General features: G+C 40.7%; 3 protein-coding genes across 4 annotated transcripts; 2 read left to right on the top strand and 1 right to left on the bottom strand.

Annotated features, from left to right (window-relative positions):
• Positions 1–31639: 31639 nt before the first annotated feature.
• LOC149300615 (tight junction protein 2-like) lies at positions 31640–49810 on the top strand. Of its 2 annotated transcripts, none has more exons than XM_089485222.1 (22): positions 31640–31708; positions 33901–34025; positions 34553–34655; positions 35295–35871; positions 36252–36355; positions 36923–37076; positions 37523–37625; positions 38544–38665; positions 39456–39519; positions 40688–40838; positions 41497–41605; positions 42255–42465; positions 42550–42737; positions 42832–42927; positions 43008–43087; positions 43989–44199; positions 44949–45049; positions 45150–45362; positions 48327–48437; positions 48772–49095; positions 49349–49434; positions 49645–49810. In XM_089485222.1, the coding sequence occupies exons 1-22, from the start codon at positions 31664–31666 to the stop codon at positions 49808–49810; spliced, it is 3444 nt and encodes a 1147-aa protein (XP_089341348.1). In that variant the 5' UTR covers positions 31640–31663. The 2 variants fall into 2 exon arrangements, with proteins under 2 accessions (XP_089341348.1, XP_089341347.1); XM_089485221.1 differs by having other exon boundaries at positions 31664–31708; positions 38544–38698.
• Positions 49811–65159: 15349 nt separating this feature from the next.
• Positions 65160–84990, top strand: LOC149300614 (endosomal transmembrane epsin interactor 1-like). Its single transcript, XM_089485109.1, has 11 exons — positions 65160–65531; positions 70338–70394; positions 72936–73046; positions 77480–77608; positions 78652–78759; positions 79972–80105; positions 80836–80965; positions 81441–81522; positions 82774–82920; positions 84143–84429; positions 84787–84990. The coding sequence occupies exons 1-11, from the start codon at positions 65160–65162 to the stop codon at positions 84988–84990; spliced, it is 1761 nt and encodes a 586-aa protein (XP_089341235.1).
• An 8233-nt stretch (positions 84991–93223) lies between these two features.
• On the bottom strand, positions 93224–119289 carry LOC149300613 (amyloid-beta A4 precursor protein-binding family A member 1-like). The gene is made up of 12 exons (XM_089485074.1): positions 118147–119289; positions 105842–105940; positions 104074–104113; positions 103519–103664; positions 102808–102840; positions 101540–101626; positions 99002–99187; positions 97824–98003; positions 96271–96483; positions 94366–94485; positions 93694–93834; positions 93224–93295 (listed from the first exon to the last, which is right to left on the bottom strand). Exons 1-12 carry the CDS (start codon positions 119287–119289, stop codon positions 93224–93226), a joined length of 2460 nt encoding a protein of 819 aa, XP_089341200.1.
• Positions 119290–144179: the final 24890 nt, after the last annotated feature.

Here is a 144179-nt window from a genome sequence, read left to right as displayed (position 1 = left end):
TGTTCTTTATAAGCCCAAACTGAAATTAAAGGCAAAAAGTAATGAGCTTAGAAACCAAAGTATAAAAGATGTGGATCCCACTCTTAGTGTGCCTGGGAACAATTAGAAGCAGTGCCAACCAGCCATAGATTGTAGTGTAATATTCATTTCTCCCAGAATTTTGTGGTTCTTATGGCCTTTCTGTTCTTGTTCTGTTTTTCATTCTTTTCTACTCCCCATTTTTATATTGCCTCCCTGTCTATTCATTTGTCCTCGGTCCATCACGCAAGTTGCCATTTACTTGCCCTTTTACTTTCCTTCTTTTCCCATTTCCTCCTCATTTGTCCCATTAACTCATCTCTCCTTTCATTAAGTTGCAGATTGTTGTTGATTAGTTCAGACAGCCTCTGTAAGAGCGGGTGAAGGAAGGAGAACTCCAGGAGGTAAAACGTTCCTAACTTTTAAAGTAATATAATCACATAAAATCCCAGAAAACAAGAAACATAATATGTAGGCAGTTCTGAAAAAATGAAATTAGTAATGCTAAAAATGGTACGGCTTCCAGTATTTTAGAGTTTTCACCCAATAAAAGGAATGCGTCATCATCAATTATATTAATGCTTCCCTTCTGTTTTATTACTTTCACTACTTAAGATGTTGACCTCTTTGACAAGGTTACAGATCCTATTTATGAATAACTTATGCCACACACTTTTAAAGGATTACACCAAATATTCCAGGCATTTCTCATTGTAAATATTTCTCATGTGTCAACAGCCTTGTTTCTGTATATCAGCTACTGTTTTCACATTGAGTAGGCAGATTAACCTCAAGGTGATTTCTCGAGTCTGCTGCATTTTTCTTCTGATATTTTTTTATATGTTAAGACTTAAGCTTTATTATTTTAGGCTTAGTCCAACATTAGTGACTGCCCTCATGAATACTCTTTTGCAGAAGTGTGGAGGCTGTTATAGCCTCAAAGAGGGTGGAGAGACTCTATATTAATGTCTTTGGTTTTGGAATGGGATGTCCAACAAACTCATATAGGTGTGATGGTCAAGTGTCCACATACTTGTGCTCATATAGTGTATGTCACAGTCTAATAGTGAGTTATGACATACATAACACAGACCTTGTCCTTTACTATTAAAACAATTTCTGATGAAAATATAAACTTTTTTCTAGTTTCACTAAATGTTCAGCAAGCTTGCATGAAATGAATTTAAAATCGCACTTCTCACTGTTCTAATTCTTTCCTTTCTATTCAATTTCAAAGCTGCTTTCATTGGCATGACAGGTATATTGCTAACGTACTTTTTTCTGAAAAGCAAACTGACAGATGGATTCTGGTCTATGTTCAATGTGTGATGTTGCTTTTGTGAGACAAAAAAAATGTACCCGTTGGCCCTCCTTTGTCGGGCAAAATATCAAACGTGATATTCAAAAGATGCATTTCACTGAAATGGGAATTGTACAAATACTGTTATATTGTTCAACTGCAGAAAATTTGAAGGAAAAGTCTAGGACTTAAAAGTAAAGCAGATTTTTAAAGTATTGTCAAATAATACTGTGACAAAAATATTATATAGATGGCCTATTATAAAAAATAATGTGGTATATTTAAACATTTGCCTTCGACTACACTTAAACATGATAGAACGTATTGTCGTAATTCTGCATTCATCTATTTATTTAGAAAGTGTTTTACAAGGAAGAACACTTTGATATTTCTCTGGTTTTCAAGTATGGGACCAAATCCAAAAATGGCTTTACAAACAGGTTTTACAGTTATAAGTATAGAAAAATAGAGAAGAAAATACACAGTATGTGCAGAATGTGCAGTATAAATAGGAGTTTGTAGTCTAATAACAGGTACATTCTGTTTTTAGAAGTTGGGGGACACTCATTTTTAGGGACTTTGGATGATTTGATGGAATGTAGAAGGTTATTCGACATGTGAAGAGCCCTGAGACTGTACCTTGACTTGCTTCCTTTTAAAGTGAGGGAAAGCTAGTAAGAGGCTGGTAAGAGTGAGCGTGCTGCTCAGGTAGCAGGATAGGGAAGTGGTTATGCACTAAGCAAAGTGGAGAGCGAGCCTGGAGCAAGCATCCACCAGTTTCGTTCTTTTAAACATTTTGCAGCGATGTGTGTTATGGAGGAAAAATCATGTTTGCTTAGAGGGGGATCTAGGTCAGATTTGTTCTGTTATAACTACCAATCCTAGGATACTGCTTTATCGATAGCTTGTACATATGAAGACCAAAAGACAAATTGGAATCTAGCCACATAATAAAATACTTGAGTTAACTTAAGTAATTTAACTTTTGTTCCAGACAACACAGTTTTATCAGTGTTGAAGTAAAGTTTAACGTTAGCTATAACACTTTTCAACCTTTGTGTTTTGTGATCAGAGCTGTGGCACATCCTACAAAATAGTTATTGAACTCATTTGCTATTTCCATTGGCGAATAAATGTCCAACAAGGATGATCGTTTCTCTAGCCCTAACTAGATCTGTTTTTTATTATTTATATTAGCTCTGGTCTGAAATCTGGACTGTAGCATACTAGTATTGGGTATGACACAAAGTTTATATTAGTAATATTGTAATGTTTTTTTAAACATAATTATAGTCTTTTTTTGCATTCCTTTAAATGGATACATTTTCCTGCACATTATATACTTATCACCAGTCCGCTCCAACGCTGTTAGAGGAATGCTGGGGGCAGGGGATCTGTTCAGAGCCCCGTATGCATGTATGCAAGTATCCTATTCATTTTAATGGGGAGCACTTTCCTGTCACTGATTGGCTGTTTACAGAGTGGTTTAATATGCATTATTTTAAAGTGGAGCTGTGGACATTAAACTGTCACTTTAAAGCAGGGGTGTCCAAACTGCGGCCCTCCAGCTGCTGCAGGACTACATCTACCATAATGCTCTTTCAGCTAAGGGGCTGGCTGAGGAGTATGGGAGATGTAGTCCTGCAGCAGTTGGAGGGCCACAGTTTGGACACCCCTGCTTTAAAGCATTCAAACATATTGTCTGTAAATGTTAAGCATGAATGTGTTTGTTGCTATGTGTGCCTACTACTCTGAAGGCTCTAATATTGAGCCTTGCGTGTGGGTCAGAAGGGTGTGCCGAAAATTTGGTAATTAGTAAGAAGCCTCACCCAAACTCCGGTCTCCACCAGGAAATCAGAGCCATTCTAAACTCGAGCCAATGTGGTAATCAACGCAGTGTCTGAACTCAGTAATGCACAAGCCTATCCTTTCTTACAAATGCACCACAGTAGGACTATATAGGACTAAAACCTATGTAAAAGAATGGTGATAACTCCAGGGCAGGACGTTAGATGATGCTGGGTCTGCCGCTCTAACACACAAACCTATGCGGGGAACATTTAAACTAAATCTTTTCTAAGCAATTACACCAATTACCAAGAAAAAAAGCACATCTAATGGTGTGACTTACTCATTAACATAACTCATTAACTTTTAAGCTCCAGCTACCCAGATCCTATCCTTGCGGGATGCTGCCAAGACTACGTGCTACTCCCAGAGTGTCCGGGTCAAACCCAGAGAGTTCCCAGTTATGCTTGTTAATCTTTCAGCCCAGGTCTAAGTCTAGGCCTAATGCTCACATTACCAGTTATTCTTTTCAGTACATTGTAGTATACTTTAATGAGCCTGTGTAACACTCATACTGTAGACATTCTGGTTTCACAACAAACCTGAGGCTTTTTCTTTCACACCTGGCAGCTGTTAAAAAATAAAGAGCATAGTAAACATTGTCTAAATGTTAACAGAACAGCATTTTATATCCAGGGTAAACAAAAAAAAAGTTATGATTAGCAGCTCCCACTCTTGATACCACTCTTGATCTCAAGAACCAGTGGAGCCATGCAAATCATGTATTCAGAGAGTAAGTAGGGTAAGGTAAGTTCTCATACTCTTTTTCACAAATACCAACTCCACCTGGAGCCACCAGTAACTGGCTTACAGTGCTAGAGTTTCCTGATATCAGACCACCCGTGTGGTATTGTCCAAGATAAAAGATAATCTGTGTTCTGGAAGCAGTCATAGACAGGCCATATCTATCACTAGATGTGCACCTAGCAAAGCACTGCTAAAATTAACACACATTGAGACACTGGTACAGATGGAGAAGCGGACTCTGCTCTTGCAAGCTTACACTTTATTAGGTAGTTGAGGGGGAATTAAGACACTACGAGGGGACTGCTTGGGCAAGGGCACTTTAAATGCATTGATATGGAGAACTCTATGTAGATTTTGCAGCTAGATATGGTAGATGGCTACTTTAGGATGTTGGTTAAAGGTATTAGGATGAAAGGTTGAATGCTTCTCTGACTAGGTGGGTTTCTAGATGATTCCCTTCAGATGTGTGTGATTTTGATTTATCATAGGGCTTTATTGTGAGATATAAACCACATATCAGTAAAAAATTAAATCAGTTAAAATGCAATGGATTTTTCATAATGCTATTCTTACCTCTAGGGTTTACGCATGTGAGCTCTTTACCTAATGTATTAGTTTGTCTATGTCTGTCAATTTTGTCATACCTCTTGAATATATGTATTTTAAGAAGCACTGCGTAAATTGTTGGCGCTATATAAATAAAAGACAATAATAATAATAATAATCTCCACATATATTCTTCTTTTAATCTGCTTTAGTGTGTATAGCAGTTGAAGAGTCTGTGACCTTACAGGTATGTGCAAATAAAGCTAGGTCTTTCCAAAAGGCAGGGTTATTACATTTAATTGAATGAAACCTTACATTTTTACAGACTCATTGTTCCATAAACAAAGCATGTCTGTCAGACTGAAAGTTGTTCCTGACACAAAATATATGCATAATTTAGAAATTTGCTATTGAAGGGTTGAACCAGAAGGACATACAAATTTAATATTTGTAACTGATATAAGCCATTTTGCTTAATCTAGCCATAATAAGTATCTACATTACATTTACATCAAATATTTGCTTTTTGAATTCAGTTCTTTGGTTTTATTTTAACACATTTCTGCTGACATGCAAAAAATAATAGTGCTAGTGTTACTCACCTGTCCCCGGTTCCCACGCTGCCGCAACAGCCACCGCGTAGGAGAAGGAGACCCCCCTCCACCGCACGGCCACCTCCGCAGCAGCCGCCACGAAGGAGAGAGAGACACCCCCTCCACCGCATGGTCACTTCCGCTGCCATCCTCTGAAGTGCCGCGCAGGAGAGGCAGACCTCCTGGTACACGGCGTCCTGCTTCAGCGCTCTACGTGGCGAACTCCCTAACTGCAGGTCTTTATGAAGGGAGACTACGCCACACTCAAAATGGTCGCGATTTCCGGACAACGGAAGTGATGTCATGATGGGTTGATGGGAGATTCGGACTTCCTCCGCAGTTCCCCATTTAAACCTCTCAGACCAGCTACACCTTGCCTTCTGCTGGTCGTCTATGCCTTGTGCTTGCCCAGATAGCGTTTACCTTCCTGATTCCTGTGTTTGACCTCAGCTTGCCTGACTACGTTGTTATCCTGAATCCTGACCTCGGCTCGTTTACTGTTTATCTTGACCTCTTGAATCCTGACCCCGGCTACATTTATCGGTTATCCTGCTCTCCGGAATCCTGACCTCGGCTTGTCTGAACTTGTTCTGTCCTGGAGTCCTACCTGACTACGGTGTCTCCTACTACTTGTACGTGACAGCTACTATGTAAAAAGCTATAAAGGAAAAAAAAAACTGTTCGCCAATTTTCTTCTACACATTAGGTGCCTTTGATGAACAATGACCCAATTTTTGTTTGGCAACATCCCCGATTACAGACAAACTCCACATATTTTATCTATGTTCAAGAGGGCCATATCCCTTACATTGTATCCTATAAGGTATTATATTTATTACTTCTGGCTTAAGGTGTTTGGGGGTAGTGAACACGAGTTGGGGGTTATAGTTTTTACATGTAGTGCTAGGGCAATAGGATGTAAGTACTCTTTCTTTTTTATTATTATTATTTTTTTACTTGCATTGCTGATTGCAATGTGCGTGATTGGCCAGCAAGGTTGGCAAACAGACAGCCCAGTAAGGTCTAGACAGACCCTGCAGGGAATAACCTGTCGCTAGAGACCTTTTGGTTAACATCAGATGTGACGTCTACCGGGATAGAAAATGCCCAATCACGCGATTGTGCTATTACAAACAATTGGTCAGCAGAAAGCCATCAATGCTGGCTTCTGCTGAGAGAAGGAAGTCCAGATGTCCCTGCCACTGGAAGAAAGTCACAACCTACCATTACATCTTAACTTTTCCTGGGGTTTTAAGCACTGTTTTTTATGATGCACCGGTACATCTATATGGTCACTAGGGGAAAAAGTACTCACAGAGTACATTAATATTAACTTTTCTATAATAGGAGCGTCATTAACACTAAACTGTCCATTTAACATACTTTCTACAAAGAACTCAAGAGTTCATGTTTAAGATAGTCAGGAACTCAAATGGAAACTAGCCTGAAAAATACATCACGCCCATCCTGTGTTTAGCCTAAAAGTGTAAAGGTTGAAAAAGAAATGCTTATTCCAGTGAGTGCCATAACATTTTTATAATAATAGGACACAATGTTCCAGGCTAGTTTTTTGTTTTACATTTTATTGAATTTTAAATTAAAGGGAAAGTAGACTAATTTATTAAACTACCAATAAGAAGTGGGTTTTAGTTGTGATTCAATGGGTAATTGTTTAGGAGCTAGTTAGTTTAACTCCTTAATGGCAATTGACGTGCTTGCCATGTCTTCTCCCAAACAATGTTCATGTAATTCAGCACAGAAAACTGCCGCAGGGGCCCCGCTTGATTGCTCCCAGGAGCGACACCATACGCCATAATAAATATGGCGTTGACCACCTTCTCATTTTGCTCCCATGTCCTTTTTTAGGACATCTTTGAAGCCGGACAGTTTAATTGTCTCCATTGACATGTAATCAACCTGCAGGACCTCAGAGTTCTCAGGAGGGTCTGGATAGAGCAGAGGTTTGTCACCGCTCTCTTGAATGGTCAAAGTGTGCCCTATCATTATATAGTTATCCAGACACAGATGGTGGTACAATATGACTCCCATCATTATATAGTGATTCAGACAGTGGTGCAGGATGACTCCTGTAATTATACAGCAAGCCAGACACAGAAGGTGGTACAGCATAATTCTCATCACTATATACTGAGCCATGGACTGATTGTGGTACAACGTGACACCTATCAATATATACTGAGCCAGACATTGACGGTGATAAAGCATAATTTTCATCACGATATACTGAGCCAGACATTGATGGCGGTACAGGATAAGTCCCTTCTCCCATCATCAACACCATTTTTGTTTGCATTCATCGCTTTTTCACTCTCACTCCCTTTCACGTTCTCACATTCTAACTCACTCTTACTCATGCTCTCACTCATCCTCTCACACTTACTTACTCTCTCTCTCAATGTCTCCCTACCTTCTCTGCTGATCAGTTCTGCCGGCACTGGCTTCAAACGGTTGACTACCATCTGTGACTGTAAAATGCCTACTTCCAAGTGGCTTCGCTAAGATGTATTCAAGCTGTGCAGCGGTATATTATGTCATATTCTGCTGTTCGGCTTCACTAACTTGCAAGAGGTTAAGTAGATGCTTCTGGGTCCACCTATAGCCATATCCCGGTTTGGACATCTGAAATGTAGGGCTACATATATGTTGGGCATATATAATATGAGTATGATTAATGTATGTCCAGAGTTGTAACAAATAAATTATAAATGTCATTATTTGTTTTTCAATGTGTACAATTCACACAAAATTTGAAAGGATTATCAGTATTATAAAACAGATTTTCCATTAGTAGCATGATTGCAGGTAACATATAAATGGAACACTATTTCATTCTGTTTGAAAAAGCGAAAACTTGGTTGTTTTGAAGCACCAGTAATAAAATGGCTTGTCAAATGTCAGAGATAAATAAAATCACAGTTAGTACTTGGTTGATTGCTGACCTAAAAGATTTAGTATGGGATTAGTCAACTGGAGTTCTACTGCGCCCAGCCAGGCTTACAACATGATTGTAAGCACAGAGAATTTTCATTACGGCTTTATTCCAACATCACTAGAATTATATAAGAGTGACATCACCCAGCACCCACTCACTGCAGTGGTTTTATTTATTTTTAAATGAAGCATAATCAGTAGATGTTTTCATGCTCAGGATGAACGGTACACTGATGAAAAGAGCAGCTTAAAGCTGTGGCAGGAAATAGTCAAACTATAATTCCTCAGTTGCGATCAGACAAGTGTTTGATGCACACTTGGGGTGACACAGGGAGAATGAGGTACAAGAAATATTTCACTATCCTAGAAGCAGCCATCGGCATCACCCCACTAAATAAAAGGGAGCTTCTCCCAGAGGGAAGGCATGCAAACTTGTGGAAATATGCAGGGTAAGGCTGTGAAGAGAATGTACTCCTTGTGTTTGCTTTCTGTGTTTGCATTTATTTATTGAGGTGAGGTTTTGATTTTTGCCAATATACACTTAACCAGCCTTGTGTTTTTTTCCGCATACATTGGTCTGCCTGTGTGTGATCTGATAAATAAGGTCATATGTTTATATTCTGCTTTTCTTTACAAGCTTGTAGTTTCAGTCTTTTGTTATATTTTTTTTATTTTTGTGGTGGTATTGCGAGTTTCTCTACATACAAAAAATGGTTGTATAATGTAGTGAGTGACCGTATGAAGTCTTTGAAAGATGGGGACACAGATATTGTTGTGTCTCTGCAGAATTGTCGGAGCAAAGTCAGAAACAAGGCATAAAGTGAATTGTAGTGTTTATGTTCTAGACTCTCCTATAGAAATAAAACTATTTGGATAATTACTCCACCCATAAAATGGTCAGAACTATATAAAAATAGAACTTGTATCTGTCTAGGAAGACAGTTGGGCAGGTGTTCCCCTAAAAATCTTTGGCCTCACCCACACTGCCATATCTCCTGTCTGCTTCTTTTAGAGAAATAATCTTAAATTGATGAGTGTCTCTCACAAGAACTTTGGCATTTAAACGGATTTAAATATGTGTAATTACTGCATGTAAATACACTTTGTAAAAACACTTTGTTGATTCTAATATGTTGACAGCCCATGAAGCCCGAAGATATGAATACATAACAGTACATGTAATCATTAACTTTATTAGTAATCATGCTTTAGGTTAAAATTTATTTTAGAGACATCAGAATGACAGACCTTTTTCACCATGGTATAAAAATAAAGGTTGCCGTATCAGCCACTTTTCCATGACAATATGTTTCATACATTGTTGACCAGCACGTGTACCATCACCATACCTGGGAACTTTCCACATTGCCTGGAGACTCTGGGTGAAGCACCACTTCTCTGAGTCTCTGGGCCAAGGCCCAAAATCTTTAGGTCACGCGTGTGGCGCTTAGACACTCCCCCCATGTCCACTTCCCCGCCCCACCCTCATACAAATGTTAAGTGTTTGGGACACAATGTTGTTGACGCCACCCATGTATGTTGACCCCACCCATGGAGGACATCAGCCCCACCTACCATTGGCCTAGGAATCACTTACTCAGTTATAGATTCCACATATGTGCTGGTCAGCGACTAAGTTAGTTTTCAGAATGAAAAAATATACCGTATTTGCTCGATTATAAGACGACCCCCCAAATCTGAATATTAATTTAGGAAAAAAAGAAGAAGCCTGAATATAAGATGACCCTATAGGAAAAAAGTTTTACCAGTAAATGTTAATTCATCTAAACTATTTTTTTTTATAAAAGCTATGATTGAGAAAAATATTTTGGTTTTATTTCCTTCTATTTTCCAACCTGCCCTCCAGTTATGCACATCTGCCCCAGAAATGCCTTATACCCCCTATATGCCACTGTGCCCCATGATATGCCTTTTAACCATCTAAATGACACTGTGCCCCATGATATGATATGCCACTCTGGCATTTAGAGGGTTAAAAGGCATATTATGGGGAAGAGTGGCATATAGGGAGGTTTAAGGCATTCAGGAGGCAGAGTGGCATTAAGGGGGTTAAAAGGCATTTCACAGAGCACTCTGCCTCCAGAAATGCATTATGCCCCCCATTTAACACTCCCCCGCCCCTCCCCCAAACTTACCGGTGCTTCTGAGTCCCCTGTCATGTAGCCGGGGCAGCGTGTAGATCCCACGCACTTACTCTGCAGCCGGAAGGAGGCGTGGCTAGCAGCGGAAGTTGTCTACGCGTAAGTGGGGCGTGCGGGGGGGGGGACAGGAGGATCCAGGTCCCCTGCAGCTGCGGGGGATCTGGAGCTTAGTCGTCTCATAGTCAGACCTCATCTTATAATCGAGCAAATACGGTATGTTATCAAAACATTTTACTATAATTTTTATAGGGGCTGATAATGTTATAGATGCTTCAAAAACCCGTGTAATTGGTTTACTAAATAAAGAAATAAATAAAAAAAAATTGGAAAAGAAATCTTGCTTCATTACCTGATAAAGCTAAGATATATAACCTACTAATATGCTTTTTTCCTTTACAGAGAGAGGAGCACAGTATTACCCAGTGCATGTGAGTGGTACAATACCCCACACTGGAATCCCCCTCCAAAGTACCGCTCTGGGCCCAGGCAGAGAATATCTCATTGCAGATCACTTCACCAGGTATACACTTTAATGAGCATACAATGTGCAACTACATTGTGAAAATGTAATCAGTCTTTCCAAATTTGCATAAAATGCATATAATGTGCTTTATGGCTGTGGCTTTTCAATATTCAATATATCAGCTCAACATATCTTTGTAGAGGTCAATTATTAAGCAAACCAAAACATATGTGGCCCCAAGCGTTTCTGTATGACTTCTAGTCTGTCTTAAAAACCCATAGATTTAATTGCTTTACAAAGCCAATGATCTGGTATTCAGTGATTTCCAATGATTCACTGGCACAAAGGTGGGATAGTAAATACAATACCTTTTGGTTTGCTTAAAGTTGTTGTTTTCAATGTGTCTTTACAGCTTGTGATCATCACCAGGTATTGGCTCAGGTGTAGCCAGAAGTGTCTATCCGTCCCAAAATAAATGAAAAAAAAAATAAAGATAGTAAAAAACAAAAAAATATACAAAATGCATAAAAAAGACGACAAGAAAACATCAAAGGCCCACATATATCACAAATAGTTGAGATAAATATATTTAAAGGTTATAGTTGTCTTTTTTCCAATCTCCTAATTCCTTCTACTCCTCCTTCATCCGAATGCTCTGCGAGTTGTATTTCTGTTGGGATGTTTGGCCTCATGTCTACAGTACAGTAAATTAGAGTGCTAGCAGTGTAGATATGTTGTGGCTGGCTGCAATTCTGTCTGGCCATCGGGCAGATACCAGGAATAGGCAACATGTCTGTACAAGGATGCCCGTGCCCATGACAAGGTCTGTGAAGGTCAATAGAACATCATTAAATTGTCTCCCACAGACCCCAATTAATGTCTCTCATGAGGATTGTGCCTACCCCTGGCAGATACCCAGTGGGATGGTGCTCAATAGCACATCCCATTTCCATTTATTGCTGCTTGTGCAGCATGCCCCATCTTTTAGTGTATGGCCGCCAATTGGATTTGCACTGCCAACGTGTGCAACCTTGTGTATCCAGTAGGCAGCCTCAGGTAAGGCATTTCATTTGCCGCTACGCTTAAAGTGCCAGGGCAAATCTTATTCCCCAGTCCAGTCCTGTTAACGGGGGAGGGGTGGTGCATTCCCACAATACCTGTACATGCAGAATATGCCCAGAAGACCTGGTAGTGTTGCTAATCGGGGAAAGTAAATGAGTGGTGTTTTAGGTGCCATGTCTCATGTTTATTGTGGATTTTAGTCCCCATTCTCAAGCTATTCTGACCTTTAAACAAAATTTGTAGTGAGATCCCTTGAGGCAAGAGGTCCCATGGCACTGGTGCAGCACTTTCTGTAAAGCTAAGGAGACAATGCTACAGCTGCTGGGTCTTTAACCTAAAAGTGACCAACAGCAATCCAAATGAATGCCTTAGCGATCAAAGTGTTTCACCCCCAGGCAGGGAAGACGTGACATTGCTGTTGAATACATGTATTGATTTATGAAAGACGTTAACAGTTATTGATGGATCAGCTTTTTCGGTTTTAGTCTACCAGACCATAAGTTATGCATGCAGAAGCACACACTGGCAGCTATCTTCTCAGTCGGTTAAGTAGATGACCTGATTAGCATTATTCTGCTTAACTAGTGTTCCAAAAAAGCTATTGCATTGTTTGCAGAATTGGGGGGAAAAAATCAGACCTTTAAATACCCATGGACAGGTTACGGTGTATGAACATTGAAAGAAAATTTCCAAAAACAATCCCAAATGAAAGTGTAAAATGTATGGATGCTAAATGTTTTGTTTCTAGGACCTTTGACGGTTTCTATAAATTGGTTTGCACATTGCATAGACTACAGCCCAGCGTTAAGGGACAGATATAGATAAAGAGTATAGTGATAGTATTCGTTATTGAATAATTTTAAAAAATGTCTGCCGATCTCCTTCGTATATCTGTAGTTTAATCAAAATAAACCATCTAGCAGTTATTTTGTAAAACTGATCATTGATTACTGCAGCAATATAGAGCTTTTAGAAACCCCCCGGAATGGAAATGTCATCAGCCTTAGCTAGTGATCTGGGCAGATTAATCCTGAATCAAGCCACGCTGAGATTTTTATTTTAATCTGAACACTTGCGTATCTTGTCTGCTCTGATTATTGCAGGGCACTTTCCCAGCAAAGCTCTGTTAATTGCAGCCAAGGAGCCGCTCTCGAATACCAGCTCCCTGTAATCCCCAACGTTTGCTGGGGATCATGTGAGTTGCAGTTCCGAGAAAGAAAAAAAAAACATACTCTACCCTTGCATCTACACATAAAACATAAAATTGGCCCATCTAATATATTAAGTTGCTCGTTGCATCTTATTTTCACGTCTACAAAGGCCTTATCTAATAAACTTCAGTGATCGATCCAGTGACCCATATTTGTCAAGGGCAATCGACAGGATTATTCTCCAAACAATCTCTTTACAAGCGAAAAAGCTAAAACAAAATGCCTTCCGATTGACCCATTTGCTGTTATATACATTTAATTATAAATCAGTTTTATTGAAAGGTTTCGGGTTTTTAAAAAGTATTTCCAACAGGAACGTATAAAACGTAATTTGTTAAATATACCCAGTTCCTAAAAGTAGCCGTGCCATTATGACGCATACACCCTGCATTTGGCTGCAGCCAGGGACTTTTGATCAGGATCAAAGGCATCTGTATTCTTTGAAATGACATCTGAGGCAAGTAGTAGTCATAAAAGGTTTCCAATCATCACATATTTTTCTTCTCTTCATCAAGAGAATAATTAAGTATTGGTCACACAGCTATACACGAGAAAAGGGGAGTAGTCCGATATCTATTCATATGAATTTATTCTTCAGTTACGAGAAAGAGTTTGTCTTGGTTTCCAAGCACAGCTGGAAGAAAACAGGTTGCCCTGTGTCTGCTCCCTACTTATGGACTAGTAAGAGAACAGGGACGTCTGCTGGATGCCCTGCTCCTCAACGGGCAGATGTTGCTGGTCAAGATGTTATAACCCAGTGTCTGGGGTCTCTGTGTGTATCTACAAGTAGAATAAAGAAGACCATTGTATCAGGAGTACGTAAGGTGGCAGAGTGAAGAAAGAAGACAAACTATGTGGTTTATTTTTTAAAATACCTTTGGGTTTTATGTTCTGTGGTTTTTTTAACCAGCAGTAAACACCAGCCAACTTTGATTGCAAATCAATGTGATCGATTAATACCATAAATTAAAAAAAAGATGGTTTAGTACAAATTAGCATCTAGGGGTTCTTAACTCATAAAATGACAGCCCTAGTAGTTCCCCCTGATGGTGAATGGATAGAAAAGACTGGGGAAGAGGAGGAAATAGAGACAGCGTGGAGAATTCTAAAAAAGGCGAGATTAAATGTGTAGGAGAATGGAAATATGGGTTAGAGGGATCAATGTTGGAAGAAATAATGAAGAGTTGCTGCGGAGTACAATATGGCGGCAGGTAAAAACCCAATCTTCCTCTTCTGGGGCCGTACTCCCCACAGGAAGATATGCTGTCCCTTGCTTCTGTGCCAGGCCAAAACCTAAGGAGGCCTCCAAAAGAAGGCCCACTCCACAGGAAAAGTAAAGTCTTCATCAAGAAAGAGCAAGTGAACGGTGTGAAGTGCGCCATCCCAGCCAGTTACTGAATGGACACATACTTAAATTCCAAGGAGGCTTCTTCCTCATATACCATCATGCAGCCTCAGTGAGGGAGTAACCAGCCCCCCATTATTTTTGATCATCCCAATTAACTTATTCTAGTGATATATCAAGTTTAATATAATATAGATATATATATCTATCTATATATATATATATATATATATATATATATATATATATATATATATATATATATAACATATATAGTGTCTGCTCTGTGTGATCAGAAAGCCTTAACACACAAAGTCATGAAGATTCTAATTGACTTTTATTATCATTCCAGTCCTTGCGACCCTTACCCTGATACTACTACACCCACCCAGACTCCGCGGGGTGTCACATCCCCTCCCGCTTTGTTTGCTTTGAAACTTCCAGCCTGATCGTTCGAGTTGCAGTTCTTAGACTGAACCACTATTCCAACAGGGGTGGATTAACTCACACAGTAACCCCCAACTCATTTCTTTTCTCGGCTGAGGACGCATGATATTGTGTCATATGTCTCTCCGTGTTACTCATTAAACGCCCACCCCAGACTTACCTTGATCCCAAGGCGAGGGAAGAGCTAAAAGTCCTTGCGCTGAGTGAGAAAGGACACCCCTGTTTGGTAGGATAGTAAATTCCCGCTGCAAGGTTGCCCGTGGGGAGTTTACACTTAGCTGAGGAGGGATCTAGCAGGCGGTGCGGTGACCGGGGGCAAGGTGTTTGGACGTAATATTACTGGAGTAACAGAAGTAACTCTCAGCCAGAAACTATTACTTTGTTTGGAGTTGTGTCTCCACTCTGGAGTTTCCTCCAAAAAAAGCTTTAATGATCAGGAAGCAGCTGATTATTCAGGCGCAGTGTGGCTTGTGAGCAATCCATCTTATGCAGCCAAGAAGTGCAGGGATGCCCATGAGAGTAGACCGATTGTTTCCTCATCCCAACCAGCCCTCGCATCATCAAGCCAACAAGAACCTTTCAGCATGGCTCGGGGTAAGTGTTCAAAATACCCCACTACAGGGGGGCGATTGGGTAATAGGAGGTGCGTGCAGCACGCCCATTCATGCAGGTAAAGGGGGCTAGTAGATCACGAGCCCTGGGCATGATTGGGGGCACTTTGCACTTACAGGATGGGGGATGGGAAGGAGTGGTTGGATACTGAAACTTTCCTTGGACTTTTCTTTTATGTACCGAGACAACAATATTCAGTGATCTAACGTTCTCACACAGGTAGCTCTAAGAATCGTCAGTAGGAATCCACCATGGGAACCATGTAGCATCCCAGCTGGGGCTATGCATGGCAGTCCCCAGGCCGCTGCAGTGCTGTGCGTATTAATGCATCATTTACAGGACTTTACATTGGTCAGGAGAGCTGATCTGGTGGCTCAGGTGGAGACATTGACATCACGTGACCAGGGGCTGCCTGTAACCATTCTCATGTATCAATGAAACATTGTCTCCCACTCTGAAACTGGAGGGACCCCCCTGTCATCTTTAGTGCTGGTTAGGCTCATCTTTAACCCAGCATTAAATCCTTTCCTTTCCTAATAATCCAGAGACGTATTCTTGTATTTTTACTTAAGTATAAAAAAAAAAAGAAGAAAGGCTGTTTGCTTCTTTCAGATCTCTTATGCTGAAGTGTGGCAGCCCTCGGCCATACAAAGAAATCCCACTGCTTATGAATGAATTATTAGACATCTTGCTAGGGGGAATATTAAGTTTGTTTGTTGAAGTTGCTTTATTTACATCTTGTTAAAAAGCAAACGCTTTACGTGTGTTTCATTGTGAAGTAACTGCACAATATTTTTAATAATATTACTAGTATGTTTGTGTGTCTTATTTTTATTAATTATCCACTGTACACTGCTACCTGTAGTTTTTTTTGTTTGTTTTTTTTGCCTGTTGCAGGCCACACAAGTAATTACAAGCAGAAACATCTAAAAACAAAACACGAATATACTTTATAAAACACTACAACCCTAAGTATTCCTATTAAACACTGTTCATATCAACTTGTCTGTAATTAGTGATACTTAATGAATTAGTATCTTATACATGTAGAGTCTTCAGACGTATATAAAAGTGTTCTAGATGGGCTCATGTAGTGACATCACCCAGAATTATTTGGGATCATATGCGAGCATCCACACAAAAATCTATCTATATTGTTTGTGTGTGTGTATATTATATATAATATCTATTTCTATATATAATTTCTATTTCACTTTTAGGTGTATAACATTCAAGGCAGTGAATACACATTTATTAATTTGGTTTTAAAGGGCTCATCCACCATTCATCTTAAATTTACAATTTATATTTCACTTCTAGGTTTATAATATTGAAGGCACTAAATACACATTTATTACTTTTGGTTTCAAAAGGCTCATCCACCATTCATCTTACAGTAAATCTCTTGCAAAAGGCTTTAGTTTATTTTCCTTTTGGATAGAATGAATGGAAACCCACTAGTGTTCTGTGATTTGCTTAATGTGTTCCGTCTATAAACCACGGACAATTTAAAGGCAGAGCTCATCATGGTCACAGAGTCACAAACTTTCTCTATTTAATGCCAGGTAGCGAAGGATGTAAAATAAGATAGAGCAGTTGTTGCAAATGGTTTAAAGTGCAGCTGCTGTAGCCAATGACAACACGCTACAAATCATCTATACATTGTGCTTCCCAGTTTGGATGAAAATGCTGTATGATTTAGCTATTATCTGTTTGCCACGGGAATGATATAGGTGCAAACATTACCCCAGATTTAGTTTTATTGTAAGATATTATGGTCGGAGTGGGAGTTGTGGTTCATCCACAGCTGGAGAGTTCTTGCTTGTCTCTCTTGTTTGGGTCAGATGGACCCATCTCACAATTAGTTAGCCTAATTGAAATGCCAAGTGCCATCATGTTTGAAAATAATGTGGTTTTAAAAACATTTGAACAAGGGCTAGACGAAACCGAGGCACAGCATTGCCATGGAGATTAAGGATTGCATCATGGCGTCTAGGGTTTAATCTGCTGGACGCACAAACTGGCTCTTTACAGAGGTATTTGCGTTTCCAGGGCTCCTCTGCACTTCTAGCATGGCGGCTCCTGTATTTTCCGGATGGCTCCTGGGCATGGCGAGAATAATGTCGCACCCCGATTTCCGCTCTGAAGAACACGGCATCGCTAAATCCAGTTCTTTGTGTGCTCGTAAATCCTAGTCCTTTTTGCAGTTTGAGACTGACTTGGAAAGAGAAGCGCTGTGTTAAACATACTGCCTAAGCCGTTTAGAATGGGAGTCCTGTTGCTCGTTTCTCTAACGCGAGCTGTGCTGTTAGAATTTGCCTGGCACAAGCAATGTGGAATGACTTAGGAATCTCGCTGAAACACAAACCTTCCTTCTGCTACCCCAAGCCCTGCAGTTCCTCATGGAAAACAGATCTGGTTCTTTCAAGATAATCTGGAAGCTAAATGCCCCATACCTATGCCAACGTAGTAACAAATGGCATTGAATTAATATGAACGGCACGATGAGCGATGATTATGTTTGTTCTTTATTTGTAGCCATAATATGTCAAGGTTGGAGACTAAACTCTTAACAATAACAAAAGTAAAATGAAATAATGGGCCTCACGATAACCCTTTAGTCACACGTTACAGGCATCTTACAAAACCAGTACAAACTCCATTCCATAAACATGTAGTGTAAACAAGATACTATAATACAAATATTACACGTCTCTCAAAGTGGTAGTATTATTTTCTCTTAGGGGATAGTGTAATCATGGCAAATTGTAATTTTCCCTTAATAGAAGCCTAAATTTACAATACTGTTAATTTCACAACAAGTATTCCCAGATTTGAGCACAGTTTTGAACACTCTAGGGTTCCTTCAACAAGATTTAAAAGGGTTCATCCAAATATAGACCCCTTACTCATTGGACCGGCAAAGATACCAGCCGCACAGGGGCCTAGGAATTATTCTCGGTTCTCTCATGAGCGGCTGCTTCAACGGCATAAAATGTCATCACGGAGGAGTTTACCCCTTTTTTAAGCATTTAAAACAGTGCATATTAAAGTACTTTAGTATACATTATTTGAAGGATCTTTGTTCTCTGTGTTTGCGTTTGGGACTTTTCCCCTTAAATTCTTTTTGTTGGCCTTCATATAAATCGGCAGACTACGGATTACTGTTAATGTGCTGATAATCTTGGACATTGGAGGAGTCGGCAGGCATTAAATATTTATATTGTATTTTAACGACAGGCGACAGCCAATGTTTCTACCGATGCATTATTAATGCGTGATTATGGTGTTCCAACCTTTGAATAGATTCTTTGGATGTTCCTTCAGGTATCATAATACTTTTACTGTGACCTGTGCTGCATGTGTGTTGTATGAACTATATATGCTCCGCTGATTATGTTTACAGAGTTTGCTAGCTATACCCCTTGTCCTTGCTAATGAACTGGCTGGAATTTCTATATACTTGATTGTCTTCAACTATTTTTAATTTTTAAAATATTTCTGTTTCGATCATATCTATCTCAGATAATTAACCCTGTTCTTCAAAAATGCTTTTGCATGTTTACCTGTCTTGCAAGATGACACAGAAGTTGTCATCTTGTTGCACAGAAGTTGCAGCCATACTGCTAAAGCTTCCTCCTTCCTTCATGATCTGACATTTCCTGCTGCTGATTGGCTGCTTGGAGTTGTCAATCAGTGGAAGGAAAGTGCTCTCATTGACACAAAAAACATGCAATGTTTGCATGAATACATCATGTGCATGGAGATGCATTTGGCCTATTGCATCTCCTGTCCTACATTAAGCTGAGGATTGGGCAGAACAGACTACACAAAAATGTAAAGGTACCACACACCCACCATGAGCATCAAAGTACACACGAAGGCGGGAATGTCCCTTTAATGATGTCTGCTTACCTGGTGGACTAAGAGAAGAATGATAGACCAATGTTGGTGATGCAGTGTTCTAGGAGGTAGAGCCTAAAAAAGCTGCAGGTTACTGGTTCCTAGCAATGAGTAACATTATCGAAACAATTATTAAGAACAGCAAGTCTTTTTTCCATTTTATTTCTGATATATATAATGTTTCCTGGTCCAGTGATTGTAGATGGTGGGATTTTATTGCCAATAGCTTTGCTCTTTACCACCAAAATTGCTCTTATAACACAACTCTCTTCTTGGTTTTGAGTTCCAGAAGATCAAGCAGTAAAACTATAAACAAAATTTAAAAGGAACATATGCCCCTGTAAACAATGCTGATGGAAACCTTTAATTACATTCTTTTCACCCTTTTCTTATAATGTTCAGACATCCTCTATCGCCCATGTTTCTCTGAGTATGTGGGGAATGGGATGTGTTCGGTTTGTGCGTGTGAATGGGCTATTGTTCGTGGCTGCTCTCTCAGCGGGTTAGGCCATTTCTAAGAGGCCAGCATTAGATGTTGATCTTTTGTTTCCTTGGCTTCTTTGTGTTCTGTCGGACATTTGTATACAAATTAACAAGCAGCCATTGTACTCGGTGTGTTATTTGGTTTCCAGTTATATGTGTTATCACAAGCTGGACTCCCATCAATTTTGTTCTTACTGGTATTAGATTTAAATAATTTTAATCCAAATAATGCATCCATTCCTCCTAATTTTTACAGAATTTACCTGCTCCCCCAAAGCTCTTACATTCAAAAGTGTCCCTTTTGTTACAATTCGCATTGATGGGGTATGGCTACTGGCGAGGTATTACTTGTATTAGCATTTTCAGCCGAGTAATTTGAGACGTCTGAATATTTCGGCCGCACAATCTCATTTCTACACTCATGGGTATGTTGGTTTATTAGCCTAATGCGTATCTGGTACTTGCATAGGTATTTCCCAGTCTGTTCGGTTTATGCATATATGTTTCCCTTTTTAGCTATGTTGTGGCATTGTGTATTGGCTAAATGGAAGCCAGTAAACTTTCAAAATAACTTTTTGGCATTTTTAATGGAAAAAAAATATTTTTCACTGACTGACTGCTGAAGGAGTTCCGACACGGTCTGATGTCAGCTAAGACCAGGGGGTGATGGAATGGTGTACTCAGGGTCACCTGAGTACTTGGCTCACTAAAAAATAGTGTTTTTAATTAAGATTCTTTCTACAAGTAAACATGGTCACTCCAATGCAATCATTGACCGGATCACTGCATGTAAACAGTCTAAAGTACAAGCTGCCCTCTCGGAATATTGGAGTATTGAAGCCTATGATGTTTTCTATCACTGTAAGCATTTTGACTTAACGACTTTGCTATATATTATAAAGGATTAACTGCTCCTACAAGAAGAGCATAGTTAAATCAATGAAGTGACTTGAAAGACCACCTTGCTGGAGACGCTCACTGGCCCTTCGTCATGTATAGTAAAGCCACAGGGTTAAAGTGTTCAACATGAATAATATTGACTTAAAACCCTACCATCTGTTCCCTAAAGCATTTATCTTCCTCTTGGTTGAGGGGGGGCTGAAATAATAATAATAATAGATGGTCTTGTTCATTGTGTGTTTCAGAATGTGGCAGGTTATCATCACTGAGGGCTATAATAATAATAATAATAATGTGTCGGTTAAGGAACTGTTAGCCTCTAAGTCAAATTTGAAGTAATCTATATTATCAATGCAGGAGCCTGTGTAAGACTATTTTGTACATAAGAAAAGCACCTTTTGTATTTCTCCCGATCTAAATGTTGTGTATTGTTTGCCTACTGCATTCCGTGGTCAGTGCATTACCGCGCCCTTCCCTCTATCATTAGAAAAGGTGTTTAGAAAACAAGCAATACCAGGGAAATCCTACTGCTTGCACAGCTTTAAAGGAATCGTATGAGTCCTGACCGTTTCATTATGTAAGATACAGAAGGGCAGCAAAACAATGTTTGCATAGCATCATGCATGTGATTGGCTGCTGCTGGTAGCATTACTTTTAGTTGATGTTCTACTGAGCATGTGCAGGATGCATACCGCTGTATGCTCCATGTTTCCAGTAGAAGCAGTTGGGGGAGGAGTTAGAGATGGAAAAACTCCGCAAGCTAAAGAATGCAAGAATTATGCAAAATGCACCTTAGTACTGGCTAGCAGGTCCCCAGCCAGGTGGAAAAAAGGGAATAGCTAAAGGACTTTTTAACGCCCATATTGTTTTCAGTAAATTAATAGAAGCTATAGTATTTACCATTATTTTATCAGTGGCCAATTACTACTTACATTTGAGAGCCACTAAACGTGTAATTTTGTGTAATGTTATTTAAATTTAAGCATTACTGTCAAAGGTTAGGAAGCCCAACTCTGCAAACTAGTTAATAGATAGGAAGAATAGCTGTGCTCCTTAACCCATGAGTGTTCTGCTTACGTCCTCGTTAATGCTAGTTTTACCTCGACTGGGAAGTTGGGCCAAACTTACAATGGCTTACTGGCAAAGCGTGGCTGTGGACACTCACTGTAAACTGTATTTGCCGAACAGCCCACACAGCAACTTATTAACTATCCCCATATACCCAAATGTTACTCATTCGCAAATATTGCAGGTGAAATGTATGCAGCTTTGGTTGTACCCCCATTGCCGGCTAAATGCTCCAAAATGCAGAGCCAGGAGTGCTTATAATAATAAGGAATGGACATTATTATTATTTATTGTTTTATATAGCGCCATCAAATTCCTAGCGCTGTACAATGGGTGGACAGGAGACAACAAGTAGTATGTAACTGTTACTTACCTGCCCCCGGCTCCCACGTTGCCGCCACGGAGGAGAGGGAGACCCCCCTCCAATACGCGGCCACCGGAGCCGGCACGGAGGAGAGGGAGACCCCCCTCCAATACACGATCACCGGAGCCGGCACGGAGGAGAGGGAGACCCCCCTCCAACGCAAGACCTCCGGAGCCGCCACGGAGGAGAGGGAGACCCCCCTCCAACGCACGGGCACCGGAGCCGCCACGGAGGAGAGGGAGACCCCCCTCCAACGCACGGGCACCGGATCCTCCACGGAGGAGAGGGAGACCTCCCTCCAACACTGTGCCGCCTCCACCGTCGTCTGCAGGACTGCCGCGCAGGAGAGGCAGACCTCCTGGATCACGGCGTCCGGTTTCGGCACTCGCGCGCCCTCTGGTGGTGAACTCCCGAACTGCAGGCTTATATGAAGGGAGATTGCGCCACACTCATCATGGTGGTGATTCCCGGTCATTGGAAGTGACGTCATGAGGTTTGGCGGGAGATTTGAACTTCCTCTGTGGTTTCTATTTAAACCTCTTCAGTCCTATCTGACCTTGCCTTCTGTTGGTTGTCTATGCCTTGTGCTAGTGCCCAGATAGCGTTTCCTGATTCGGTATTCCTGTGTATGATCCTGGCTTGTCTGACTTCGTTGTTTTCTTGTATCCTGACCTCGGCTCTGTTATTTGACTATCCTGCTCTCCGGTATCCTGACCTCGGCTCTGTTATACGACTATCCTGCTCTCCGGAATCCTGACCTCGGCTTGTTATACCTGTTCTGTCCTGGAGTCCTACCTGACCACGGTGTCTCCTACTACTTGTACGTGACAGAAACAGAAGGCCATCATGAGACCCGCTTCGGTAGGATCTCAGGGTTCCTGTGAGGCTCGTCTGGATGAGATGGACCATCGTCTGGACCAGTTTGCCCAAGCACTCCAGACCTTACTACAACGCACAGATCCCGGTCTACAAGTGCACGCCTCTCCAGCTGTAGCTCCACCGCCGGTACCAGCTCCAGCCCCAATGCCGGTGGTTCATGCTCCTATGAATCTTCCTCCACCCCAGCGATATGGAGGAGATCCTGCGACCTGCCGTGGATTTCTCAACCAGTGCGAGATTCATTTTGAACTTAACCCTTATGCCTTTGTTTCTGATCGGGCCAAGATTGGTTACATAATCTCGCTTCTCACGGACAGGGCCCTGGCCTGGGCATCTCCTCTGTGGGAGAGGAGTACCCAAGCGGTTCGCTCCTATTCCGAATTTGTGGCCGCACTACGTGCTGTGTTCGATGTTCCAGGCAGAAGTTCCACTGCTTCATCCTCTCTCTTCAACATCCGTCAAGGAGAGCGTACCCTCATGGACTATGCTATTGAATGTCGTACGCTAATGGGTGAGGTGAACTGGACCAGCGAGGCCCTTATCGCTGCTTTTTTGAACGGACTATCAGAGACTTTGAAAGACGAGATTGCTGCTCGTGATCTTCCATCTGACCTGGATTCGGTGATCTCCTATGTGACCCAGATCGACCTTCGTCTTCGAGAACGGCAGGTGCAACGAGACAATCTGAGAGCACGGGAGAGAGGTGTACGTTCCCTCCCGCGTCTGGCTCCTCAGTTCATACCACCACCCACGTCTCCTGTTACCTGTGAGGAGCCTATGCAGCTGGGAATTACTCGTCTGTCTGAGAGTGAGAAAGCCAGGCGAAGGAAGGAGGGGCTCTGCCTATATTGCGGTCTGACTGGACATTGGGCCCGTTCCTGTCCTAAAAAGTCGGGAAACGCCCGCACCTAGAGTGGTTTAGAGGACCTGCTTTAGGTGTGCTGGGTCTGTCCTCTGATTCTAGCAGCACTCGGATGACCGTTCCAATTCGGATATCATGGCCGGGGGGATCCGTTTGCACTGAGGCTTTTCTGGATTCTGGAGCCGCAGAGAACTTTATTGATACCCATTTTTGCGAGCAGCAGTTTATTCCCACCACACCTAAAGACACGCCGGTGAGAATTGAGGCCATTGATGGCAGACCACTTCATCCGCCACAAGTCACCCGAACTACCGTACCAGTGACACTCTCTGTAGGGATGATGCATAAAGAGAATCTACAGTTCCTGGTGATTTGCTCTCCCTCTACTCCTGTTGTTTTGGGGTTTCCATGGTTACAAAGGCACAACCCTACCATCAATTGGGCAACTGGGCAGATCACGTCCTGGAGTCAAGCTTGCGGGGAGCACTGTGACTCACCCATTCGACTGGCCATGGTGTCTACTGGTTCGGAGATGACCGTTACGATTCTTCCAAGTCATTATCGGGAGTTTGCGGATGTATTTGACAAGAAGGAAGCGGAGAAGTTACCTCCTCATAGATCCTACGACTGCCCTATTGATCTCCTTCCGGGCACTATGCCACCCCGAGGTCGTGTCTACCCCTTGTCTGTTCCCGAGACCCAGGCCATGGAATCCTACATCGAGGAGAATCTGAGGCGGGGTTTCATCCGTCGTTCTACGTCCCCGGCTGGAGCGGGGTTTTTCTTCGTCAAGAAGAAGAACGGAGAACTGAGACCTTGCATCGACTACAGAGGCTTGAATAGGATTACAAGGCGGAACTCCTATCCTATCCCCCTCATCTCGGAACTTTTCGACAGATTACGCGGGGCCCAAATCTTTACTAAATTGGATCTCCGTGGGGCGTATAACCTGGTTCGTATTCGTGCCGGTCACGAGTGGAGGACAGCCTTCAACACCCGCTCGGGACATTATGAGTACCTGGTCATGCCGTTCGGTCTGTGCAACGCCCCGGCGGTGTTCCAGGAATTTATTAATGACTGTCTACGGGACTTTCTCCAGCAGTTCGTGGTCGTATACCTGGACGATATCCTGATTTACTCAGAGAACTTATCTATTCATCGCGACCAGGTCCGTCAAGTTCTGAGCCGTCTCCGACAGCATGGACTATATGCCAAGTTGGAAAAGTGCGTTTTTGAGACCCGCAAGGTGACTTTCTTGGGGTACGTGATTACCCCTGAGGGTTTCGATATGGACCCATCGAAGGTGCTGGCGATCAAAGATTGGCCACGACCTACGGGTCTCAAGGCTCTGCAACGCTTCCTCGGATTCGCGAATTACTATAGACGCTTCATCCGGAATTACTCGAGGATTGTCGCCCCTCTAACGGACTTGACTAAAAAAGGGGCCAATGTGTCTGAATGGTCCTCCGAGGCAGTGTCCGCGTTCACTCTTCTCAAGGAGAAGTTCACGACGGCTCCAGTATTACGGCATCCCAATCCGCTTCTACCATTTGTCCTGGAGGTAGATGCCTCTGAATCTGGAGTGGGAGCGATACTCTCCCAACGAGCTTCGTACAGCGGACCACTACACCCTTGCGGCTACTTCTCAAGACACTTCTCTACAGCCGAAAAGAATTACGATATAGGGAATAAAGAGCTGTTGGCAGTTATCCTGGCCTTGGAGGAATGGCGTCACCTGCTGGAGGGGGCCTCGATACCGACCTTGATTCTGACCGATCACAAGAATCTTCAATACATAGAGTCAGCTAAGTGTCTCAATCCTCGCCAGGCAAGATGGGCTCTCTTTCTCTCCCGATTTCCGTTTGTGCTCACGTACCGTCCGGGTTCTAAGAACACTAAAGCGGACGCTCTGTCCCGCATGTTTACGCAACCTGAGGCGGAGAGTGGAGAGCCAGAACCCATTATCCCTTCTGCCAAGGTCGTTGCAGCCATTCGGTTACGGGGATATGCTCCTTTGCTGGATCGCGTCACTCGTTCTCAAGGTCAAGCTCCGGATTCCTTGCCGCCGGGGAAGCTCTACGTCCCTCCCAGTTTGCGGGTACCCATTTTACGCACTCTACATGGTGCCAGGACCTCGGGGCATGCTGGAGTGGCACGCACTAGGGAGCTACTTTCAAGGACTTTTTGGTGGCCTCATTGGGGCAGAGACATTACAGCATTCGTTCAGTCATGTGCGAGATGCGCGGCCAACAAATCCTCTCGCACTCGTCCGGCTGGCCTTCTTCGACCTCTCCCTTGTCCTTCGGTTCCCTGGACTCATGTGGCCATGGACTTTATTGTTGAATTACCACCTTCCAGGGGACATACCGTGATCCTCGTGGTGGTCGACCGTTTCTCTAAGATGGCCCACTTTATTCCACTGCGGAAACTACCCAGCGCCTCTACTCTGGCGGACATCTTCATCCGGGAGATCGTGCGGCTTCACGGAGTACCATCTGAGATCGTGTCGGACAGAGGTACCCAGTTCGTGGCTAGATTCTGGCGTGAATTCGCGAAATCCCTGGGCATCACGTTGGCCTTCTCTTCAGCATATCACCCACAGACGAACGGCCTGGTGGAGAGAGCGAACCAACATCTGGAACAGTATCTGCGTCTCTTCATCAACGATCATCAAGATGATTGGGTCGATCTGTTGCCATTTGCAGAGTTTGCTAGGAACAACACGCTCCAAGAATCTACCAGGATTTCACCTTTCTTCTGCCTGTATGGTCTCCATCCACAGTCCCTCCCAGAGACATTACCGGTTTCAGCTGTTCCAGATCTGGAGGAGAGACTTGCGTCTATTCGTACCACCTGGGCGTCGGTACATTCCGCATTGGAACACGCGGCTTCTCTCCAGCAACGTCAGGCTAACAAGAGGCGCTCCCCCAACCCCTCGTACCGGCCTGGCGAAAGAGTATGGCTGTCTACGAGATTTCTGAGACTCCGGGTTCCGTCCATGAAATTGGCCCCACGGTTTATTGGGCCCTTTCCGGTTGTACGGCAGATCAATCCGGTGGCGTACGAACTTGCACTGCCTAGAACGCTCCGCATCCCTCGGGTATTTCACGCCTCACTGTTGAAGCCCCTTGTCTGCAACCGGTTTACCCGAGGTGGGAATTCTACTCTGGAAACTGCCAGGAGAGCTTCGGACAGAAGGATTCCTCGGGTAATTCTTGATTCCCGGCGACAACAGGGTAGTTTGCAGTACCTGGTACAATGGAGGGGTCTCGGTCCTGAGGAACGATCCTGGATACCTGCGGCGCGCCTATCAGTACCACGGTTGATACGTGCGTTTCATGCTAGGCATCCTTCTCGCCCTGGTGGTCGCCCTGAGGGCGCCCTTTCAAGGGGGGGTACTGTTACTTACCTGCCCCCGGCTCCCACGTTGCCGCCACGGAGGAGAGGGAGACCCCCCTCCAATACGCGGCCACCGGAGCCGGCACGGAGGAGAGGGAGACCCCCCTCCAATACACGATCACCGGAGCCGGCACGGAGGAGAGGGAGACCCCCCTCCAACGCAAGACCTCCGGAGCCGCCACGGAGGAGAGGGAGACCCCCCTCCAACGCACGGGCACCGGAGCCGCCACGGAGGAGAGGGAGACCCCCCTCCAACGCACGGGCACCGGATCCTCCACGGAGGAGAGGGAGACCTCCCTCCAACACTGTGCCGCCTCCACCGTCGTCTGCAGGACTGCCGCGCAGGAGAGGCAGACCTCCTGGATCACGGCGTCCGGTTTCGGCACTCGCGCGCCCTCTGGTGGTGAACTCCCGAACTGCAGGCTTATATGAAGGGAGATTGCGCCACACTCATCATGGTGGTGATTCCCGGTCATTGGAAGTGACGTCATGAGGTTTGGCGGGAGATTTGAACTTCCTCTGTGGTTTCTATTTAAACCTCTTCAGTCCTATCTGACCTTGCCTTCTGTTGGTTGTCTATGCCTTGTGCTAGTGCCCAGATAGCGTTTCCTGATTCGGTATTCCTGTGTATGATCCTGGCTTGTCTGACTTCGTTGTTTTCTTGTATCCTGACCTCGGCTCTGTTATTTGACTATCCTGCTCTCCGGTATCCTGACCTCGGCTCTGTTATACGACTATCCTGCTCTCCGGAATCCTGACCTCGGCTTGTTATACCTGTTCTGTCCTGGAGTCCTACCTGACCACGGTGTCTCCTACTACTTGTACGTGACAGTAACATAACAAATTGACTTACAGAGGCATGGACTCATCGATGTGACTGCTATTTTCTGTATCTCCAGCAGTACTTTAACTGTAAATATTTTTTACGGCCTATAGCCTTCTGCATTTGGCTAGCAATTATTTCTATTCCCCTATGTGCTGATTTTATTACAATATATATATGCTATATAAATATAACAAAAAATATAATGAAAACTATGTAGTACACCTAATTATAGTAAATTATGAATTCATTTATATTCTGTTACAATTAGATATAATTCATAAAACACAATCACATATTAATATACATATAATCAACAAAAGCACATCTTTCTAAAAAAAAAAAATAAACTTTTTGTAGACTTGTTGTGAAACTAAACAGTAGGGCTGAAACAACGAATCGATAAAATCGATAATCGATAACGGAAATCGTTGTCGACGATTTCCGTTATCGATTAATCGAGTGATCGATTCGTTGTTTACTTACCTCCGCGAGCGTTCCCCGCTTCTGCAGTCTCCGCCTTCTTTTAGTTACGTGACGCGTTCCGGAGGTAAGTATTCTTCATGTCTATGCGAATCGCTCTGTGCGAGTGGCTCCATTCGCACAGAGCGATTCGCGGGAGTGGGGGTGGGGTTTCAGGGGATGCAGGGCAGGGTGTGAGTGTGGGTGCAGGGCAGAGTGGGGGTGGGGATGCAGGGTGTGAGTGTGGGTGCAGGGCAGAGTGGGAGACTGGGTGCAGGGCAGGGTGTGAGTGTGGGTGCAGGGCAGGGTGTGAGAGTGGGTGCAGGGCAGAGTGGGTGCGGGGGCAGGGTGTGAGTGTGGGAGCAGGGCAGAATGTGGGGGCAGGGCTGGGTGCAGGGCAGAGTTGGAGACTGGGTGCAGGGGCACAGTGCAAAGTGCCAGGGCTGGGTGCAAAGTGCCAGGGCTGGGTGCAAAGTGCCAGGGCTGGGTGCAAAGTGCCAGGGCTAAGGCAAAGTACTGAGTACTGAGTGCTGGGTGCAAAGTGCTGGGTGCAAGGTGCCAGGGCTGGGCGCAAAGTGCCAGGGCTGGGCGCAAAGTGCCAGGGCTGGGCGCAAAGTGCCGGGCGCAAAGTGCCGGGCGCTGGGTGCAAAGTGCTGGGTGCAAAGTGCCAGGGCTGGGGCAAAGTTTCTTGAACAGTAATAGTCCACCTCTTTTCAGAATGTTTGGGGTTATTTTGTTTCATAAATATTGTGTTTGTGTTTTTGTACTTTGAAAATATTGGTTTTTTATTACATCATAACAAAATAAGAATGTTAATGTAAATTTTAAGTTGTTTTTTAACATCCAGTTCATTAAATGATTTTAAATAAACGAAAAATTTGCATATTGTTTTTTTTTTATCCGATTAATCGATTAATTGAAAAAATAATCGGCCAACTAATCGATTATTAAAATAATCGTTAGTTGCAGCCCTACTAAACAGATATGTATCTCTGCCAAGAATACCAAAAATGCAAAGCCGTAAACAAGTCTACAATTTTTCTTTTTTTTCTTTTCTTACCTATATTTATTTTTCAGCAAGATATGTTTTTGTGGTCTGATATATATATATATTATACATACATACATTATGCTCCAGAATTGATCCAGTTGAGTAACGTAACATGGAGCGCATGTACATGAGGAAAAAATAAAAAATAAAAACACAATAGTGTAATAAGTTCAAATCAAAATAGTAAAAAATAAGTGTATGAACCACTCACAAGTGGACTGGAAGAATGAGCTCATCAAAGGACCAACCGGGGTAGGTCTAAACAGCTGCAGATACAAAAGACAAGCCCAAATGGTGCAGTATCTTAAACAATCATGTAAAGGTCTAACAGAAATGCACTTACAATTGAAGTGGCACTACTAGAGAAAGTGTAGTGCATAAGCGTATGGACAAAATTCAGTCGGGAGTGATGATAAAAATCCGGTTTATTAATATAACATCCCTCATGGGTGTTTTTATTTTTTTATTTTTTCCTCATGTACATGCGCTCCATGTTACGTTACTTGGCTATACACACACTTTGAGGAAGAGTGTTCTCTTGGAAGCTGCTGTCTTGAGGGAAGTTATATATATATATTTTTATTGTCACGTGATATCTTGGTTTTTCTTTTATTTGTTCATTGATCCAGTTGAGCCTGAATAATGGTAGCCAACCCTTATCTTGTTACGTTTGGGGTTAAAGAAAATGAGCTATGTGTATATAAGGAGATCCATATAATTTAGCTCCATAACTCCATATAATTTAGCTCAGTAGACACTATTAGTTTGTATAGTTACCCAGTTAATTTAACTGTGAGCTGGGCCCCCATTTGTAACGGTTTACGTTCCTAGCAGGACTGGACTATGTCATGGACATTGGTGCCAAATGTATTGAGTCATTGGCATCCTGCCATCATGGCATTCTTTTGTTTAGGTTATGTTACACACTAGCTACTTTGTTTCTTTTTATAGTTTTAGTATATTTTAACATGATAAAGTGTTGTTTCCTATAGGATGCACTAGTCATACTCGTAAGTCTTTACTTTATATTTAGCACAGGGGAGAGTATTATATGTGTAGGTTTAGGAAGAATATCCATGGAGACATGTCAGTCCGTATGATTCAGATTTCATTCCTGCCCACATTTATCGGACTGGATGAGCCAACGCCAGCTCCTTATGTTTAGAATAAGTTTATAATAAAAATCAGGTTTTCCTAAAGCAAAAAGCTGGCTAATAACCTCCATCATTCCCTGTGATTTGGCTTTGTTCATCAAGCTGTTGTGGATCTACACAAATAGTTATTGTATGTTATTCTAATAGCTGTTTGTTCAATAATATTTGCAGTTAGTAATTTCTGCATGTTAGAAGATTTTGCCTGCTAGATGCATCCTGTTATTTTGAGGATAGCCGTATTATTCTAGTAGAATGTACTAATAACACATAAAAGCATCAAAAGCAATTTGGGTGTCTGGTTCCCTGGTTACAAAAAAAAGGCAAAAAAAAACCAACCTAAACTGTCTCCCTCTGTAGGAATATTTGCAAATAGATAGATAATGTTGGAATATTTAGCATTTCCAGAAAAAAAAGTGGAGATGAGTATCTTAATAACAAAAAAATCCCAAAAACTCCAAAATGATCACACTTTAATTCATACGCTGTGTGGTCCCATTAAATTTTTTTGGTACCCCCTCTTGCAGATGTATGGGAGGGGGTGTCTGCAGAATCTCCCCTTGTATACATTTGCCTCTTTCCCTGCTATTTGCTGCTCTGAGCACATAACCTGCCACATGATATACTTACCTTGCAGAAAACGTACTCTCAAACTACTTTAATATGCATTCTTTGCTGAGGATCCTCTCTGGGGCACCGGAGTGTCCCTAATAGGCTGAGATAAATGATGTTGGGTATAAGAGACTGCCAAGCAATAATTAAACTGTGATAAATGTCTAGTATTAAAGAACGTGAAAACCAGCCTTTATTTTATTTGATTTTTTTTTCTACCAAAACTATCACTTTCAAAATTTAAATGGAAATGGGAGATTTTATGTACATGAGCATCAACACAGCATTTTTATCTGTTAATTAGGTGCTTTCAATTATTCTCCTCAGCATAATGATGTTAAAATGCTAAGTAAAAATATACTGATATTATATATTCTCTTTTTTCAAACAGGCAAATAGGATGGAAGAGCTCATATGGGAACAGTACACAGTGACCTTGCAAAAGGTGAGTGTGAGTTAAAAGCTGTGTTCATGGTCGAAAGCATTAGTCTTGTGTAAATAACACACGAGTGATTCATTAGCTTGGCTATTCTTAAAAAAATTGAGTGCAACAGGGCTTTTTTTTTTCTTATTTTGGCAACAGGGTTGATGTTCCTAGAGGGATAAGTCAAATGATTTGGGTAAACTGGAAAATGGTCAGAGCTGTGGCAACTGTCGTTTAATGTGGATAAGTGCAAGATAATGCATCTGGGACATAAAACCCCAAAGACGCAGTTTAAAATATTTGATATGGTCGGAACATCTGAGGAAAAGGGATTTAGGGGTAATTATTTCTGAGGATTTAAAGGTAGGTAGACAATGCAATAGAGCAGGGGCGTCCAACATGCAGGCTCGCAAGGGCCCTGCTGCTTACCTCACTTCAAGGTCAGACCCCTCAGAGTTACATCTGCAGGCCTAAGTTAGCATGTTCAATGTTCATGACAGTACAGTTAGAAAAAAGACTGAACAAGTATGGTTTGGTTGGATGGGTTGCCAGGAGAAAGAACATGGCAGGACGGCTTAGAGCTGCATAGTTGCATCTGAACATAGCACAAGACTTCTGGATCAATGTCCTTTGGACCAGTCCCAGACTGGGACAAAAAATAGGCCCGGGCATTTAAGCCTGAGCAGCCCATTTTTATGTATTTATTTATTGTTAAAGCCCACCCTTCATGCACCATCTTTGCATTTACTCACTCATTCACACAAATAATTAACACATTCATTAATGCAGTCTCACAAATCATTCAAACAATTCATCCACACATGAATTCATTCATTCTCATACGCATTCACACTACCCCCTCTCCCGATCTTATCTGTCCCTTCTCACTATGTTCCCCCTTTTCACTATGTACCTCCTTCCCCACTTCTCAATATGTACCCCCTCTCACTATCTATCCCTTCTCCCCATTTCTCACTATCTAACCCCTATCTGCCCCTTCTCACTGCACCCCCCTCCCTCACCCTACTTACCTTGTTGCCGGAGCAACCAGCAACTGCGACCGGGCCCGCGGCAGGGCTGGATTGACTTAGGGACTGATGGAGCTGCAGCGCCAGGCCCCTACCTTAAAATAGGCCCAGTCAGGATTAACGTAGGGAACCTTAAGCCCGCCGCAACTGCGACCGGGTCCGCCACTCTAACGGGCTGGGAAGCCCCCACCAGGGCCGGCCTTATGGGTCTGCGGCCGCACAGGGCTTAAATTAAAACATCGGGGTTTTTTTTTTTTTACATTTTATTTAACATCCTCCATGTTAAATAAAGTTAACAAAAACTTTATTTAACATGGAGGATGTTAAATAAAGTAACAACAAAAAACCCCCAGATGTTTTAATTTAAACTCGGTGCGGCCACACACCCTTAAGGCCGGCCCTGGTGGGGGCTTCCCGGCCCCTTAGAGTGGCGGACCTATTTTAAGGTAGGGGCCTGGAGCTGCAACTCCATCAGCCCCTAAGTCAACCCGGACCTGCTGCGGCCCGGCCCACCGGGCAAATGCCCGGTGTGCCCGATGGCCAGTCCGGGCCTGCTTTGGACAGACGAGACTAAAGTGGAGATGCTTGGTAATAATGCACAGCCCTATGTTTGGCAAATAACAAATGCAGCATATCGGCACAAATACCTCATACTAACTTTCGTGCACGGTGGTGATTTGGGATTGTTTTGTAGCCACAGGACTTGGGAACCTTGCAGTCATTGAGTCAACCATGAACGCCTCTGTATATCAAAGTATTCTAGAGTCAAATGTGAAGCCATCTATCAGATGGTGGGCCAAAAATTCTCCAATGTGAGAGACTAATAAATTCATACAGAAAATGACTTTCACACATCACATGGCTTCTCCATTTAGGCTTTATTTTTCTTAAATAACTCGTGACGTGATGTAGTATGAGAAAGTGTTGTTCATTTGAAGTTGTATTTGCCTAATTATTAGACCTGCTAAGGAACAGATGATTGTTATTATGCCCTGATATGTAAACCATACAATTCAAAGAGGGTATACTTCCTTTTTTCACATGAGTATACAGATAAAATGCCAACATAAAACCTAAGCAGTGACCACATTCTAATATTAGACTGAAAACCAAGAACTGTTTCTCAAAACTTTTGACAGATGACGAGCATTATTGACATCTATTTTAATGTTTTGCGATCTTTAGGATAGCAAAAAAGGCTTTGGTATTGCTGTCTCTGGAGGGAAAGACAACCCACACTTTGAAAATGGTGAGCCTTCTATTGTCATCTCAGACGTTCTGCCTGGTGGACCAGCTGATGGATACCTACAGTAAGAATTTTTTTTTTTTTTTTTATTTATTTCAAAAAATAATTCTATCTATGAGACAAATTGATTTCCGTTTTTATGATTTTGCTCCTGCATAACATTTACATGGAGGTCAGTGAGCGAAGAAGCAGGTCAGTGTAGCTTTCTAGAAGCATTGTTATTAGTATACAGCCTAGGTAAGATAAGATCAGAAGGTTGTTATGTAGGAGAGTAAAAATGGATCCAAGCATGTTAAAAAAAAAAAAAAAAAAAAATTATAAAAATTTGAAGGTTAGAATATTTTCTTCATGATACATTCCTTTTCATTTAATCCAACTAAAGGTTCCTGATTCCTTTGTTAAGGAATTACTTTAATTTGGCTGATATTTTTAAAAGTTTAATCGGCATCAGAGCTTTGAGCACGGTTTGGCTTGTAGCCCCTGCTTGAATTGAGTTCTTCAGCTATCCTGTGTTATATGATAGACTTCATCGCTCCACTTTTCCCTTGTTTTCTTTAAAGCTGAGACATTTTTTGTGTTGTATTTTTGTAGAGAAAATGACCGCGTGGTCATGGTCAATGGAACACCTATGGACAACGTGCTCCATTCATTTGCTGTACAGCAGTTAAGGAAATGCGGGAAAACAGCTGTAATTGTGAGTATTGTTGTCCTATGTATTGCACATTTAAAGAGGAAACCAGTATCTTCAGAATATATAACCATACAAATAAATATTAGGGCTTGTACGTTATGGATGGGCTCAAAGCACTGGACAACTGACAAGGTTAGACAGAGAACATAACGGCCATTGAGCATTCCATATAAAAAGTGGCCTTTAGTCCAACTTTTATCTGTTTGGCCAGAGCAGTGACAAAGCTTTATGATTTATACCAGAAAACAATGTCAGTGGCAATTATTGTTTTGTACTCCTCCGTTATACTCTCTCTGTGAAGACAGGAACTAATCTGACGATAAACAGGATGTGTACAGATTGCTAGGAAAAAAAAATATCAGTAGGCCTTGCCATGGTCTCCAATTTCTAATTACATTGACTTCAGAGATGTGGCATTTAATTAGACCATATTTTTATGATTACCTCCTCCACTCAAAAGATGGAATTAAATTGTAGTCATAGTGTGTGAGCAGGTTCTGTAGTGCTCAGTTTAAAAAAAACAAAAAAAACAAAACAACAACAAAAAAACTTTATCATGTTTGTAGAATTACAACAAAATGGTTTTTGCTTGCACGTTCTTCTGTTTTTGTGTCTCTAACCTTTTGTTCACTTCACTAACAGGTGGTGAAAAGGCCCCGCAAGGTTCAGATCACTGCATTAAGACATACACCCTCTCCAGAGCCAGACCCTAGAGCATTTGACCAATTTGACGATGAGTCGCTCATTGACCACAGGAGTATACACAGCGGTTACAGTGAAGGTGGCAATGGTCGTCGTAGCAGGGATTCAAGCCCAGACAGAGGCCGCTCTTATGACCGGGATCCAGATAGGACTCGAGGGAGAAGCAGGGAGAGGCACCTAGATGATGAACAAGAATACAGAAGAGCAAACAGCCGGGGCAGGAGTATCGATCGTGATCACAGTGAAGAACGTAGATACGGAAGAGACCGTGGCAGGAGCGTGGACCGAGAGGAGTCGTTTGAGCGTAGCTACAGTGGAGACTACAGCCCTGACAGGGGCGTTGGCCGGAGGCCTCCATCTGACATTAGAATTGAAAAGGATACGCAGCTGAGCCGTAGTCGGGACCGGCTTCAGTCCTACAGCCCCCCACCTGAACCACACCGATCTTTTACGCCCCCACACAGGGCACAGGAGAAGCCCATCAGTGTACTACTGAGTAAAAACAAGCCTAGTGAAGGTATGCATGTGTAGGCACAGTTATGCCTAGACAAGTGCTATAGTGCCATGCTAAAAGTACTAAACAAGACTTCTCCATGGAAAATTTTATTTATTTTTATTTATTTTTTTTAACCTGATTTTCATATGTAGGTACATAACATTGACCCGATATATTGTATTATGGCTGGTAAAAGAGAGAGGCACAAAAATTCATTCTTTGAGCTACATCCTTCCCTGTCGTTGGAAAATAAACAAAGCATGATTTGTGTTAAAAACAAAAAAAACATTATTTTGAAGGATTTCATTATCATATTAAATCCTATAATCGGTTTTCTTGTCCGCATTTATTTAAGCCCTCTTTTTGTTAACATAGGTATATTTTTTTTATTTTTATGGCAGAGTATGGTTTGCGGCTTGGAAGCCAAATCTTCATAAAAGAAATGACAGACACTGGGCTGGCGATGCGAGATGGCAACTTGTATGAGGGGGATATTGTTCTCAAAGTGAGTAGAATTTCACGTTTAAACCTATAGCCGTTAGCTGTCGTAGAGGAAGTTTTTTCTTTGGTGTGAATGAAAAAGTAAAGCAGTGTTTTAACCCCTTGGTTTCAATAATGGCAGTGTTCCCGTGGTAATTCTAGTACATAAGTTTTTTTTTTTGTTTGTTTGTTTAGCAAGGCTAGATCCTTGATTGCATGTTATGTGCTATTGTAGTGGGAAATGATGCCCATATAGTATTAGCGGTAAAACTTTATTTTAACCTGCCTATGTTAGATATCGTTCTATATGTCTGTTTTCGACAAGGGCTGGTGCTTGTATATACAGTCTTTTTTAGACTGTATATACATTAAAAACTAAAACACTTCTGATTGCTGTCTATTTTTGTTTGTGGGAGATATACAATCATGTCCCATATATACATGATCAACTAATTCTTTGTGTCCCCCTAGACTGCATTTATTCTGCAGTAGCTGTATGTTATTTCAGTTACGGAAGCAAATAAAAGTCACAAGTAGTCTGATCTGGTCTTCTGCTGCTGTGTTTCACCTTGAGCGTTCTCTTTCACTGCAGATCAATGGAACTGTTACAGAAAATATGTCTCTAGCGGATGCCCGGAAGTTAATTGAGAAATCCAGAGGGAAACTGCAGATGGTGGTGCAGAGAGACTCCAAGCAAACTTTGATTAATATCCCTTCACTGCACGATAGTGACTCTGACATTGGAGGTAGGTTACCTTTAAAGTCGTCCACAAACTATACCCTGTAGTGTCAGATTATTTGAGTGTTTGCTACAATTAAACCTTTATGATTATACCGGCCAATGCTTTGTATAAGTTCTATGGAGTTATACCTCCACATTGTAACCGTTTATACATAGCCTGTAATATCTATTTGAGTACATTCACAAATACTACATTTTATGTATATGTGTTTTTGTTATAATATAACGCACTCTCCTTGTGTCTCAGCCCGCCTTAACCGTCTAATAGATTGCAAGCTTATAAGAACAGGGCTCTCTTCTCTGGGCTAGTATGGTGTAAAAAAATGTGTTAATGCTGTTGCTTTATATGATAATTGCTCCTTTTTTATTATCCCTCTCTAAATGGGCAGGCTTGATGGGCTGACTGGTCGCTGTCTGCTGCCAAACTTCTATATTTCGTTTTCCCTGCAGATATTTCAGAGATAGAATCCAATCGGTCCTTATCACCCGTAGATGACCGGAGATTGCATCCTTCAGATTCCCATTCATCCAGTGAAAAGCTAAAAGAGGAAAGGTAAGTAGGAATTATTTTGTTTAAAACATTGATTCTCTCTACCAAAATTATTTTTAAAGCCTTATGTACTATTTCAAGTTTCACAATGGATACTCTCGGTAAAGCCGGCTTCAGCGACGATCTGTCGCTTTCCTAAAGCCTTTTTCATTGTGTTACAATAAATAAAGCTGTTATATACTATGTCAATTATAAAAAAAAATAATTGTAGCTTGCGCAGTCGGTCATTGGCAGCGTAGAACTCCCATTGGGCCCTCTCTACTCATGCGCATTTGGATCTTGTTAGGCCGCCTGGAACCCCTGGTTGGCATAAGGCAATGTCCTGTCATTTGTCTGGTGGCATCTCCGGGGACGCAGGTGGCTGGGGGGTAGTTCAGGACAAGAGAGAATTCCAATTCGGACGTATCAATCATGCAAAACAAAGATGTTTGATGACGCTTGGCTATCGAATGTATTTAATGGTTGAAAGCTGTTCATATCCCATATGCTTCTAAATCCAGGAGGCAACTGGCCCGGAGGTTTGCTTAATAGTTTGTCCTTTTAGCAGTCTCATTATAAAAAGCCTATTTCTACGCTTACTGTTATTGATGACACGTTAGAATCTGACACAAATTGCACTTTTCGGCAGTGCCGTTTTTACGCACCTCCGTGCTCACATACACAATCTACAATACTTGAACAGCTATCGCAACGGCACTTCAACTGTGCCGTTAAAATGATCAAGGGAGATTCCGTAACCGCAACGCTCGTGAACAGTGTGTGTCGTTTCACTAGAAGTACGTGCAAATGAATACAGCACTTGGCATCCGTTCCAGAGCTTCTTAAAGGGAATGTTGGAGGGATGTAATGAATAGCTGTTAATATATTTTTCCTACTTGAAATTGTTTTGATTTCAATTATTTCTTTTTATTGTCCTTGTAGCACGAAACAGGATCCACCCAGCAGGCTATCTAAAATTGGTGCCATTCCTACTCCCTTCAAATTAATGAATACATCTGAAGTTCCTGCTCCTGTCTCCATCAGCCCCGCAACTACAGATTCCGGCAGGGATAAGACATATTTTGATGAAGAACCAGGTTAGGCCTTCGGTATTATAGGCATAATGAACTAGATATACACTCAATAAAAACTAAAATACATAGATTTAAATCTTATCCTGTCTTAAAGATTTGTATGCTTATATTGCTATGCTGGCTAGCTGATGGCATTGAGATAAAGACTTTCGCGTGGCTGTTGGATGAGCTGCTTGCACCCAGAATGCTCTCTGTTTACATTGAATTCTATAAGAATAAAGGGCATCACTGGCATACACATACACACTAACCTCACCTGGTGTCCCAGGATGGAAACTTCCCATATGTATGTCTTTTTTTTATATGCACATCTGGTAGCGATTTTCACTGTTTATATCTCTTTTGTTGAGAGAATATGCCAAAAAAAATCATAATAGCCAATAGCTAATATTTTTTTTTAGGAGTAGCTGGTTAAGGGGACACTTCCACTTCAAAGTGCATTTGTTGGCTAGTCCATATTACATTATTTCTTCCCTATTAAATTTCAGATTGTTGTATTAGATGATGCTGGCTCTGCCACAGACTGCCACTAATTTTGGCTTGCATAAAGTGAAATCTTTCCAAAACAGGAACACTGATTGAGATATGAACAGCTCAAGCTTACAAAATTATATAAAAGCTGTGACATACGCATTCACACTTAATATACTGCAAATCATTATCGCCTTATTATAATTATGCATAACTGATTCCAAAAATTCCTATGGAATGCTGGTACTTTTTTCTGCATACCTGTTTATATTTGGAATCTTTGCTGTAGAACCACCTGTCGCTGCTCCCAGAGTTTTTCTGCGTCCAAGTCCTGAAGATGAAGAAATATATGGGTACGTTTGGCGCGTGCTTTTGTTTATCGATAAGCGCGCTGACGTATATTGGTAGTCACCGCTAATTCCAGTAGGACCAGTCAAATGAATAGTGTGTATTCTTCATTGACCAAAAGGACAATCCATAGAGAACATGGAAAGAGAGTTATTTTCAAATTGTCCTGACATTTTGTGGATGTCAGAGCATGTTTATCATTTGTAAATTTGTATAATTTGTAATGGGCTGTTGCAGACCCTCTTGACCCAGCTTGTAACACCTTAGGCCTTACGATACTTTTAATCATACAATTTGACTGCAGATAACAACCATTCTGCTATTCTAGTATGTCTGTTCTTCCTGCTGCAAAGATTTAAACTTTACAGTCAGTACTTGATTGTGTGGTTCATTGTACGTTCTCACACACACACACCTGTATAAAAGTACATCTATCGTACAGCGCCATGGAATATGATGGCGCTATATAAAAAAACAATAAAAACTATGTAAGTGGTCCCCGTAGTTTTTTCATATGTGCTGCGCTGATTAACATAGAAGAAACTACAATGGACAGCACGTCAGGTGAAATAGCGTTCTAGGTATTGTCATAGTCTAGTATTGTTCACGCATCTAATATAATTGGTTACATATACAGTGGTGGTTCCGTTTTTGGAGGGACTGGAGCACACCTCCATGAGGTAAGGGGTAAAAAAATAGATTGTGTATCTTGAACCCTCCACCTCACCCACAGAAAGGTACCCTCCTGTCTTCTGTGTCCCATCGAAATACCTTGTGGTGGACTATGGCAGAAACCGAGATCTGTTATTCTCCAGTTCTCTGTGTGTTCCCTCGCATGGCCGCAGTGTGTCAGACCATGTCATATCCCCAACTCTTTGCCCTATGTTGTGGAGCAAGGCGGCAGAGATCTGTGCCAGAGGAGAAGGGACCTGCACTCCTCCTCAGGTTGCTTGGGCACAGGGCAGCAAAGAGAGGCAGATAGCACAATAGTACAACCTGAGGAGGAGTGGAGGTCCTCCTCAGGTTGTACTATTGTGCTATCTGAGGAGGACCTTGACTTCAGTATCCCATTGCTAAAGTGTGAGGCAATCCTCAATCAGACATCTTCCACTATGTATTTACTAATAGAACTATATAGTACTTCTCAAATGACATCTCTCTTTTTGTCTCTAGACCCAATACAAAAATGATCACATTCCGAAAAGGAGACAGTGTGGGTATGCGTCTGGCTGGTGGGAATGACGTGGGAATATTTATTGCCGGTGTCCAGGAGGGCAGTGCTGCCGAGCATGAGGGGTTACAAGAGGGTGATCAACTGTTGAAGGTACATTCTAGATAATAATAAAATCAGTGTATCAATTTGAAAACTGTATTTATTCCCGGAAACTAATTCCACTATTTACATTGCCACCAAACATGATTGTGAAGATGCCATAGATACTGTAATCCCTATGGTTCCCCTGCTCTTCACAGTAGTGGGCGATCTACTTAATGGGTACTCCTGCTATAGGTTGTAAAGAGATGTGTTAAAACAAATCTGAATACTCTGTAATTAGAAGAACTGCTTACTTTTAAAAGTTGAATCCAAATTTTAAAACTCCATATGGAAAATGCCCAAAGCCCAGATTTCAATTTGTGTTCAATGTAGCATGGAAAGTGGAAACTGCAAGCATTTTATGGAAGAAAAACAGAGGATATTTATTGTTGGTTTTTTATAGTGTTGTCTTTTCATCCTGTAGGTTAAGGAATGTTAATCCTGTAGAAGTGAAGCATGAATGTTGTCATTCTAGAGATGGCATTTCCCAGAGTAGTCAGAGGGGAACAGGAGTATATTTCTGATGCTAAAAGTGTAGATAATTTTAGGTCGCTCAAATGTGTAAAAAAACAACAAAAAAAACCACACTAACAGTGCTTGGGTTATAGCATTCCTTAATGTCTCTTGTAACTGGTACATCACGTGTTCTTGTCTCTAATGAATGTAGGTGAATAATCAGGACTTCCGGTGCATCGCGCGAGAAGACGCTGTTCTTTACCTACTGGACATTCCAAAAGGAGACGAAGTAACTATTCTGACCCAAAGCAAATATGATGGTAATTTTTACTTGAAACAAGCATTTTTTATATTTGTGCTTAACAAGACCCACAGTTAAGAAGTACACAAAGAGTAGTGGTTACATCCTTTATCCCCCCGCTCTTCTAGAATTTGCCACTTTGGATAAAGGGACAGCTGCTTGTGATCGGTTCTTGTGTAGCTATTATTTGTTTTATATAACACATCATATTCTGTAGCACTGTACAATGGGTAAACGGGACATGACAAGCAGTATATAACATAACAATTAGACTTACAGACACAGGAGAGGAGGGCCCTGCTCCAACGAGTTGGCACCATAACTTAACACAGAATTATTTGTACCATGATATTAAGTACGTGTGTGTGTGTATGTAATATGTGTGTGTGTATAGACGCATGCAGAAGCTCCATCTGAAGTGACAAAAAAACAAAAGTTTTAAAAATGGAGTGTTCTTAAATTGCAGAATTGGAATTCAATTCTTTTAAAATGAATTGCAGGCACTTATTGTGATTACTTATTTTTTTTTTTTGTGTTGTAAAAATAACTCTTTGAAACCGTGAACCCAGCAGTGCAATGGGAACCTTCTAGTTAGCGGAGACTGCATTCAACTTTTAAAATCCATTCGCTGATTTTTTTTTCTTTTCTTTTTTTTCTTTTTTCTCCAGTGTACAAAAACATACTTGCCTGTGGCCGGGGTGATTCATTCTTCATAAGGACCCATTTTGAATATGAAAAAGAAGCTCCCCAATTCCTTTCGTTCACAAGAGGCGAAATATTCCGAGTAGTCGATACGCTTTACGATGGGAAGCTAGGCAGCTGGCTGGCTGTAAGGATTGCCAATGAACTGGAAAAAGGAATTATTCCAAGCAAAAGCAGGTACTTCATATTTAAACGAAATGCTATATTTTTACACCTCCGTTTTTTTTCTTTCTATATGTAATACATCTTTCCATCTTTCAGGGCCGACCAGCTGGCTAGTGTCCAAAATGCCCAGAGAGGACAGGGTGGGGACAGGGCAGATTTTTGGAAGAATCGAGCCCAAAGAGCTGGGGCTAAAAAGAATGCAAAGAAAAGTCGAGATGATCTGTCTTCAATTGCAGTTGTCGGCACTAAATTTCCATCGTATGAGAGGGTGATGCTAAGAGAAGGTAGATTTTTGACTAATAGACCTGTCTTAGACATAAGTGTCTACGTGTTCATCACTTAGCTGTATGGGTTTAACCTCTGTTCTTGTTCTTGCAGCTGGATTTAAGAGGCCTGTTGTCGTGTTTGGTCCTATTGCGGATGTGGCGATGGAGAAGTTGGCGAATGACCTGCCAAATCTATATCAGGTTGCCAGTAAGTCTTTACAGTTACCAAAGCTGGAATTCATATGGTTGAACGACTGGCATTAAGCATGTTTTATCTTATCGTTTCAGAAACGGAGCCTAAGGATGCTGGAGCTGAGAAATCCAGTGGCGTGGTACGATTAAACACCGTCAGACAAATCATTGAACAGGTATATTGATTATGTACAAAGGGTGAAGTTATATTTATGCACAAGGAATGTGATGTAAAGGAAACTAGATACATAAAGTGCAACATATTCACAAAAATCCATATCTTGATAGAATAAATCACTGGTTTTCGTCATGCTAATGGAAACTTTTCTTTGTGTTCTGCGTTTCCTGTGGATACTGTGAGTTTTTAACTCGGGAAGTGTTCTAAGTAAGCGCAATACAAATTGCTTTCCCCTGCATTGATTAAAAAATAGATAATAATAAATTCTAAATATATAGATCTCTGTGTATAGGCTCTTTTTGTATTTTTACATTCACAGTTGGGTTTTACTTTATCAAATTCTCATTAAAGGGACACTACAGCTATTAAACGCTCTTTAATTGCTGCCTAGTCCCTTTAAATTTTCATGGTGCCCCCTCTTTAATATGTAATGGGGGAATGCTGCAGTATGCATCCCCCTTTGTCCCGGCAATTTACCGTGCTGGTAATGCTTCTCCCTGCACGTTATATTACATCTAGTCAGCTCTGGCTACTCAAAATCTGCGGGCAGGGGGTCTGTTCTGACCCTCATTAGCACGTACCGAAAACGCTCCAGTTGATCTCAATGCGAACACTTTCCTGTCACTGATCAATGGCAAGAATCATTCAGCCACACAGCAGCACTGCAGCTTCTACCCCAGGTAAGTGTTTTTTCCCGTATTGGGAGAATGCTTATTAAAGTACTCAGAGCATAATTTAATATTTATTCTTAAGTAGGGCTGTCGGGGACAGTAAGATGTCCTTTTAGTTTGCCAGAAAAGCCAAGCCAAAAGCTAGCTTTCAATTCCTGTATAACGGTCTGTTAAAATGGTAGTTTATGCTATATTAATGTTTTGTCTCTTTTAATTTTTATTATTCAGGATAAACACGCACTGCTGGATGTGACTCCTAAAGCTGTGGACCTTTTAAACTACACACAATGGTTCCCTATAGTTGTACTATTTGTCCCAGACAGCAAACAGGGCATTAAAACCATGAGGCAGAGATTGTGTCCGACATCTAACAAAAGCTCAAGAAAGCTGTATGACCAGGCAAATAAGCTGAAGAAGACCTGTCCTCATCTTATTACAGGTGGGCAGTGAGCAAGGTGTAAAGAAATGCAATCTTTATCTTTTCTGATTGGTCTCTTTGCTTTAGTTTGTTAGACAAGCACATTTTGTGTGGTTTTTTTGGGGGGTTTTTTTTCTTACCTTACAATACCAAGGGAATCTAGAGATCTACGTGTTATTGCTGTCCCTGGAGAAATATCATATAACGAAACCATGGAGACGCATTAAAAATTTCAACAACACTGTAATTGCTGTTGGCTAGATATCTGCAGGCAGTGGATTCATAGACAATGTTCTGTCTTTTAGTAGTAGAGCAGTAAGAAGAACACTCAGGGAAATCAAGTGCACATTAAATAGATAGCACAGACCTTTGATAGAGGAGGAAACACTCCTATTACTCCCATCCCAAGGCTTTACGGTCCTTGGCTGGTAAGATATATAAAACAGAGGGGGACGTAAGACATTGTTTGTGTTGCTGGCAGTCAATTCCGTCCAGACATTGTTCCTTCTAAGGTGTCTCACAAATGCTGTACTAGCTAAGAGGGCATCTTATGAAAAGTTTTTAGTTATTGTTTTTAGCGGAACACTTCCTAAAGTTTTCATGATTAACATTTAAAAGATTGTTTAATTTCTAAAAAGATGTCTTGCATGGCAATATTTTAATGCTCTCTATGGGAGGTTTGAACAGATGATTGGCTGCACATATGATCTGTTGTTTTTTTTTAGGATGTTGAGTGGTATCTAATGTGTTAAATTGTCATTTTCCTGCAGCCTTTATTAACTTGAATTCAACCAATGAGAGCTGGTATGGAAGTCTAAAAGATGCCGTTAAAGAGCAGCAGACACAGGCCGTCTGGGTTTCGGAAGGAAAGGTAGCTTGTCGTATTTGAGTTTCCTTCTAAATATTAAAGCAGGGCAGTGGGAATTTAGCTCTCCTTCTAATATACATTTGCATTTTTGTGGGACTTGCAGGCGGATGGAACGGATGAAGAGGAAGACAGGATGTCCTACCTTACAGCAATGGGAGCGGATTACCTGAGCTGTGATAGCCGTTTAATCAGTGACTTTGAGGACACAGATGGTGAGGGTGGAGCGTATACCGACAATGAGCTGGATGAGCCTGCTGATGATCCAATACCGGTTTCCGCCATTAGCCGATCTTCTGAACCAGTCCATCCAGAAGAGGTACAGAAGGTTCTTTAACCCCTTAACGACAATTGCCGGTCCTGGCACGACACGGAAAAGCATGTGCTTTACGACAGTTGACGTGCCAGGACCGGCACGTCTTTAAACGGGTGCAGAAAGCGATCTACTTTCGCTTTCTGCACCCAAAAAGCGTTGCTGAATGCCTCGACATCGAGGCATTCAGCAACGCCGCGATCGGCACGAAGGGGCCATCTCTGGCCCCTCCACGGGGCGTCAACATCCGCCATACTTTGTATGGCGGCGGACGCCCGTTTTAAAAGCGTTTAGGAGGCGATCAACGATCGCCTCCTAAACTTAAATGGTGTCACTGGAATGCCTCGATCAGGAGGCATCCAGCGACACCAAACACTTACCTTTCGGTGGGCTGTGACCGCTCCGGAGAGCGGTCACAGCCGCAGCTGCCGGTGATCTTCGCCATCAAGGAAGATGGCCGCCGCCCTGCAAGAGAAACAAGCAAGTTTTAAAAGCTCGCTAGACGGTCTCCAGACCATCTAGAGAACTCTGGCTCCACTTGCAGGTTGAATACAGGTACTGCATTCACCATGCAAGTCAATGGAGCCCAGCTTTCTAATCACATTGTGATTAGTAAAAAAAAAATTAAAAAATAAAATAAAATTAATAATTAGAAAAAAATAGTAAAAAAACAGTAAAATGTAAAAATCATTTCCCACTGATGTCACTATCAGGGGAACCTCCAAGTTGAAAAAAAATGTTTAAAAATTTTTTTTTAAAAAGGCAAAAAAATATAAAATATATATATAAAAAATATATTTTTGTGAGCAAGTCCTAAAATTAGCATATTAGCTTAAAACAATTCTCGCATGGAAAGAGTTAAAATACTGGCATATTAAATGCCCGTGGGGTGTCTACTTTTAAAAAAGGTATGATTTGATGGGGTAAATTGAATTGGCCAGGTTCAACAAGGTCCCAATTAACACCGGGGGAAGGATGGCCACACATCTAATTTCCAATTAGAAAAATGCACACGTACCAAATGTGGCCTTTTAGTTCCCCCAAAAAATGACAAATTCATGCATGTGGGGTATCACTGTACTCAGGAGATGTTGCTGAACACATATTGGGGTGTCGTGTGACAGCGGCATATACCAGGAGCTGTAAATTCATACATAAAGTAGGTGTGTGTGGGAAAAATACACACACAAAAATACTACTGCAAACTTTGAAACAATGCTGGTGGTAAAATGTGTGCATGCAAAGAGTTAAAATACCCTGGGGTGTCTAGTTTTCAAAAATATATGGTTTTGTTGGGCACACTGAAATGGCCCGGCTCAAAGATGTACCAAATAGGGCATGGGCAGTGGATCCCCAAATGCCAAAGTTCAACATTGAAAAATGCGCATGCCCCAAATGTGGCCCTTTTGCCCCCAAACAGCCAGGCAAAATCATTCATGTGGGGTATCACTGCGCTCAGGAGATGTTGCTGAACACATATTGGGGTGTTTTGTGATAGTGACATAAACGAGAACATTTTAATTCATACCTGAAGTAAAATGTGTGTGGCAAAACAAATGCAAAAAAATGACTACCACAAAGTTTGACAAAGACTGGTGGTAGATATGGTGCATGGAAAGAGTTAAAATACTAGCATTTGAAATACCCTGGGGTGTCTAGTTTTCAAAAATATATGGGTTTATTGGGCACACTGAAATGGCCCGGCTCAAAGATGTACCAAATAGGGCATGGGCAGTGGATCCCCAAATGCCAAAGTTCAACATTGAAAAATGCGCATGCCCCAAATGTGGCCCTTTTGCCCCCAAACAGCCAGGCAAAATCATTCATGTGGGGTATCACTGCGCTCAGGAGATGTTGCTGAACACATATTGGGGTGTTTTGTGATAGTGACATAAACGAGAACATTTTAATTCATACCTGAAGTAAAATGTGTGTGGCAAAACAAATGCAAAAAAATGACTACCACAAAGTTTGACAAAGACTGGTGGTAGATATGGTGCATGGAAAGAGTTAAAATACTAGCATTTGAAATACCCTGGGGTGTCTAGTTTTCAAAAATATATGACTTGATGGGGTAAATTGCATTGGCCGGGTTCAAAGATACCCGACATGGCACATGGGGGGAAGAATTACCAGATTTGGAAAAAATGGCTTTGAAATAGCAAAACGCTACCTGTACTTATTGCCCCATAATGGGTAGAAAAAAGCAAAAAAACATAAAAACATTGGGTATTTCTAAACTCAGGACAAATAGTAGAATCTATTTAGCAGGTTTTTTCATTACCTTTTATAGATGAGTAAAAGATTTTTCAACTAAAAGTTAGAAACAGTCATTTTTTTCTAAGTTTTTCACCATATTTTATACTTTTTTTAGTAGTAAATAATAAGATACAATCAAAGCAATGTCATCTAAAGAAAGCCCTTCTTGTCCTGAAAAAAACAATATCTAATGTGTGTGGGTTCAGTAAACGGGAAAGAAGAAAATTACAGCTAAACACGAGCAGTGCAGAAATGTTAAAAAGGCCATTGTCACGAAGGGTACAAAAAGTAAAATCAGCCTTTGTCACGAAGGGGTTAAACAGAGATCCCAAACGTGCCTGATGGCCGACCCCACTACGGAATTTTTTTCTGTAGGGATTGCTTCGTTTATGGCTCTACACTGGTGATAAGTAACTGCCACTCTGAGCCTGGTACATACCTCCTACATAGCTGGTACACGGCTGGTTTAATTTACTTCTGAATATTTACCTTGTTGCAACTGTATTATTTTAAAATACCGGTAGTTGTATCATGTCCCAACAATTTACACGGTCCACACAAGCTGATGTTGAACTGATAACGGTAAAGAAGGTTCTGCTTACAATCTGAAGGCATATCACACAGGTTACAGACAAATCGTGGATGTCATATCTATTGCAGTGTGATCAACATTTGGCATTGTTTCAGAAACATGTTCTTTGGTCTTTCCAGTCTATAATAAAGCCGGTCCCAGAGGCTAGAGGTCAGATGAGGAAAGCTGGCAGCAGAGAGGTCCTACGAGAGCCCAGTCCACCACCATCGTTTAAACCTGAACCACCAAAGGTATGTGTAGAAATGCTATTAAATGTCCCCTATGATTTAAAAATGTAATGTTTCCACTGAGCACTGTGCCCTCTCGGAGTTATTTCGCATCCATCTCTTCCCATTCTTATTCTCACTCGTAGTCATTAAACTGTTTCCTTTACAAGGTTCACTCCGTGATCCTACCTGTGCAGTCTGTAGTTATACAATAATGCACACTGTTTATATGGTATATGTAAATGATCATATTTACTGACGGTGTACGGTCAGTAGTATCTGGAATGAACTGGATTGGAGGTGCTGGGGTTTGTGTATTATTGGTGCTGCTTTTGATTCATGTGTGTATTCCTTACAGACCAAGCCACAAGGCATGGATGAAATATACGACTCTCCTCGCAGCTACGATGCCAAGAGAAGTAGCTCCAGTGTAGCGAGCAGTGAAGCATCGGCAGGGGCGATCAAGGCAGTCCCACCTCCTACTGCTGCCAAGCCCGCGTTGGCCACAAAGCCCATCCTGAAGCCATCAATACCTGTAAACCCATCTCCACCAGAAGAGCAGAATGATGATGAGACGAATGCCCCCAAGTCGGTTTTGGGCAAAGTGAAAATATTTGAGAAAATGGACCACAGCGCAAGAGCGCAGAGGTTACAAGAGCTGCACGAGGCACAAAACGCAAGGGTAAGAATACATATGTATGGTACTATGGGGGGGGGGGGGGTCACAGCCACCCTAAAACTTGGTCATGTTGTTGCTGATTTCCAGTTCTGATATGTGAGCAGTAAGAACAAGAGGGGGAGTTGTAAATAATATTAGGGTTTTTTTTTTTCCTCCTTATAAGCAACCTCCCCAGTAATTGAGTTATTAAACCATGAGGCATATTTTCAGACCATCTAGGTTAGCAAGAAAAGTGACTTTTTTGTTTTTAATATAGCTTGAGCTGGCCCAGAAGCTACCAGACATTTATGCTGTACCAATAAAGCCACAGAAGAATGAACAGAACCGACCCCAGCCAACAAGGTACTTTTTTTTTTCTTCTTCATGGGAATTATTTAATCACAGTAGCATACCCCCGACATTTCAGGTGTCCAAATCAGATAACACCTGTGTTGGGGGGGGGGGTGTATATGTGGCCACCCACACACACTACCTGAATGCCCTCTTACGCAGCACAAGGGGGCAGCAATGGAGGTATATTATTTTGTGTTTTCATTCCCTTTTCTTTCTTAGTTCTCGTGCTCCAGAGCCTCAGAAACCACCTTCTTGGTCGTACTTGGAGAAAAGAGAAAGTTATGGAAGTGATAATGAGGAAGAGGAGTATCGACGTCAGCTGGCTGATCAGTCAAAGCGTGGGTTTTACGCACAACCTTCGAAATACAGAGACACGGAGCTGTGAGCTTCTGCACAAGACACTGTTTAATGCTACTGCGATCTAATAATGTACAGGTTTTTTTACGGTGAATATAGACTTTGTGTAACCTACTGTAGCTGAGGATGTACTTCTGTGTTGTTACTATGCCGAACTGGAAAGTCAGACTTATCAGGAAGGTACGATGGCTGTTATGTGCACAGGATAAGGCTTGCTACTGGAAAGTTCATCAAATGTTGTGCTTTTCTGTTAAATGTTTGTGTTGCTTTGGATTCCCTATATTGAATTCACAACCCAAACTTGTCGGGTTATTAGTGGCACAGAGACTCCATGCGTTACAACTACATTCCAGAACAAAGTGTTTTACAAAGTGCCTTTGTGCAAAAAATGTTTTACTCACACCGAAAACGCATATGGCAGTTCCCATCAGGAGAATTTATTCCAAAATATGACTGACCACGGCAGTGGATTGATTTCCCCCCCCCCCCAACTCATGTTAAAAATTTCTTTTTTGCATAATGTGTATTTCACAGATAAAAGCCACCAAATTAGAATCCGTTCAGTATTTTAGTATCTGAGACTACTTTGGAAAATCTGGAATAGGCAACACTTGGATGGTGGTGGATCTTAACACCCTCCAAATCATCTAATCATTGAACGGCTGTGAGACAGCTCCTCATGGCTGTTGCAAAGACAAGCTTGTAAAGATGTGCTCGTTCGATATTGAATGGGTTTATTACGGTTAATAATAAACTGAAGAAGAAAAAAACATGACTGATTGTTGTATTTTTTATTTGCAACCCCATTAAACTATTACCGGTTATGGTTGTCCCAAAAACATCAAAAATCTGGTAGTAACTTGAAATGGGAAGAGCTTTGATTTAACAGTATTAACTCCTTCGCAACCATAGGGCATATTATTGTGACCTATAAAACCTGGTCTAGATGACAAAGGACATATTAAGTCCTATAGACGTTTCTCCCGGCGGTACATGAGAGAGTGGACTGGCATTAGACAGTCTGGGGTCTCCCCTGTCAGCAGGAGCCTATCCAAACGTGAGCACCAGTTACACCAAAATAACATAAAATGTATTTTAAAGATATTAGAACTGAATATACAGACTACAGGGATGTCACATGACATCGTAATGAGCACCATCCGGTTCCAAGAGAGATCCCTGAGGTCTCTAAATACTTCAAAGGAATCTCCAATCAAAAAAAAGTGTCAAAAGAAAATGTATAATAAAATATTTATATCCCTCCCATTAGAAACATACATAAAAACTCAATTTCAAAGTTCAAAAATAGTGGAGCATTTTGCTGAACGTAAACATTTATTTTATGGAATATACAAACTTTAAACAATATATCGGTGATATTGAATGTGTATAGATTAAACAATGCTGCTCAGCCTAGTATGAAAGTGCTGCTTTTGAATATATATATTAGTATCCATTTTTTAAATTTCCATTCTAACCCAAGAGAAGGTTGAGTCTTTTGTTTATTGATTCCTTTTGATTAGGCCAATGTACAAAAAGATCCAAAATCACAACTTCCATCTGAAGAAGAAACCTTAAAGGCCATGAAAGCTGCTTTTTTTTTTTTTTTTTTTTTTTTTTTTTTTTGTCGTCCAATCAAAAGGATCAACTTTGACTAAATACCCATTTGAATAGCAAAAAAGTTCTACTTTCTCATTTGAAACATAATTTTGCATGTTTACTTTTTTTCCTCAAACCATTGCACTATTCTATGCTGTTCTGTTGCCACACACCTGCTTTGTTTGCTCCTCTCTCCCCCATATCCCTGTTACACATTGTTTGTGAATAAGTTATTCATAAATACCTGATCATAATAATGGTGTGGCTAATTGAGAATACACCACCTGCTGGTGCAGAAACTAATCTCAAGATTTATCTTATTAAGGGTTGGCTACGGAACAAGCAGTTTAATCCCTTTACTTCTGGAGAAGTGCCAGGTATGTAATGCCCAAGTGGGCTAATTGGATCTGGGACGTACCTGGTATGTCATGCAAAAAAAAAATGCACCTATGTCGCCACAATCATGGTGATCTCAGGGGCCCTGCTGCTGCTGTCTGGGCAGACAAGCACAGCCCCCCCCTGAGCCATTGATCGCTCCTACAGGCAGGGCCGGCCCAAGGCAAAATGCCGCCTGGGGCGAATTTTAAAATGCCGCCCCCCCCCCCCTTTATCTACCCTTCCTCTTCCCCCCCCCCCCCCCTGTACTTACCTTTCAGCAGTCCTGCGGCGAGTCTCCCTGTTCGGTCTCGGTGCCGGCTTGTAATGCTGAGCGCCGGAAATCTTCTGGCACTCAGCATTACAAGCCGGCACCGAGACCGAACAGGGAGACTCGCCGCAGAGGAGAGAGAGAGGGGCGCCGTACTGACAGCTTGGTAAGCGAAAACCACTCGGCGCCCCTTTCTCTCTTTCGCTTTAAAAAAAAAAAAAAAAAAAAAAAAGGGCTTGGGGCGGCAAAGTGCCGCCCCTTCAAAAGTGCCGCCTGGAGCGGTTGCCCCACTTGGCTCCATTGTCGGGCCGGCCCTGCCTACAGGAGTGATGCCACAGCCTCAACGACGAATCGCAGATAAACCAGCAATAACATTCCCAGCTGCCACAGGCAGCTTAAGGGAAGGGGGCTGCTTGTTGCTTTGTGTTGGGGACCTTCCACAACATTTCGCTGCTTGCCTGATCGCTCCATGAAAGCGACAGTGCAGTGTTAATGTCGTGATTGTGGCGTTTTAGGGGTCAATACCCGTTTTATACTGGGCATTGCTGCTGCAGGCGATTGTGTCCCTGCTGGCAGAGGCAGCTTCAGGGACAGGGATTATTATTATTATCTTTTATTTATATAGCGCCAACAATTTACACAGTGCTTAATACAATACATATATTCAAGGGGTATGACAAGATGAGAATTGACAGACTAAGACAACCAGATACATTAGGTGGAGAGAGCCCTGCTCGCAAGCTTACAATCTTGAGGGAATAGGGTGAGGACAACCCTAAGGCACAGAGAAAGGGTTAGAGGCAGTGTGGGATTGTATCAATGACAAGGAGGTTCTAGCCGCTAAGATGGTGCGGCTTCTCTGAAGAAGTGAATTTTGAGATGTTTCTTGAATGTTGGGAGGGAGGGTGAATGCTGAAGGTTCGGTGGAAGTAGATTCCAGAGATATGGGGCAGCCCGAGTGAAATCTTGTAGACGGGAAAAGGAAGAGGTGATAAGTGAGGAGGAGAGCCTTAGCCCATGGGAAGAACGTAGGGATCGAGTAGGAGAGGACTCAAATATGCAGAAAAGTATTCTGGCCAAGGCCAAATAGCCCATGGGTGGCGGTGGCAGCAGTTGCTGCCTTGGGTAATCAGGCCCCCCAGTGTGCCACCGCTCAAAGGGCTGATCACAAGGGAGATCTCTGATCTGCCCAAGCGCACCATTTACACACAGTATTTAAAAGGTCTCTGTGTACCTTAACTCACAAAGTGTGAGGATATGCTGATACTCCACAGAGAAGATGGCGCCCATGAAGAGGACGGATGGGGGAGCTACCTGGGTTAGGCTTAGGGCAGAGCCTCAAGGTAAATAAGTCACTGGCAATATGCATTAAAATGATCCCCAAATGATACTATATATAACAGCTAAACCAACCAGCAAATTCTAACTCAGGAGCAGTGAGAAATGTCATATGGTATGTTTCCGTGACCCAAGTGATCATTCTTTACAAACAACCCCCTGCCTGGGCTGTCACTCTGCGCTGCAGGCCACATAACAGACAGCTTCCTGCAGCTTCTCCCACAAACAGGGCAAACAGATCAGATTTGCATTTGTGCTACAGAATTATCTGCATTAAAGCTACACATATATATATATATATACACACACACACACACACACATATATATACACACTGAGTTGCCATAACATTCAGAGCTCTAACAAGGTACCTCATTACTAAATTATAAGTGGTACTCTGAATTTTCTTCTGATATTTTATGTAACTTGAAATCAATTATTGTGAAGTGAGATGTGATATGTTGGGAAACATTTAGTAAGAAACATACACTAAAAAAATTTGATGTTTGCATGTATTTATGCTTCACATATTACTATAAGTGGTTATATCACCATAGCAACAAGTGGAATGGTCCAATCAGCAGGAATACTTAATGGAATTGGTTGCGGTGGTGAAAAGCCAATTACTTTAATGCTCTGCAAAATAATACCTTTTTATTTGTTCTTAAAGGGACAGTATTATGTCCCGTACTGACCCACCAAGGAAGAACGCATATTAATGTGCTTAGTAAACGTTTTCTATACTTTGCACACAAAAACATAGAACAAGTACTTACCTTCCTTAAGGCACTGCAGCACACTAACCTCCTCCCTGTATTCCACGCTCCACCGGCATAAAAATACATACAATATAAATTAGAGAGTGGTTTCTGGATCTCATTAGACACCATGGAACTCTCGCACAAGCCAGTGGTGGAGCTAACTGGTCGTGCCAAACGTGTGTCCTTCAAGCTGCAGGGGATGGGAAAGAATGCAAATGAAGAAGAGGGATCCAAGTGAATCTCCTAAGTCATTTGCATGGGAAAAATGTTTAATTTAAAGGGGTCATAGTTGCAATGTCCCTTTAACACAGGCTGAGGCTTTCACGCTAGCTCTCTACATAGACTAGGTTAGTCAGTACTGCGGAATTCAAATGCCATTCTAAAAAAAAATCAATGTTCCCCTTTGACACATCAGTTTCCGTAGTTGTGTAATACAATAAGACGATAGCCTTTCTCTTTATGTGTTGTAGTTTGAAAACTCCTGCTGATGATATGAAAGCAGCGATCAGTTTACATACATCTGTATCAGAATCACTTTTTAATGTTCTATTATTGTAAATGCATTTCCCTAGAGACTTGAGACATCATGTTTTGTGGCACCAACAAAACAATGAATATCATTCCTCACTTCATTCAGGGCTGCAAAGTCATCAACTGCCTCCTATAGCACAAAGCACTGCAGTTTATTGAAAAGACCTGACTCAGCCGGACATATCATCAGACCTTGACCCATTAGTGACTAGTCCTTTAGTCACCGCAAAGGGTAATATCCTACAACATAAATGAAGGGGATCTTTATTTAAAGTGAAAACTAGCAGGCTTATTATAAACAATCACACACACATGCACATAGACAGATTTCCAGCATGCCATGCTGACAGTTCATTCAGTAAAACATTGATACTACAAGCTTGACGCGATGATGCGAGCTACACTACAAAGTAGTGTTTGTTGGTGAAATTCTTCTTTGTTCTTCAGACAGGAACAATGATGCATGTTCCCTATAAAAAAGGTGGATGGAAACTTCTCTTTAAGTATCCCTTATGGTATTGAACCCTAAGCATCTTTAGGCTCATCATACCCACCCCTTGTTTTTGTTAGTTTGCATATTTGTAGATACAGTCCTCAATACAACTGCTTCAAAAAGGGGCACAATGTTTGTAACCACCTGGCACACAAATCAACGTTTCTCAACCTTTCTTTCTTTCAAGCCAAGACTTCCTATTCTGTCGTACCCTGGCCAAGTTTGTCAGGCGCTATGATCCAGATGCAGGATTTTGTGTTATTATAATGGGAGCATATAAGATGCTTTGTGACCAAAGTGTGAAGGAGTAAGAACTTAAAGTCAGGGCTGTCTTTGTACCTGGTGGGTACCAGAGCAAGACCCCCACATACCTGACCTCCCAGCCACAATCCATTCCATTCATCTAATCAAGATCTTTGGCTTCCTGGTCCACTCGAGAAGGGTATGCTGTAGCACAGCAATGTAAAATACGCCTTTTTACTTTGTATTGTACAAGTAGTTATGCTATCCAGAGCTGTTAGAACAACAGCTTTTTCGTGGTTGAAATTCTTTGATACCCTAAAGAATGCTCTGGTGTGGTGATCTGAACATAATGTGCACAAACACATCCAAGTTAGGCCATTAAATTGATAGGGCTGTGACATGTTTCCTTCTGGCTTTTCAACAAAGCTGGGAGAAGGAACCTTTTTCTGTCTGTGTGTCCTGCCAAGTGTTGGCCTGGCAAGTGTGCCCAGATCTGTGATTTAATCCTGACTACTGGAAAACCAAACATCAAGGTGGATAAATATATTATTCTTAGAAATAGTTGTATATATTTACAAAATCCAAGGGAAGGTTAGACACTAGTTTCTGTTTAATAGTGCACATTTAGCTATTTGCACCAGGAAGAGGGTTGCCACCTTTTCCTGAAAAATGGACCCAGTTGTGGGTTGGTGAGAGTGGAGCTACAAAAGGGCCACAAAGGGTGGAGCCATAATGCAGTACATTAGAAGTAGTGAAAGTTTACCTATAAGACTGGAGCACCGTCTGACCACCTGTGACACTCACACTTGTAGAGACTGAGGCAGAGCCCACGCTTCCTTCCTTTGACATTGATGGCACACATGCGCACAGCGCACCACCCGAATATGCATTCGCATATCCTGCCATCTTGCCGATCCCCAAGGCTGCCATCGGTAATTTTCGGGCACCTTACCATATATATGGTATGGGCCCCCATACCCACATGACCCCCCACTCAGCACTACTAGCTGTACCCATGTTTTTGGGTACAAAGGCATGGTGCCAGTACATGTTTGAGGAGAGGATAATGCATGGGTCATAAAATCATGGCGCACCATTAATTTAATAAAAGCATGGTGGGGGGGTAGACCTTTCCGATCAATGTCTACAGCCATATGTAACCCCAAAACACAGCATAAAAAATGTTGCTATCTACGTGACCCTTTTTGCCATGTTCAATATGTACGTACAGTACAAAATATTTGTAACTGGAAGGAGATATACTTTAGTTAAAATCTTTGCGTAGTATACTCCAAATTTGCTAGTGAAAATGCCCTGTCCTGCTGGTATTTTCCATGCATAATCCCCACCACCGGTGTCAAAAAAACCACAAACATGGTGCAAATCTACTATAAAAAAAGTATTAGGAGGGACTCTTGGTGCCACTGCCCTCGCTGCCAGGACTCTGCTTTGGTATGATACTCCATAAAACAATTATCAATGTAGAGTATTAGATTGTTTTATTTTATATATTGTTCTTCTTTTGCATTAATAGTTGGGGTGAGTTACAGAGGCAAATTTGGGGGTATTTTGTATTGGCACATAGCCTGCATAAAAAAATACAAATCAAATATCAATAGGCTTGTGCCTTGGAAATTCCAAAAATGTAAGAAGCCTGCATGTGGGGTATTTTCATAATCTGGTGATGAATCTGAACAAGTTTGGCTGGATTTCTCTATTTCTCTCCCATAACAGACAATGTGCAAAAAGTTATAAGCGACACGGAAGTGTGGGTGAAAAAAAACACAGAAATATAAACATGTACTAATTATATATATGTGTATATATATATATATATATATATATTAGACTTGGGCACCAGGGGGCTCTTCGTGTTCGTCTTCGTGCTCGTCTTCGGCAAAAAAAAAACTTCGTATTCCGCGAATATTCGCCTGGTCCCGTCTTCTCTTCGGGCGAATATTCGCGGACATTCTTCGTGTTCGGGTTTTCTTAGTTTTCCCCGGTTAAGGGGTTAAAACGGGGTTAAAGCCGCTCTGGCGCCAGGAGTTTAAATGTCCGTATGAGCAACTCTATTGGTCGTCAGCAGGGCGTCTGCCATTGGTTGATGGCAGACGAGCCCCCTGCTGGCGACCAATAGGGTCGCTCGTACAGACTGTTAAACTCCTGGTGCCGTAATTGTCCGGCAGATCCCGCTGGTCTCCCTGTTCTATCATTTATTAACTGATAGAACAGGGAGACCAGTGGGATCTGCCGGGTAAGTTGCAGCATTGGGATTTTAAAAGTCTGTACGAGCGACTCTGTTGGTCGCTCGTACAGACTTTTAGGGTCCTGGTGCTGTAACTTACCCGGCACATCCCACTGGTCTCCCTCCCTGTTTAATTAATTAAATGTCCGTACGAGCGAACAATAAAGTCGCTCGTACGGACATTTAAATAATTGAACAGGGAGGGAGACCAGTGGCATCGGCAGGGTAAGTTGCAGCATTGGGGTTTTAAAACCCCAATGCTGCAACTTACCCTGCCGATGCCACTGGTCTCCCTCCCTGTACAATTAGTTAGTATGTGCCGGGTTAAATGTCCGTACGAGCGACCACTCGTACGGACATTTAACTAATTGAACAGGGAGGGAGATCAGTGGCATCGGTAGGGTAAGTTGCAGCATTGGGGTTTTAAAACCTCAATGCTGAAACTTACCTGGCAGATCCCACTGGTCTCCCTCCCTGTTCAATTAGTTAGGGGTTAACTTTGTTTTTTAAAGGGATAAGGGGCCGTGCAAGTGAGCCTATTGGTCGCTTGCACGGCCCTTTAACCTATGGATTTCTGCTCCCGTTAACCAATTGGTTGATGCCAGAAGAGGTCCCTGTAGGCAACCAATAAGCTCATTCGCACTGCCCTGTAACCCGTGACGGCGAACCTGCGGATTTCCACTTCCGGGAACTGCCGCGAAGCCGCGAAGACAAGGTAAGTTAGAAGAGGGGGGGAGAATGGTAGACGAAGACGAAGACAATCACGAAGATCTTCGTGGTGTGTGTCTTCGTCTTCGCCTACGTTTTACCGCCTCCGTCTTCTCTTCGGCGTGTCTTCGGAACGAACACGAAAGCGCACTCTTCGTGTTCGTTTCCATGTTCGCCCGAAGACGAATGCACAAGTCTAATATATATATATATAGTCCCCGTTCTAAACCGCCACAGGCCCTATGTTGTGAAAGCCATGTGATCCATTAGAACATACTGATCATTTAGCAACTTTAACTCCTCAAGTCCATTAGTGACATCTATGGCCTGGAATGAATGGCCAGGAATGAAGATTAGATAGATAGATAGAGAGATAGATAGAGAGATAGATAGAAATTTCCCTCTTAAAGGGAAAACCTGCCATAATATTAAATCCTTGTTATCTTCCTATGGCTGTCATGTATATTTATGTAACAGTTGTTACAAATAGTAACGTTATAATTTATTTATATCTTTCATGTGACTACTTATCTACCCATGATCCAGACTTTGGGGCTACTAAGTTTGGGGACTTAGTAGCCCCATTGTGAGTGTGTGAGACAGCTATGGGTATGTAGGACAGGGGCACAGGGGCCTTGTCTTCAGCTTTGTACTTGGCCCAAAGGTTTTTGGTGGCGGCCCTGGTACAGCCACTTTAGGATGAAGCTTGGCTTCTCTGCAAGGTTCATAAAACATAGGCTCTAGCAGTAATTATATAGACTGACATTGTTATTTATAGGTTTTAAAGGAAATACATATTCAACACAAGCTATGCTCCTTTGTAATTCTAGCCAAAATTACATTATGTACATTATGATGGCCGGATGTCTTTAACCAAGAACGCATCATGCAGGGCAGCAATGGCTTCAATTTGATCTGTCACTTTTCCCAAATCCTACATCGTATAGTTAGTAGCTATTTCCAGTGGCGTCGGCAGGGGGGGGCCAGAGGGGGCCATGGCCCCCCCTACATCATGCTGTGCCCCCCGGTGTGCCCCCCCAATTGAAACGCCGGCTTTTTTTTTTTTTTAATAGACCCGGAGGAGAGAGTGAGAGGCGCCGAGCGGTTGCTGAGGAATAAGTTCTCAGCAACCGTTCGGCGCCTCTCACTCTTCTCCGCGACCGCGAGGCCTCTTCCTGGTTCGCAGTGCCGGCATTTCAAGCCGAGCGCCGGTATATGTCGTCATATCCGGCGCCCAGCAGTGAAGCCGGCAGAACCAGGGATACAGAGACCTCGCGATCTCACCGCTGGACAAGCCCAAGGTAAGTGAACTTCAAAGGGGGGGTTAGAAAGTTAGGAGGGGGTTAGAGAGTCAGAAGAGGTAGATAGGAAGTGAGAAGGGGTAGATAAGGATAGATTGGGAGGGAGAGGGGGGTAGATGGCATAGACTGGGAGGGAGAGGGGATAGATTGGGAGGGAGAGGGGGGTAGATGGGATAGATTGGGAGGGAGAGGGGTAGATTGGGAGGGAGATGGGGGTGGATGGGATACATTGGGAGGGAGAGGGGATAGTTAGGATTGATTGGGAGGGAGAGGGGGTAGATAGGATAGATTGGGAGGGAGAGGGGGGTACATAGGATAGATTGGGAGGGAGAGGGGGGTACATAGGATAGATTGGGAGGCAGATGTGGTAGATAGAGAGGCAGTTGTGGTAGATAGGATAGATTGGGAGGGAGAGGGGGTAGATAGGATAGATTGGGAGGGAGAGGTCTTTATGGGACAAAAACGGCGTACGTTCAGCTGTTTGGGGACAAAGTTGCCATAATGTGTAACTTAGGTGCTGGTCAGGTTCTATGTGGGCAGTGTGGACACCAGGGCTGGCTTTGGGGTGTGTGACCAGTGATCTATGCCTGTAATTTAGGGGGGTTTATCTATACCTTTAATGCAGAGTTTATATGTAATTTCCAATTGATTTATATCTGCAAAGCTGGGTTTTGTGTCATTCTGTTCATCTGTATCGCCTATATTTCCATACATTATTAATGTTTACCTGCAAATATAGGATTTGCATGTCTTATTCAGTTGATCAATACCTGGAGTGCTGTTTCCATGTGTTGATTATTTGATCTAAACCTTCGGTGCTGAGTGTACATGTGATTTCCAGTATATATATACCTGCAATGCTGGGTTTGTGTGTTCTGTTGGTTTATACCTGCAATGCTATGTTTCCATACATTATTTATGTATACCTGCAAATACAAGTTTTTTTTTAATCTCATTCAGTTGCATGTGCTGTTTCCATGTGTTGTTTATTTGATCTATACCTGAACTACAGGGTGTAAGTAAAAGAGCGCTATGGTTTAGTGAATGAGGGGACAAAGGGACTCTGGGGATGATTACAGGGGAGAGGACCTCTCAATGTCACGGTGCAGTCAGAAGGAGGGAACACTGCACTGACTCTCACTGTCTTCCCCTGATCTGCAGTCAGTGTGGCAAATATATTGGCAGCAGGGGCTAATATTAATATATATTGGCTGCAGGGGCTAATATTAATATATATCGGAAGCTGGGACTAATGTTTATATATATCGGCTGCAGGGCCTATTATCAATAAATATTGGCTGCAGGGGCTAATATTTATATATATTGGCTGCAGGGACTAATAATATATATCGGCAGTAGGGGCTAATATTAATATATGTTGGCAGCAGGGTATAATTTCTATGTATATCGGCAGCAGGGTATAATATAAGTATGTATCCGCAGCAGGGGCTAATATTAATATATATCCGCAGCAGGGGTTAATATTAATATATATCTGCAGCAGGGTCTAATATTTCTATATATCTGCAGCAGGGTCTAATATTTATATATATTGTCAGCAGGGGCTAATATTAAATAATGAAAAATAACTGTCACTTTAGCTGTTATTTTGAAATCATATTTTAATCACAGTCTTTACTTCAAAGAGATAAATACATATTATGTAGTTAAAAATGCACGTCTAACGTGTGTGTGTGTGTATATATATATATATATATATATATAGTGTATATGTACCGTTTTATAATTGGCCCCCCTACTTTGGTCCCTGGCCCCCCATGTGCCCCCCCTAAATATGAAACCTGGAGACGCCACTGGCTATTTCCTCAGATCTGTATAATTATTCCTCCCATCTCTCCCCCAGCACAGTCTTTAGCTGTACCTGAGTAGAGGTCTGTTGGATATGATGTGACATGATGGCTCTCTCCAACAGTATGGAGTCCACAGGACACGAGGACAGGACTGTGTCGGTGGGACATAATGGTTGTTGACTGAGCCCAAGAGACAGCTGCCTTGGCAAATACACTAATTCTCAAACAAAAAGGGCAAGCCCTGGGCAGTTTTAATTAATGATGTTATGCAAAAATGTTGGCAGCAACATCTCCCCTATAAGTGCCCTGCAGTATACATGACTCTTTTGTAGCTCTAGCCTTGCCTTTAGTCCCTCTAATTTGAAAGAAAAAAAATTACAGCTCAAGGTAACTCTACAGAAAGTCTGTTTAAAATATATCTTAAGATGTAAGTGAAACGCTTAAAACCAAACAGATGTTTCTGCTCCTTAATGCTGGGACTACTTTTATAATCATGGACCAGGTGCTACATTCTGTGTAACTTTAAATACGGTATATTTCCACATGCCTTTTATAGCTATTTCGGAGGATCTTTTGTTGGGTGCCATAGCCAGATGTCCCCTTTAACTAGGAATACTTATAAAAAAGCCACATGCTGGCATCCAATTATTTTAAAGTAGGACACACTTTCCATCGTCCTTACCTGTTACAAAATCCTAGGAGTGAAAACAGATCACCTGTAGATTTAATCTACTCAGATACTCACATTTCAATTCATCAATGTCAGACATTTAAAAAATGCTAGCAAGGGACATGGCACCTTTTTTATTTCCCTGCAAGGAAATTAGGCATTACTTTGGATGGAATTACAATATATATATATATATATATATATATATATATATATATATATATATATATATATAATATTTAGATACACTGATATGTGTCAGATGCTAAAATAAGTTGAATTCATTATCTGTTTCAGTTAATGCCAAAGCAGTGTTGCCAGCAGACATTTTCGGGCCCAGTATCAAGCAGGCTCCTACCCCCCATAGAGCTATTACTCGGTGCGCCCCCTTTTGGCAGCTCTGTGATATGTATATATATATATATATATATATATATATATATATACAGGTGTACCTAAAAAAGTGGCCAGTGAGTGTATATATATATATATATATATATATATATACTCACTGGCCACTTTATTAGGTACACCTGTCCAATTGCTTGTTAACACAAATAGCTAATCAGCCAATCACATGGCAGCAACTCAATGTATTTAGGCATATAGACGTGGTCAATACTACTTGCTGAAGTTCAAACCGAGCATCAGAATGGGGAAGAAAGGGGATTTAAGTGACTTTGGCATGTTTGTTTGTGCCAGACAGGCTGGTTTGAGTTTTTCAAAAACTGCTGATCTACTGGGATTTTCATGCATAACCATCTCTAGGGTTTACTGAGAATGGTCCGAAAAAGAAAAAATATCCAGTGAGCGGCAGAGGTCAGAGGAAAATAATACAAGCCTTGTACCCACAGTTCTGGCTGCTGGTGGTGGTGTAATGGCGTGGGGGCCATTTTCTTGGCACACTTTAGGCCCCTTAGTACCAATTGAGCATCGTTTAAACGCTACAGCCTACCTGAGTATTGCTGCTGGCCATGTCCATCCATGTCCATGACCACAATGTACCCATCTTCTGATGGCTACTTCCAGCAGGATAATGCACCATGGTACAAAGCTCACATCATCTGAAATGGGTTTCTTGAACATGACAATGAGATCACTGTACTCCAATGGCCTCCACAGTCACCAAAAGTCACCTTTGGGATGTGGTGGAAGGAGAGATTAACATCATGGACATGCAGCCGACAAATCTGCAGCAACTGTGTGATGCCATAATGTCTATATGGACCAAAATCTCTAAGGAATGTTTCCAGCACCTTGTAGAAAGTACGCCACGAAGAATGAAGGCAGTTCTGAAGGAAAAAGGGGGTCCAACCTGGTCCTGGTACTAGCAAGGTGTACCTAATAAAGTGGCCAGTGAGTGTGTGTGTGTGTGTGTGTGTATATATATATATATATATATATATATATATGTTGTTTTTTTAGGTAAGCCTCTTAGATATGTCACAGAGCTCTGAAAATGAATGTGGAGAGTACATCATGTCGCCAAATTAAAAAACAAAAATATGATAAACACTTAGACACACCTGAGTAATACCTATATCCTGGACTGTTAGGTGTGCCTTGCAATAGGGTCCCTTTAAAACTACCTGTGAAGGGTTACAGTTTGGGGGGACATCACACTTTTCTCATGGCAACCCACGTCATGAGACATCAGCAATCCGTAAGAAATGGCAACCAAATGGCTAGTGTGATGACTGGTACCTGTGTTCCAAACAAAAACATCCCTGGTCATTGGTAACCTTTCACAAAAATCAATGTACAGAGAGGCGTAAGAAGCAGGAGGATGGAGATGATTACCCATCTCCAGAAAGATATTGACACATTGGAGAGAGTCCATGGGACTGCAGAGTAAATCTTATCAGGGAAGACTGAGGGATCCCAATATGTATAACTTGGGAAAAAGAAGAGAGAAGGGAGATGTGATAGAAACATTTAAATACCTAAAAGGATTTAATGAAGTACAGGAGGGAAGATAATTTCATAGGAGGATAAATGTTAGAACAAGGGGCCATAATCTAAAACTTGAGGATCAACGGTTTAGAGGTAACGTTTTTAAAGGGTCAAGACCCCACTCCCGCGACCTGTAGAACCAGTGCTTCACCCCGTGTTCCTTGGGTCAAACCCTGAGAGTTCCCAGGTATGACAATAAAGGAATGCATTGTATAGGCATAACACTATCCTGAATCTCAGGCCAATTAATGTCTTTATGAGTCTTTACATCAAGAAGAACGGGCCAAATGGTTCTTATCCCCCATCATTTATTTATTTATTTTCTGTCTCCACACAGATCGTCACTTTAAGCTCTCTTGAAATTTCAGAAATAGGACAACTGTATTGTTTGCGTGCCCCACGGTCAACCTGTTTTAAGCTGACCTCGTGTCTCAATGTATCCGGTAGGAGAAATAAAGTCAAGCAGGGTCAGGCTTTCTTCTATTAACTTGCCAAAGGGAGGTAATGCGTTCTAACCCTCAAGGGGATTTTAGGAAAAAGTAGAAATCACAGCTTTTGTTGGGTAAAGTGTCATAAAAGCATAGATTTCCAGGTTCTATTATTAGGATATGTAAGTGTAAGGGGAATGGGAGGGGGGAGTGAGTGCTGCTTCTCAAACACCCACCCAGTTTGTCCCACTGCCAAAAATGTGAAAGTGAAACGCTGCTCAGCCTGTGCCTGCAGCTCCCTCCCTGCTAATCACTGGAGTTATTTTAAAACTTCCAGCTCGGATAACCCCTTGGAAACAACACTTTTTTGCAGACAGGGAAAGGGGGTGGGGATCGGACAGAAAGAAAGAGACAAGAACCACATGGAAGGAAAAACACTTGAGGAAGTCAAGGTTGCAGAGAAGATCCCGAGGAGGCAGGGGACGGTGGGAAGAGGAGGGCACCAGAGGAGCCTGGGGGTCAAAGAGGTGAAGATGTTTGAGTACAATGCACGGGGCTGGCAGGTCGAGGGGGTACTGCGCTGTGCATTATCTGCCTGATCGGGTTTCTCCTTCCATCCCTGGTGTTGCTGCTCTCCCCCCTCCCCAGTGATGTCTCTGCCTGTGCTGCTCCCTGGCTCCTGCTGCCCCAGGACCGGACTGGCGTCCTCCATAAGTAATGCAGCATCCAATTCCTCTCCGGGGGGAGATCCATCTCAGCACCGGCCTCGCAGGACTCGCGGGGGTCTGCAGGGCCCCCCTCGGTGTGCAGCCTCCTTTGGACTGTGTCCCCCACCTCCGCCACCCTTATCCTCCAGGCGGAGGGCCGGATCCGGGATCATGATGCCGGGAAGACCCTTGCTCTCCCTGGGTTTGCTGCAGCTGATTCTGGGCTGCTGCACGGTGGCTCTTAGCTTTGGGGCGCTGTCACTCAGCAAGTCCCCCCAGGTGAGGAGCTCGTGTCCCTTCTGGGCTGGTTCGTCGGTGAGTACCTGTGCGAGTGAACTACAACTCTCAGCATGCTCATCAAACTAACATGGGAGCAAATGAATCAGTGGCTAGGTGGGTGAGATGAGAGGACCCCTTTAATCCATCTGCCAGTAAACCATCTTCCTTAAGCAATTCTTCACAGGTGGAGAAGTAATGAGGTCATCATCTAAAAGTGGAGGGTCAGATGTTTAGATGTAATGTAAGGACGTTTTGCTTTACTGAGAGGGTGGTAGATAAGTAGAACAGGTTACCATCAGAAGTGGTAGAGGCGAATACAGTGAGGAGATGTAAACATGTATGGGGTAGTGTGTTTGCAGTATTGGATCCTTAAAGTGATCAATTCTCATAACATTTGAACCCCTCTTATTAATGCACAGCAGTGTTTAAATGTTTATTTGTTTATTCCTCAATTGTTTGTTTCAGCAAGTTAAAAACTTATGTTTTGAAAATGTGCCACAATTTGGGATATCCCAGCTGGAGCTCAGGGCCCCCAATTATAATTAAGCTACTTGTTTTCAGGCAAGGATACATAGAATTTCCTGGCCTGTTTGTGCCATTCGAGGACAGCCCTGTTTTAGAGGATAATAGTACTTCCCCTTTAAACTGGGATATTTATAAACTATGCATCATGCAGGGTTGCAGTGGTTTTGCACAGACCTGTACTGGGAAATGTCTCTGACCCGATGGATTTTTTTGAGTAATTCTTGTATAATTTGTTTTACATGCTTATTCAGTTATGCTGGGAAATCAAACTATTATTATTCTACTATCTGAATAGAATCTTAAAATAGAACAAAACCCTGTTTTATGAATGTTGCAGGTCAACTGTAAAAAACCGAAAAGAACAAATAGAAAATTCTTCTAAAATTCCACTTTTCACAGAAAACACAAAGAGACAAGTATTTTGGTCTAAAATTCCAGGGGGTATTAATAGACGTTAATCACAAACAAATGATTGAAATGACCAGGCCCCCATCCCATACAGGCGACCCATATGACTCTCTAGGACGCTAGCTGGTGGGGGTGATGACATCAGAGATTTTGGTTTGCTGTTTTTAAGGTGCATGAGGGGGGCAGATACATTATTAGCATTACATGCTTTAAGGAATGGCCCTGCTTATTGGCTTAACTGGCTAGGAGAGCAGTTGCCCCCTCCGGCTGGATGTTGCCTGGTTGCTGCTGTTAAAGTGCCGGACTTATCAAAGCTACCTCTACACATCAGATACTGAAATGAATGTAAATGTTACCCTATACTTGGTAATAAAAGAGGAAAAAAACTCACATATGTATAATGACCACACAGAAATAAGATGCCCTTCATAAAGTACCCATTCCATATTACCATGGGATTAACCACAAAGCTCACAAGTCCTACCTGGGGAAGTGAAGGAGTGGACTGCCATGAGCCATGCAGACCTTATAAACTTGTGAGCAGGGTCCTCTTCACCTAATGTGCCGGTTTGTCTTAGTCCGTCAGTTCTAGTTTTGTCAGACCCATTCAATGTATGCACCGTAAGAAGTGCTGAGTAAACTGTATGTGCTATATAAATAAGCAACAACAATAAGGTCATCCATGCTCACTGCTGCCATCAGTGGGGCAAAGGTGTCAGAATGGAGGTGCCAAATGGCGGCCTAGAAGAGTCTTAATCTGATGCTAACCATTATTTTTGGTTTGTTGTGTGTGTATACTTGTATAGTTTGTTTGAGAAGGGTCCTTACCAATGTTCCATCTCATTTTTCTTAGTTGTCGTGTGCAGAAAATTTCTCTTGTGCAAAAATTTTCACAGAGCCAAAATTTTGTGAAACAATTTTTGGACGTGTGCGCTCTCTTAAAAAGCTATGTGCGCGCGCACAAGCGCACAGCTTAGAGGGAACACTGGTCCTTACATTTTATGGATTTGGGATGACATGTTTTAAAAACACACTTTTAATGCATTCTATGAAGGCATGTGGTACAAGGGCCCGTTCAGCAGCAGCACATTGGGGGGCCTGATCACCTGGTTTTGAGATAGGGCACCGCCACCAACCATGGACCTACCATCTTAGGTCAGACCTAGTCGGCATAATCCGGAATACATCATTGCATGACTTTTCTATACGTGTTATGAACATGCCTAGTAGAAGGATTAGCTCGAGAGCTATTGTCCACCTGCAGTGAAGTGTACTGAATGAAGTATGAAAGGAAGGCTACTATTTAAGCAAATAAGCTATAATATTTAATTTGTGCCTTTAAGTGTAGTCTAGCAAGCTAATAGTGCAAACATCCTCGTGACTTCATGGGTAAACTGAATCAAGTGTATACCTAGCGACTCCCCACAGCCAGGTTCAACATTGTACTGAGAAGTGATCTATCCATGGAGACTAAAGCCTGTTACAGAGCTTATGGCTTTTTCAGCTACAAAAAAAGGGTATGGTGGGGAAAGGTGCGAAACCATAGTATCATATCAAAGTGACATGAACATGACCTGATTCATTACGACTGTGCTGATTAAATCCTTTAATCTGTATAATTTAATTAGTCAGACGGACCCTCTGGGTAATTAAGACTGAGTCATTCTATTGTTTACAACAAGACAAACAATGTGATTAAGGAGTCAACATTGGGCTATGATAACGAAGCTAAAACACATTCATATGACAGATATGCAGCTGCCTGAATATATTATATTTTGTAAAAACTAGAAAACACGATCTTGTTGTTTTTGAATGTGATTAAAAATAGACAATTAGAATAGTTGCTGGAATTTCTGGTAATTGATGCATTATGTTCATTGATTGCTGTCTTTAAATAAGGTTTACTGCCGTTTCTGAAGCAATAAACGTGAGAAGTTCTGGGAAAGGCTTCCTTTCATCGTATATTACCTCCTAGTATTTTTTTTTTTATTGCAGTCTTTATGAAGAATGCCTATTCATGGATTTTCTTAACAATATGTTTAAGTTCTAAATTATGTCATTAACATTTGTAAACGGCTATGTTAATGATATTTATTGTCACGTTGAACTTGGTTGAGCTGCTTTTAGGAGAGCTTGTAGAAAGGGAATTTTAGGTAATTCTTGAGGGCTTGTTAATATCTAGTGACACTTAGTACAAAGGGGAAGGTTTCTACCAAAGCAGTATGGTTTCCAAAATTAGATTGTATTTACATTGACCTAAAGCTTAGCAAGAGTCAAGTGCAGGACTGATTGAGTAAACGCTGTCAGCAGTTTCACTCCACCATTTACCCAGGACTTCGTTTTCCAAGTTGAGTCTCCACTCCACGCATTTACGGTGGCCCTGGTTATCTTTGAAGAACAACTAAAGCAGTGTTAGTCAGGAATGGAATGTTGAGCTACAACTATGTTTTAAAATAGCTAAGAATGTTACTTTAGCAGTGCTTATAATTTTATTATTTAGATTTGCACAGGTTGTCCGAGAACAAGGTAGAGGAACTCACTACTAGGGTGACCTTTTCTGTAGCTTGTCAGCTCATGGACAATGATAACCTTGTGGAAGAACTCATAGGTTTGGTAATTTTTTTTCCAGAAAAATGTAAGCCTGCTTTGGAGATTTTCTAATAACGATGATGAGTATTAATAGAGTAGCCCGAGTGCAAAGTGCTAAATTGGGAACAATCAGCAGAAACATTTTTATGGTTTTTGCTCATGCTTTTAATTTATTAGCTACATTGCACTGGATAACTCCTCTTTAGCATGATCAAGACATAATGTAGCTTCTTAATAAAGATATCTCACTGCGTCCAGCTTTGCACAATCAGAAGTATAGTTTGATTGGTGATTGAATGTATTTGTTGCATATATTAGATGTTGCGTTGGTCTGACCCTGGCCCCATTTCAAAGCTAGCCGAGGGAGTATTCGCTGACTTGAGTTGCGCATTCTGCCAGTGGTGAAAAAGGTTGATCAATACTCTCATCTTTCAGCCAGGAAGGGATTATTGCAGAGGCAATTGAATGCTTTTTACAAAGTAATGGAATCTGCATGATTTCAGGAAGTGGTAAGAACTATCCATACCCAAATACCCATCGACTAATCAAATTCTCTCTGGAATGGTCACATGCACAGTGATATGTTATTTTCAGTTTTGTATATTATCAATTTCAATATGGCGGTTATTTTCCACTTCCCTTAGGGGTAGGCAACCTTCGGCTCTCTAGGTGTTGTGGACTACATTTCCCTCTTACAGTCATAATGCTGGCAAAGCATCAAGGGAGATGTAGTCCACAACACCCGGAGAGCCAAAGGTTGCCTACCCGTGCCTTAGGTAATAACACTATGGAATCTGCCAGCGCTGTATAAGTACATTTTAATATAATTCACAATAAAATGGAACATGGCATTTTTGTCCGATGGGGGGTTAACAAATTTATCCTTAAACTATTTCAAATCCATTTCATTCTAAGGCTGATGGCTTGATGCTTTTATGATTTTTTTGTCAAGTCTTAATCTTCTGGAAGATGCTTCCAATAAACATTTTTTATTTATGGGTTATGAGTCAGATCTAAGGAGTTTATGTTATGGATGGGCCAGCACAGACACTCTGGGATTGCAAGCTTTAACTAACCCCAAGGACTTTGCTAACTCTCATGTAGAAAAAATGTACAATACTGTTTGATTTTCTGGTAGTAAAGGCTTACCATACCTTGTAGAACGTATAGTTAATTTAAGCATTGTAGTGTTTATTAACTGAAGCTTACTATTTTAAAGTATATCCTATGTACTGTGACACAAGAAAGAAGGCACAATCTCTGTAAAATGAGTTTTGTATAATGGCATGTTAATTTTTCTTCTGGTTTATATGGCAGGTAATTCTATCTGGAATAATTGGACTGACCACGTGGAAGAGACCTATGGTTCTTCTAGTAAGTAAAGCCACCTATTAAGGAATTTGTTGTACAAGATTCACTTACGGTATGTAATGGGTTAAATGACTGCCTTCCCAAAGTTGTTGTTTCTCCCTATCCACACAATTAAGAACCTTCTATCTTTTTGGTTTTATATTACAAATTTTATTTAAAGGAGCATGATAAGAATAAACAGATCCTTAATACATAGAACCCCTTTATCAATTAAGAATCTCTCGGGTTTATACCCTAAAGCAGGTATATGCAAGTGAGCTTGTAGTTTTAACCCTCTGACTTCGCTATGTATTACAAAGAGCCGACATAAAAGGGTTTCCCTGCAAGAAGAGCTCTGCTGGCGTGTTGCGTAGTTCAGTTGGCGACGTTACTTTCAGCAAGTATCTCTCTGATTCACTCTGCGTTGTACAGGGCCATCTAAGGCAGGAAAATCTGTGTGGTAGGCCCATTGTGCATGTTAATGAAAATCCTTTTGTGTATATTCTAAGATATTATATATGTCAAGTAAGGCTGACATTCTAGTTTTTAACTGAGCAGGGTTTATTTACAGTTCATCAGCCTATGTTTTAAAATACCGGTAATCTATAGTTAATGTTATAGAATGCTATCAAACATTAAGTCAACAAATGTTATTTCCCTATTCTTCAAGGTTGTTTGCATTTACTGCAACACACAAATATGTACACTTATTGGCCCCTTTATTAGGCACACCTTGCTAGTACCAGGTTGGACCCTCTTTTGCCTTCAGAACTGCCTTCATTCGTCATGGCATACTTTCTACAAGGTGCTGGAAATATTCCTCAGAGATTTGGTCCATATGGACATGACGGCATCCTGCAGTTACTGCAGATTTGTCGGCTGCACATTCATGATGTGAATCTCCCGTTCCACCACATCCCAGACTATTGGATTGAGATCTGGTGACTGTGGAGGCCATTGGAGTACAGTGAACTCATTGTCATGTTCAAGAAACCAGTTTGAGATTAAGGGTACTAAGGGGCCCAAAGTGTGCCAAGAAAATGTCCTCCACATGATTACACCACCGGCCTGAACCGTTGATACAAGGTAGGATGGATCCATGCTTTCATGTTGTTCACACAAAAGTCTGACCCTGCCATCTGAATGTCGCAGCTGGAATAGAGACTCATCAGACCAGGCAACCTTCTTCGAGTCTTCCATCGTCCAATTTTGGTGAGCCTGTGCAAATTGTAGCCTCAGTTTCCTGTTCTTAACTGACACGAGTGGCACTCGGTGTAGTCTTCTGCTGCTGTAGTCCATCTGCTTCAAGGTTCAACATGTTGTACGTTCAGAGATGGTATTCTGCATACTTTGGTTGTAACGAGTGATATAATTTTATTTACTGTTGCCTTTCTGTCATCTCCAACCAGTCTGCCCATTTCTCCTCTGACATCAACAAGGCATTTTCGTCCACACAACTGCCGCTCACTGGATATTTTCTCTTTTTCGGACCATTCTCTGTAAACCCTAGAGATGGTTGACCGTGAAAATCCTAGTAGATCAGCAGTTTCTGAAATACTCGGACCAGCCCATCTGGCACCAAGAAACATTCCACTTTCAAAGTCACTTAAATCCCCTTTCTTACCCATTCTGATGCTCGGTTTGAACTTCAGCAAGTTGTCTTTACCACGTCTACATGCCTAAATGCATTGAGTTGCGGCCATGTGATTGGCTGATTAGCTATTTGTGTTAACAAGTAATTGAACAGGTGTACCTCATAAAGTGGCCAGTGAGTGTATGTTGCCATATAGCGCTAGCACACTTATACAGGAGGAGAAGTAATATAACTTCAGCATACCTGGGAATGTGCGTTAGTGGCCCTGGGTGTCATAAATGATTTTAAGGTCTTTACGGCATCTCTTTATTCTGTACAAAATTCTCAGCCACCAGTATTCTATGGAGCTGCAATGCGGGGTTGCTCTGGAAGATACCCAGATATGAACATCAGGACAAGAGATTAATTTATATTCTAAGTTTGCCACAGACACCAGTTTCCACAATAAATATTTTAGTTTTTTTTTGTTTTTTAAACCCCTCCAATCCTACTACACAATTATATTGTGTGTATTAGTGTAGCGGTGATATAAAATCTACCATAGTGACAGAACAAGCCAATTCCTGGGTGTAGTTGAGTACTCCCAGCAAATAAAGTTCATTGTGTTCTCTGCTGTACCTTTTTTCTAATAGATTAGACCTGAAGTAGAAGATGCAGTAATTATTAGGTATATATTCAAATTTGTGTAGCAAGAGGAGTAACTATAATACATTTTTTACTCTCTGAGTAATGTTGGGCAACGGTGATCCACACATTTCGCTATAGATGACCATGGAGATAAATGTTTTTTTCTTCTGCATAAAGGGCTGGGTTGTCTTTACATAATGCATATTTAAATGTGTGAGATCTCACTTTTTGTTTGTTTCAATAAAACCTATACTTTTTACCTTCCCCCATTATCATTCTTAGCATCCCATCTGGTGCTTTATTTTCAGATCATCAACATCTAAATGTTAATTTTCTTGTCTAAGGTAAACCTGTTTGTTATGTTGTCCGTGGTCTGTGTCCTGCTGAACCTGGCTGGATTCATCTTGGGATGTCAAGGAGCTCAGTTTGTTTCCAGTGTTCCCAGCTGTCAGCTGGTAAGTGAACTATTAAGTCATTATGATATGGTACTGCTCATCAGCAATGAAGAGGGGCATGGATAATGATGAAAAGGGTATAGCCATCTCCCTTTCATCCTTTTGTTCTTGCTCTGTGCTGCTGAATTCTTCAATCTCTTTCATGTTATGTGGGAGTGGATATTTAGACTTTATGTTTATTACGTTGGTGACAGATACATTTTTTACAACTGGTCTGATAACTACAGAGTTCTCAGATGGACTGATTAGTACCTGTCTACTACGTGTATATTCTGAAATCCAGTCATACGTGGCTGGATGGTTATCGGCCATGTGGCTTTACACTTTGTATATGGTGATTCATGGATTTTTTCAGGTAAACATAATATACAATAGTTTGTGTAGTGCCACATTGCGTTGTGATACTTGATATTTCGTTGTGAATGCAGAGATTATGGATGATTATGGGGAAGTAGGATATGACATTGGACGGCTGTACACTGCTGTACATTTGTCCAATAAGTGCTCTAGTTAGTTGTCTTTGTAGAATGGACCGTGATCTACTGCTATGGACCTCTGTGGTACTCTATAACAGATTACACACTGATCCACTAAGACAACAAAATGAGGATTTCATTCCATCTCTTAACTTGCCTCACCTGATCTAGTCAAACATGGGCTCACATTGAACATTTTTCATTTCTTCAAAGCATCTCAATTGTATGTTTCCATGGCCAGCTTAAGGGATTTGAGGGCCCTCACGCAATTAGACAGGAAGTGATGTCATTTCTGTGCTCTCAGCGTGGTGAGGGACCACAGGCTTCATCCTGTAAGTACTTTGGCCTATAGCTCCCTCACTGTGTGTAAAATGACTTCACTTCCCGGTGTGCAGTGTCAAAGATGGAGCCACGTGCCGTATCCTGTAAGTCAGGGCTTGACAAATTTGTTATAAATCTAGGAGCCAGCTAAAAAAGTTAGGAGCCAGGACTTTTTGTGCCCCTGCACCCGCACTTTGCCCTGCACCCACACTTTGCCCCAGCACCCACACTTTGCCCCAGCACCCACACTTTGCCCCAGCACCCATACTTTGTCCCAGCACTTTGCCCCAGCACCCACACTTTGCCCCAGCACTTTGCCCTGCACCCGCACTTTGCTCTAGCATTTTGCCCTGCACCCACACTTTGCCCACCACTCAGTCTCACACTTTGCCCCAGCACTCACACTTTGCCCTGCACCCACACTTTGCCCCAGCACTCAGTCTCACACTTTGCCCCAGCACTTTGCCCCAGCACTCAGTCTCACACTTTGCCCCAGCACTCATACTTTGCCCCAGCACTTTGCCCTGCACCCACACTTTGCCCCAGCACCCACACTTTGCCCAGCACTCAGTCTCACACTTTGCCCCAGCACTTTGCCCTGCACCCACACTTTGCCCCAGCACTCAGTCTCACACTTTGCCCCTGCACCCACACTTTGCCCCAGCACCCACACTTTGCCCAGCACTCAGTCTCACACTTTGCCCTGCACCCACACTTTTTGCCCCAGCACTTTGCCCTGTACCCACACTTTGCTCTAGCACTTTGCCCTGCACCCACACTTTGCCCCAGCACTCAGTCTCACACTTTGCCCCAGCACTCAGTCTCACACTTTGCCCCAGCACTCAGTCTCTCACTTTGCCCCAGCACTCAGTCTCACACTTTGCCCCAGCACTCAGTCTCACACTTTGCCCCAGCACTCAGTCTCACACTTTGCCCCAGCACTCAGTCTCACACTTTGCCCCAGCACTCAGTCTCACACTTTGCCCCAGCACTCAGTCTCACACTTTGCCCCAGCACTCAGTCTCACACTTTGCCCCAGCACTCAGTCTCGAATTATTGATTGTTAACACCAATCACAGTCCTGCCCAGACACACCCAGGTTTCAGCATGTACTGGCTGACTTGGCATGATAGGAGTACATGCTAAAACCTGGCTTACTGCCCCCCCCCCTTGTGTATTGATGCTGGACATCACTTAGAGCCCCATGTGCCATGCTCCTCCCCCCACTTACACAACCATGCTATCACAAACACTCATTCATATACTCACTCATGCACCCTCCTTCACCCCCTTACCTGCACTGCAGATCTCTCACACGCAGACTTCCATAGGGGCCCTGCTGCTTCTATCTCTGTCTCTCTGCACGAACTTCTCTTGTCCCTCCCACCGGGAGGAGGAACAGAGCAGTCATGTGACTCCTCTGGTTTCCTGCTTCCTGTGGCCACTCCAGCACAAGAGATGCTGCTTGCACATTAAGAGCAACGCACAGCTAAGCAGTCCCCTGCGGGCATTATTTTCGGCCGTTTTTTTTTTTTTTTAATTTGCCAAATGTTTCGGCCACCGGTTTGGCTCACAAACACCTAGGCGCCAGGACAAAATTATCAGTCGCCATGGCGCCTGGGATTTGTCGAGCCCTGCTGTAAGTACTGTGGCCTGTAGCTCCTTTCTGTGTTGCGCGCATGGAAATCATGTCACTTCCTGGCGTGTGCGCGCATGGCACAAACCTCCACCGGCTGCCGGAGAGGAGGATCCAGGTCCCCTGCAGCGCTGCGTTGGATCTGGATCTTAGTCTTGTAGTCAGACCTCTATTTGAGGTCTAATTAGAAGACAACCTCGAATGTAAGGCGATGGTTCTTTTTCAGAGCAATGCTCTGTAAAAACCTTGTCTTATAATCAAGCAAATACGGTAGTTACCACATCCTGTACATACTGAGGGGTATGGGCCCCTCGCAGTGCTGGGGCTTTGGAGCAATTGTTTACTGTGCTGCATGGCTAATGTGGCCCAGAACTGCCTTAGTGTTCTGTCACTGGCCTTTATCCTACAGCTTTACCAAATAAACACTGGTGGTGAGTCGTAGACAGTAAAACCGCCGTTGTTGTATCAACCAGTGTAATGTTTCTGCTGGTTGCACAACTTTACTTCAGACTGTCTCCTTTTACATAACCCCCATTGTGTTTCATATAAAATTGTCCCAAGTTCCCCATGGATCATGGGGCAGATGACCACACACCCTTCTGCATTGTGGTTTGGCATCAGGCTCAGGCACAAAAATGAAATATTTCCTGTGGACGTTGAACAAGGCCTGTTTACATTTTTTGAAGATAGGATGCCAGCAACCATGCAGAAGGATTAAACGTAAGGGTACGACTGAAATATTTTCTACATACATTTATTCCTGAAGGGGCTGTCTATGTACGCAATAGTCTTCTAGTTACGTCAGAAGGGAGCTGGCATAATGCGGAGAATGAATCATGATCGAGCCCTGGGCAGAGGAAAGGAATGAACACGCATGTTACTGTGCTACACAAGATTTACCTTTATTTTGAACTTAAACATATTTGGCTCGTCAGGTTGCATGGTTTCAGACCAAGGCCTTTAAATGAGTGTACTAGTTAGAAGACATTAAAAATTTACTTTTATGAAAGAAAGCAACCACAGAACATTAAAGTGTATTTTTTGAGAGCAATGTTTTACATAATTCTTAGGGCCAATTGTCACATGAATTCTCATTAGAATGTTGTAATTAAAATATGTAGTTGTAGCTATGTTGCAAGAGAGATAAGTATGTGATTTTATCCCACACTTTTATTGGTTTTATTCATATTTTTTTGGGGGGGGGTTGGCAGTTAACAGATAAGTGAACAATAACTGTCTCGTGTAGAACAGAAGAGCATGAGATCTATTCGATCAGCAGCACAGATTTTATTCCCTTGGACATATAGGATTATGGGTACATATATTGCGACTCCCTAATACTTTAGTTAGGATCTGGGCTTGCAGCCCTCTTAGGACTAAGTGGCTAGTAGGACCACCTGAGTTCCCATTAGCTTGGGGCTTCTGGGTCCTGGGTAAGGGAGCCTACGTGTCCAGGGACCAGGTACTTAGCTGGGATAGCTTTCAGGTTTTTGGGAATAGAACTGTGTTTTTCTTTTAAATATGTCATATGTCTAGATAGCCTACTTAAAGCTTGTTGTTTTAAGTAAATATCTCTGAGTTCTGTGTGTAATGTACTTATCTTCTATATCCGACTGTGGTTGAAAGTTAAAATTTCCATTTGGTGCTCTTTCCCAAACCCTTTTTATTAAGTATATAAACTGAGCATATGCAAGAACAGTAAATGATATCTTGACTATAAATGTTACAGTTTAAAGAAAATAGGCCCAAGAGAAATATCTGCTGTCTTTTTTTTAATATTACTTTATTGTATTGGCTTACATCAAAAGCTCTATTGCCTTTAGAAATTTCAACTAGCTCTGCATTTTTATTGTAATTTGGTTTAATTGAAATTGGTACTTTATTTAATGTTGGTTTGTAAATTACTATAAACTGTACTAAAGTGAAGTATTCATGGAAAAAAAAGTTTTAAATTTTTTTTATTAAAGCCATATCTATCCTTGTCATATCAATCCTTACAGGTAGAAATGAATGAAGGGAAAATCTGCATTTGTTGTGAAGAGTCACAATCTAACAAGTGCACGGAGAAGGAGAACGTTCTAAAGCTGTTCCCCGTCCAGTCCTGTAATGCGGTTCATCTCCTGCTGAAGGTACAGAGAAGGGTCCTATTTTTTCTAAGCAGCTATACTGTATACGGTGCTGTAATACACACTAACATATACAGCCATGAAGCTTGGGTGCAAATGCTCTCATGTGCTGGCCTAAGTAATTTTTAAATGTACTTAGAAGGTGTTCTCGCTAAATGTATATTCTACATTTCTTTGTTTATTCAAACTTTTTTTGTCAACAATGAGAAGCAGAGATTATAGTGAACGGCGATATGCCACAAGATCTGATTGCGCAATCGCATGTAGCTGGAAGGGTTTCAGTTGCCTTTTGCCATCTTGTTGTACTCTATTGTTAACTTGGTCAGGGTGACCTAACTGTTGCAGGAGACATAGAAACCAATGAGTGTTTTTGGTAATGTGAAGCTTACCAGGATCCTAGTTCCTTGAGCAGATCGTAAGGGTGTGCCAGTGACAAGTGGAGAAACCTGGATTTTAAGTTTTTGCTATACTGCTACCTATAACTTTTTTTGGGTGCTCAACATAACCCCTATATATATATATATTATAGTATATGGTACACTGCCTGCCTTCAAATATCCTAAAGCTGGAAAACTGTCCATTTTGCAACTACATGATCTGCAGAATATTGCAATGCAGGATATGTGTTCTGCCAAACACTTCTCCCTGCATGTTATATACTCGCCTCCAGTCAGCTCCAGAGCTGCTCAAGCAAAGCTGGTCAGGTCAGGGTCTATCCAGACCCCTATGTGCATGTGTGGAAGATGCTGCCATTGATGTCAATGGATGTACTCTCCTGTGGCTGAGTAATTCCTCCAAGCAGCCAATCAATGACAAGAATAGTATGATCATGGAGGAGAGGGGGCAGCTGTTGCTGCAGGGTATTTTGGAACAACGCTTATTAAAGCACTCAGAGAGGGCCCCAAGCTCCTTAATCTGGCCTTACATATGGGAACATGTGTTGTATTACTGTACCTATAGTCAATATGATTTAAATTAATGTTATTCTTTGTAATATTGCTCTATTCATCATGTTATAAAGTGCACTGATTTTACTTTACCCCCAGAAAGTCTTCTTTGCATTATGCGCTCTGAATGCTCTCACTACGACTGTGTGCCTGGTAGCCGCGGCCCTGCGCTACCTCCAACTGCTGACGGCAAGAAGGCCATGCGCAGTAAGTGAGTCTGCAGTACGCTGGTACATGTTTAGTTTATGGGAAATTAAAGCTAATAAGCAAATAGCAGGTACATGATAAAGCCGTGTAAACAAGTGATTTATTACCTTTTTTTTTTTTAACATCTAGTCCTATATTACTTGTTTTCTCATTACAAGTTTTGGGATTCTTCCCTGCAGATATGGCAAGTTGTATTTCTTACGGAAAGTTATGATATTACCATATTCCCCACATTTCTGCCCAGACATGGCACATTTTATCTGCTGTGAAAATAAATATGTTCAATATTTTGACGATACACTTGACACATTTTCCTACAACTACTACTCATTTACTTCACAAATTGAGTTGTAAAGAAAAATTTGTGAATATTACAAAATTGTGTTTGAAATTTCAATTATATTGCACACTGAAGGTCGGTGTCATTGACCTTTAAAATATTTGTACATGTTAATCTGATGGTAAACGACTTAAAATAATATGTCCATGATGACTGTTCTGAGGGCTATTGCCCAGAACCAAATAAAAAAAAAAAAAAATAGGCAAAGCCGTATCTAATAAATTATTACGTTGTGGTCAACTGACGCTACCTTGTCTGCAGAGCCGTGAGGCATCTACTTTCTGTAAATGTCACAAACCTAGTAAAATATAACCATTTATGCATCATTCTAGCTTAATTGTTAGAAAGCATATACATGAGGAGAAATCCCTTATTCCTAATTCTTTTTAATTAAGCCTCTATGCCATCAACAAAGCGAGGCAAGAGAACAGGAACCGTTGAGTCTTGAGATTAGAGTACTTTTTGGCACCAGCCAGCAAAACATTCAGATAATAGTTTTCTTGTTTCTGCATTGGCTTTGGAAAATGTCCAATCACCTGTACAGAAATGGTTAAACTCTTCAACCCGACATTTCAAGACTTTGTTTTTATAGCTTTCTTCAGGTGCAGCAACCATTTCCATAGAGACTAGATTTGGTCTTGGCTATTTTTGGCAAAACCTTTTGAAAATACTTGTCAGAATTGTTCAGGTTTTACAGAAGGACATAATTTAATGTAGCTGCAAAGTGACCAGTCTAGACAAAATGGCCTTGTAAAGTGCAAGGACTCCTTATCCAGCCCCAGAGCTTCTCACCATCTCTAAAAAAAAAAAAAATACAAAAAAATCCTATTGTGTTTTCTCTACCAAATCATTAGTTTAATTTATTATTCTAGGACGAGTCCCAGGTATCAGCTGAGGAAGCGGAAGAGCATGATCGTGTACCAGACCCTGAAGATTTTGTCCCACCTGCACCTCCACCTTCATACTTCTCAACCTTTTACTCCTGTACACCGAGGATTGGCCAGAGGTAGATTACTGTAAACCTTAATAAAACGGTAGTGGAATAACGGAATGTAGAGATTCTATGTATATGCGTATGGTGTTAGAGTGAATGTATGGTACGGTATGTGTGTGTGTGCGGTATGATCACTAAGTCTATACTTAGTTTACCAGCTTATTACATGGGTGTAAACTATATTGTAAGTTGCAAATGCTCTACTTCTACCAGTATGTATATTTATACCCACTTAAGTTTTGTGCATATTATACATTATGTATATCCTAGTAATGGTGCTGTGGACTATAATGGCACTTTATAACTCAAGTATAATAATACTGTAGGGTTCTTTGGTAAAGCAGGATTCTTGTTGAAATCCGAGCCTTGCTTTTCAGACATATGTTTGCATTGATTCGTCATGACTAAGAGGTTTTGCTGCAAAGGTCATCCCCAGCTCCTGGTTTCCATCTGAACAGGGTTGGAACTCGGCAGGAAACACGTTTCCTGAAACTACCTCTGAAACTCTGTTACTCAGCATTGAATTTGGTCAGACCCGGGGTCAAGTTGCACATTATAGGTCCTTGGAGTTAGGCCAGGGTTTTTCCCTGGGTCAGTTTCCTGGTATTTGAGACCCTATGGCCAGTTGGCTGATGGCCACCGACGGTTTGGTGCTGTAAGAGCAAACATTGTAAATGCTGCCCTGTTACTAGGTTATCTTAATTGTGCTTAAGTAAATAATGATCATACTACTTTTTTGCAGGGTGATTGGCAATGAAATGATTCCCTTACCACATATTTATGGATCCAGGTTCAAAGGGATTGAAGTGTTTTGTCCCATGGAGCCACCTCCACCATATGAAGCTGTGGTTGGACAAAGCAATTCACTGGAGGTAACTGGCTCAGCTGATCTTTTACGGAAAACATGGCCCTCTCTTGGGCTGACTGATTGCACAACATAAAAAATGCAGACAATAATGATAATAATGTCCATAGTGTTGTCAAGAGCATTCTTTAGCATACGCTTGAGTTTATAGAGGAATGCTTACCTGAATAATTATTATAAAAAGTGTCATGCAACCAGACAATTTGATTAGTGCAGCTTCACCATGTGAATTATGTAAAATAACAAAAAGTGTTACTGATAGACAATTATTGCATGGTATAATGCAATAAACAGTACGTTTCCCTTCACAAACATTACAATAATAAGTCTAAACTGATATGGTTATTATTTTTGTTTAAATATCAGTGACTCCCTTGTGGGTAGACTTTATTGGGACATCATTTCTATATTTTTATGAGCTTGGTATTATGTGTTAGTCACAATTTTATGACTCATGTGAATGCTGTGTCTTGTGTGTTCAGACACAGGGAACAACACTGCAAATCACAGACTTGGTAGGAGCTGCCTCTAATTCAGATGAGCACAATATGCCCGCCACTCCAGGTAACGTCGTTACTGTTATGACTCCATACTTGAAACTTAAAGAATGCATTAAAACAGAAACAATCCATACTAAAGGCACCCAAAAATACATGCTAACTTTTACTCCATCCAGTGATCATTTTTTCACTATAGCCTACCATATTGACTACTCTTTCAGTCTTGGGCTGTGTGTTAATATTTGATTAAAAAAAGGAATATGGCTGAAGAAGAGACCTAGGTAGTCTCAACAGCTATCAATGTGAAGTGTATCATCTTAACCAAGTTTTTTTTTGGCTAAGCCTTCATTTAAGCTAATAAATTGAAAAGTTGCAGATGTTTACTATTCAATAAAACCCAGAAAATCAATGAAAACATGTTCCTACATGTTCATGGGCTCATAAACCACAGAAGACCATGACTGTGTTTTCATGAAATAGCAGTGTGCAGAATAGTGCACAGAGACCCAAAATACTCCATGTCACTGATTAGATTTAGGTAGCTGGAACTAGAAATAGTAGCTTTCAAGAGTTTTTGGATTTCATTCACAGATATTTTTAATTGTTTGTCTTGTTTCCAATCGTTGTAGGACCATTTGGTGATCCAGGTTGTCCACTCCATCTCTTTGTCTTTTAGACTCAGTGATGGATGTACCTGGTGCCACATTTTGTGGCTGACATCCAGAACTATATCATTACAACATTAAGCAAAAAATTTTTTCCGTTAAATATCTTGCTGTTTTCAACAAATTACATGAAAAAAGTAGCTTCAGGAGATAAGGTTCAAACTAATGTCTCCTACATGGTCATGTGATCAAGATGTAGCTTTTAGAAAAGAGGAGTGCTAATCTTAGTAATATTAATACGGTTATTAAAGGAAAAAAATGATTAAAAAAAAAAAAATACTTTTTCTTGTGTGTTTTTGAAGTTCTCTGTTCTGTTCTTGTCACATCAGGTAATACAGCATGGCCATATACAACAAAGTCTGTTGCATTAGAACTTACAGTCCAAGGAAGGGCAGCAAGAAAAAACAATATAACAAAAAAATATATAATTCAAATAACGAAGCAAAACTTTGCCCTAATATTCTTCCCAAAGGTTATTGTACACATGGCTGTACGAGCGTGTCCCAATAACTGAAAACCAGATCACCAGATCCGTGTGTAGTTTTTAATATATTGTTGTGAGGCCTTTCTTTTGCTTTAAAAAACGCGTGTTGAAAAATCATTAGGCGGTCCTAATGCAAAATGTAACTATTCAAACTCTTTCCTCACAGAAGCTTCCACTTCTTGTAATATTGATATATTGGTTGAACCTGGCACCAGCGCACAGACAGACGCTGCAACGGGAAGTGAGGCAAATAATTGTCCACAGCGGAAGAGGTCCCACAGTGATCCCGTCATTCATGATCTTCCTGCAAGGGGTAATGCGTTATAAGGTGCTTGCTATGTACTGTCTGTAGTATCATGGGATATAACTGAAATTGAACTCTTCAACGCCGCAAGGAGAAGGGTTGTAGGCAAACTGGTAGTTGCTGCCCACGACCAATATTCCTATGACCGTTAAACTATCAGTTATCATGTCTGCGGTGGGTCTACCTTTGCGTCCCTAGTAGTGTGTAACTTCTATAATGCTTTAGATATTAGACTTGGCCTTTCCTATAGTTTCTACGGGCCTAGTTTTCTCTAAAGGGGATATTTCACAAAAATAATGTATTGTTGAGCAGTTAAAATAATGTTATTTTGGTAAATTAATGAAAAGTGGTTTTAATGTAGCAAATTGATAAATTACCTGATTGTATCCTAATTCCACAGGGGACTGAATATATAGGAAAGCAGACTTATATTGCACTTTATACTGCATGTCTGCCCTTTGAATTGTCTGCGTTCCTATGGGGTTTGCATGCCTGTGTTTCTCACTTTGGTGTCCTTGTTTGTCCCCATTTATCAGTATCTCCCATTTTCATTCTCTTAGCAGCACATAAGAGGTTTTCTCTGTAGAGAAAGTTTATCTCAAAATAGAAACTAGAACATTACAGACAGTTTACCACAGCTGTTGTGATGTCATCAAAATGTAAATCCTCTAATGTCCTATAATCTCGAGATTATATAATGTAATTTATATAAAGACAATTGATTCTCCCTAAAAGAGTAATGTGTATATGCAAACAGCTAATTGCCATAATATAAGTGCTATTCAGTGGAAAAGACGTGGTAGCAGCCTCCCCGAATCTCTGATTCCTACAAAGCTGCTGTTAAAAAAGAATCCCAGATCACATTCTCAAGTGTTTCTGCAGAAGGAAAATTGAAAGGGAATCCTACGCTACCAACTAGTGCAAGCTAAACAAACCTGATGCGCGTTTCAATGGCCCGCGAGACGCGGCTTCATGAGGGGTATCAAAGAGACGCACGTCATGTTTTGTTTGGTGAAATTTTAGCCAGTCATTGCTAGCTTGAAATCCACAGCTCATAAATTATACATTTGAAAAATTCTGACCGATAACTACATGAATTTCTCTCAAAAGAGAGGATGATTTATCCTAGTGACACATTGTCTCCAGGTCATCTGATATCTGACAGAAATTGACCTTTGTTAGGCTCTTAATAATGAATGCTTAACAGAGACACCTTTTAAAATATTTTTAGGCGCAACGCCAAGCTGCGAAGTGGCCACACAGACTGAAAGGCCAGCACTGGCAACAGTCACCCTAAGACGAGCTTTGAGAGCAAAAGCTGCACGATGTAGACCTCGATCTCTAGTGGATTACAAATCTTATATTGATACTAAACTCCTGGTGGCACGGTTCCTGGAAGAGCCCTCCTGCAGTATGACCCCTGATATACGGGAACTGGTAGAGAGCATCAAGACTGTTCTAAAGTCTGATGAGGAACACATGGACGAAGCCATTCTCAGTGCCAACTTCCTTGATCAGGTAGTAAAGCTTGCAATAAGTTTTATATTCTTAAAGCTTAATTTTACCAGTCTTTTATAGCAGCAAAGGTGAACCTGATGGACTTGTATGTTTTTTTAACCTTAATTACTATGTTATTATAGCCCCTGTTGATATTACCAGGATGTTCCAAAAACCTAGCTCTAAAAGTGGATTTATACTGTGCATTTGAATAATTTTTTGTTGGACTTCTATTAATTTACATAGAAGGCCCCTCAACATTGGGAATTCAATAAGAGGAAATCAATTGAAATTTACCTATGCTAAATACATTGTGGCGGCTTGTATTCGACTTTCAGTGCAATTTTAACGCTAACTGTGCCTTTTGTTGGTGTGTAGGTAATGATACCAAACCAGCAGGTCACGCCTGCGGCTCGGAGACTTCCGTGCCGAAGATATCCTGGTCTCCTCCATTTGGAAAGTTGTGGGGACGTAAGCACATTTTGCACTGCAGAGGCTCCCAAAGAGGTGCACAGGAGCAGGAGAACAGCCGGTGGAAGACCTCATAGTCTCATAGGCGTTGTGCGTGAAACTGTATTGTGAGACATGCTGCATTAATGAGTCAAGGGACCTCCCAACGAACTGATATGAACATACACGTTTATGCAATCTTGACAAATCTACTTTTTTTTTTTTGTACATTTTTTTTTTTTTTTTTGGTTATTGGAAGCAACCAAAGATAAAATAATTAAAAAGGGAGCACCAAGATGTATGTGTGCAACTGAATTTGCTTCCCTTTACCGTGGCAGGGATAGCCACGAACCTAAAACAGTCAAGGATTGCATTTAATATTATAACCACCAGATCATTGTATTCCTCTTCTTTAGAAGGAAATCTAAAGAGGCATAGATAATTTAGAAGAACCTCAGGGTTTCGCAATACTGTGAGATAAGACATCTTGCACTGTAAGTATGAGCTGCAGCCTTTTCACGGGCATGAGAATGAAATGCTTGTGTTGGAGATGCAGTGCCATTTAGTAACCTGATGTACTGTATAAAGTAATAAAGTGGATACAATCAGCCAGGTCCTTTGGTTTGTTTTTGTTTCCTTGGAAATAAGCATGGCACAGGTACCCTTCCTCGGTACAGGTATATATTTACAGGCTTATAAGCACCGATTCCTCCTAAACTGCTCATATTAATAATGACGGAACCCATAAGGGCCTCATGCGGAATTTAACAGAAGTTAAACTTGGTCGTGTTTGGGTAGTAGTGGATAACTCGCGCATCGTTAATTTTTTTTTTTTTTTTTTGGATAATACTTGTTCCGTTGGTGACTTACAACCAACCAACTATTTCTGTCAATACATTAAAAATTACCTGTACAGATCGACATGAAGGACGATCCTTACCTTTTGTTTCTATAAGTACAAATTATGTTATGCACTACTTGTTATGTCCTGTTAACCCATTGTACAGCGCTTCAGAATATGATGGCGCTATATAAATCAATATCCGGACACACTACATGCCAATAAGAAATGATCAGCTCGCAGTCTACGCCAGGCTTCAGTGAACCCTCACATGCTATTTTTGAATGAACTAGTTCTTAAAGTTTTCATTCTTTTATATACTGCTATCCATCCTCCGCCTTGCCAAATTGTTTCATTTCTGTTCTAATTGACAAAATGTTTAGTAAATCCATTGGTATAAAATATTCTTAGCATTAGGAATACAGAGGTTTAGAGTTCAGGATCCCCACCCATGCAATGGGTAGACTGGTTGGGTTAGGCGCTCCTCTCATCACCTTGCTGCACAGACTGTTACATCATATGCTGGCACCTCCACCAGGAAGCAATAATATAGAAGTTTCTGCCACATGTACAATAATATAATGTTAAATGCACAGGATCCCCATCAACAGTATTTTCCTAATGGATTTGTGATGTTGCAAGAACCCAACAATGAATCCACATGCTCAACGCCAGAGGCACGTACGTTTATCTACGTCTGACGAATGGTTAACACGCAAAGGTTAGATTTCTACTGCGTTGTTTTTCTTTGTCCAGGAAACCAAATTTTATATTGCGTAATCTTCAAATCAATTCTCCACTTCGCACACCGTATAATATTTACGTTAATGAATTTCTGTTGTGTAACATTAGTAATACAATATGTCCCATATAAATTGAATGGATTTTTCTTTCTTAACTTAGGTACAGAGGAAGGAGAAAAAAACCAAAAAACACCTTTGGGCGGTCATTGACAAAATAAAAGCAGAAACAGGAGGAAATCGATTGCAGACTTGGATAGAGTACAAGCCAATTCAGATCGATTCCTGCCCAACAGACTGATGTACTATATCTGATAGCTTTCTAATTGCGCTAATACAGCATAAGTTTGTATTTCATGGCCATTGATGGAGAAATAATACCATTTGGAAAGGATTAAATTCCCCTCCACGATTTTCCAAAATGTAAAATCCAATAAAAAAAAAAAAGGAGATGGGATTTCTTTGGGAGTATTAACATTTCTTCTTTCTTTTTTATTTTTAAACTGTTATCTGCATCCAAAAAGGCTTCCATTTATAAGGCTGTATCACTATTTAGAGCAGATTCTGCATGCATATAATTCTATAACCTACTACTACATCGATGGCCATATGTTAAAGGGAATATTTTAGACATTCACAGCTTCATTTCTCAACAATCATTGAGTTCAGGGCTTTAATATAGCTTCAAAATATTCTGATTGCTGTTTAATTAGCTTGTCACGTGGAACGGTCAGATTTCACTGTGCAGACGTGAGACAATAATGAAAACCTGACACGGTGTGCTAGATTATGTATCCACGAACCATTCAGATGTGACCAAAAGACTATTTTGACATTCTTATTGAAATACACCCTTTGTGGTTGTATTCACAGGATGAGGTTACTCTAAGGTATAACTGTGAATAGACCATTCCTTATAGTTAATCTATTAGAAACCAATGTGTGTGTGTGTATATATATATATATATATATATATATATATATATAATATATAATTGCATTGAAAGCTGCAGCTTTGGAATTCAGAGCCACATTATTTTTAGACGTGACCATAGCAGCATAAGTGCATTTTATTTTGCTTGCGAAAATTGTGTTCATAAAATACTAAATATTTCTAATATTATTTTGAAATGCTGTTTATCCATTATGAAAAAAGACAGACCCATGGGACGCATGCACACCCCCTGTGTATTTGTGATATTTAAAAGTGACGAGGTGTAGTTTTCCTTTTGAAAGGTTGAAGTATAACCCAGCTATCTGCTTTGAATATCTGTGTAGCATTCATTTAAATTACAGCATAAATATTGATAGGTTTGCCAAAATATATAAAGAAATCCTGCTAAAGTCAGCTATATTCTTCTATGCTTTTCAGAAAATCCAGTTAATAATAAGACCTGACTGCCGCTCACTGAGCTGTGTCTGGAGCGAGTGTGCTGGATGTATTGATCTTTTCTGCTAAACGCCAAGCCAGAGCATTTAAATATTTCATATCCACGCACACATAAAGGTCATTGCTCTGGAAGATAAGCAGTGCTGGGAGTTTGCATTGAATGCCAACGTATCAAGTGTTTTAAGTTTAATATTGTCTGAATTTTATGCGTTACGCTATGCATGACTCCAGCCCTGAGTGGGTGAGTTATATTGAAGATTTGGCAGAATATATATATATATATATTAGTTAGTGGTGATTTCCATTTTTTAACATTTTCTGCCTGTGTCACATCAGGAAACACAATCAATGCCGCGGCTGGCTTTTTTTGTTGATTCTTTAGAGTAGGCTCTGTGCAGCCCCTGAGCCGACTAGGTGTTTTATCATAACACAACAGAACCAGCCCTTACATGGGTCCCTCTGAGTCTGGCACTTTGCATGTTTTTCCAAGATAGATTTGTGGAGAAGGAAGTGTTTCTGCACATCTCTTTCTCTGCATTATTCGTTCCTCCTGCTTCTCTGTCTTCTTCTGCTTCCCAGCAAACTTAGCCTTATGGTGCGCATTTGCAAAAGGCTGGAGCCACGTGGAAGTCTCTCCCCGTTCCTCTAATTGGAGGAAAGGATGTGCCCGGAAGCTCTGCCCCTTTGTGCACAAGGAGGCCAGGTTCACAGAGAAGTGTAAAAAGACAGAAGACATGGGGAGAAGCGGACAAAGACAGGAGAACTAGAAGAGGCAAGAGAAGAATTGGAGCTGCAGGAAAAGAGACACAGTCGCAGAAGCATTGAGAGAGTGTGAATGAGAGCGTGAGAAAGCATTACTGTGAGTGGGAGAGCGTGTGAAAGAGTGGGAGAGAGCGAGTGAGAGAGGAGGGCTGCCATCAGAAACCCCTTCCCCAGATGACCCCTGCCCTCCGCACCATCATGATTTTTTCTCCTACTCTTTTTGATGGCAAAGATTGCACAGGCAGGTTGTTTGGGAGTACTGACAAGCTTTGTTGTGGCAAAGATGGCAGACAATATAGGGGCAATGAAAAGTTGCTTGGGGACAAAGATGACACAGACAGGCTGTTTGGGGAAAGAATGGCACAATGTTGGTACCCCCCAAACAGCTCGTCAGCGCCCGCAAAAACATTGAGCTATCTTTGCCACAAACCGTCTGTGCCATTGTTTGTCCCCAGCGTGTCAGTGCCCGCAAATAGGGTATGCAACAGCTTTGCCACAAACCACCTTGCTGCCACTCTTGGATCATGTCTGAAAATCATGTCCAGTCCCTGCGGGCAGAGTTATCGAGCCTCTGCCAGTGTGGGTGGCTCCTCTGGCCCCATCTAATTGGTGGTCCTGTAGATCATGAGCCCAGCCAAGAATTTTTTTTCTTTGTCTCAGCTGAGCCCCTTACAACTGTAAGAATGTATTAATCATCATATAGCATAATGGATGTGGGGGTATGGTTTTGGTGGGGTACATGGGCAGTGTTTCATGGTTGGACAACTGGACAATGTCTTGAGCCGGCCCTGCAACATCTTCTGTCAACAGCTTATCTAAAAGATAAACACTGGCTGGAGAACAATGGTTTCAATGATAGATTTACAGAATTGGAGGGGAAAAAAACACGTGTTCACCAAAAAGCAGTATTTTGTACATAGCAGTTTTTATTATTATTATTATTGTCGTTGCAAATGTTACAGACATCAGCAAGCGTTAAATAAAAGATACATAGCAGAGTAGATACAGCACCACGACAAAACAGCTGGCAAAATCAAACTATCGCAGCTGCATCACAACTTAAAAAAAAGGATCTAAAACCAGTGACAATAGCATAGGAGGAATTACATTCAGTAGATGTGCAGTGTCCACATTCCAGCCTCACACATATTGATTTATAAGTTTGCCGTTTACAAAGGACAATATTGGTACAAATACATTACTAGACTTTCCCAGCCATTTACAATATTTTCTATTCCACCCTCTTTATAGAACAATAATACAACTGCATATTCTAAGTAGTCTGCGAGGTATGTACAAGAATTATCATTGATGCTGTGATTTCATATCATAAAATCTAAAATAATATTTAAAAAATAAGCAGGATTTTATAAGGATTCTGTTTTTTGTTAACCCAAACAGGAGACCAAATAATGTTGAAATTACACAAAGTTTGGTAATAGAGATGTTTAAAATGCCCTAGTAACAACAGACAAAAGAACGCTAGTGAATGGTAGACCTATACATATATTTATATATAACTGTATTTAGTTTTAGAGAAATGGGTAGACAAGCTTAATTTGTTTGTGTTTCAAATATGAAAAATGAATGATAAAACGTGTCCAAACTTTGCATGGCCAATAGTGTACACTGTAGGTCCATGAAAATCTTGCATGGTGATAGGCTTGTAAAATGTGGAAACAAGATCTGAAGAATTTGGAAGTAAACATATTACCTTCGATAGCAGCCAGGTTTGTATGGTTTGTGTATATGTAACTGCATTAAAAATGTAAGTCCTCAAAATGCTTACTAAATCCGTCCTTTATTATTACACCCTTCTTTGCTGAGATGATAACTCGCTAGCAATATATTTTAAAAACAATTACAATTGTAAACAAAAAAAAATTACACCAAGATCATAACATTGCAAGTCATACTCCTCCTGGCCATTGTAATGTTCATGACAGTTCCTTGAAAGGTTCCTTCCCCCCCTTAAAAACTGTAATTCTGTAAACCATGTTTTTCCATGTTGGTTTTGAAGGTGATACTTTCAGGTTGAGCAATTTGATGGAGAACATTTTATTCTACATATTGAAACTATATCTCCCAAAATGTGCGCCTGATTGTGGATCATTAATAACTTAGAAAATTATTTCATTTCCAAGGGACCCAAGGTAATAGGGTAATGAGGTTGTTATCAATTAGAGTACCACTGAGTGATGTCATTACAATGAACACAACCATTACTGTGCTAAGCTTTACAGGGTTTATTCACTAAAGCAGGAGCTGGCATAAGACAACTAAATAAATATCACGAAGGCCTTTGTCTGGCATTGGACCAGCCATGCTCCTCCTGCAGAAGCAGGTTGACCGGCAACTTTCCTGTAAAAGTAAAATTTTAGTGCATTGGCCCATTTGGTAACTTTACAGAACATTAAAAATTTATGGGCAAGCTCCAAAGCCGTAGGCAACCAAAGAGAACAATCAGATATTGGTTATAAGTCAGGTTCCACACACAGTTGTTGTTGGTTTCCACTGCACAATCACTGTGTGAGTTTTATCATCACCCCCTGGTAAAGTTTAGAGCTGGGCCTAGTAAACTGACAAGCAGATGTAAACACAGAACAAAGTTACTGGTTAAAATTCTATCTGAGCATTTCTTGAGTTATTTCCTTTAAAGGAACCTTCATTTATTTTCATTTGACTAAAAGCACAGCTCAAAAGCACAAACCCAGACATAGGAGTTCATTCACTGTGGTTAGTTGAGTGTCGTCTTTAATATTGTGTTTGACAAAGCATTTTGCACTATATTCTCAGAAGAAAGTGAACTTTCGATCCTCAGCAAAAAGGTCCTGGTTCTTAGTTTTATTTGAGGCAGGAGTCTCGTCTTCTTAGAGTCAGAGAAGGTTCCAAGCAATCTGCATCAAGGTGAAATAGTCTATATAATTTCTGAGAAACTTGGAATATTAGTGGCCTTCAGTCCTCACGTCCTTAAACAACAAATACTGATTTTTGTTTTTTATGTCCGTTATATTTCAAGTCACATGTCTCATTACACACAGCGTAAACATCAAAAGTAACTTGCTGGTCCTCACCAAAAGCAATAATGCTAGGTGTGACCATACAGTGAACTGGTGTTTCTCCACTTCCACAGCAGAATCCTGGTTGTTTTATAGGTTTAAGTGCTACAAAATGTCATTAAATGACCAGGGAGTATGGGACATATTGTGTTGTCTTTCATGCCCTGTAGCAGCCAAAGAGCTAACCCATATTACATGCTGTAATAAATAAATAAATACATACATATATATCACCTATAATCTTTTATCTTATTATATCCATGGATGCATCCTTAATTGAATAAAACTACTTTAAAATCAAATCAGTAATGTATTCCCGACAGTCAAAAAACAAAAAAATATATAAATTTCTACAACACAAATAAATAATAGTCAGGCCTATTTTTTGGATGGAAATTGTCATTATAAACGCTTTTGCAAACCTGCTACACTTAATTTCAACTGGAACTGCGGCACAGTAAACATAATTGTAGGAATAGTAACGCAGGTCCGGCAAAGGCCTCATGTCTGCTAGTGTTCCAAATGCTACAGACAGATAGTCCTTTCAAATGTTTTTTTTTTTTAGAATCTGTCCATCTTAGAATCTGTCAGAAAGTAGATAATTTACCTTTGCGCCAGTTAATGGAGGGAAGACTCCCTTTATGTTATGGTATATCAGTATGACCGCATATATATTATCATGGAAATGAGATAAACTACAATACTAACACATCTGCAATTTAATTTAAAGCACCCACTTGGCAAGTTTAAAAAAAATAAATAGAAAAAAAGCAAAAAATAATTAAATAGTGGTTTCAACGTTATCATAAACAGAGAGGAAATTAAAATAAGTCTAAATGGGTAAAGAAATGTGATGGCCCCAGATACAGAGGTCCTTTAGTAACAAGGACATGCATAGGCTTTATAGTTTCAAAAACAACTTAGAGTGCATGTAAAAAGTGCTCTGATACAATTACCACATTGAAAAGCATACTGCAAACTACACACCGTGCATTACTTGCTTTTAATCCTGATATAAAGCAGGACTCATAACAGGTAGATTATGCATAGCATATCCTACCATTCATTCACTCTGCTTAATGTATCTTCCATGGAATGTTAAACACTGGCCAATCTAATGCCTTATTGTGTTAGTGCATTAAAGAAACATACAGAATCATTCGCGAGAGACATGTTACAGAAAAAAAAAAAAATGCCCTCAGCTAAAACATAAAACGCAAAAAAAGAGTGCTTGCCATCTTGGGAAGTGGTGGCTATTTTAGTAACCAGTATAAGTGACTACAGAAACCGTGTAGTTAGCTGCAATGTATCTATACAACGTTAAGCTTGTGCTGGATTTTATTTACGTTGGGAACACAGGCCTCTAAATTTTCTCACGCAACTTTGTGTAATATAACTTCTTCAAATACCCATATAACAGGGAACAAGAGAGGACTTTTAGAGTTAAAAGTTGGGCAGCAGGATGAGGACCTAGTGTGTTGGAGATGTTTCCACAGACACATAGGCGGCACTATGAATACAACCACGAGTGAGGAGAAGTGTCCTCCATGCATGCTGTGAAGTGTGAGGCTTATCAGATGTAAACTGGTTGCTCCTGTGCGGTCAGTAGCCGGTACATTGCTGCTGGCATAGTCTTCATGTGTATCTGTCGTAAAAAACAAAAAAATCATATTGGAAAACTCTATAGAATGAAAGTCATAATATGAAGCAGGTAGGTTAATTGACGTAAAGCTGCAATTTTGTGGCAGCTACCCCAGAAACATGGCCAAAATGTCAATTCAAAACTAACACACACTATGGGATTTTGTGTGTAAAAAGTGATTCTGGTGCAAAGCTTGAATCGTGATCTGATCACCACAGTAATCTAACCAGCAAGATTTTATCTGCATTGTGGACAGAAGTCACACAGGAAAATGAGATCATTTGTTCTTTTCTCAAACATAAGACTCATTCAGTTACTTCACAGCTCCTCATGGAAACAGAAGTACAAACAATTAGTATTGCATATTGTTAGAAACAATTAGTTAACCTGGATGTTCTTACCTCGCCAACAGCATTGGATAGAATATGGACAATCTTCTCATGGGGAGTTGCTACAACACTCTGCCCGTTGATCTCAATGATACGGTGGCCCACTCGCACTCCCCCTCGCTCTGCAATTCCACCCCTCATAAGGCTACAGATCTGTAGTAAAAAGCCACAATGACAATGTTACCAGGATGACAACACTCACTGGCAACACAGACCCTAATTTAATTACCAATGGCTTCACGGATCTGCAGAGGAACATACATTGGCCACATTGTACCGGAGGAGCTCAGATTCAATAGGGTATTGATTTGTTTTCTTGTACGCCACTTAATTTTAAACACCATTTTAGGTTGTAGGGTAGTACAGACTGGTGTATAGTAAGACAGACAGGTTATTTGGTTCTCCAACGGATGCTTTGGTTGAATTATTCCCAAAAGACCTAGCTGTCCATCTCCACAGAGGTAGTTTTAACTTCTTGCTGCAGCTTATCAGCGGAAAAGAATATGATTCCACTGTGACTGATACAAATGAACTACAAGGCAAGGTGTGACCTTACTATAGACTTACAGATGGAAAATAGTAAAACTAGTATGAATTGTTCACTTAAAGCTGAAAAAAAAAACAGGCATAGAAGCAAAAGGTGTAAGTATTTTCAGACTAAAAGACAAAAAAAGACACACTTACAATGCCGTTTTGCACACTAAAGCCCAGCTGATACCGGAGGTCAGGTCTTCTGATTAAGACAGTGGTAACTGGTGGACATCTGACGATGTTGAGCTTTACACGTGACTGATTTTTTAAACCCTGTAAAATGAAATTAAATTGATATGTCCACTATTATTACTAAATAGAGCTCCTATGTATTTGCCTTTATAACATACTTTGACACACTTTGATGTGTATTGTAAGTGCTAATAAATGGATCAAATACTTCCTTTTATTAACCCTATAACTTCTATTCTACATGCATTGTCAGGATGTTAAAATGTGAGCTTAATTAAAGAGACTTATGATTGAAAAGAAAGTCAGTGGGAGCAATGAGCACAGAAGTAAAAAAAATACATGCATTTTTTTCAGCTAAAATGAATTCTGCAATTTGACAACATGTCAGCATTAACAAGAATTTTTCTGCTCTTGCTAGATCTGATAGCATTGAAATATTAATGAATGTACATTTATGCTTAGATTTATAAGGGGATGCTAATCAGACTATTACAGGCTAGAAAGCAATGAAGGTCCTTCAAGGTCTTCCAAAAAACATAATTACACATCTGTTTAACTTGCTTATCAAAGCCTGGCATGTTACACAAAGCCATTAACTGCTAATAGGATCATCAATACCATGCCACACAGGGTCTCACAAGGCGCTGAACATGGTATCTCAGAGAACAGGCCACACAGTATTCGGAAAGACAGTGGCAATGACATATATGATAACCACTAGACCTCATATTATCATTGCAACAGTATAAGAGCTCTCAACGTCCTCAAAATTATTCCAAATTACATTAATTTTATGATGTATTACACTTTTTACATGTACTGATGTAAATATGAATATGTTTTACTATTGGCACTTCCTGCATACAGTTGTGTGAAAAAGAAAGTATACCCCCTTTTTAAAAACATATCAGGACATAGTAACAATCATCTGTTCATTAGCTGGTCTAGAAATTAGGTAGATACAGCCTTAACAACACATGACATATAACACTTTGTCATCATTTATTCAATAAAAATAACACCGAAATGAAAAAGTCATGTGTGAAAAACTAATTACACCCTTACTGCTTCCATAGGAATTAAGACATTAAGTAGCAGACAGTTGCTGCTAATGAAATACCCTTGATTAATTGATCATCAGCAAATGTGACCACCTGTATAAAAGCCAAAGTTTTAGCAGTTTGCTGGTCTGGAGCATTTAGACCAAAGCCAAGGAGGGAACCTTCAGTCATTCAGTTGACCATAAACACCCCCGAATAACAAAGTATTCTACAGTCAAACATGAGGCCATCTGTCCGACAGCTAAAGCTTGGCTGAAATTTGGTTATGCAACAGGACAATGATCCCAAGCACACCAGATAATCTGCAACAGAATGGCTGAAAAAGAAAACAATCAAAGTGTTGCAATGGCCCAGTCAAAGTCCACGCCTCAACCTGATTGAAATGCTGTGGAGGGGCCTTAAGAGAGCTGTGCATTAACAAATGCCCACAAACTTGAATGAACTGAAGCAACGTTGTAGGCCAAAATTCCTCCACAATGAAGTAAGAGATTGATACAGAAAACAATTACTTCAAGTTACTACAAGTTATTGTTGCTAAATGTGGTTCTACAAGCTATTGAATCATACGTGTACTTAGTTTTTCACACATTGCTTCTCCATTTTGGCTTTATTTTTGTTGAATAAATCATGACATGGTGTACTATGACATGTGTTGTTCATCTGAGGCTGTATCTACCTAATTTTTAGACCTGCTAAGGAACAGATAATTGTTACTATGTCCTGATATGTTAAGCCATAGAATTCAAAAGGGGGTGTACTTTCTTTTTCACATGACTTTAGAGACATGTTATTCGATCCTCCATACCTTTATGATGCTCTGGCAGGTTGACAATGGCAAACCAACCAAGCTGGTTCCATTGATGGACATTATCTGGTCCCCGATGTTTAGCTTTCCTGATTTCTCAGCAGGACCTCCATGCATCATGTTGGCTATAATAACCGTGGGCAGGATGGAGCCCCAGCCAGATTCTACAATCACAACTCCCAAAATCTCCCCCTTTTGCTTTTCTATGAAAACCTGAAAAATACATAAAAAATTTATTTTTGTACTTTGCATTATTTGAAGTATGATGATAAATCTCCTCATGCATTTATGTTAAGTATGGAATCACAGAGCCAAACTGGAAAGAAAATCTAAGATGTGATTGAAGGTACTGCTCAACCTTCTTTGCCAAGTGTAACACTTCTATAAAGAGACACAGCATTAGGAACAACATTCCTCTCAAATAATTCTCTAATTATGCACAATTCTGTTGCATTCATAATTTTTGCCGGATACAATTGCATACTCAGTGTTTGTGTTGTTTCTTTGTGATTAAACCTTATAATATGACAACAAAAATGACAGCTTTGTCATATTAATATGGTAAATAAGGGAGCACAATTCATGTTTTTTTCTTCTTCTAAGTGAAACACTATTTTTAATACAATTAAAGTGAAAGAAATACTGTGGTAAACCAGATTCCTAAACTACATGAAACTGATTTAGATCTGGAACTGAATACTCAAAGAACAGAAGCACTAACAATTAAACATGACTAGATTAACTTTGGTGGGATCTATGTTTCAAACTGGGTTCCAATCGAACTCCAGAAGCACTTACGTAGAAGCATTTATCTATATCATATCTAGGACACACTTAGGCAGTCGAAGATGTAAATCTCACAAGCATTGGTCATACACTTCCACTCTTGATGCCAGTCTCAACTACATCTCCATATTTACCACCTCAGCCCTCCCCACTGGCAGAGCCTTTAAGAAAAGCTGAGGCAGCACAATTATAAAATAAGGGGGGGCAGGCAGGAAAGTAAAACAAATTATAGAAGACGCAATTGACAGAATAAGAGAATGAATAAAAACAGATTAGTTCTGCACTTCAAATGGTTAGGTCCTCCCTGCTGACTTATCAAGCAGGTCCTTTGTCCCAATGTACTGGGTTCTTTATCTGCTCCTTCACTTCATTCTGCCAAATCTATTTCTTATAAGAATTGAAATAATTGTTTTTTGGCGCTCCTTTTTTTTTTTTTTTTTTAATATGGTGCTGGATTTTAAGGACTATGAATCGTTCATCTGTTTACTCTAACTCTCAAACTATCACTACACAGCAGGGTACCTGCACACACCATAATTTGTTCCCAGAAAAGAGTGCTGAAATCACAGAGAATGAATGGGAAAATGAAAGGACAGAAGAAAATTACACGTAAAATGACAATGAGGGGAATTTTGGCACACTTTCTCCCTTCTTAAACTACCTTAACAAAACACGCATAGAAGCCTGTGACAATGGGTACGAACCGAACCATGCAACCACTACAGGTTTACATCTGCTGCAATTGAATTGTAAAACAAAACGCGTACATCTTTGCAGTTCTCAGACTTGGAGAAGTGGATTAGGTCATCGTTGTACATGTCCTGAGTGTTCAGCAAATCGCTGTATTCCTTCTGGCTCAGGTCTTCAGGATTAATGCCATTTGCCCTCAGAAATTCCTGGTAAGCCACGCTGAATGCTTGCCCTATAGACTGCGCGATTAGCTGTGCCTGCATTTATCACAGGAAGAAAGAGGGAAAGCGGGAGTGCGATGAAACGATACACTGGGTAGGAAGTAGCATAGTATAATTCAGTTAAATGTATTCCTCGATACAATTTACATGCATAACATCACTTAATGGCCTTCCTAGGGTTAGAGCACGTTTAATGCTATTTGATGTTATAGTGCTTCGATTCCTAGAATTATGCCACATATCTAATAAATTATGTTACGTAAAATAACATTATATATATATAAAAGGATATATTAGCTCTTTATATATTTTAGTCTAAGCTAAGTATGAGTTCTCCCTATTCTACTAACACTAGCTTGCATAAAGCAAACCCATGTAGAAAAAAAAAAATCTTCTATAAAGAGGATATGTGTTTCGTTCAATGTCGGTAGAAGCCTGTGGTATTGTTTGTCAACCAACATATTAAAGTAAGATGTAAAGCGTTTAAGAAGCCTTTTTTTCCAGATGTAGAATCCTAAATCTAGAGCCAGTAGTAACACATAATACAATTAGGACTTCTCATGCTATAAGCGAGCCTATATCTTGGCTTAAGGCTTCCGACATTTTGTTAAGAAAAAAAACCAAAACGCTATAAATACAGTATGATGAAAGAATGGGAAATGTTAAACATAGACTAGCATTAGAGCTTCATGGCAACCAACACTAACTCTAATTCCCATGTGGAGAATCCAAATGATAACAGTTCATTCTATTTACATTCCAAATATTACTACATAGTAACACTGCTGATGGGAACTGACGCTTGTAACCATTATTGTAATTGTAATGTCTTACAACTCATCCCAAGGGAAGAGATAAGAGACTGGAAAGAAACATGTCTTGCCAAATATTCCACAGTAGCTGAGAACAGACTCAAATGCGCTCTTTAGGTTTCTACACAGTAAATTGAGTAACACAATTAACAGTTCTATTCCTGCATGTGGAGCCACGTTCACATTGCATCAACTTACACATGCATGTCACATGCTACTTACGTCCTCAGATTCAAAGACATGGCAGATCATTTTGTACTGTCTCTTGCCGTCTTGGGATGGGTGGGAAGCCTCTACACTCTCCTGAGAATTGGAGCGTGGCATGCGCCTACGAGCCATTAGAACTACAATGTTCCCAATATCCGCAATGTAAGAAATGGTCCTCAGAGGATGATCCATCATTGTTTCCTAATGGTAGGGAGGAGCAAAAGAAAACTGTGAAGAAAGCACGAGTGCCATAGAAGAGTGGTTAAAGGCAACGCATGGGCTAATGAAGCCTCAAACTCAAATTCTACAATGACTATTCTGGCAGTTTCCATCAGTGGGATGTGTGCCTTGGTATTCTGGTGTGTTTATGCTTGGTAAGGCACAGGCAACCAGTAAGACACAAGATATATCATTTTGTTTTTTTAATGGGTAAAATGTATTTATAAAATGTCTGTCCCTTGAGAATCTTTAGTTGAAGTTGATGGCTTTGATTGGAGCAACATGGAAAAAGATGTAGAGTTACATATGTTCTTGGGACCCCAAGCTATCTTCCCGGGGCTCTTTTTCCAAGATGGCCCAATAAAAGGTTTCCACCTTCTACTACTGCTTCTCTTGACCATTATGTTGATATCCATTTTTACTTTTAGTGATTAAGTGGATATCACACAAGCTGATTACAGAGACAGAAATCATTAAAGTATTTGAATCAAGATTGATTATAGAAAAGATAAATTATTTTGGTAATAATATGGCATTAATAAGAAGAACCGAGAAAATTGAGCCAAGCTCTTCCTGCAGTAGAAGCTTACTGGGGTAGGACCGTCATGTATGTATGTATGCATGTATGTATGTAAAGTAGGGCTGAAACAACGAATCGATAAAATCGATAATAATCGATGACGGAAATCGTTGTCGACGATTTCCGTTATCGATTAATCGAGTGATCGATTAGTTGTTGGAGCACTCGGCTCCTTTTACTTACCTCCGCGAGCGTTCCCCGCTTCCGCTACACGCGCCTTCTTTTAGTTGCGGTTCGCTCTGTGCGAATGGAGCCACTCGCACAGAGCGGTTCGCTCTGTGCGAGTGGCTCCGTTCGCACAGAGCGATTCGCTCTGTGCGAGTGGCTCCGTTCGCACAGAGCGGTTCGCTCTGTGCGAGTGGCTCCTTTCGCACAGAGCGGTTCGCTCTGTGCGAGTGGCTCCATTCGCACAGAGCGGTTCGCTCTGTGCGAGTGGCTCCATTCGCACAGAGCGGTTCGCTCTGTGCGAGTGGCTCCATTCGCACAGAGCGATTCGTGGGGGTGGGGTTTCAGGGGATGCAGGGCAGAGTGGGGGGGGGCAGGCCAGGGTAGGAGACTGAGTGCAGGGCAGGGTGGGGGTGGGGATGCAGGGCAGGGTGTGAGTGTGGGGGCAGGGCAGGAGACTGGGTGCAGGGCAGAGTGGGGGTGGGGGTGCAGGGCAGAGTTGGAGACTGGGTGCAGGGCAGAGTGTGAGTGTGGGTGCAGAGCAGAGTGGGTGCAGGGTGTGAGTGTGGGGGCAGGGCAGAATGTGGGGGCAGAATGTGGGGGCAGGGCAGAGTTGGAGACTGGGTGCAGGGGCACAGTGCAAAGTGCCAGGGCTGGGTGCAAAGTGCCAGGGCTGGGTGCAAAGTGCCAGGGCTGGGTGCAAAGTGCCAGGGCTGGGTGCAAAGTTCTGGGTGCAAAGTGCTGGGTGCAAAGTGCCAGGGCTGGGTGCAAAGTGCCGGGTGCAAAGTGCCGGGTGCAAAGTGCTGGGTGCAAAGTTTCTTGAACAGTAATAGTCCACCTCTTTTCAGAATGTTTGGGGTTATTTTGTTTCATAAATATTGTGTTTGGGTTTTTGTACTTTGAAAATATTGTTTTTTTATTACATCATAACAAAATAAGAATGTTAATGTAAATTTTAAGTTGTTTTTTAACATCCAGTTCATTAAATTATTTTAAATAAACAAAAAATTTGCATATTGTTTTTTTTATCCGATTAATCGATTAATCGAAAAAATAATCGGCCAACTAATCGATTATTAAAATAATCGTTAGTTGCAGCCCTAATGTAAAGTGAAGTCAATGACCTGGATCCAGAATTCTCATGACAACCCTCCCATTAGTGAATAGGCCCCAAGGTGTCAAAAGGAACTAGAAAGTGCCATGGCGGTCTTTCTTACGGAGTTTAGGACTTGGTATACGTAATAAGTTATTACGCATCCAATAAACAACACTAGGTTTTACTGCTCATTTAAGGGGATCACCACACCAATGAGTCAATCAGCATTGGGAAATTAATAAAGTGGTCGCAGACTTCTGCAGTCAAGGACCTGGATGTCCAACAAAATATTCACCATTGACTTCATTTGTGGGGAAAAACTTGTAGCAAAAAAACGAGAAACATTTAGGAGATCACATCATTGCAGTGAGGATGAATTCTTATTAGATTTTCAGACTGCCTACAGCAAAGGGCACAAAACCGTGAACTTGAAAGCTATTGCTGTGAGTTAAACCATAGTACTGGCTGTCTACTACATGTTGTGCATCCGTACCTGTGTGTCAGCATTCAAAACTTTTATCCTCTGCGTAGAAATAAAGAGGTCCACCTCCGTCATGGGTTGTGCTTCGCCTTCTGCAGCCTAACAAAAAAAAAAAAATGAAACATGGGAACTGCCTGTTCATAAGACCACAAATTACATTCTGCTAACAGACAACAGAGCATCCATCCAGCTATCAGAACAACAGCACTGTTGAGTTCAATAAAAAAGGAAAGGGCCTTCAACATATGGGAAAACGAGCCTGGTTACTACTATATGTTATCGATTGGTATTTTTCTTCCCACATGACACCAAAATTATGCATTTATACTCCACTGCATGAAATCACCCCTCCCCCTTTAAAATATGATCAAATATGAACACAAACCTTTGCTTAGAACCGGAAAAATAGCGATTTGTCTCCCTTTTTACGTAGAAGTCATTTCTTTTACACTATGTAAAGGGTGAATACATATCCAAGGACAGTAGCAAATAAATCGCTAGAGGATTGCTAGAAGTTTTGATTCACTAAGGTACTGGCTGGTTTGTTCCGATCATTGTGAATGTATGTAGTGCCAGTGCTCTGGTAGCATGATTTTCACCCAAACACATGTAACAAACTTACACGGGAATTGTCAGTACACCCAAGTGCTAGATAGTTAATACACATATCAAACTCATTAAGAAAAGACATATTCACATTCCTAACATCTCCGTCAGCTGTGAAACATACACTTTTATTTTTGCATCCAGCAAACACATTAGCGTGTAATACAACATAATTATATGATATCTCAGCGCCTGTTCTATTTGGCACACAACTTAATTAATCGTTATATGCCACACCTAGAAGAAAGGGATGTCACTTAAGTTGGGGTCAATGGTCCAAGGGACTATAAAGCATAGATTGCATGTGGTCTAAAAAGTGAGGTGCCCAGTTGTTTCTCATTTTATAACCTCCTAGAATTAAGATACCCTTAGGTACCCTGTCTGGGCATATAAACATGTGTCCTAATGAGTCAAATTAATATGAAATGTCCTTAAATTAGAAAAAAAGTGAAATGGCTTGATGGTCAGTGACCAAAGAAGAAGAAAATGATTATTTTGATAAGGACATGGCTAGATCTGAAAACTTCAAATTAGGAGAGAGCTTGCTGGATGCAGAAAATGTGAAACTATAAAATAGGTAGGAAATGCAGATAAACCAAAATGAATGGAAAAAAACCAAACAAACAAAAAACGAACAAGTATAACATTAAAAACAAGATGAGATTGTACTGCACCTTCTTTCTGCTTTTGGCTAATTTCTGGGCCATCTGCTTAGCATGAAATAAACAGAGACAGGAACATGGTTAGAGAAGAAGTAAAAGATCCCAATACCTTGCCAGGCGTTAGAACAGGCAGACAGCAGCTAGTGCTAATATGTGGCTGGCCAAACGTCAGCATGGCTTGGTTTGCAACTGTTTCTGTCTCAGCAAAACTAAAACCAATTCACACCTGGTATCCTGAATCTTTAAAAACCAGCATGATGACCCATTTGTCTAAGAGAGAAATGCCATATTGTATATGGAAGCCATGACACAAACAATCTAATTGTATTTTCTTAATGCAAACCAACACTCTCAACAGGACTCTATGGCATGGAGTATCTGCTATGAAACATGGAACTAAACATAAAATATTGATTGAAGATGTGGGGAGTTTTGCAATTGCATTCCAATGTTTTAATGAAATGTAACAAATGGGTGGTCCTATCGGGAAAAATAATATATTATCCTAAGTAATAAAATTATCCTTTTAGAGAAATTATAAATAACAATTGACCTCTTCATCCTAGAAGCTGGAATCTCTATGACCACCAAACGAGTTGGTCATCATCAACAACATCCCGGACATTTTAAGTCTGCATACAGAATAACGTATGGGAAGACTCTCTTTTCGGTTGGGGCATGGAAAAGGCTAATTAAAACATGTAGCAGAGTCTGGCTCCTTACCTTAATGCGACTGACCGCTTCTTGTGCTTGCATCATGCGCACATTCTTTGAGGGCGTCTTATCAGAAAGCAGTTGGGTGGAACCAAGATAATTGGCAGCAAAAATGATTCCATCAATTAGGTCTTCTGGGTCACAGGGTCCAGGAACTGCAAGGAAATGGTTGAAAAATATCAACTGCAGGACGCGAGATGTAATAGTTTGAGAATTTCAAAAAGGCTTAATGGTCTAGACACCATATAAATTAACGGATGTCATGGACCACCGGAGCCTACAGTAACTGAAGTACTCCTGGCATCATCAGAGAGAAACATGCTAAACGGTATTTGATTTCATTGGTAGGGCTGTATGGAATGTGTTGAACTCCTCACCATTCTGGCACTCAAACAGTTAAAAGAATATGTATAAACAAACTAAACAAAGAAAAACCCATCAGACCCCCAAGAAGTAATGAGATGCAGATTAGCGTTATCAGCAACTGCCATTTATTCCGCTGACATTTCAAATTATAATTAACCAAAATGTTTTTTGGTTTTTTTTTTTTATTATTATTCTTACCTTCCACATAGGTCGGGAATGAAGCCAAGCTCTTTCTTGACTGTAATTAAGACAAACAGTGTTTATTCCAAACAAATCAAGACAGAAGTAGCAAGCACACAAAAACGGCTCCATGCAAAGAGACAAAAAAAATATCTATATTTATATTTAAAAAAAAAAAAAACACACGCAGGCGGCAAGTATAGCCCGACGGTGCTAAGAAAAATGAGATTGTTTCCAAACTGTTAGAGGTTATTTAGGGAACTGTGTACAGACTTGATTATTAGCATGTTTGGGTAATTAAGGGGCTGAGGGTTGTATTTGTAGGTTCCTGGTGCGCATGGTTTGACAGTGCTTGCAAACATTGCATGCTACCTCTTGAAGCTACTGCCTAGGACATTGTCAGCAGGTCTCTGTCTTTCCAGGGGAGCTGAAATCGGAATTATGATAAAATATTCATATCTCAAGAGTATTAAAATTATACTCACGGAGAAGGAGAAGAAAAAAAAATAAAAGGAAAATAAATCTGTTGGCCAAATAAAACACAAATACATTTCCTAAGAAAAAGAGAAGTCACTTTTTCCAACAGAAACGTGTAATTTAGTTTTCAATGTGATATATCATAACTGGCAGACAGGCTCTGTAGGCACATGCCTCAGTGTAACAATGATATTCCTCCAGTCACCGATTCTTTTCTATTATATGGTTAATGTAGTAACATAAACTGTGACGGTGCACAAGCAAAGGCCCTATCATACTGCCAGGACAGTTTATAAGGTGATGAACTGCATAAACTTGGGCGTTCCATATTTTATTATTAGGAAATATTAATATCACGCTATGATTATACTATGAAGTATCCACAGCCAAAATTTCACCAGTGCTAACAATGTGTACAAACACAAATTCAGTACAAAAAAATAGGTATTTATATATAAAACATATACTTCAGTGAAGAAGAACAATTGTCTGACTATAACTGTCGAACAATCGCTTAAACAGTTATGTTAGAAAATGGGAAGCCGAGATAGAAAGACGACGACCCCTGCCATAAAAAGAGATTTCCAAAACAAATACGTCCTCATGTATTTTAACGCACAAGAGCAGTTGATTTGAAACGTTTATTGATCTTTTAAATTAAAGCATAACTTAAAGGAACTAGTTTTAAGTTAAGGTGAGCCAGTGGCCTTGGATAGAAACATAGAACGCGATCTTGACGGTACATAAGAACCATTTGGCCCGTCTAGTCTATCCATTTTTCCTGGTGTTTTATTGCTATCCGGTCCAGGTTCCAGGCTGGTCTGCATTTACAAGCATGATTTATTTTAGCGGTACTAGAATCCCTTGTGAGCATATTGTCACATTCTCTGCAACCGTAAAAGATTCCAATACAGGTTTATCGTTCTGAATCACACACCGTTACCGCTAATAAAGAGACCCGGTTTTCAAATACATATCTATCTATCTTGATTAATTTCAGTAACTAGAAAGTAACAACATTTCTACATAATTTAAACAATTATTTTCCGCTAGCTGGCAGGGACATATGTGGACAATAGTACAATACAAAATTACCATCAAATGTGACATTTTTACAGTTGATTATAAAACTATTTAATTTTACTCCTAATTAAAAAACGGTCTGTGTGCGTGGCATTCTTGTCGGGTTCTTGTTTACGTCTCTACCTAGCGCCATAATACATAAATACTGGCAAACGAACGAGCCGCCTGGATAGATAACGAGACGGACAAACAGCAGGAGGTAACAAGGTATGGGAGAGCCGCGTACCTCTTTATTTGAGGAGGATTCAGCAGAATCACAGGCATTTGGATGATGTCGGTTGGTAGACTCTGCTCCCTGGGGTGATGAAGATTCGGGAGATGAAGACTAAATAGAGGAAGAGAGCAGCAATCGTTACTAGTTATCCAAAAGCTCTTTAGGGATACAAACAGAGTGCATACAATACACAGCAGCTTCCAGATAACAGAAGCTGGTACCAAAGGTTCATTACTCCCATGCTTATTAGCTTATTATAAATTAACCATATTGCAATAAAAAGGGGGCAACGCTGTGTTTTGAATATCTAACAAATATTTGTTACACTAATATTTGTACACTAAAAGAGCGAGCCATCTTCTCAATATAGAACAGCTACTTTGCATATAGCATCTCACATAGTCATGTCCTTGTCTTCTAGGATCAGTGAAAGGGGCTATATCAGTGTGAAATGTTAGTTAAAAACGTGATAGGACAGATTTTTTCCCTTATTCATAAGGGTGCCACTTCGTGTAGGCTACAGGAATCCGCTTACAAATTGCTTAGGAGATGGTACAAGGTTCCTGCGGATCTCCACCGCTTTCTTCCTCGGGTCCCCCCGCAGTGTTGGAGATGTGAGGTAGGAGAGGGCACGTATTTACAACTGCGGTGGGAGTGCCCTCTGGTTCGCCTTTTATGGTCCACGGTGTGGGAGGTTATTAAGGAATTGGGCGATCCAGACTTTCCCTTATCCCCTGAGTGTATGCTGTTACATTACACTGAATCGAGCCTGGGGTCATACAAGAGGTCCCGCTCTATCCACCTGATTAACGCCGCTAGGGCGGTCATTCCCCGATTCTGGAAACAGCCTCGTTCCCCCCCCTATTTCTGCCTGGCTAGCTACAGGACTTAGTTCTGACATCTAGAGATAGAGGCTACAAGAATGGACTTAAATGGCTTCCTTGGAAGACCTTCCTGTCCTCTCCCTCCTTTCACAGATTCTTGGGGACTTCGGTGGGCAGCCCACCGGCCCTTGACTTCCCCTAACTCTCTAGGTCCTTGGTATCAGGCTTCGTTGCATCGTACGGTTCCTGCATTTCTGTTTTACCTCCACACGTATACATAGAGGCCTCTGTAGACACATTCTGCCTTACTGGTACTCCGTCCGTCCACCTCAGTTGGTTTATTTTTTTTGTGTTTTTATTTGTTTCCGTTCTTTGCTCAATTCCCGTCCTTACTGTGCTGGAATTCCACCTGAGTGACACGATATGTGGGGCCTAGACGTGGGCTGCTGGTGTACTATTGTACTTTTGGCCCTGACCCCTGGGGCCTTTGATTTGGGCTCCTTGTTTCTCTTTTTCGAGGGGTTTTGTCATCTGCCATGTGTCCACTGTGTTCTATTGCATTCTGTATTATCTTTCTGTTTGTTCATGTATCATCGCCTTTTTGTGCTATGTACCTTGGATATATGGCTGTGTCTGTTTTTTAATAAACGGAATTGACAAAAACAAAAAAAAACAAAAAAAACATGATAGGATGGGGATTAGGCATTTTGCATTGTCTCTTGTAGAACTACATTGCAGTCTGAATTTTAAAGGGACGGTCTATTGCCCCAAATAGCCTCAAGTCTCACCAGTGAAGAATGCATAGTTAAAGGGACACTCCAGCCACCATGTGCACTTTAATGCATAAGATAGGTATATGGTCCCTTTACATTTTCACATGGTTCATTTTGCAAATGCTTGGGGGGGTCTGCAGAATTCCCTCAAATGCATTTGGTGCTTTCCCCACCCCAGATACAATGCCGCGCTGAATGCATCTCCCTGTACCTGGTGTACTCGCTTCTGACACAAATTCTGTGTCAGGTAAGTGGTTTAGCTGGGGGGTCCATTTTTTTCTTCTTCTATAGTAGGGGAGACAGGTATATAGGCTATGGATTAAATATCGAGGCATTAAATATAATTTTTTTTTCCCCGAAAGGGAAAAAAGACCATCCTCAGTTCTGGATGGCAATCACTGGCGGAAAATGTAGTGCACACTGCCGAGCAGGAGATGTATGCGATTAAAAGCATCCCCTGCAAAGCAAATAGCTGGGATGGGGCCAGGAAAACAAATGTATAGACGGAATGCTGATGAACCCCTCTATGCATTTGCATGCAAAGAAATAGAATACAATATAAGGTCATCTATCATATGCAATCAACTAAATATGTCGGCTGGAATGTACCTTAGAAGCATTTTTAAATATTTGAACACCATATTTGAAAACATGTTAAAATATTAACAACACATAAAATTACCGTTCCTTTAATTTGTGTATTGAGAGTCGGTCTGATAAAATCTATATTCAGAGGAGATTAGAGAACGATATGAATTAACCACAGGTGAAGCTGTGTGGGAAGCCAGTCAGTCACAATGTGGTGCATTATTGTCATGTGTCAAGATAGGAAAATGACAGCAAAATGATATCCACACATATAAGCTTGTCATGTTGTCCTAACAAGACAAAATCTGTTTCCTAACAGCATTCTTAGATCAGAATTCATGGGCGGCTAATGTAGCTTGTCCTTGTTTTTCGTTCTTTTCATCGATGTACTGCTAATTAACAATTAAGTAGTTCCTAAGTGTATAAATTAGGGCTTTATAGTCAAGCGGCCATGAACAGGCTTTAATACAGAGCTTAATACATGCTACACACCTCTAGGCAAATATGCAAATATTCTCTGAATGTCCGAAAGGAATCCTTATAAAGGTCATTATGGCAGCTTCCAGCAGGTAGACAGGCTCTGTGGGAATCGGACTTTGGGGATTTGCGGATACTGCCCCTCTTATCGGAAAACGGCTGTCCCCTCTCAAGTTTTTTTTCCTGGGTTTACGTCAGAAAAAATTAACCTTCTTTCAATCTTCTGTGCTTTTACTTGGGTTACCTGTGTGCTTGGTGTGTTCCTTAGTGTGATACAGGGTTTGGAACACTATGCCCCTTCCTAAGGAAAGATTACATTAACTGGAACATGGCAACCCTCTCATATTCTATGATACCTCCACTTCAACAGTAGAGAACATGTTCAAGGAAAGAACTCGATATATCAGAGTGTCCGTCAATCTAAATAATTCAAAACTGCAACAGTTTATAAGGTGTTTCTAAACTCAAAAGAATATTCTTCCCATTTCCTCCTCAAACCTCTTATCACAATAGTCTGCAAACAAAAGCAAAAGAAAACAAACAAAATAGTCTAATTATAACTAGATGAAGATTATGACAGAGCTAGTACCACCCTTTAATGGACACTTCAGCCTTCAGATGCACTTTCATGTATACAATGGCTATGTGATTCTTTGCAAAAACACAAGTTCTCCTGCATGGAAAATATGCAGTTTTTCTCCTGCATGGAAAATAGCTAGGGGTTAGGCAAATGCACATGGGGGGCATCTGCATTTGCCTAGCCCCTAGCTATTTTCCATGTGTTTGGTTGAACGTCTCTCCATGCACATGATATACCAACCACCTGTCAGCTCCAGCGCTGGCTCTGCGAACGCTACTGGCATTTGCACGTCTGTTACTCGCTCCAAAATATATCACTGTCATTTTTTGCTAAAAAGATGCTGGGATATATGCCAGAATGTTTAGGAAATGTAATTCCGTCACGTATTATACTGTGCTTTTCGGGAAGCGGGTATGTTGAGATGATTGTGGTGCTTATAGAGTCTAAGCTTTGTATAGTAGAGCAGGAGGTGGCAGGATAATATGCAGGAGAGCTTAAGTTTCATCTCAACGACTTCACGTTTCATTATGAGCTAATGCTGATGTACCTCTGTACCAATCATAGCTCGGATGGTTCTTTATAAGCTATATTTAAAAAGAGTGATATCTATTTCAAGAGGCATTATTAATTAAAAATGTACATTATGCAGAGCCAGCCTAGCCATTCCGGCAGTTATTTTGCTAGGGATAGCCCTTGATAACACATAGTAAATTTGAACTCGAAAACATACACTAACAGTATGTTACTAATATTTTTATAACACCCCTAGAATCCCTTGGCATATAAAACGTACAACTATTTAACACTTCTTTCCACATAGTTCTAGAAACTAGGGTGATGTTTGAAAGCCCTAAACTCAGGCCAGCTACATTTTTTCCCTCCATAACCATGACATGAAGGAGCTTCCTCACAGGTTGCTTAAGATAAAAAGAAAATACAAAGAAGCTTCATTGTTAAAAATAATAATACAGAGCTTATACTATATTAAATGATATCTAGTATTTTTATTACTCTGTCTGAACAAAGTCATCTTTAAAATAAACGTATCTTCTAAAGCCGAACGGCTGACTGACTGCTTTCATGTCCCCGTCTCCCTCTTCGATGTCACACTGTTTCTAGTTGGGTAATGTCTGCCACCGGGGATCCATCTGGTACAGTTTTATATGCTGATGAGCTCACCCCGAGTGTTATTTATGTGACCCAGCTTTCATGCTTCACCAGACAGGTACATATTGTGACAGGTCCCTCAGGAAACAATACAATGTTACACTAGAAAAAAAATGGACTATATCAGGGGACTTATGGTGGTGATGCCAACAATTAAACCACATCACTTTCACGCCAGTAACATTCCAAAGTGCGCTATTTATAAAAGGAAGGATGTAATGCTTTAGGGGTAGCAATATTAGAAAACTAGGTTAGCGATGTAATAGTCAAGTAAATGACTAGAAGGTAAGATAAAGAAAGCAAAGTACCATCCCTCAGATCAAGATTACTGTACATCTTGGCAGTATCAAACAGCTTTCAAGAAAATACGTTAAAAGAATTTAAAGACTTGCTTTAGGCACAAAACTGAGCTTAGCAGGCGTAGGACTTAGAAACACAGCTGTCTAGAGCTAAGGAAAGGATGTAGCCATTAGGAGATATAGAGGATGTTTGGTTCTAGGCAAGTAGATAATATACCGAAACGGAGAAGACAATATTTCCAGGTACAACAAACGTCGATGGGAAAGAATGGCAAGGTTTTACTCCAGAGGTTTACTTTAACCTCTATACAGTGAACAAAACCGTTAAACAGGTTACATACAATACATGTGTAAAATAAACTGTTTTCAAAGTTAAAAGTAAAACTCTATGAACATAGTGTTATTAATCTAAAAATACTTTGCAGGCACTAAAACCTAACAATCAAACTCAAAAAACAGATACATGTTGTAACTTCACCCAGTTCCTCTTGAAAGGCATCCATGGACACCAAAGCTGCCTGTACAGCTAATTCAAATGAAGAATTCTACAAACTATTTAAATACTTACTTCTTCTTCACGATATTCTGCCTGGTAGTTCCAAAAATTTTCCATTGGGCTCAGGCTGATGCTGTACTTAAAAAAATTCAGTTCAAGTCTGAAGAACTGCACCTGCAAATATTCTGGGTGAGCTGGCCTTGATTGTCTGCTGGCATTGTGGACTGCATCAATAGTTCAGGGTGTACTGTAACTGGATAAGTGTCTGACTCAAGATATTTGAGAACATTGCAATTATTCCTTCTTTAATATTACATGAAACCCGCAGGATTAGTTTCAGTAACAAACACTGAACACATTCTACTTATTTCCAGTCATGGAATTTATAGGGATTTTTTTCCCCTTTAGATGCAGTGTCATATATCTAAGGATTAGATAAAAACGTTATATTTTGTATTCTTCTGTGTTATCTTTAGGGTTTCTACCAGGGCAACTCTCTCCACCATGTAACAATAAGGGTAACGCTTCTGGCCAACCATCATACAAAAGGTAGCGTCTGCTGAGACAGGAACATAGAATTTGACGGCAGATAGGAGTCATTTTCTCCTGATGTTAAGACTCAACATTAATCATTTCAGACACATGCCCAGACACACACTAACGTGAGCTTACTCTACTGTCAATACCCAGGTACAGTGCTCATCTGAGCCACAAGATTCAAAGCTACTTGAGCCTGTAGTAATAAAGCCAAACAGATAGATAAGCTGATCATTGAAACATGTAGCTGAGAGTGGGGTGCTCAAGCATACTGTTTGCTTAAGTTTGACTGAGGGAATGTTTGGAGTGTACATTGGTATGCGGAGAGTGGTCAGTATGGTTAAAAGTGGTTGTATGTGTGCCCAAGATTGATCTGTGTGGCTAAGATGTGTGATGCATGTGTTTGAGTCCACGCCATTTATTTGGGAGCATGGTGTGTGTTAGTTTGAGCGATAGGTATGTTTCAATATACATGTGTGTAGTTGGGAGTGGTATGTGTGAGCGTACATTAGTGAGGCTGGGAGCAATAAGTATGGTTAAGTGCGGTTCAGTGGCTTTGAGTTGAGTTAGTTGGGCTGATCCATTTGAAAACTTAAGGGGAGAGTTCTCCCTCAAAGAATACTGAATATGATAGCACTAAAACTAAGATGAGGGCACTCTCTATGTTATTGGCCATGCAACATCACACTGAAACTCAGTGTAGATGTATTGCAGAAAACTGGAACCAATCCCTAACACTGTTCTTCACAACTGAAATTAAAGCAAATTATTTAAGGTTTACCGTGTCACTAAAATAGCAAGCAGTGTACTGTGTAATTCAAGCACAGCAAAATCAGAAACCAGAATTTTATATCATGCATGCTCTGTGGCTCCTGGAAATAATTTGGGCTGTTTTACCGCCCAGGCCATAGGGACACCACTACGTTTACTATGCACACGCACATTTGTACAATACACATCATTCATGTCATGGTTTTTACATTCCAAGAGATTAGGCAATAAAATAAGATCCCAGTGGCCTTGAGCAAGTTCAGCGATGAATCAGCACCAAAGCATCTGCTTAATGTAATTAAATGCACACAATTATTAAGGATTGATATATTGTTGAGGATTCCACAGCAGTGGCTTTCTCTTCACGTTAAGACATTTGGAGTGTCATGAGCTGCACTGCTGGCTGGCTATTTTATTGTAAAGTTCATTCGGCACCTGAAACCTGTTCAATAATGTAAAGCGGGCTTGCGATCTGCGTTTTTAATAATTGATGACCAACACAAAAAGAAGGGACAGATGACACACAGCTAGATGTAGAAATTTAGTAAGCCTAAACAACATTTTCCATAAGACTTCAAGTACATAGGGAGCTATCTCCACAGACAAACATTGGCAGTATAATGGGTTATTCTGAAGTGACTTTAAATGTGTCACTGCCACAAGATGCCATCTTTGCCACAAGTCAGTATTTCTGCCCGGTCCACCATAATTTCTATAATTGCGAAGCAGAACCGTCTAGGAAAAACAAAAGCTCAGAAAGGAAGCAGTAGACCCCCACATACACACTGAAGTACCGGGGATGAAGCTTCTGCTCACTTCTGAGTTTCAAACTCCCGTTGCAAGCAACATCAGCACAAGCACTGTGTGTGTTACGAGCTTCATGAATATGTTTCATTGGCTCACAAGCCAAACATCACAATGATCACAATACCAAGCGTCGTCTGGAGTGGTGTATAGCACACCGCCACCAGACTTTGGAGAGGTGGAGATGTGTTCTATGGAGTGATTAACATACCTGGGAACTTCTCGGCTCCGGCTACCCGGAGCTTTTCCTTGCAGGACGCGGCCAGGACTGCATACTGACCTCGGGGGATTGAAGGGGAAACGCCCCCATTTAAAAGGAAAAAAAATGGGCGTGGAGCAGGGCGTGTCAAGACCCCACACCCGAGACCCGGAGGATTTGGGTCTTGACCCGGAGAACCGGGGCTCACCCGGCAATCTCTGGGTCTAACCCGGAGAGTTCCCAGGTATGGTGATTAATCACCCTTCACTATCTGGAAGCCTGATGGACAAATCTAGATTTGGCGCCTGCCAGAAGAACACTACTGTCAGGAGTGCATAGTGTCTACTGTAGAGTTTGGTGGAGGAAGAATAATGGTCTGGGGCTATTTTTCAGGGTTTAGGCTAGTGCCATTAGTTTCAATGAAGGGTAATGTTAATGCTCTTTTAGGTGAGGATTAAGCAAGGTTTCTGAGAGAGGAGTGCTGATCGGTTTAGTCTGTGTAACAAGGATGCTAAAGTCGCATGAATTTGCACTTATGTCATTGTTATGTCATCTTAAAACAGACACATTTAAATAACAGTATTGTAATTCAATCAATCCTTGATTGATTCTTTAATCCAGATTCTTCCTGGTGTGTGTGTGTATATATACTGGAAACCCTCAATAAATCAAATTACCCTGTGGAAGACTTATCCTGTCTGCTAAGAGCAACCCCCCCCTCCCATTCAAGGCTATCCTAGGTCTCCCCTACAAAGGCATGAGGCATCTCTAGACTTGATCTCCCCGAATCCATGTTTCGTGACTAGTAAATTATAAGAACTAATAAGACAACAATTATATCCAGCAGTCATTTCATTGTCTTTGTCTATTTCCTCAACAATGACAGGGGCCACAAAGCCAGCGTGTGGTGTAAGAAAGATCACTTAAGCCCCTCTCCTTCATACATTAACTTTATAGTTTGGGGGGGCGGGGGAGGGCTGGCACATGCTGGACTAAGTTGAAGGGCAGGTAAAGGCTGGTGTTTTTGCCAGGATTCAGTTTAAATTAAGTATTTTAACACGTGTACTCTCTCATCTTTTTTAATTTACCGGGGTTTTTTTTCTATTAAGTTTTCCTATTAAGCACTTAGATGTTTGATTATTGCTCATTTCAGTGTAAAAGGTCATTTTCATCTAAGAATTCTCGACTGTATTACTCTAATTAGTGTTATTGGAGCTGCTTGTTGTTTTGCTGTGAAATAAGCCTGGAGATTTACATGTCTATTTTTTAACTGCACTGAAGAATGCAACAATATCAAAGAGATGTGAATTATAATAATTATCACTTTCTTTTTCTATCTCTCTGAATCAGCAACATGATTCATACTCAATTCAACTGATTTCCCAATTATGAAAAACACTCTATGGAGGCGATCGTTTAGATTTCTCACGTGGCACGTGCTACAGGTAATTTAGAGCATTAAAAAACCTACCCAGTTGCCATCATTAATTTAATGTTTGGCACAAAGCCATTCATTTCTCGAATAGGAAAATACACTTGATTTTTATATTATCAAAAAAAGACTACTATTAATAAATAAGCACAGTGTTCTACTCAAAGCTCTTCAACTGAAAAATATACAGCAGTTTTAGATTGCAAGCTCATAAGTAGAGCTTGCCAGGAACTTTGTATGAAAGTACCATGAGGAATAGATAGTAAGCTCAAGGGCAAGGTCCTCAACTCCTGTTGTATCTGTGTATGTAAATCTTTGTTTTGTGTATGTTTACCATGTTTTCACTAAGATAACAACCATAATGTGTAAATTATTTTTGTGCGTTTGAGCACTGAAATATCATCTGATAACATATTTTCCTTATATTTCCATATGCAGCCCTATCAGAGTGTTTATGAGGTTCCTCCTATTTCGAACTAAAGCAAAAACACAAAAATTGTCCCTGCCTCCTTGGTGTGCCCCAACACCTATCTTAAGCAATGTTTCCCTTTGGACCCATCGTGCTGCTGCTGTCCTAAAATATCAGCTTGGTTCTTACAAGATGACTTGTGACACTTATTAGTCATCGCTCTGGCTGATGATTCACATAAAAAGGGAATCAATCATATAGCTTGTGTATAACCTTATTTACTTGTAAACACAGCCTGAAGTAGTATAATTCTGTGTTGCTTCTATACGCTTATTTACATACAGGTTCTCCAGATACCTAAAAATTGGTTATAGGTCTTTTTCAACCTTATGTACTATGTAACCAAGTCCATCAAGTTCAACCCTTCTACCCAAGCTTCCTACTCCTGATCCAAAAGAAGGCAAAAATACCCTAATTAGGCTACTTCGAATTTTACCATCAGGGGGGAAAAAAAAAGGTCTTCTTGACTCCAAAAGGCAATTGGATTTCTCCTTGGATCAAGAAGCTCTAAAATATTAATTCTATTTATAGCCCTGTATGTCATCATGCCTTTCTAAAAAAAATATCAAGACCCCTTTTGAAGGCATCCTTGCTGTAAATAATCCCTTCCTTTGTCTCCTATGAAATCTCCGCTCTTCCTGACTCAGAGGGTGACCTCTTGTTCTTTGTACATTTCTGTTAACGAAGAGGTCACTGAAGAGCTCTTTATATTGGCCCTTCATATATTTATATAATGTTATCATATCCGTTTTTCCAGCGTATATAATTTTAACTTTTTCAGTCTCTCTTCATAACTAGTATCTCGCAATCCTCTTATTAAATTCGTAGCCCTCCTTTGCACCTCTTCTAGTTCAGTAATGTTCTTTTTTAAAAGGACTGGTGCCCAGAATTCTACCACATATTCAAGGGGAGGCCTTACCATTGACCTGTAAAGCGGCAAGATGATATCCTCCTCCTGTGAATCAATACCTCGTTTTATGCATGCCAAAACCTTATTGGCCCTTGCAGCTGCTTGCTGGCATTGTGCCAGGCTGGCTGGCGTTGTCAAGTCTGTTGTCTACCATTATTCCTAAATCCTTCTCATTGGTAGATTTCCCCAAGGATATTCTAGTATAGGTTGCATTTTTATTCTTTTTACCATAATGCATAATTTTGCATTTATCTATGTTAAACCTTATCTGCCACCTGCACGCCCAGTCCCCAACTCTGTCTAAATCATCCTGCAAAGAAGAAACATCGAGATTAGTCTGAATTATCCTGCCTAATTTTGTGTCATCAGCAAAAACTGTGACATGGCTCTCAATGCAGCTTGGGAGATCATTTATAAATAAATAAATAAAAAGAAGAGGACATAGAACCCTGAGGCACTCCACTTAATACCTGAGTACAGTGTGAGAAACATCCATTCACAACAACCCTCTTTTAGCCAATTTCTGATCCACATACAGACATTTGCCCCTAAGCCTATTTCTGTTAATTTGTAGAGTAACCTTTTATGTGGGACCGTATCAAACGCCTTAGCAAAGTCCAGATAAGTCACATCTACAGCCACACCCAGATCTATATGTGGTTCTAAAAAACCAATAACGTAATGTAAGGCTTGTTTGCATATATTTTATGAAAGTGAAAGAACCAACAACCCCCCATTCTGGCTTTCATGGAGCCCCATCAATAAGGTGAGGTTTGTTTCTCTCTAGGCACAGTGAATAAGGAGTCCAGTTGTGGATTACCCCTTTTAATTCGTAAGACCTCTAGACTTAATTCGTAAGGCCTCTAGACTTTTCCAAATAATACATATGCGGTTGAATAGCAAACCTTTCTGAACTTCATGTTTAATGGGCTCTCTAAAACGGTAATTCAGACATAAATCACTTGTGCATAAGAGAATGACAAATTACCATCACCAATGATGCCCATGAAGGCCAACACATACATCCAGGGGATTGTTGGTTCTTTCTTGTAGGGAAAATCCCTCTAATATCTCAACTGCCCTTATGTGATTGGTCTCATACGCTTAATGAAAGTAGCGAACAAAAATTTAAGAGACTTCCAAGCAGGACTAGTAGCAAGCTACCAAGCATTGCCTGTTCTAAAACACATGTGGAATTGGAGTTATTAGCAGTGCTGTCACAATCAGCATGTTTGTGTTGTTGATGTTGCCATCCCAAATATTGCTGGTGGTTTTACTTAAATTTTTTTTTATTTAGAGTTTATTAACTGTTCAGTTTGGTTTTCACCCATTGCAACTTACTTTTTGTGTATCTTTATATAAGAATACTTAATTTTTTTAACTGAAAGGGAATTTAATGGGCCTTTAAAATATATTATTTTCTATTCCTGCCCATGGATGCCTGTAAGTCTCCATGTTCTTTTCTAAGGACATGCAATAGCGTTTTCAAGTCGCAATCTCTTAAGGAATACAAAATCACTTGGAACAGGAGTGTTCATTAGCAAGCTTAAATATGTGTCTCGTCATTACTTGCAGGAGTTTCATTTGCATGTTTACATAAAAACACACTGAAGTTTTTCAGTCTTTGCTTTAGTCTTCTAGTTTTTGTTTGTTTTTGCAAATTTTCAGCCCAATTTTAAAGCCAAGAGGTACCGATAAATAACCCACCAATTATTTTGACACCAAAACGTAGACATTATGTTTCAGATAAAGATGAATTATAATGTTAAGCCGCAAACAAGTACGATAATGTATTAATATAAAATATGTATAATATAAGCAAGGCTAGGGGAAAGCTCCAAATCAACAAAATATTGTATTTTCTGATCCAAAAATAAATTCTTTCATATTCAAGTTTTGATCCAAACGTGACTGTTCACCTACTAATAAGCCCACTGCGGAAGGGAGCAATTTAGAATGAGTGGAAAAAGGCCCCACATATGCATACTTACATCTCCACCTAGTGGCCTTTGGTCATCACAATCCTTGGTTGGACTTATATCCTGCCTCATCACCCAAATTGGCTCTTTTGGCTCATCTGGAGTATAAGGAGAACGAATTGTCCTGGTTTTTACTTCTTCAATGGCCTCCTTAATATCCTTTATGGCCAGTGAGATGGCATCTCTCTTCTCCTTGCTGTATCGTTGTACCTCACCTGTGTTTGCTACAGTCTTGGAGCTAGACGATAGACTACCATTACTCACATGGCTTTCACCTCCTAACTTTGAAGGATCAGAAACGTCTAGGTCTTGCTCTGCTTCTGGCATGTCCTCTGCTGCTTTATCTAGGCTTTGAGAGCTCATGCTCTGTTTGACCTCTGCCACAATTTGATCGATATCTTCCTCTTGCTCATAACTGTCCATTTGTGGATAAGGTGCAAACTCTGCCTCTTTCTCGGGGCTGTCAGACTCTCCATCAGAGCGCTCATCATAATGGTGAAGGCGAGCGCCAAGAGCTTCCTTGCGATAATTATCGGCTTCTTCTCTTTCTTGCTCATAAAGCCGCAGTCCCTCTGTAATGTCCAACTCGGGAGTGTCACCTATCTCCTCATATACATGCTCTTGTAGTCCATAGTCTGCATAAGGCTCAGCGTATTGCTCATCCTCCCCTCTATGGAACAGCCGATGAGTGTACACATAACCAGAATATGCTGCATTTAGGGCCTCCTCCTGATCCATTCCATGGAAATGCAGGTGACTGGGCAGAGTCCGGTTATGCAGAGCCTCACCATGCTCTGCTTCTGCATTTTCTGTGTATTCTTCTGCTTCGGGCCTGTACTGGATAGCATAGGCACTCTCATCCTCGTTTTCCCGAGCTCGATCTAGGTCATATCCCTCTACCTGGGCTGCTATCACATCTCCCTCTGCTGTATCTGTGTGGTTATGAAAGCCACTTTCTGTGCTAGCAGATCTGGCCAGTGTTCCCTCTTCCTCTTGTCCTTCCTGCTCATTTGCTGTCTGTCGTAAATTAGGAGAGGCATATTGATGTTCTGCTTCCACTGGGTGCTCAAGGTCGGCTTCCACAGACTCGTTGATGTCCACATTTCCAGGCTCATCGCTTGCTTCCACCTCCTGAGATCCTTCTTGATGGTTCATGGCAGGTTAAACTTGTATTAACTCCTTACTGTGTCAACATCTTGGCTTGAGCTGGAAAAAAAACAAACAAACAAAAAAAAACAGCATTAGAGGAAAGAAACATTTCAGATCACAAGAAATAAATACAGCATGATGTCATTTGCTTTTGACGTATTTAAATAATCAATGAATGCCTGATATTCTAAAAATGATGGATGATTAATATTAAACTATTGTGATCACATTTCACCATTATGCCCCCCCCCCCCCGAGTATGTTATCCAAATGTCTCCACTAGTGCCACCTGCTCATTTCTTAAAATGCAATAAATCGCAGTAACCATGTAAATACCCCTTGCAGACCCCATAATTCATTGCACACTGAGTGAAATGTTAGGCTCTCATGGCATTTTGATAAATCCCTGCCAATTCTGCCTGGGTAGACTCCTTATCCTTAAGTTCTGCTATTAGACGGTGTATGAACACAAGCCTAAATATGTGGTTGCGCTAATCTTTCTAGGACAATTAAAGACATGTTTTAATTAACTACTGCATTCGTGCTGGACTTTATTTCTCTTTTTCAGTTAAACCCTCTGGTGGTCCATTTTGCAAATAAATGGGGGGGGATCCTGTAAAATCCCCTAAATGCAGGTGGCCCTTTCTCCACACCCCAGCTAAATGCCCTCCAGTAGATGCATTCAGCCAGGTGCATCTCCCTGCACACCATATGTTTATGTCCTTTAGTCAGGTCCAGCGCTGGCTCTGGTGAATACTGCGTGCAGCAATAAGTGACAAGTGCTCCCCACCGATTCCGATCATTAGCAAAAACCACTTATTATGGAGGAAAATATATGTATTTCAAAGCGACCAATACCATTCCTCCTCTCTCTATTTTGAGAAGGGTTTATTCACATTCCTTTTGGACAATATGAGTTTCTAGCCTTATTACTCAGTGTATTAAACCGCTAATACTACTAATAAGAAGAATCCCTACTATTTATCAGTATTCTTTATCGTCTAAGGATGCCTATTTTGGCAAAACGCGTCAGGTTGACAACACAACTCTGCACAATTCAGTATGAATAAAACCGGAGGTTTTAATGATTTGCAGGGCCATTGCAATTTAAGTATATCTGGTGTTTGCAATCTGTCTGCTTTTCAGATGAATACCCCAAAGCATAGTATAGCTATTAAAACGCTGCCTTCGCACAGAGGGTCCTCCCCATTGTTTTCAATTTGCGCAGAAACAATTATATCACGGAGCGTTGTGGACACTGTAGGACACAAATATAATTGTAACATGCACAGCTGCGCACCGCGTCAAAGCACGGTCAAAAAATGTTTGCGGTAAAAACAAAGCAATTATGTTACTGCTAAACACCCCAGCACTTGTACACGGCACGCAGAATGATACCTACACACTTCTCCACATCAGTCTCTTTTACATCTGTCACTGTGGGGAAAAATATATTTCGGGATATTTAAATACTTTTTTATATTATATGAATTATCAGTCGTTGGGACTAAAGACAGGAAATTACAATATTACAGAATAACTGTACCGAATGTTACTCAGTGAAGTCATGCTTTATCATCAGATACGCATACATATTCATGATTTTCTAACTTATATCAATAAAATCGGTACCTTTTCCCAGATAGCAATGAAAGCACAGAACACATATTAATAAGAAAATTTAACACATCTAAAATCTTGCATTTCCCAAAAAACATGACCCCTTTATCAGATGCTCTGGGATATTTCAAAGAAGGGCTTGGATCTCAATTTGCTACTGTACATAAGAAGATAAATATGAAAGAATAAGCTTCAAAATCAAATTATGTTAATGCCCAGCAGGTAAAAATCACACTTAAATATTGGTTCAATCTATTAGTCCTGAGGAAAGCAGGATGGCTAATCCTATCTATGCCTCCGGCTGCGTCTCCATATGGAGATTCATTTTGCCAATACATGTACATATACAATATACAGTGCCCTCCCCTAATATTGGAGCAAAGAAATACAAGCAAAGAAAGCTGTGAAAAAAATGTCTATTGTTTAACCCTTTTTCTTAAGGAGTAAAAAAAAAAATATTTTTTAAATATTGCTACAACTTTTTTTTATTATTATTTTTTTTACATGTTTGCACTACAATTGTTCCCTATAAATAATATTGAATGCGTTATCCAGCCAAGAATATTAGTTATGAGCAGCAAATCTAGTTATCAAAATGATGTTACAGGCATATCATAGCATAGTATTCACGCTCTCCTTGACACATCCAGAAAGTTGCAAACTCATTAAATGTGTTAAGAAAAAATCTCCATATGGACGCTGTATACTTTACATGACTCACACAAAGTGCGCACTGTGCATTTTCCTTCAAACAACCTCCAGTTCCGGCCACGGAAAGACAACGTAAACTTACAGAAGGTTACACTGTACTCCATCGCGCAGCATCTTATCTAACCCATTCTAATGGAAATCTGGGGTTAGCAGGATAATGTAAAATTCTGGTACCAAGGGAAAAACTACAAAACAATGTCAGAGTCCTATTTGTCTCACGAGTAGCGCACAGAGATTTGTCAGGTCAGCAAGGTCGATAAGGTATAAAATTAGGGATGGCTCAACAGCAATAATAAAAAAACAAATCTTGGCTGTAGTAGATAATGATCCTATAGAATATTAATATATCAACATCCAGGCTGCTGAATCTGCATCCAACAAACACGTACATCGCAAGTACCAGGCCTATCAGATCAGAGTGCACTTGATGTGTGATAAGTAAAATATATATTATATAAAACACACAAAAATATTTTATTATTGTTACATAAGGTTCAACTTGAGGGGGACTAGTGTTCTTTTTCAACCTAAATTACTGAACTGTTAAAAGGTTGCTCTACTTTTTTTCCCGTGGTAAAACATGGCTTTAAAATTGGTTCTAAAGCAGTACATTATTAAAAAAGTTTAAGAGATCTATTTAATTATATATGTTCATTTAATATCATTTGATAAAATCCCAAGGCTTTCTCATGCTTTTAAAGGTAGAAAAAACTACCAAATTATTCTTTATATAAATCTAATGAGAGCAACACCATAGGATACCACTTTTAGTTGAAACCTGGGATAAAGCTTACTTTAACTTGGCAAAGCGATGTACTTAGCACTTAGAGTTCACCAAGGGCTACTCCATAAGGTAGCATTTATACGCTACAACCATTTATATAATGTTCCTAGAGGCATCCCCAATTGCTAGAGTAACTGTGATGTGGAGAGTTCAGATCCATTGTATAGCACAGTTTGACTTACTCAAACTTTCACAATCTTGATTAGCATGAGTGTGTATGTCAGCATATAGTGTTAAAGAGTGTGTATTCGTGTATGGTGTTAGCATGTGTGTGTGCATGAGTGTAGAATGTTAGCATCTGTGTTACTGTTGTGTGTTGGTGTTTGCAAGCATAAGATATTAGTGTGTGTCTGTTATTGTGTGGTGTTAGAGTGTATACATGTGTGTACGTATAGATGGCTCCTAACTTTTTTTGGCTGGCTCCTAGAGCCAAGCCCAACCCTGCATAAATGGTACACATTTTACATTCCCTGTAGAACACACTTTTAATTACAAAACTGAACATAACCCCAAAATTACTGCTAATTAATGAATTTTTATTTGTGGCCAATAATAACTAAAAAAGCAATACAGTAACTTATTTCATATCATTTCATGAGGCAAGTCTGTTCTGTTTTCTCTCAAATTATATCGACACAACACACATGCAGCCTTTGCTTTTTATATTGTAATGTACAATTACGCATATAGTACAATATTCTGTTTAGGGCTGCAACTAACGATTTTAATAATCGATTAGTTGGCCGATTATTTTTTCGATTAATCGATTAATCGGATAAAAAAAAACAATATGCAAATTTTTTGTTTATTTAAAATAATTTAATGAACTGGATGTTAAAAAACAACTTAAAATTTACATTAACATTCTTATTTTGTTATGATGTAATAAAAAAACAATATTTTCAAAGTACAAAAACCCAAACACAATATTTATGAAACAAAATAACCCCAAACATTCTGAAAAGAGGTGGACTATTACTGTTCAAGAAACTTTGCACCCAGCACTTTGCACCCGGCACTTTGCACCCAGCCCTGGCACTTTGCACCCAGCACTTTGCCCCACCCCTGGCACTTTGCACCCGGCACTTTGCACCAGGCACTTTGCCCCAGCCCTGGCACTTTGCACCCAGCACTTTGCACCCAGCCCTGGCACTTTGCACCCAGAACTTTGCACCCAGCCCTGGCACTTTGCACCCAGCCCTGGCACTTTGCACCCAGAACTTTGCACCCAGCCCTGGCACTTTGCACCCAGCCCTGGCACTTTGCACCCGGCACTTTGCACCCAGCCCTGGCACTTTGCACCCAGCACTTTGCACCCAGCACTTTGCACCCAGCCCTGGCACTTTGCACCCAGCCCTGGCACTTTGCACTGTGCCCCTGCACCCAGTCTCCAACTCTGCCCTGCACCCAGCCCTGCCCCCACACTCACACCCTGCACCCACACTCACACTCTGCCCTGCACCCAGTCTCCAACTCTGCCCTGCACCCCCACCCCCACTCTGCCCTGCACCCAGTCTCCTGCCCTGCCCCCACACTCACACCCTGCCCTGCATCCCCACCCCCACCCTGCACTCAGTCTCCTACCCTGGCCTGCCCCCCCCACTCTGCCCTGCATCCCCTGAAACCCCACCCCCACCCCCGCGAATCGCTCTGTGCGAACGGAGCCACTCGCACAGAGCGAACCGCAACTAAAAGAAGGCGCGTGTAGCGGAAGCGGGGAACGCTCGCGGAGGTAAGTAAAAGGAGCCGAGTGCTCCAACAACTAATCGATCACTCGATTAATCGATAACGGAAATCGTCGACAACGATTTCCGTTATCGATAATTAGCGATTTTATCGATTCGTTGTTTCAGCCCTAATTCTGTTTAAGATATAAGATTTTTCTTATAAGGTCAAGCAAAAAAAACCAAATGAATATTGACAAAACATGTATTTTTGAACAGTCTTGTTATTAACAGAGAATGCTGTAATAATGAGCAATTCGCTGGCATGAACAGAAGCTCTTTCTTTTCATGGTTTGGCATGAATGAAGTAGAGCTCATTTCTCTAGAGAATGGTAAAGACATCATTGAAGCCGCAGGTCATTAGAGTCTCTCCGTGTTGGCCAGGCTTTGCAGAGTAACCTCTAGAGTACTATTTACTGAGGTTCAATTTATAAAGTCTATCCTGAAAATACCCTCAACACGTCGGGTCTTGTATTCATTCACCTGCTTGAAAACAGTAGAATTATCCATAGTGAATAAACACCCATTATGGCTTCCCTGCTTACAGTTTAGATTCCAGCACCGCCTCATAACTAAGTTACAGCTACCTGTAATCTACTATTGTTAGACTTCAAAGCTCAGCATAAACAATTGGCCCGTGTCGATCTATGGGCCTACAAATCTTTCCTTCAGAATGGTATCATAATCATCACAAAATACTGGAATGAAGGAATTATCTTCACTGAAACTGACATTTTCATAAACTGTAAAGTGGGCCACAGGACACAAGAGCTGGTGGCCTCCAGCCTTCTAAAGCCATAATACTTACACCTGCTTGTCTCCAACCGGATAGACCTAATCTGTGCATTATGTTAGGATTTATACGTGCCACGGAGGCAGCATAGCTTGCAAGGGTAACTCTAGTTTTCCGAAAGTTTGAAACGGCTAGATAACGCTCCCCTGACAAAAGTGAAGTCTCCTGGCCTTATCAGTCCTTCCACACAAATAATAAGTGCCCAAGCCATCCCACAATAATGCTGCTAGCGTATTCTCCCTATGACTTCTGTCAGGATCAAAAGCACTAAATATATAAAAAAAAAAAAAAAACACAAAATCTTATTTTCAGGAAATATTTTTTTTTTCTTCATTCCTTAAAAATCTAATTGATAAGTTGTTTGCTTGACCATGGTCTGCAGATGTCCGTACATCTGCTGTACACACTGTCCTGGGCTCCCCTTGCTGTTGGAGAGCGATGGTATATGACCTCGTACCCTGGAGTTCAGCAGCAGCCAACGTGCTGACCACGGACTCATTTGACACAAATATTTTAAAGCTTCAAAGGATTTAAGGTCGGGAAATTATGGTGTCTCCAGTTGAAACATTGTAGTAGCAAATGCAAGGCTTTGGCTGTCTAGTATGAAACAATAATTCTACTGAAGTTTGGAAACATAACCAGGAGTGTTTACCACCCTCTGTGGAGCTGGCAAAACATTCACCGTTTTCTTATGAATTCTCTAAAACAATTCTATAAAATTGATTCAGTCATAAGAAACATAATGTAATCCATGCTCCGAGTACAACACATGCAATTTCAAAACATGTGTTTAGGTACAAGTGGTATGAATATATTCAATTACTTTCCATGAAGTAGTGGTAAGAATAACGAAGACTTTTTCATTACATTTTATCCGATTGCGAGAAGTTATTGCAAGGGATTTGGGCAAATTTATTGTGGATTTAATATGATTATATCTAAGAAAACATTAACTAGCTTTACAGTCATCTCCGGTTGAAAGGGCACCGCAACCAAAAAAACTCCAAAACCAAGAATTAACATTCACTAAATGAGATTGACACATTAAATGTTGCCAAGGAAACCAGAAATACTTCCACCTCACTATACTGTTCTAAAATATTCTCATACATTCTCAATTTAAATCTTATACACTGTGCATACGCGAAAGATATAGCATAAGGAGGAAGGGGTAGAGAAATCACTAACCCCCTATAACACCCAAGTGTGTTATCACTCAAGGGGCCTCTTCCATTATAGGGATATATCCATTATCACTCAAAAACAATGCTGCGTATATACTGTATATAGACATATATATATATATATTATATATTACCATGTGTTATGGTATATTCCATATACAATATATATAGTCTTCGTTTTAACGAGATACAACTTTAACACAAGCTTTTAGAAAGGGACACTAACCTTAATGACCTTAACAAAAACATTAACTGTTAAAGCTCCTCAGTGCGAAAGTCAGTTATCTTCTATGGTAGCATATTCTTCAGGAGTATTGGGTCTTAGCTTTTTGTTGTTAATGATGCCAATTTTCTTCATAAACCATACACGGCTCATGGTGTTAATTATGGATAATAAAAAATGCATGTAATCTTTAAAATGCAAAACTGAAGCCTGCCTTACACATGGGAATGCATCCGCTTTCTCGTGTGCATATTAGCAACTGGTAGATGGAGACTGATAATGTACTGTATATATAGGTGAATCGTTTAGATTGTAAGCTCTATGAGACATCTAAAGTTTGTATACTTATCCCCACCAAGTCGTATGTGTATCATATATATATTATATATATATATATATATATATATAATATAATATATATAATATATAGCTGAGTGTGGGAAAGAGGGCAAGTATATAGGGAGAAACGCTATGCATTTGCATTAGTTTAAAGGGAACACTCTCAGTGCGTACGATGAGTGTAATGTTCCTTTTGATTTTGGAACGAACGGTGGCAACATCATTTTGGGAAAACTCTATTCCTTTTCACTCAATATGAAAAATAAGTTTGAAGGTTTTCTTCCGTTTGTTATTTGTAAGGGAAGCAAAGAAACAATCATTTCTGTGCAACACACAAAATATTTTTTTGTAGTGGAACAGTAGATTTATGACGTTAGATTTAATATCATTTGGCACAGGATTGCCAGGCTCTATTATCCAGGCAGCTCAGTATTGAATAATGACAAATAGCTGGATTTGCACTGGCAGCATGATTTAAAGTTCCAGAAGGGGCACTCTCAACGCTGATTGATTCTCGTGCCAGCATCAGATAGCAGTTTGCAGTCACATAAAATATACATGGTCTCGCTGCTGAAGGTGTAGAAGAAAAAGGTAAAGTGACGCGCAAAGCTCACGGGCTACTGGGTTTTGTTGCTAAAATCCAAAGAAATGAAAAGTGAGAAGTCATGGTAAAACTTTGTAATCATTCTAAAGATGCCCACCAAATACTTTCCTCATTTCCATCTCTCTGTAGGGGAAAACAAAGATTTACATGCGAAGAAATGTAAATAAACATGTATCAAGATTTATTAAGAAAAATAAATAAATTAAATATTAGGTACATGTTTCAAAAGTTCTACCGGGGACTTGGAATTCATTGAAATAATATTGTGCTTAAATGTAATGTAATTCAGAGAGTACTCCTATGTGACTTTAATTGTTTATATACCAGTCAGACATTTGTATTTATGTTATGTGTTCCAATGGAGGCAGATATCTGCTCATCATAACACAGGGACCATATATCAGGAAGACAGTTATAACCGTTGTGTAGATGATCAATTTCAATCCTATTAGAGAGTGTGCAAGATTTAGCACCCTGTGCCTTTCAGATATGGCATGCCTGATATATTTCTTATCCAGAAAGATTAATAACGATACACAGCAGGATACGTGATGTTATCAAGGAGAATGCTGATGCAAAGGAAAAAAACATAATCTTGTTGTACAGGATGCTCATAGCTTTGTGCCTAGAATTCAGCCGGTTAGCTGCCATCGATATAAGTGGGTTACTAGTATGAACTTGGGCCGACCAAGTCACATAGAAGTGCTGCTAATAAATACCAAAAGATAGCCAAAATACCAAGATTGATTTCCTGAAGACAGATTACCAAAGGTCATATTTCTACAGATAACAAAGTGTTATGTCAACAATAGCAACTTCAATCCTGTCACTGCTAATGGAGCCATCCACAGTTACCAGTGCAATGTTGTTAAAGATAAAATTAAATCTTTGATCTCATATTTCTTGCGCTCTGGGTTACTTTGTTAGCGATGTGTGTCCTGAAGACCAATGCTCTACACCAATCTATGTTACACATAAATAGTTGTCTTGCCTTTAGCAACACATTTAATTTACACACAAACCACGCCAGAAGATATTCCTCAGCCCTCCGAAAATCCCCCAAAAAACATTACAGTCTATTAAAATGCACAAGATGGCCGCATCAGTCAAGGATGAGAAGAACCTATTGGATGAACAAACATTTTCACACATTAGTTGACCATTCGGATTGATGCACCCCCTGTGATGGTCCACCAAATGTTAAATGTATAGGCAGTTATCTAAAAGGAGGGATGTCACTACACCTCTAGATAGACAGTGAAGCTGCCATGGAAAAAGGTCAATCGATGACTTGAAAGCATTTACGTCAACGACATTTTGGTCAGTTCTCCATCAGCGGCAGGAGTAATATCAGGAATTGGCCTAACCCGTCCAAATATTTTTTAGTAGGTCCTTGTAGCATCATTACGGATGTGCATGAGTACCGGTGTAAGGTAGGGATGAGTGGCGACTCACACGGGAGTCTGCTCAGTTTGTCCACCTCTAATCCACTTTAGGAATACCACCTCCCGTCGCCTTGTCCCTCTCACTACAGAAACCACCTGCAAGTTCTTTAAATACATTGTGACAAACTGTTCCCCTTAAAATCCATTCCCACAGAATGCACCAATATTTTCATAGCCTTTTACAGAACAAAAGAGAATGGAAAAACCGTTAGAAGCACGGGCTTTTAAGGCAAAGGCATACAGAATTACTGGGGCGGAAGTCAGCGCAAGTAAAGGACATCGACTAGCAGCAATCATACTGAATTCATGCTAAAATTAGCCTTGGCTCCTATACAATATATTCCCTACCTGAAAGTGTTCTCTGAAAACATGTGTTTAGGCTCAGAACTACACACACACACAAATTCTGCCTTTAACAAAAAGAATAAACAGCACTGCATGTTACTGGCTCCCCTCTACACGTATGTCTCCAACACAGATATACTGTCCCCAGAGCACATCCGTGCTTCCCAATGGCAACAACCATTTAAATAGCTTTACAGGTTTCTAATATCCGTGAGGCAAGTAAATTAAAAAGCAATCATTTAACTAGGACTTATAAACAAATAATCTACTCCAGACTAGTTAGCATTGGAGCCCTCAAAGATTTTGGGGTTTTTTGGGGGATTTTTTGATGTCGACACTGCAATCCGTTTCCTATGAATGTTAAAATTATTTACATGTGCAGGTGTTTCTTATCACATTACTGGCGTATTTATGTGCAAAACGAACACCTAGGGTTTATTACCGTTACATATAAGAGCATGTAATAGAGTTCTGACTTCACAAAACGTGGACAGACATATTCAGAGACGAGGGAGCCTCAAACATTTAGTGTGACACCCCTGGTGCACATTTCTTCCCTACCCACGTGGGTAAAATGTGTGCCTAAAAACAAAATATAATCGGCGTATACTTTCAGGACACTAGCAGAAATCAGGTCTTCCTGGCAAAGGCCCTGGTGTTTGTTCTCAAAAGTGGGAGTTTTCAAAAGAGTTGTGGTTTCAGCTCCCTGAATTCACTATGCATTATCATCAATGGCCATCCCTGTCAAAGAGCTCGGCATAATGCAATCAGTAAGGTAGGTCCACACAGCCTTCCATCTCACACAGCAGTCCTTTCTACTCAACGCAAACTGCGTTTTACGCACACAAGCCAGGAAAGCGGTTTTGACTATTTTTTCCCCCACGTATGGAATGTCCAACGAGTCTATCAACGGTAAAGCACGTGGACAATACGTGGGTGATGATTAATGAGCACCTCCTGGCATTCTGATCTCCAGACCGGCTTACAGGTATATCTATACAATATCAGTCTTGTGTTAAGAAGCTTATACAGTGTATTATCGGAGAGAAAAGGCATCCAGCTAACAGACGTACCTAGAGATACCCCTCGGGAACAGTAATTCCATTAATTGCTAAGTGGGTATGAGGAGAAAAACACATGGTTCCTAAAACACCTGAGTAATTTTAACATTACCACTGTTATTAGGTTTAGCAGAAATGAAATGTTTTGGAGAAATTTAGCAGTTAAAGAAAATTGTACTAAAGAAAAGACCGACAGTTGTAGTTTCCATAGGAATAGGAGTTATCTCAACAGAGACTTGAATCGCTCTTCTGGGAGATCTAGCTTTGACGGTGCTTTTCTGTGGCAGGATTTTGATTTATACGAGTGAGGCATTTAGGTGTGCTCCTCAGAATGCATCAAACCCGAGTGCGTATGGGATATCAGTGGTCATGCGGGCAATCTAAGGTATCCAATAGTGAGTAACAGCCAGTGGACATCAAGGTCTCACCAAACATCGCATCATTTTCACATCCATTACTTAAGTGCCAATATGCGCCATGCGTGAGGGTGAGTGCACTGAGAGCAGTCCGCATGATCGTGCGTCAATTTGGCCGAGGGTGGTCTGTATGACGTCAGTCTCATAAAATGGTATACCCACCTCGGGTATACTGTCCTGTAAGAGACAGTGAATTGAAAGTATGGTTGCCAGGGCCTCATTTACAACCAGCATTATATAGAAGGTAAACCACTTATTTCCCCTTCATTTGGCATTTCACGAGCAAAACCCAGAGAGAATTCTAGTCAAACACTTTACAGTGTGCTTGTCATTGTGCAGCTGTGCATGGCTGAGTAAATTCCCTGGCCTCCCTGTATTCACCGACTCATACTGACATTTTACGGCACAGCAACTGCATTCAGACACATACTAAGATTTTATTTTCTACAAATGCACACAAATTATATATTATATATAGATATATATATATATTATACACACACCGACACAAACATACATGTGTGTATACATACACACAAACATATAGAGTACATACTGTATATCACTACAAAGGGACATCACAACATCCCAGCTTTACTGCACAGCCTTCCGTCATATTTGTCTGTGCTGATAAGGTATTCCATATAACATGTGCCCCCCCCATCAAGATTTATTAATAAAACATAATTTCCGTTTACAATTTGCATATCTTATCATTAACCTCTCTTGTATTTCACAATATACAAGTTTTACTGGTATGTCAATTTCATGTTTTCCATAAAATAAAATTGAACAGCTATATGAAATAAATATACCAATAAACCGAATTACCTGAAAAAATCCCTTTAAGATAATGTCTCTCATACTACTTCTCCCGCATTGTCTCAGACTTTTCAATTATTCTACAGCAGGTCTATGCATGAGTTAAACGGGTTGCGCAATCCAGGTTTTTATTTTACATAAGGTATGCCAGTATGCATAACGGGATTAATTTCACTGGGAGTTGAGATGGACGCAACAAGCACCTGCTTCCAGAAGTTCTGCATAAACATGGATTAAATGTCATGTCGGATTGCGCTGTCACTATGTTATATACTCTACTGTCTAATATCCATCATACTCCTACTAGGTCATCTACCCACCACTAGGTATACAGAGCTCATAGAGTGCTATAGATGTTTTCCTTATTCAGTGCCAGCTATGAAAGATGATGGTGTCAAGCGTTCAGCGTGGTACATCTCAGAATATGACACATTGTCATTTCTATGTGACAAATGGCATCATCATCATAGCAATCCAAGAAGAAAGAAATCAACATATTGTATTGTGCCCCATGCAATGCTTTATAATGTTTTCCTTTTCCCATTGTTTACAGCCATCGGCCACACATTACTTATTATTGTGAGATTAGCATTGAGTTTGTAAACTCTATGGGACATGCAAACACACACAACACACAGGTAGCTCTTTCAAATTATACTTCTTGATGCCAATTGTATTTCACCCTATAATATAATATATATATATTACAGTGTCTTTATGACCCCCCTGCAACAAAGGATATCAATCCTGTCCTCACAACAATCCAAATATTTAGGGGTATATTAGGGATTGTAGTGGGGTAAATTTGCTGTGACTAGAAGACTGGGTTGGGTACCACAGTTCTAGGACTACCAATCTTTAGGACTTCCACTGTTAAGAACAGCATCTACTGTGATAGTTTGGCACCAGTCATACCTATGACAGGTATATATTCTAGGTTTCAGTTTTAACAGTGATTCACCTTGCGGTACATTGTGAAGATGTACAATGCACCATAGAATGTGCCATTATAATAATCACAAAAGGCAAGCCTTTGTGTCTATTGGCTGCGTCAAAATGACAAACAGGTTTAAAGGATACATGTTAAAAGATACTTTAGTATCCATTCTTTTTTCAGAATGCTGTCTAGTCTAGAACACTAGAGTGTCCTTTTAAAGCAGTGCTCCTCAGCCCTCTCCTCAAGGCACACCTAACAGACCAGGACTTAGGTATTACTCAGGTGTGTCTAAGGTGTTTTTGTTTGCTAATTATGCATCACCTTAGACACACCTGAGTAATACCTAAGTCCTGGTCAGTTAGGTGTGCCTTGAGGAGAGGGCTGAGGAGCACTGCTTTAAATAACTGAAGGTGCTAATGTACTCCCTCCCCTTCCCACTGTCTATGCCTCCAAATGTACTTTGAGATAATGTGGTCATTAGCAGATATTAGTAACTCCACATATGCTGACAATAGTAAAAGTTTAGCCAACGCAAATAATTATGACAATGATAACCATAGTCATACTAATTAACAAATGAAATAGTCTTTGGTTTTGTTCTTATTAGGAATTTTAATTTACGATCATGCAGTTTCTTTTGTTCTGCTTGGTGTAAATTTACAAAACATATATTAGAAGAAGAAAAGCACCATCTATGCAAAAAAGTTAAGAAAGGCTAGTAGATGAACTTATTTGTACAGTATTTATGGCCGTCTTACTGATCTCTGGCCCAGTTAGCAGTTGAACGCCTTAGAGAAGTTTGAATGTTTTACACAGATTTAAACCCTGGACCTATCTTGCATCAAGGAATAAGCCTCTGATCCACGGGAGCGCTATAAACGCCAATTAAGAAAGCTGGCAAAAATAAAACAATGTTTGCTTCTGTATTTCAAATTACCCCTGGCCATTCAAAAGGATTAACAACGTATTATAATTTTATTCTAGTATCCGTAGCATGGAGCGGATCAACTCAGTAGAGTCCATCTTTGATGGCTCTCAAAGATCCAGCAGTGTGTAGACACATGTTCAAAAATACCTCTTTCTTCTGCAAACGGTTTACAGGAATAAACAATAAAAATGAAACTTACAGAGATCTTGCTTGCTAAACTTGGAATAAAACCGTCAATCCTAGATCATGCTTCATGTTACCAGGCTCATCAAATTCCTAAAACAATGAATTCCATTGTACAAAAGAAAATTAGTAAGGAGCATAAAAGGGATCTAAATAGAAAGAACTGCAATAAGCTGCATCTTAAGGAAGCCTTCTATTGTTCAAAGGGAAAATCAATGCTTTGGCTTCAAGCTTCAGCCATTATCAGACACGTTTAATGATGAAACACATCCGATCTTTAAATAATGTCAGCTACGAAAGAGCATAAAAAAGTATTTTAGTAATCCCGAGAATGATTAAAAGATTTACAGCTGCTGAGCTATGTACTGCAAACATTCCCACAATAAAGAACCGGCAAGATCAAAAGTAATTTCCCCATCGGAGTGGACAGAGGGATCGTATTTCATATTTAGGAAATTTTGCCAAGAGGTGTACAGAATAAAAATCGAATCGTTTCACGGGTTCCCGCTTCTGTAACAAAGGCTTGTTCTCAGAACAAAATTCATGCTTAAGAGGAATGAATATTTCAGCCATCATATGCACTCTAATATGCATACCTGGGAACTCTTGGGCTCCCGCTACCCGGAGCCTACCCTTCCGGGACACGGCCAGGACTACCCGTTGAAGCCGGTGGCCGGTCCCACCCTCATCTAGGGGAGGGGGAATGGGTGGGGAGTGGGGCATGTCAGGAAAATGCTCCCACATAGGGTGTCCACCCAGAGAAGCGGCACTTGTCCCAGAGTTCCAGGAAAAACCCTGAGCGTTCCCAGGTATGGTAATACATAGCATAGCTGAGAGGTCCCTTTAAATTTCCATTTTGTCCTATTTGCAAATGTGTGGGGGAGTTCTGCAGAATCTTCTTGCACATGGTATACCCCTGGTCAGCTCCAGTGCTGGCTCAACGACTCCAAAGCCACTTTCCAGCATAGGCAAAGTATGGGTTATTTAAGAAAAACAATAAAATACAGCAGTGAATGTGATAGATCACCTCCAAAGGGAAGGTAGACATGTCCTATACTGAAGCTGCCAATGCCTCAATGGGAGAATGAAAAAAATCTAGACCTCTCTATATATGCACTAGGACATGCATCTCCTAGTAGTGCAGAATGCACATCAAAGTACTGAGTAACGTTAGCCCTCTTTCCTTTAATAGGAATTTCCCCAAAACAAAAAAATACACTTACCTGACAATCTGAAATTGAATAAGTAGCCAGGTGTAACGCGCACACCTAACGGCCACTGCACCAGCCTAAAATTACATTAATTCAAATTCTGGAGCACAGTTTGAAAAGTGGTCTTAACACCATGGCAACAAATACCAATCTTCATCTGAAATGAACAATTACATTGGTTGCTATGGGGTTAGGAACATTCATTTTCTTCAAACTGAGGATCAGAATAATTTTTTTATATGTGGCAAGGTGACATTACATTAAAGAGTACAGTCATCATATATGTTATGACAATGAAAGAGGGAAAAGGCTTAAAAAGGTACCTAGGCTGAAATTAAATACTGCTGATGTATGCAAAAATAGTAGCAATTAACACACTATAGCATGTATATCTTGTCAGGAACGCCCTGGGCATTTCTTTTCAATCGCCCCGTGCCTCAAGGAGAATAAACTCTCTGTAGCCATGGAGCTTTGCATACAACGAAGCACTGTCTGCTTGCACTTATACATCCGCAATCTTCTGGTTATTTGGAAGGACAATCACAGCTCTTTAGTGTTAGTGTTATACTAGTATTCCCAGGGAGAGGAGATCACCCTCGACAAAGTGAAAGAAAAAAAATGGAAAACCAAATGTAGCAAACACGGCCTATTTTTCCCCCATTTGTCCATGATGTCCTTGAGCGAATTAAGGAGAAAGCGTTAAAGGTTAACATATATTATTATTATTGTTTTATATAGCGCCATCAAATTCCGTAGCGCTGTACAATGGGTAGACAGGACATAACAAGTAGTATGTAACATAACAATATGACTTACAGAAACAACAGGCGAGGAGGGTCCTGCTCAAACGAGCTTACAATCTATATTCAAAAATTAGCATATTTTGTCAATTTGTGCAAATCTCCGAAGATGAGGCAAGACCAAGTTGGGTTTTTCTATAGTTTTGAGTAGTTCAGGGGGTTACTGAAGCCTCCCTGAGTATTGGTAAAACCTTAAACAGAACTTGGTGGTGTCAACAATTAAAGTTTGGGGGTCCTGAACAGGTTTGGGGCCCCTATGCATTTGCAAAGAAGAAACCATGCAGCTTTCATATGCATTATGGAGACTGGGGTGGCCCTTTAAGATAATGCATAATACGTAAACAATAAATGTAAAGAATATATTTATATGCACATAATGATTTTCTCTTAATATTTGACTTTGTTTAGAAGGTAAAAATGCCAGTGGCTAATTTCATACCTGGAGACTAAACTTGCACAAAGGAGATATTTATAGAGCATATGCTCAGTTCCATCCCCCATCTCACTGGCTAGTAGCTTTCTTATTAGCACAATGTCAGAACTTGGCAGCGTAGTTATAAAAAAAATAAAAATGGAAGACCTTCATACGTAGAAATCCATTAAATACACAATTTTTGCAGAAGCATCGGCTTTGTTTAAACATAATACTTTTATGGTCATGTATCCATTTATTGGCTTTATGGTCGTTCTCTTCTGGTTTATGACATTCAGGGTTATAAGTTTGTCTACTGCGTTGACAACAGATCCAATAAACCTTTGCATAGTAATGCTAACACTAAGCTGCCCCTGTTTATCAGACTTTAGTAGCAAAAGAGTGACCTCCCCTTATTAGATGTCCATTCAAAGTATCCTTCTATCCTCATACATCGGATTACGGAAATATATACACTGCTCAAAATAATAAAGGGAACACTAAGATTACACATCCTAAATCTGAATGAATGAACTAATCGTGTAACATACTTGCGTCTTTACATAGTTGAATGTGCTGACAACAAAATCACACAAAAATTCTCAATGGAAATCAAATTTATCAACCCATGGAGGTCTGGATAGGGAGTCACACTCAAAATCAAATTGGAAAACCACACTACAGGCTGATCCAACTTTGATGTAATGTCCTTAAAACAAGTCACAATGAGGCTCAGTAGTGTGTGTGGCCTCCACGTGCCCGTATGACCTCCCTACAACGCCTGGGCATGCTCCCGATGAGGTTGCGGATGGTCTTCTGAGGGATGTCCTCCCAGACCTGGACTAAAGCATCCGCCAACTCCTGGACAGTCTGTGGTGCAACGTGGCGTTGGTGGATGGAGCGAGACATGATGTCCCAGATGTGCTCAATCAGATTCAGGTCTGGGGAACAGGCGGGCCGGTCCATAGCATCAATGCCTTCCTCTTGCAGGAACTGCTGACACACTCCAGCCACATGAGGTCTAGCATTGTCTTGCATTACGAGGAACCCAGGGCCAACCGCACCAGCATATGGTCTCACAAGGGGTCTGAGGATCTCATCTCGGTACCTAATGGCAGTCAGGCTACCTCTGGCAAGCACATGGAGGGCTGTGCGGCCCCCCAAAGAAATGCCACCCCACACCATTACTGACCCACCGCCAAACCGGTCATGCTGGAGGATGTTGCAGGCAGCAGAACGTTCTCCACAGCGTCTCCCGACTTTGTCATGTCTGTCACATGTGCTCAGTGTGAACCTGCTTTCATCTGTGAAGAACACAGGGTGCCAGTGGCGAATATGCCAATCCTGGTGTTCTCTGGCAAATGCCAAACATCCTGCACGGTGTTGAGCTGTAAGCACAACCCCCACCTGTGGACGTCGGGCCCTCATAGAGTCTGTTTCTGACAGTTTGAGTGGACTGGAGGTCATTTTGCAGGGCTCTGGCAGTGCTCCTCCTTGCACAAAGGCAGAGGTAGCAGTCCTGCTGCTGGGTTGTTGCCCTCCTACGGCCTCCTCCACGTCTCCTGATGTACTGGCCTGTCTCCTGGTAGCGCCTCCATGCTCTGGACACTACGCTGACAGACACAGCAAACCTTCTTGCCACAGCTCGCATTGATGTGCCATCCTGGATGAGCTGCACTACCTGAGCCACTTGTGTGGGTTGTAGACTCCGTCTCATGCTACCACTAGAGTGAAAGCACCGCCAGCATTCAAAAGTGACCAAAACATCAGCCAGGAAGCATAGGAACTGAGAAGTGGTCTGTGGTCACCACCTGCAGAACCACTCCTTTATTGGGGGTGTCTTGCTAATTGCCTATAATTTCCACCTGTTGTCTGTTCCATTTGCACAACAGCATGTGAGATTGATTGTCCATCAGTGTTGCTTCCTGAGTGGACAGTTCGATTTCACAGAAGTGTGATTGACTTCGAGTTACATTGTGTTGTTTAAGTGTTCCCTTTATTTTTTTGAGCAGTGTATATCCTCACCATAGACCTTCCTTTGTTATATAATAAAACAGCTATTTTATAGAGGGGTACAGAATCTAGATGGAATCAGCAGGGGCTGCAACATCCCCGTTCTATTATGTTTTTGGCAGCAATTTTATTTATTTATTTTTTTAACTCTCCCATCTTTAATGATGGCTTGTCCATCACATCCGTAAATGAGTCAGATGATGGCATGAGGCCTGCACACGAATAGGGAAGTCCTATGGGTAAAAATGTACAGTGTATACAGTAATGGCTAGTTTTATCTATTTCAACAAAGTTCCCATAGCTGCAGCCTGCATCTGCTGTTAGTCGTGGTGCTCAAACACCACACTGAGCCGTTTCTTTATGGCAGTGATAATGAAGTCCGTGACTTTCATTAGTCAGAGTGTCTGGTAGGGGGTGGGTAAAACCGGCCTATTCGATTGTTTACCGCAAGGTAGTGCGAGTCAGGGTGTTTGTAGATTGCTCTAAGATAGCCATTTTTTATGTTGGTTAATAAAAGTCTGCCTGAAAACATTACATAAAAAAAAACAAAGCTGCTAAAGCACAATACGTTTAAAAACTTATTGTGATCTGATACCAGCAGCAATAAAAAAAAAGGTAGGTGTTCTTTAAGAATCATAATCTTCAATATATTGTATTTCATTTTATTCCACAATCTATATTAATGTAAAAATATTAATAAATGTATCAAACAAGAAGATTAGGTCACTGACAGATCCATGAATACATTTCATTAGTTTTCAAATTAAATGCCTGGCTAATTAAGGACCCCTAACTTCTCCAGTTGGAGTCCACATAGTCATTTAGCGCCAGGGCATTGGTATAGAAACGCAATGTCATTCCAACTTTCTCCTTTACACCTTACTCGATGTCTTATTCTCCATTCCATTTGGAGGGCTGTTGTAATTTAAACTATGAAGTGGTTAAAAACCACATCTAATATTAGGAACACTCTTGGGCTTTTGTAAATGTGGTTCTTTAAAAATACTACTGGCTTTGTAGAGATAACTATGGCACAAAACCCAAGATAATCTTCAATATGCTCCCATTGAATTTGAAGTCAGTAAACATATAGCATTAGAAAATGGAAAAGAGATAAAGGCGCATTGTATAAAACATATATTAAAAATGATTTGATGGAAAGCTATTTAGTTAAATATTATAATAGAAATGTAGGACCAATATACAGAACCAAATTAGGAGAACAACTGAATGAGCAGGCAACTGAACTTTAAGTTAGCGAAAGTCATAGCTGAGAAACTTTAATAGCTGCATTAAAATGAATGTGGAAAACTAGATTTATTTTGAAAAACATGGAAAGGTTGTAGTGATTTTTTTTTTTTTAAGAAATATATATTTTTTGAAAGAATATCTAAATGATAGATGCAACTAACATGTATGTTTTTCTTTTTTAAATGTTTATTCTGTTACATCAGTGGACATGGGATATCAAAATGGTGTTAAACAAACAATACAAAATAAGAACCTCAAAACCATAAAACCTGAAAAGAACAAAGCCCGTAGTTATGCTACCTGTCATGAATCGGTCACAGTACAGGAATGGTCAGGTGAGGTCACCTTTGGTGAAAGGGTTGATCTCTGATACCCTACTTAATATCGGCCAATGTTTGATCAAACGGTCACACCCGTGGAATGAAGAAGTGGGTGTAGGAATTGGGTCCCTGCCATGTAAAAGTTGTATCATGTACCAGGGCGAGTTCTGGCCATAAGGGGTCATTTGGTAATGTAAGATTGCCAAGTTTTAAAACTAAAATCAGCTGCTGTTTTTGTTTCAAGTCCATACGTTCCATCTCGAAACACTAACCAGAGATCTGGACCCTCTTTTTTTTGTCCCCAAGCACTGCCAACACCAAACTTTCCCAGTACCAGCCATATATTGATTTTAGGGGATTAAACCTTCACAGAAGAGTACACACGTATTAAGGTTTAACTTTGAAATCAGCCATAAGAAGGTGTCTTCAGCAGCAGCACACCTGAAGGCGATGTCTTTCTTGATTTCAGGAGGATGAATGGTTTTCCAAATGAAACACCAGGAATCACTGAATCAGAATAAATCGGCATAACTATGCATAATGCTGATACGTAGGACATTCCCAGGGGCAACCCTACAGAGTGCTTGATTTCCTACTCATCATAAATGATCAAGTGTGGCCAAGACAAAGGGGAGGGCTAGTCCCACAAATTGGTTTGTAAGGGGCAGAAAGTGGTGAAATGCTGCTGCTCCATCCAGAGGATATCCACACCAAATATTTATTATATTATCCATTCACACTGGATTAAAAAAAAAAAAAAAGTCTTACGTTTATACAACATTTTCAGGCTCAGTGGTCTTCATCAGGGCTAACAAAAAAACCTCAAAAGAATGAGTGCCAAACAATCCAAACGATTCTCCTAATTGGGTCAGATGGGGTGCGTGAGCATTCAGAGGGTGAGCACCCCGGGGCTTGCTAATCAGCTCTCATTTCCAGAGCTTTTGGGTATGCAGATGCTCCATATGAAAAAACTATATTTCCTGCATAATAATTACAGAAATTATGTCTTGCAATGAAGCCCACGTGGCGAGAAAAAAAAAAAAGAAAATTAAAAGAAAAACTTTTGTAAAAATGTAATTGGTAAAATTTACACAGTTTTCCAGTTCTTACATAACACAAAGAATTCTTTTATATATAGATTTGTCTTTAGAGGATACTCCTGGCAGAATATTTTGTTTTATCTACGTTCCTCTGGGATAGAATGGGCAGCATTACTAGCTACAAAACCCAGAATACTCTGGATGCGCAAACAAAAAAAAAAACACCTTCAAGCCATAGAGGACATTCTGATCTGACTCTAGAGCCTTAAAATCTATTGGACATAACTGGATTTGTTTAAACTTTTAGAAAATTTACACACAAAAAAAAAAAATTGCTGCAGAAGACCAAAAGGAATGAAGACAGAAAATACAAATCTTATATAAATATATCAGATAGGAATCGAGCAAGCATCAAGGTGAACATCATCACTAAAGAAGCAAAAATAGAAAAACCACAGCAGAAAGAACAAGCGCTGCACGTTGTGTTTTTTTTTTTTATAATTCAATGTCAGAAAGCGATGCAGCCCCTCCCCCGTCCAACATAAAAAAAGCATAGAATACAACCGGAGAGAGGAGACAGTCTGTCTAGGCTGCTCGTTCCCATCAAAGGAGAAAAAAAATATTGGTTACATTTCAAGATATTTAAGTTTTAATAAACAAAATCTAAACAGAATTAATGAACTGGTTATATGCTCTATAGAAAGTATGTGTCATATATATATATATATATATATATATATATATATATATATATATATATATATTTATTTTTTATTTTTTATTTTTTTTTTTAACATATATACCAGTGATATTTATGAGAGAGAGAGGTATAGTTGTGCCATAAAAATTGATACATTGGGGGAATGATAGAATTCATCCCGATTCTTGCGACAAATACATTTGCTACGTTTCACTAGCCACCACGTACATGGCATTACCAATTAGATCACACGAAGCTCAGAGTCACTCATAATGGTTTGTATAAACAAAGACTGGACCCAAATGGCTTTGCAATTCAAGCCAGCGGGATATGCTGGGGATCTGTTGAAAGCAGACTTAGAAATCGTTAAAGGGAAGTCCCCGTAACGTTTAATAAATTGCACTGATTTTGTACACACTTTAAGAAAGCCAAGTGGGACACAATGCTTTCACTGACGCACCCAATCTTCAAAGCAAAGCACGGCAATTTTCTCTTTCTTCTCCAAATGGGCAGATGCCGTTGATAGCATTAAGTAGCATGAACAGTCAAATATTGCAGTGCCATTGAGGTTAACGCACTAAATTAGCAAGTTGGCAGGAGAACAGCAGTTTAACGATTTTACTATGCCTTATGAAAGGTCAACGGCAATTAACTTCTCCTATACGAATGTTCTGCATAATATATATCATACTTCTGCCCCCAAAACAGCATATGTAAACTAGTCCATTGAACCACACATCACTATGTAGGGACACCTCAGTCCTTCTTGCAGATACATTTGCAATTCACGGAGTTGAAACCTCAACTCTACTGCCAACCATTGCCTTCTTAAAAAAAAATAAAAAAAAATTCACAGCCATGGTCCTTTGAAGTGCACAATGAAGTTGGCGCGTTGAAACTTCAACTCTGCTGCAAACTACCACTTTAGCGAGTAAACACCATCATTGTATTCAGAATCCAAGAGGCTGCAAGAACTGCCTTCTCCAAGCAAAGTATCTTCAGTTAAGTACATTGATTTGAGTACAACAGCCATGTTAATGTTTCTAAGGCGAAGGGGGGAAATAACTTGGTCTCGGGATTTAATATGGCAAATTTCCCATGAAGAATGTAAATAGCGAATGCTCGCTGCTGATGGTATAGAAGTGTCAGTATTTCAAACAAGTAAACTGCGTTGTAGGACACCAAAGTGCAGCAAGAATTTTCGTATATATATATATATATCTATACTTGTCACACGATCAGCTCAGGCTAAAATTGTCTACATTCTCCGCAGTCAATTTGTGCAAGCAATTTTTTTTCACTGCTTCCGTACTTTCCAATACAAACCAGCAAAAGGGATCTAATCAAGATTTCCTTTATTGTTCCAGGGTGAAAGCCGGCAGCTTACTGCCGGAGCAGAAAATACTATTTTTTATTTGAGCATTATTAACCGAGCAATTCCGGTCATCTAAGAACCAGAAATCTCTATTATATATACGATTTCATGTGGCATAACTCTGTGTCCTGTCCTACTGTAGTTCTCCCTATATATGTCTAGTGTTTAAATGCCTGATATACCTTAACATTTCCAAACCATGAGGGCTATGTATGAAAACTAATTCTGGTACAAACGTTTGAAAAGTGCTCTTATTACTATGGTAACCAATGGAATGATTCTGCTGATCTGACGAATCCATTTGTTGCTATGGTGGGATAGATTCAGGATAGATTTATGCCTAAAACATGACCAAGGACTGGTTAAGATCTGAGTCTTTACATCATGAGAAACGGGCAGACTTGATGGGCCGAATCCCATCACAATCGATGTTTCTATGGTTAGACCAGTCTTTACTTGAACACTGGTGTATGAGTCTATGTGAGACGCTGCATCTCCGCAGTGTATTTTGTGAAGAAACACACAGTAGAGCAATGCAGGGGTCAAAGAAACAGTATTTTTTTTGATGATAGTCTTTAATTTTATAAACTTATTTACATAACCCTTCTTACAGTACATACATTCATAGGGTATGACAAGACGAGAATTGACAAACCGATACATTAGGTACCCTGTTCACAAGTTAATAGAAAAGAAAGAACAGATCACATAAACCTACACGAAGTTGTTAATATATTACAAGACAGAACTGTTGGACATAGAATAAAGCAGGACTTGACAAACCCTGGGCGTCAGGTCACCATGGCGACTATAAATCACTTCCTGACTCCCAGGGTTTTGCAGAACAAGGGGGAAAAACGTAGTGTATGGTGTTAGCATGTGTGTGCATGAGCGTATGATACTGCATTTTCATTCATTTCTTCGTGCATGTGTGTTGCTAAATATCAGAGGAAAGGTCTTGCTAGACATTTTTGGTTTCAGTGTGATTTAGCTTCAGGTCTTATCTTTATTAGCCTTCACATAAAAAAATGTTGCTTCATGGGAAGCAACACGGAGCTGAGAAATGTATAAGATTAGTCACTAATTATTTGAGGGAAAAAAACAAAACACACAGTTTTTTGGAAAGAGACACATCTTCTAACACGGCCCACCGAAGACTCTATAAAGACATGAGAAATAGCTCTAGCAAAGATGTTAAAATATGGATTTAGCATCATTATTATTGTGTCATATTAAAACCTGGAAAGAATTTAATCTTTGTTTAATTTAGTCTTTTTGGTGTAGACCTTTGTCATGAAGGGGTTAACTGCGGTACTGTACAAAGGGGTGCAGCCGTAAAGAAAGGTGCTTTATGTCATATTGCCCCGATAAACACCCTTTAACTGCAGACTAGGGGATGATATATGAAAATAAAACCCATGATCAGGCACGAAGGGAAAAAAAAAATAAATAAATAAAAAGCTGGCTCCTTAATTTTTGTGATGGCTCCTAAATCCAAACCAAATTTGTTGCCCTTGGACTAAAGGGTACACATAACATGTGTAGGCTATTTCATGAAAAGTACAGAGACAGAGTTTATACTAATTACTCTATTTTCACCTCTTTGAACCAGAATTACTCTTTGAAAACAAAGATGCATCTTATTCATTATAAGT

This window comes from Sceloporus occidentalis, unplaced genomic scaffold (genome assembly GCF_023333645.1).
Source record: "Sceloporus occidentalis isolate IW3139 unplaced genomic scaffold, rSceOcc1.0.p SCAF_24, whole genome shotgun sequence".
NCBI lineage: Eukaryota > Metazoa > Chordata > Lepidosauria > Squamata > Phrynosomatidae > Sceloporus > Sceloporus occidentalis.
This window is presented reverse-complemented; position numbering and strand designations above follow the sequence as displayed.

Coding starts and splice junctions, on each gene's coding strand:
- LOC149300615 (XM_089485221.1), top strand. CDS start 31,664: ATGGAAGAGCTCATATGGGAACAGTACACAGTGACCTTGCAAAAG. Junction 41,606..42,254: donor GACCCAAAGCAAATATGATG/GTAATTTTTACT, acceptor TTTTTTCTCCAG/TGTACAAAAACATACTTGCC. Junction 43,088..43,988: donor TCAGACAAATCATTGAACAG/GTATATTGATTA, acceptor TTTATTATTCAG/GATAAACACGCACTGCTGGA.
- LOC149300614 (XM_089485109.1), top strand. CDS start 65,160: ATGTCTCTGCCTGTGCTGCTCCCTGGCTCCTGCTGCCCCAGGACCGGA. Junction 65,532..70,337: donor CCTTCTGGGCTGGTTCGTCG/GTGAGTACCTGT, acceptor TTTATATGGCAG/GTAATTCTATCTGGAATAAT. Junction 80,966..81,440: donor GACAAAGCAATTCACTGGAG/GTAACTGGCTCA, acceptor TTGTGTGTTCAG/ACACAGGGAACAACACTGCA.
- LOC149300613 (XM_089485074.1), bottom strand. CDS start 119,289: ATGAACCATCAAGAAGGATCTCAGGAGGTGGAAGCAAGCGATGAGCCT. Junction 102,841..103,518: donor AAGCGGTCAGTCGCATTAAG/GTAAGGAGCCAG, acceptor CATGCTAAGCAG/ATGGCCCAGAAATTAGCCAA. Junction 98,004..99,001: donor ATGTCTTTGAATCTGAGGAC/GTAAGTAGCATG, acceptor TGATAAATGCAG/GCACAGCTAATCGCGCAGTC.